Source organism: Triturus cristatus, chromosome 5_2 (assembly GCF_964204655.1).
Source record: "Triturus cristatus chromosome 5_2, aTriCri1.1, whole genome shotgun sequence".
Taxonomy (NCBI): domain Eukaryota; kingdom Metazoa; phylum Chordata; class Amphibia; order Caudata; family Salamandridae; genus Triturus; species Triturus cristatus.
In genome coordinates, this window is record NC_140588.1 from 696299799 (window position 1) to 696443977 (window position 144179).

The 144179-nt window shown below is 45.4% G+C and overlaps 1 long non-coding RNA gene across 1 annotated transcript; it reads left to right on the forward strand.

Annotated features, from left to right (window-relative positions):
• The first annotated feature begins 33993 nt into the window (after positions 1 to 33993).
• LOC146829139 (uncharacterized) lies at positions 33994 to 93045 on the forward strand. Its single transcript, XR_014961916.1, has 3 exons — positions 33994 to 34073; positions 57749 to 57895; positions 91878 to 93045. It is a non-coding gene; the product is annotated as an uncharacterized LOC146829139 (long non-coding RNA).
• The last annotated feature ends 51134 nt before the right edge of the window (positions 93046 to 144179 follow it).

Sequence of the window (144179 nt, forward strand, 5' to 3'; positions counted from 1 at the left end):
TATGTTTTCAGGCCCCTTGCTCCAGCCATGAGATGCTTGACATAATTGCTCCTGAGGAATATTTTTTAAAATTCTGAATAGATACTGTACTTATTATTTTTCATTCTCTTTGCAGTTCAATGTTTGCTCATGGTCTAAGATTTTTGTATTAAGGGCTGCAATGCAGCCTTGAGTGAACACCAGTGGCTGAGACTTTTGCAAATACTCCACCCATCATCAATTTTAGAATTAATATAACTTCCAAAGTGTGACAGCTATGCCTGAATATGTGTACTGTGATTGCTGTGAGATAGGATCCAAGCTGCAACTGATGAGGCCCAGCAAAGCTGAACCTGTGTGAGGTCGCTTGTATTGTTATTCAGAATGGACATGGTCTCTCAGTTCAGTCTGGACTATTCCTAGTGGAGCAGGTCCAAGACTTATGTACATATTCTTGCTCCCTGTCTGAATTGGTGCAATAAATAAAAACAATGGTCTGGAATGTGTCTCAATTGATTAGTGGTGGCTGAGACTTTTGCAAACAATCCGCCCATCACCTTTTGATGATTTAAGCTTTCTAAACCTTGTACCATTATGTGTCTGCACTATCAATGAAATACGGGGCAACCCTTTAGACCCAGTGGCCCCAGGGAGTTTAATAGTGCGGAAGAAAGTGGTATTGAAAGGCATCCTGCATTTTGTTGATTTCAAAGGATATTAACCAACCATTGTATCTTAAACAATAGTGTAGATTCTTTGAAATGTTTAACAAAACAGCATATGTGATTTTCTCAAAGCTTAATATGCTGAAATGATCAAATACACCATGATAGAAAAGTCATTATTTGTTATAGAACAAAGGTATTGACAGTATTTTACAAACATTAGCATACAAAAAGCACACTTGTAAAATAACAGACTACTATGAACTGGGCTTTAGAGATATGTTCTATTTACAGGTATTAGGCCCAGATTACATGTGGGTCACATAGGTGGAACATATTTACTGCGCCTTTTAAATACCATTTCTCCAGGTTATGGTATTATTCAATTGTGATAAAAACCTCCTTTTCTAAATTCATTTGTAAATGAGGTATAACTTGCAGAATGGGTGTTTACACACTATGGGGCATATTAGCAAGGGCTGGCGATATAATTATCGCTGCTTTAGCGTCCGTTTTTGGGCGATAAGCAGTGATAATTATATCGTAATATCATCAAGGACACACTAGCGCGGGTTTCTTTGATGTAGAGCCCGTTTTTAAACAGCCTCGCCTCGCATCGCTAATGAGATACAAAGAGGGCGTGGCTGTAAAAACAACACATGAAAATATCGCAAAGGCAGCTTCGCGATATTAACAAGGAGGTGCAGCGATAAAAAAAAATCGCGCCACCTCGACCTTAACGCTGGAATTTAACGTCTGTTAAATTCCAGACTAAGGCATACTAATAATGGTAGGTGGATTATGCTGATACGACCTCTGGGTCGTATCAGCAATGTTATCGCTGTTTTCCACGGAACATCGCTGGAAAACGATGTTCCATGGTAAACACCGCTATCGCTGAAATATTATCGCCATAGCGCTATGTATTGTTAATACAGCGTTATCGTGGCGATAATTTTCAGCGATAGCCGGCGATAATATTTCTACCGCTATGTGGGGCCAGCGATAATTATCTCTGGCCCTTGTTAATATGCCCCCAAATTCCTTGTCTATTGGCTCTTTTCCAGTGCTTTTTCCCCAATAACAATCACTAACGAGTGGAGAACTGCTAAGGCGTGGCACAGTATTTTGGTTTATTCCGGAAACTCACTGGTAACACTGGGACTGGGGAAAGGGAGTACACCATGTTATAGAGAGAAATGAAAATAAATATGGATGTAAACCTTGTAAACAAAAAGAGTACCATTAAAATGCTCAGGAAAATGATCTTTAAAAGCCGGGCCCTCTACTCTTCCCTAAAAAACAAGAAAAGCAGAATGAGTGCAGATTCTGGTCCAGCACACGTCCTCCCTTGTTGGAATTAGGCCTGGGCGGAATAATTCATTCCGCCGACGGAATTGGAGAAATTTAGTAATTCCGCGTTACTTTTGTAACGCGGAATCGCTTTTAAATTCGGGTGCTCCATCAGCAGAATAAATCTGCAGTAATTATTTGTTTCTAGAAGGGCTGGAAAAGGGAGCAGTCCTTCCTTGTTTAATAATCACTTCAGATTAGAATTTAATCTACGGTGGTTTTTAAAAATTGAGGGAGAGCTCCCTTTTCCCTTTCTGTTTAAAAATCACTGCCAGTGTATACCCCTCAGCAGAGTATGTAAAGTTGCTCAGGGGTACGCACCGCAAATTGATATGCAGTGGTTTCTAAAGTTTTGAAATCACTGCATACCACTGGGCGTTGGCGCCCTTACATACTCTGCAGTAATGACTTCAGAGTATGTACAGGCGCTGAGTGGTGTTTGGCTGCGCTATTTTCTTACTGCAAAATGCTTCCTCACATCCATTTTCAATCCAAGGGCGCATTTTACACTACAAAAATAGCACCAAATGCCCACTATGCCCGCCGCAGAATTCTGCAGAATTTTAATGTAATTCCACAGAATTCTGCCAAATCTAATTCTGCCAATTCCACCCACCCCTAATTTTAATGTCATATGAAAAAAAGTGTGCAGTCCTTTATGAGTAGTGATCCAGGTGAGAAACCTACCAGTTTCTGCAAGTGTGCCATCAAGGTCACAGGGGAGATCGCTATCAGAAAGCACTGATTGTCCTCATCCACTAAAGTAGCATGCTTCTTGTCATTGTAAGGGAAAAAAAAATCACTACTGTGTGATATGTGCGGTGACCACTTAAACACACTGGGCCTGAATCACAAAGGTAACTCACACAAACTGCACCTTTGTAGTAACTTACACTTTGGGGCCGATTCCGATCATGTATTTTTTTTTCCCGTATGACTCGTATCCGTATTTTTTTCCGTACGAATCGTACAAGTCACGTCCGACACGTGAAGTACGATTCGTACGGGAAAAAGTACATACGGATCGGCCCGATCCGTACGAATCGTAGCGGGAAAAGTTTTACGAGACGGACCCGGACACTTTTCCGTACGAATCGTAAAAACACAGTCCGAGCGTACAAGTACAGTAGCAATGTCGGTGTACACACCGTACATAGCAATGTCGGTGTACGCACCGTACATAAGTTATGTCGGTGTACGCACCGTACATAGCAATGTCGGTGTACGCACCGTACATAAGCGATGTCGGTGTACGCACCGTACACAGCGATGGTGGTGTATGCACCATACATAGCAATGGCGCGTACGCCCCGTACATACACAACGCATGGGGCCGTGTGTCTGTACGACTAGTACCCCTGTACCACACTGAACCACAGACACTGGAAAACAGCACAAGGAGGGTGTATTCGACTCGCACAACACCACAAAACACGTCTACACTGCACAAAAAATGGAAAGGACTCACCCGGACACATCCAAACAGGCAAACAGAGGGGCAAACTCACAACCACCTCTTATGACACACCCACCAAAAATTCAAACTGAGCCACACCCACAAATGGACCAATAAAAAGGGCCCACACACACAAACCATGAGCCTTTGCAACAGACTCACTCCAGCTGCAGAGCACACACCAACAACTGCACCCATCCACCTTATCATATATACCTTCACAAAAGCTCCTTCACACAAATCCCCTCTACACATTCACACCCACACCGTCACATTAACACCCACACACCCACAACCATCCACACCCTCACCCCACACCATGCCCACAGACAAGAATCCAAAGTTCACAAGGGAGGAGCTGGAGATCCTTGTCAATGAAGTCATCAGAGTCGAGCCACAGCTGTTTGGAACATTGGTCAGACATACCAGCATAGCTGAAAAATCGCGCCTGTGGCAGAGGATCGTCGATAGGGTGAATGCTGTTGCACCCATCAGAAGGAACAGGAATGAATGCCAAGCCAGGTGGTACGATCTGCGGAGGGCGGTCAAGTGCAAAATGAATGAGGACTACGCCCAGAGCAACATCACTGAAGGTGGTGCGCCCCGCAGACCAGTACATTACCATCCCTGGGAGGAGAAGGTGAGGGCCATGCTTCCACCGGTGGGAGTACATGGACTCCAAGGAGTTTCAGAGCCTGGTGAGTACACAAACAACTTACATAACATGGGGGTAATGCCATCCACACCCCAACTACACCAAATGCACCCAACTACCCCCAAGTCATCACCGGCCAGAACCACACTCAAAAACTATGCTAATGCCAATAACATGTGAATGCCCCATTGAGAAAGCAAGGCCATGCTACGTCCCATGCTACATGAAGCACCAACCCAAGAATGGATGTCTGGTATGCTGGGAGGGTGGGTGTCACAAAACTCATTGTTGAACTCCAAATCAGACACAATTGCCCTCATCCCACATGGCCCAGCTACATACCCATGCACCATGCGCAATGCACAGGCATTGGGAAAGTACTGACAAGATAGCTCACACTCGGCCTGGGTGTAGGCAGCACAAGGCCCTCCTGTGACCAGTGCAAACACAAACACCAAGACAACAAGGTCAGATATCTAGGACAGGAACTCACACTCACTTTCATGGCAGCATGCTCCATGGGGGGACAGCTACATCACCTGGCAGCCCCACTGCCAAATCACACTACACCCACCAGCAGGTCCTGTCACACACACCCCTTACACAAGCAGACACCACCAGGACAGGCAATGGATTTACCCATTGTCACAATGGACATGCAACACAACAAGACCAATACATAGCCGAAGAAGCATCCAAGCCACAAATCGACATGTCAAAGACTCAGGAGAACATATCAATCTGTCCCCCGCAACATACGCATCCACAAGTGAACATTGAGGAGAATGCTAGGCACATACAACTACCTAGAGGAACAGTGCCAACTTGAATGTGTATGAAACATGCATGTTGCATGAAACAGCATTAACATTGTCTGTCTCTCACACACAGGGCAACGTGATGAATATCCCCCAACAATGGGGGGGAAGAATCACAGTCATAGGCTCGGGAGGAACCTGATCCCACCGGCAGCGACGCCTCTCAACACTCCGCGGATGACCCCGACCGACCTGGACCCTCTGGTGTCCAAGCCCCTGCAGAACCTGGTTCAGGACCATCTGTGCCAACCACCACCCCCATTCCTGCCACATCCCAGGAGACACCGAGGAGCCCTGCCCGCAGTGAACAACTGAGCCAGTCTGACCAGGAGGGACAAGGTGCGGCGGGCACCCAGGAGGAGGCAGACAACACCGACACTGCCATCCCTTAGGGGTCCCGTAGACCCGATGTGCCCACAACGGCAGGCCAGGCTCATGTGGGCAGGGGTGGTGGGAGTGGAGGACGGCAGAGGCGAGAACCTGACCAGCCAGCTGAAGGGACCGGTATGTCACACATCCACAACATCATGGATGCATACCGGCGTGACACCAGGGACTTCAGCCAGGTAGTGGTGACCCTCACAGAGATCAAGAACCAGCAGGCCGAGCAACACGCCAGTCAACAAGAACACCAAGGACGGATGGAGGCAAGACTGGCTGAGCTCCTGGCGGTGCAAAGGGACATAAGCCATTCACTCCGTCGGATCGCCGACAACATGGCCAACCCTCCCTGTGCCACCAGGCGAAGACCACCACCAGCCACAGGGAGGGAGGAGGAGGAGGATTTGTCCGACGGAGCGTCCCAAGCATCGTCAAGGCCTGCATCTGAGGGTCCCACGAGGAAGGTGGGTCGTCCACGGAAAAGACCATGTGAGGCAGCGGCCCATCCACATCTCCCAGGTCACCTGGCCTGGCACCTGGCCTTCATGTGCGACAGCATCACCTCATTGACTGACATCATCTGCCACATGGACTTGCTAGTCACAGTCTGACCAATGATGCCAAACACTGTGGTCTGGACTCTGATGACTTCAAATGCAAAGGATCCCATCACCCCCTGTGAACTTTGGATTCTATGGTCCCTGCATAGCACCTTTTTCTGTGCACAAATCACGCCCCAGAGCTATAAATAAGAAATTAAGACATGACATTTTATGTTGCAGTCATTTAGCATGATTACACAACATACGTGTGGGGATATGTCGAAGTGTGCCTGAGTGTGGAACAAACTTTAGCCATCCCTACACTTGGATCTGAGTCCGGTCGAGGACACACATGGGTCACAATGTATCACAAAATACAGACATGGAGCCCAATACTCGCACGTGATGGCCTCAAGATGCTGAGGGGGGCTTGCAATACTGCTGAGACAGACAAATTTGGAAGAGTATCATGAAGGTGTAGAGATCATAGGTCATGTTGATGGGCCCGGGGAGGGAGTCCCAGGTCTGTTTGGCGAGGTGGCAGAACTATCTCCTGCATGCAGTTTTTATGTGGATGTGATGAATGGTGGCCAGGGCAAGGTGGGCTGCATGGAGTTGGGCCAACGGGGTGTTGGATGACAGACATCCAAGGTCGGTGTTGGGTCTGGGGTTGTGGACTGCCTCCTGAGTGTGGTTGAGGAGCCTGAAGGTGATCCTGCAGCACACAGTGAGCCATTGTACCTATCTCAGGTGGACGGTGATGGGACTGGGGTGGGGGATGTTGCAGATGAGGTGTGCGATTGCACCCATGATGTGGACAACTTCTCCTGCAGTTTTGCTGTTGTTCTCCGTAGAGGCCGGTGCTGTAGTTGAACCGGCTGGTGTCGTGGACCAGGGGGACGGTCTGTCTTGCCTTGGAGTGGATCCATCTGTGGGTCATTTGCAGCATGTGGGGGGTGTTGCAGCATGAGGTACAGATGGTGGTAATTGTCAGCGATGGGTCCATGATGAACACCAGCTTGCGTGCATGGCCACTGGGTGCTGGTGCGGTGCACAGACCAGTGGGACACAAGGAGTTGAGCCAGCTGTAAGGGGACAAACCTCAGATGATGACTACTGTCCTGTCCAAGTCCAGCCTCAGGTGGCTGATGTTCAGCCATTCCTCAACGGATCTCATGCCTTCTTGAAGTTTTGATCTGGCAATGGCTGGGTCTTTGGTTAGTTGGAGGAGCATCTGGGTGTCAATGGCATACGAGATGATGATGAGGTCGTGTGCGCATGTGATGGTGGAGCGGGGGGTCATGGAGACATTGAAGATCGTCTCTCTGAGAGAAGAGGACTGTGGCATGAGCCAGATGACCCCAGTGTACTACATGTTGCAGGGTGGACGCAGACTCCCTGGGCCTTGCTGGTGAGCGACTTTCTGATTTAACTCTGGGCCCTCCTCTGGATACCAGTGTTGGAGATGTGTGAGCTGACAGTGTGGTAGCACATGGTGTAGAATGCCATTGAGAGGTCAAGGGGGGTGGCCTCACCATTGTTGAGCATGGCAAAGTTGTCGTTGGTGGTGGCAATGATGACGGTTGCAGTGGTGTGATTACTGTGGAAGATGGTCTGGTGCCGGTTGCCTGCAGAAGGTTGCATGGAGGAAAATTGTCATTTGCTTTTTGAGTGTCTTCCTGATGACATTTCCTGGGTAGGGAAGCAGGGTGATGTACCAGGAGATCCTGTGGTAGTGCCGTCCGTTGTCTAAGAAGGGCCTGGGTCTCTGCATGCCTCCTGCACCCATGGAATGTGGCAAACTCAAAGGAGACATTCAGGACGCGCTGGACGTGGGCTTCAAGGATGTGGAATGATGTGGTTTAGATATTGTGTGGGAAGGGGCCTAATGGAGAGCCAGAGTGTATGTTGCAATGAGCCAGGTTGTGTCATTGCTGCTGATGGGAGTCCATAACCTGATGGGGGTTTGTCCTGCAGATAATAGTGCTGTCTGTGTATGTGTGCCAAGGCTGTTGTGTATGCCCATGAGCTTGCAGTGGTACAAAGTTGCAAGGGATGTGATCTGCCTTGCAAGGCTTGGGTGTCTTGGATGGAGATCTGCTGTCAGTTCACTCACAATGCTGATGAGCTCCTTGATGTCGTGTGTTTGGGTGTCTCGGCACTATCTGAAGGATCTCCACTTGTCCTTGCTGATGATATGGTGATGGCTGTGTGTGGTGTTTACCAGGGCTGTAAGGCTAATGAGGGCTCTTTGTGTTGCAAGGTTTGCACAAGAGTCCGGCTAAGTCTGTAGGAGTCCTGTAGGTCTGCCTTGTCCCAGGTGCCTGAACTGTTGTTGTGCTTCACAGGAAAGTCCGTCAATGTGGCAAGATTGTTGGATCAGTTGCTGATCCAGTGCGTGAGGTTGCAGGGTGTGGTGGGGGTGTTGTTTTGAGTGTCCCACACAGCTTGTCTGTGGTGACTTACATCAAGCATTTTTGGGGGATCGGTAGCGGGGTGTGGGGCAGTGTGTTGCTTGTCAGAGACGTGGAGTCAAATGTTGATGGACCAATGATGGATGGTGGTGTTGTTCCCCTCCAGCACACAGCCACATGTAGCCCGTGGAGGTTAGGGCGTGCGTTCAGATGTACGTGTTGATGGCTTAGCGGAATAGTGGATTTAGTCCTGCAGATCTGTAGAGGAGTGTTACACTGAGGGTTGCCATGGAGTTGCTGCAAACCCGGATTTGTGACTCTGAGGGTGTACTTGTGAATAAATAGCAATTCATCTCCCGGGACTGGTGTTGCCGTCCCTGCGGGTGGTCTTGTACCCGTGTGAGATGGCAATGAAGACGTCATGTGCTGAGGATGCTTTTGTCCAGGTTACTGTCATGAAGGTGATGTGTGGGGAGGTAACAGAGTCCAATGGACGGAGCGAGTGTGGAGTAGGAGGCACATTACCTGGTTGTTCTGACAGGGTCTTGTAGGCTATGCAGCGCTGTGTAGGCATTTGGAGTAGCACACTCAGCCTGCAAAGGTGTCGTGTGTGTACTTATGGGTTGCCTGATAGCAGGAGGATGATTGTCACGATGACATTGCTTGGAGAGTGGCTGCAGCATGAGCCTGTTGTGTGACGTGGGTCATGCAAAGACTAGTGGGTCGTGCACTGTGCATGTTGCAGGCGCATACGTACCTGCCTTTGGCACGGCGCTGAGGCTACAGTGGCACAGAAAAGTTGCTGCCTGCATTTCGAATGGGTGGAGGGGGAAGGGCAGAGCATTTCGGAGGCTTGGGGGTTGCAGAATCAGGGCACTCGGTGGGGCGGTGCCACAGGTGAGGCAGCAGCGGGCGGAAGGGGTTAGAAATTAGGCAAAAAGTGGCACACACAGACAAGGTCTGAAAGGCACAGGGCAATAGGTGTATGTAAAGGAAGGAGTGTCAGGTCACTCATGGGTCAGTACGAGAAAATGTATGAAAAATCACCATAAATTACAGCCACTGGATCAGGCAACAAAATGCGGAGATGCGCAAAGGAGACACAACATCAGCAGGCGTTCACGTCTCGTTGTGCGGAGCAAGCTGCACAAATACATACCCAACAAGGTACTTTATGCACAATAGAGATCATTAGTCATAAAGCACTGCATGCATGTTGCCAAAGTACACATACACACAGATGCTCAATCTTTGACAATTATGCCATAGATGACACATGCAAACTGTCAAGAGAGCTGCAGTGACAGAGATGAGGCACTTTGGATTGTGCTGAACACCTTTATTCCACATACACACACAAAGGGATATGCATCCATATTAACAGACTCACAGGTCAGTTGACAGAACATGTGGGACATACGCTGGACACCCCCTTCACAACACGGATGATGTCAATCCCAATGAACTGGCACACAAGTTAAGGGGATGAGCCAAACACATCCTGCTGCACACAGAGAGGCTGCAATTCCCCATGGAGCCTGTTGTTGTGATGTCCCCCACTATGTCCACCCGTAGCATCTGCAATGTTTCAGAGGCAAGGTTTACACACATTGATGCCTTCATCAGACGCCACACTCCACTACAGATGACTGTCAAGAAGGGTGACTATCATGTCATGGGAGTGATGCTACATGTTATATGATCCATGGTGAGAAGACATGTATGTATGGTACCACAACATGCACAGAAGCAGTCCCCACACATTCCAAACCCGTACCACCACAAAAAATCCTTGCTGCTAACCTTACCAAGACTGACCTTTCCACATGTCCGTGCATGGAACGCTGATTCAGCACACGTTGCAATCCTCTTGAGGAATAGCAGGAGGACAACGATGACAAGAGCAGACAACAGGCGCTAAATACCTGGGAATGACAGACATACAAGAAGTCACCTAAAACAATTCTCACCGCACACATGGACATTTACCAAATATGAACAATGTTTGACACATGCAAATTTCAAAGAATGTCTCTCCGCAAAACTGTGTGGCATGACATCATCACTCTAGTGACACATCAGAACACACATCCAAGTCACTTTGCATTCAGTCAGCTGGACACACACATTGCAACACATGCCACTCAATACTACAAGCTTGCACACTCATACCCAGTGACTCACCATTATGAGAAGAAGTTGTGTATGAGCTGACTCTGGATATCCTCCTCCTCCTCCTCCTCAACACTAGCCTCGTGAGCAAGCCCTTGATCCTCCACGGGTGGATGTTCCTGCTCATCCGGATCCAGGATGAGTGGCACTGCCTTCTCAACTGCCATGTTGTGCAGAATGCAGAACACGAGGAAGATTCAGCAGACCTTCTCCGGGGCATAAGGGAGGGACCCGCCTGTCTTGTCCAGGCACCGGAATCGGCTCTTCAGGAGGCCAAACGTCCTCTCAATCACTCGCCTGGTCTGCCCGTGTGCATCGTTGTACCTGTGATCTGCAGCTGTTCTTGGGTTGCGGAGAGGTGTCATTAGCCATGGCATGTTGGGATATCCAGAGTCCCCTACAGGGAAACATCATGTAAAAAACAGGGTCAGGAGATGCCGTAAGAGCCAAAGATACCGCAACACACAGGACAAACAGAGTATACCCACCAACAAGACATGCTCGTTCGTTGTGCAGCCGCAGCTTCATTTGTGGTACCCTGCTACGCCTCATGATGTAGGCATTGTGTGCTGATCCTGGAAAACGTGCACAGACATGGGAAATCAGCATGTTAGCAAGACACACCACAAGGGCATTTATCGAGTGGTAATGTTTTCTATTGCAATGGGCTTGTTCCTGTGCCTGTGGTGGTACCAAAGCCACATGTGTACCATCAATGGACCCAATGACATGGGGCATCCCTCCCAGGGCATAGAAATCACCCTTGACATCTGTCAACTCCTCAGGAGTAGGAATTCATCAAGGTTCTCCAACATAGCTGCTAAAACATCACGCAGGAAATGGCTGAACATTGTCTGTGACATGCCACCAACATCAGCTATGGTGAATTGAAACATACCTGTGGCAAAAAAATGTAGGGCTGCCATCACCTTCATCTTTGGGGTCAGTGCAGTAGGATACCTTTGTCACGGTTGGAGGTGTGGTGCCAGCCTGTCGGTCAAGTCCTCAATCAACTATTGAGTGAATCTGTAACGTCGGATGCAGGCACGTTTCCTCATGGCACCCAAGTCTGGCATTAGTCTTGGGACAGGTGGTGCCCTGCAAGACATTGTTTGGATGAATGAAGATTGAGAGTCGGTCAACATCAATGTCAATGAACAGAGCACATGCTACACTGCTAATACACATCAGGTAACTATGGAGTCGGGTGTGTGCAATACATCCAGGACACATATGCAAGCTTGCTGGCACTCCTACAAAAAGCCAGATACACCTGTTGATTGTCAAGTCTACATGACATGCCCTGAAATGAGCTGGGGGCCAGTCTGAGTGAACAGCCAGAGATATCACCAGAGTGACACACATCCACATAGCTGCATTGGAAGCATGTCATCTCATCCAGGCAGCTGACTGCAAGGCACACGCACAGGTCACATGGAATGTCAAATGTACATATCAAACACATTGCGATGAAGGGGTACATGTGACAACTAAAAAACACAGCCATTGAGACAACGCACACATGTCTGACTGGGAAAATATGATGCACGATGCACACAGACCCTACAGCCGTGGGAATCCACATGTGGCATGGTGTGCGTAGACGTGTTCCATGCCCATCTCCACACAGACCCCTGTTGGATGCACCAACAGCAGATGCAGTTGACGGGACACTGACATCAAGCTCATGGGAACACATGACACACACCTGACATAGTCCCAAAGGGGCACGGTGCTCGAGACATGTCAGTTGATAGAGTGTCCCTGTCCCTGGCATCAGGAGACGGGTGTGGGTGTTGATTACTGTGCCATCCCCCTGCTGCTGTGCATGACACAGTTGGACTACAGACACACATGTGGCTAGTGGCAAGGTGATGTGTGCCACATAGTGCCCCATCACACATGACATGTGTCCACAGGTCATCACACATCAATTGTGCACCTAGATGAATGACCTGTGCAATATCACTGGCTAACACACCTAGGGCCTGCACATGTAAGTATGCAATGACAAGTACTTGATGAACATCCATGTGCGACTCGTAGCCCTCCATTCCTGTCATGTGTACACCTGTATTTACCATTGTAAGCGTGTGAAATGAGTACACGTACGGGTACGCACTATACTACTAGTGCATGCACCGTACGCGCACTACTAGTGCGTACCCGTACGTGTACTACCTTAGTACACATACGGGTACGCACTAGTAGTACACATACGGTGCATGTACTAGTAGTACACATACTGTACGTGTACTACCTTAGTACACGTACCTGTACGCACTAGTAGTACACGTACGGGTACGTGTACTACTAGTGCGTACACGTACATGTACTAAGGTAGTACACGTACCTGTATGCACTAGTAGTGCATGTACGGGTACGTGTACTACTAGTGCGTACCCGTACGTGTACTACCTTAGTACATGTACGGGTACACACTAGTAGTACACGTACCTGTATGTGTACTAAGGTAGTACACGTACGGGTACGCACTGTACTACTACTGCATGCACCATACATGTACTACTAGTGCGTACCCGTACGTGTACTACCTTAGTACACGTACGTGTATGCACTAGTAGTATATGTACGTACGTGTACTACTAGTGCGTACAGGTACATGTACTAAGGTAGTACACATACGGGTACGTGTACTACTAGTGCATACACGTATGTGTACGCACTAGCAGTACACGTACCTGTCAAGCGCACTGTACAACTGGTGCCGTAGGGGTACGTGTGAAACGCACCGTACACCCACCATCATCGCGTGTGTACGCTTCGTTTCACCATTGTACTTGTGCTGTATGGGTACGTGTGAAACGCACCGTACACCCGCTATCATCGCATGTGTACGCTTCGTTTCACCATTGTACTTGTGCCGTAGGGGTACGTGTGAAACGCACCGTACCTGTGTGTGGATTTAAAAATTACATAGGGGACACATAAGGGACAAGTATTAGGGCCTAAATGCATGCTGGTTGTCATGGAGACAGAGTTTTCAGTTGGAAAGTGTCGATCATGTGTCCCGGAACAGTCAGTTGGCCACAAAATACAATGTTGCAAAGTGGTTGTTGACTTGACATGATGCTCAAAATTTGAACGATGCGAATGCTGTCATTGGTGTATGTTTAAAGTCATTGGTTTATGTTTAAAGGGATTGGAGTAAACGTAGGATGCTAATGAGTCTGACCAATCACTATGTACTCCTCTAAATGAATGCCCCTCAGCAAGACAGATATAAGCCAGCCAGAACCCATTAGAGGGCACTTGCCTGCACAACTTTCCAGTCGAGAACATTGCTGCTGTCTCTGCTTCCTCTGGACCATGTCACGTACTGTGGAGAGGGCCCAGCCATTCACCCAGGAGGAGAATCAGGCCTTGCTGGACGCCCTCCTCCCACAGGTCCTCAAGCTGTATGGGAGACCAGGGGAGCAGGTGAGTGCTGAGTCCACTACCTTTGCCTAGGCACCTGTTGTGTGACTGTCAATATTGTGTCCAGGTGGGACAGACATGCTATGTTGTTTAGAGTGGGTCCCAGGGTGGGGGACATGCTGATGTCTCTCATGCAGAGCTTGATGTAGTTCCTGTGTGCACTCCTCACTTGCATTGTGCTTACTGTGACTTTCACTGCATAGTGCATGACACATTGAGCCAGTGAAATCCTTGGTGTTTTTTTTTCCTATTGTCCTGAGGTGATTCAGTGCTCCCCCCCAGTGTGACAGGTGACTGTACCCACAGATGTGTATGAGTTGAGTGGACCTGTGGTGAGAGTGTCCAAATGATATGTACGACCTCATGGACATTGATGTGTGTGAATCTTCCTTTACATGTGTGTGAGTGTCTATGTGAAGTGTTGCGGCACATCTGCATGGAGGTGGCAACATATCTACCCATCTGATGTGACAAGTAAGCCGTGCTGTGTGTCTGACTTGCATAGCTAGAATGACACCTGTGACACCCCACTGGCAAGTGGCACATGTGCAGAGTGAGGGTTGTATCCGCTGTTGTCAATGACAGGCGAGTGATCTGTGCTTGGGTGTGTCTGTCTAGTATGCTGAGGGTGCGTCAGTGGAGTGGGACATGTGACTGCTTGTCACGTGCTGGCCATCAGCCTGCTGTTGCATGTGCTGATCAGTGTGTGGCATGATCAGTGAGTGTGTCGCAACCCTCATGCCAACCGGTTGTCTTTCAATGCCATGTAGTGCATTGGGGCTTGCACACAGGCCAATTTCTTATTGTGTATGATGTAATTCCTGTCTGCATCCTATGCCCTGTTCAATATTTCTAAGAGGTTCAAATGTGTGTCTCGGGGACATGGAGCAGGTATATTGATGGTGTGTCACTTTGTCATCTTGACTGGTAAACTGCCTACGAGAAGGGGGTGATTTGGAACCACATCGTCAGGGCCGTGAAATCTGAGGGGGAGCGTCGTCGCCAGCTGCCACAAGTGCGCAAGAGGTGGCAGGACATCCGGTGCTGAACCCGGTGGATCGCCCAGGTCCAGCTGGGACTCGACAGTCCTCGCCCCCACGGCGGACGCCGACGGCTGACCCCCCAAATGAGACGTGTCCTGACGGTGGTCTTCCCAGACCTCGATAGGCAGTTACAGGAGAGACTGCAGCAAGGAGGGGGTAGGTACATGGCTGTTTGTCGTGTTATGTGTCGCAAGCTTTTGTAAGTGCTCTGTAGCCTGGATACACTCCCAGAGTTGATATGTGCAGTGCATTTTCTGTTCCCCAATGTCACCTGTTGCTCTTTTTCATCCCTTCCCCTCCTTGACATGTGTCCCCTGGTGTGTGTGTAATCACATTTGCACATGGTCATCTAGGGTGCCAGTAAATCTAAGTGCACATTGCTTTCTGCATCATGTGGGAGGGTGGTCTGTGACTTGTGTTGGTACCTTGCCTGTGCCATGACCTGTTCACTATGTTGGGGGTCCATAGTTGTTGTCACTGATACTGATTCTCCACATAGGAGTGTGAGCTTTCAACTGGACACCCTTGCAGCATGCATGACCAATGTTGTGGCCTCAGACATGATGTGCATGTGTGTCAGATATGCATAGTGCCATGACGGTTGAACATGGTACAGTCAGCTCATTCCAGGACCACGGAGCAGTGTGCCCACTACAGTCCCCTGAGAAACCCTGGCCTCCTAATCATGTGTGTCATCCAACAACGCACTTTCTCTGTGTGTTCTGCATATGTCTGCCTCTGTGGCATTGTTCCCTGGCCTAGTTTGTATTTTGCTAATGTGTGCTACCTGTGTCCACTGGACAGGAATACCCCATTTTGCTTGTGCATACTCACACTGGCCAGTGCCTGTGTGGCTATTCACAACAATCTGTTGATGGTTGTTTGTCACAAATATGTGTTTGCAGCCCCACGAGGTGATGTTATGTAAATGAAGCTATTTTTATAGCACAGTTGTTGTAACCCAGAATAAGAGGTGTCAGTTGCACCTGTGTGTGGTTCTGATGCACCGCATTTTGGACTTTGTGTGCTGACATCTGTGTGTACATTCTGGCTTGTCATGAGGGTGTCCCCACAGTACAGCTGGGCTTTTTTACCAGCCAATTGCAGGCCCATTAGCTTATGCATTGTCCTGGGTGTGGACATGTGTGCCACTCCAGATGACAGGCAGTAGGTCATATGTGTAGCCAACTGTGTAATCAGGTGACGGATGGCCTGGTGACAACTGACATAATTAAAGTTGTTACTCTTACAAAATTGTACCTTGGCACTCACAGCACTTGTCAACAGTTGTTCATGTTTTAAATGTGGAAATTGGATGATTTGTGTCAAGTACACTGATGTGCCTGCATGAAAAAAGTCTACCAAGGAAGCGCACACCAAACGACATTTCAACTTTCATGGAACACACTGGCACCTATTCAAAGAAGCCACTGTTCAAATTAAATGGTGTTGCAGATTCTCCATATACATGTTCCCACAGTGGTCTTGATTTTGTGAGACTCCTTTGATGTTGGTGATACAAACTAACGAGTCTCAAGACATCAAGACCTCCATGGGCCCATGTATATGTACTTTCTGCAACACCATTTATTTCTAACAGTGGCTTCTCAGAAAAGGTGTCAGCTTCTTCAATGACAGTGTACATGTACTTTTGTGTGCACTGCCTTGTGCGACATATTGCATGCAGCCACATGAGTGTTCTTTTCACGAAATGGCCAATTGGCACATTCAAAACATGTAGATTGTGTAAAGTATTGTGAGTCCCAAGGTACCAACATTTGTTCATTTTGTGTTCCAAAGGACTTACAGGTCTCTGAGTGTGGTGACACCTTGAGTATTGAGGTGTGTTAGTTTACCTTGAGTGCATCACTACTGTTTCTTTCAGGCTAAACAAGAGGTGTCATGACTTCATTGTATTGCTGTGCTCACCGATTCACAGACACTAGCTTCTCAGTGTATTTCTCATTCCAGTTGTGGCCTTTTGTGTATGTATTTTCCTGGTGTCAAAGTGGCATGGTGGGTCTAACAACTGGGCAGTACAGGGCCTACATATGTGCGGAGTAAGCTAGCTGTTACTCATGTTGCATTGCCTGATATGCACTGTGACCAATTGTTCTTGTGCTCATGTGTCAGATGTATAGAGGTGACTGATGCATTTTGGTTTCTTCTCCTTGCCCACAGCATCATCATCCGCAAGCGAGGGAGACACTTGCATGGACCTTGAGGAGGGACCCAGCGACAGTGCCGCCAGTGCTGTGGAGTCAGCAGGAGCCAGTCGCACAGAGGGCGAGGGGAGTCAGTCGGAGGACCTGTCTGGAGGCGAGAGCATCTACGACGCCGACGGGTCCGAGGCTGAACTCTCTGAGGAGCGGAGGATGCCCCAACAACTGGCAGCATCCCACCATCTGTACCCGCCTCCTCCATTGACATCTCCGCCCTCCCAGTTGCTCCCGTCCCTTCTGTCCGTGCAGGGTCCCACCGTGTCTCCTTTGGAACAGGCACAGCACCCCCTGCCCCTGTCACCCCTGCTGCCCTCAGTGAAGAGTCTGTGGACACACTGCGCCAGTTGCAGGTTGGTCAGGCATCAGTGCTGCATGTCCTCCATGGACACACTAAACTGCTCACACAGTTGGTGTCGTTCGTGGAGGGCATGTCATCAATGATGTCTGAGCAATGCAGGATTCTGCGGTCCATGGACTCTTCACTGACGGAAGCAGTTTCTCTCCTGCTGCGCTCCGTCCCCCCCTACCCCGGACCCATCCACACTGCCCTCTCCCATGCCTGCCCAACGCACACACAGACAGTCACGGGCACGTACCCCTACAGACACATCCAGCACACCCCCAAGTAAGGCACAGCGCACACCTCCTGGCACGCACACTCAGGGGGATGTAGGCACCATCAGAGTCCGCAGTCCTCACAACCCAGTCCCTTCAAACCCACTCCCCTTAGCTCCCCTGCCAAACTGTCACCTAAAGAGCTCTACATGGGTGAGCTGGCCCTCACCCCCACTGTGACACCACCCCACAAGCGGGTGAGGAAGTCCCCGGGCAGGGGAGTTGAGTCCACCCCCATGTCCACCCCCTCCCCCAAGAGCGCTGCACCCCATCCCTCGGCCACCCCCCCTCCGTTGGCCCTGGGGTCTCTTCAGGTGCAGGGGTTACTCCAGATGCCCTGGCAGCAGTGTGCAGCGCCGAACTCACCTCCACCTTTGGCGCTGCCCCACCCCCTGTGGTGGAGACGTCTAGCCCTGCACCCACCACACCTACCCAACCCCCTCCTGTCCCTGCGGTGCCTGGTCCTGCCACAGATGATGGCCCCCCGTCGACAAACCTTAAGGTTAGTTTGTGCAGGCAAGGTAGGGATGGACACAGTCCCCTACGTCCACCCTTGGACTATAACAAAGGACTGGCCATTAGCCTTTGTAGATAGTGTCTTCTTAATTTATTATTTTTGTGTGCTGAATAAAGCCTTTTCTTTTACTTTCAACACTATTGCATTTCAGGTACTTGATGTTGGTGATGAGGCTCCTGGAGTTGTCGTTCTGATAATGTGTTAGGGTTCTGAGAAATGTTTTTGCATGATGGTCATGAGGTGGACCATGGTATCTGTGTGCCATCAACAATGTCCCTGCAAAGAATCATTGGTAGTGTGTGTTCCTTTTCTTTGGATACATTGTCCCAAGGAGTGTTCCTTCCACTGTGGCACCTGACATCTTCCCTGCAAATAGTTGCACAATTGTTGGGCTGACCTGTGTCAACATTTCCTTTGTTGGTGACGGATCCCTTCAACAATGGTCATGCATGCTCACTGATGTCTCCTGCTGAATCGTCTGTGCCATCCTTGCTAGTCACTGTACTTGTGTTTTGGGTATGTAGGAATGCCTTCAGGGACAAATTGGCCCTTTTCAGCACTTTGCATGTGTGTAATCACGACCTACCGCACAAATGGTACTTGTTATGCAGGTTATTTGGGCACCTGACTCACAATTGTGGGCATTGTATCTGGTGGAATTGAACCCTATTCCTTCCATGAGAGACAACATCTTGGTGGCTGGACCAGCACCTGGACATTCCTATCAGTCCCGGGATGTGCGTGACTGTGTGTGTTCCCTTTGGCTATCTTAGTTTTGTATGCAGTTACATGACTATACAGTCTGTTGGCATGAAATCTGGGTGTGTATTGTGCTGCATCTGCCATGGGTGGGTATGCATGTGTTATATGTCCTCACACCCACATGTGGTGTGTCATGCAGTGTGTGAAAGACATCCATCCTCCTGGGAGTGGGACACTGCTGGGAGTCCTCTGCACACACCCCTCATATGTCTGGACGCTGCTGGCAGTAATATGCACCCACCCCGCATATGTCTGTCCACTGCTGGCAGTCCTCTGCACCCACCCCATATATGTCTGGACGTTGCTGGTAGTGATATGCACCAACCCCGCATATGTCTGTCCACTGCTGGGAGTCCTCTGCACCCACCCCTCATATGTCTGGACGCTGCTGGTAGTGATATGCACCCACCCCGCATATGTCTGTCCACTCTTGGTAGTGATATGCACCCACCCCTCATAGGTCTGGATGCTGCTGGGAGTCCTCTGCACCCACCCCTCATATGTCTGGATGCTGCTGGTTGTGATATGCACCCACCCCTCATAGGTCTGGACGCTGCTCGGAGTCCTCTGCACCCACCCCTCATATGTCTGGACGCTGCTGGTAGTAATATGCACCCATCCCTCATAGGTCTGGACGCAGCTGGGAGTCCTCTGCACCCACCCCTCATATGTCTGGACGCTGCTGGTAGTGATATGCACCCACCCTGCATATGTGTGTCCACTCCTGGGAGTCCTCTGCACCCACCCCTCATATGTCTGGACACTGCTGGTAGTGATATGCACCCACCCCTCATATGTCTGGATGCTTCTGGGAGTCATATGCACCCACCCCTCATATGTCTGGACGCTGCTGGGAGTCCTCTGCACCCACCCCTCATATTTCTGGACGCTGCTGGTAGTGATATGCACCCACCCCTCATAGGTCTGGACGCTGCTGGGAGTCCTCTGCACCCACCCCTCATATGTCTGTCCACTGCTGGTAGTGATATGCACCCACCCCACATAGGTCTGGACGCTGCTGGGAGTCATATGCACCCACCCCTCATATGACTGGATGCTGCTGGGAGTCCTCTGCACCCACCCCTCATATGTCTGGACACTGCTGGTAGTGATATGCACCCACCCCTCATAGGTCTGGACGCTGCTGGGAGTCCTCTGCACCCACCCCTCATATGTCTGGATGCTGCTGGTAGTGATATGCACCCACCCCTCATATGTCTGGACGCTGCTGGTAGTGAAATGCACCCACCCCGCATATGTCTGTCCACTGCTGGGAGTCCTCTGCACCCACCCCTCATATGTCTGGACACTGCTGGTAGTGATATGCACCCACCCCTCATAAGTCTGTCCACTGCTGGGAGTCCTCTGCACCGACCCCTCATATGTCTGGACACTGCTGGAAGTGATATGCACCCACCCCTCATATGTCTGGACGCTGCTGGGAGTCATATGCACCCACCCACGCGCCCCCTTGGGGCTGTAAACTGCTGGCTTGGACCTACATAAACACACCAATATGAAGGTAACATGCTGGGCCAGTCCTCTAGTCCCACATTCCTGGCGTGTGTATGCATCCTATCCCAAATTTACTGCTGCCATAACGGGGTATGTGTGGTGCGCACCGTACCCACGCATTCATGCGTGGGTACGGTCCGTACCTGAGTTGTCATGGTGCCGTAGGGGTACGTGTGGTATGCACCATACCCACGCATTCTTGCATGGGAACGGTCCGTACGTGAGTTGTCATGGTGCCGTAGGGGTATGTGTGGTACGCACCGTACCCAAGCAGTCATGCGTGGGTATGGTCCGTACCTGAGTTGGCATGGTGCCGTTGGGGTACGTGTGGTACGCACTGTACCCACGCATTCATGCGTGGGTACGGTCCTACCTGAGTTGTAATGGTGCCGTAGGGGTACGCGTGGTATGCACCGTACCCACGCATTCATGCGTGGGTACGGTCTGTACCTGAGTTGTAATGGTGCCGTAGGGGTACGTGTGGTACGCACCGTACCCAGGGTACGGTCTGTACCTGAGTTTTCATGGTGCCGTAGGGGTATGTGTGGTACGCACCATACCCACGCATTCATGCGTGGGTACGGTCCGTACCTGAGTTGGCATGCTGCCGTTGGGGTACGTGTGGTACGCACCGTACCCACGCATTCATGCGTGGGTACGGTCCGTACTTGAGTTGGCATGGTGCCGTTGGGGTACGTGTGGTATGCACCGTACCCACGCATTCATGCGTGGGTACGTTCCGTACCTGAGTTGGCATGGTGCCGTTGGGGTACGTGTGGTACGCACCGTACCCACGCATTCATGCGTGGGTACGGTCCGTACCTGAGTTGTCATGGTGCCGTAGGGGTACGTGTGGTACGCACCGTACCCACGCATTCATGCATGGGTACGGTCCGTGCCACTGTTGTAATGGTGCCGTAGGGGTACGTGTGGTACGCACCATACACAACACTTTCGTTGTTGCGGTACGCAGGGGTTGCTGGACACGCCCCCCAAAGTGACCAGACCCTGGTGGTAATGTATGGCCTCCATATTATAGGTTTAGGTTTGGTTATGGGGTATGTTTCGTGCCCCTCACCCCCAACCTGGCCCCTGGGTGTTGTTTTCACCTTCTGCGGCGTGTGCGTCGGGTGCAGTGCACCAGGTCGTAGGCCAAGAGGACCGGGATGACACGTACGATGGGGTTCATGGCGTGTACGTCGTGTACCGGGGCTCCGTTGCGTATCGGTTCGCGTCGAACTCTGCTTTTCCGGCTGTGTTTGACTCCCGTAGAAAAAGAGCCGTACGGAGTGACGTAGGGACGAATCGTACTTGCTGGGCCAGAAACCGCTACCTGAATACGTCCGGACGTCGCCTACAAGCTGTTCCGGATCAGAATCGTAGGCATTTTTTCCACGTACGGTCTTTTGTACGATTCGAACGGAAATAGGCTTTCTGTACAAATCGTACTTCCTAGGTTGTAGGGACAGTTTACCAGGTGTGAGTAGTACGGAGAAAACGCTCCGTACGACGATTCGTAGGGCCTTTTTACAGGATCGGAATCGGCCCCTTTGTAGTTATTCAGCTTTACACATGGCCAACCATTGGTACTGCAACACCATCCCATAGAAAATATTGGAAATAGAGACTTAAAATTAAATCCCATGAGTCTTATGGCACAACATGCCAAGTGCAAGTCTGCTGTATTACAAGTTGGGTAGTTTGGCTTTGAAGCCTCCATTGGCCCATACAGAGGCGCAACACTGCCATCCGTATTACGAGTTGACGAGTGCTAAGGGTCGGCGAAAAGAAGGATTTGGGGTGCATACTCACCCCTTTCCAGTTCTTCCAAGGGAATTTCTATGTGGATTCCTTTGTCCAGGCCCCCCCTACACAGGAGCTTCTTCAGTCCGAAGAATACGACCCTGTTTTTGATGAAAACAGGTAAGTGCTTTGGTTCTAGGTACCCATTACCAGGACTGTCCACATATGGGTCAGACTGCGGCAATGGGGAGGTGTTATTTTTCCACATATATCATGCAAATGTGTGCATTCCACACATATGCAGTCAGAATGTACACACAGCCATCGATATATATGGAAATACATTGAAACTTGTAATACGGGGGTCGAAAGGCCACAGGAGCAGCGGTCTCCTAGCCGCCGTGGACATGGTCCTTCAGCAGTCAGACAGCCAAACTCGTAATACGGCACAAGGGGCCATATGTGGGTAAAACGTGTTTTGCGATTCTCTAATTGCAATTTTTAGGGAATCGCAATTAGAGAATTGCAAAACGGAATGTAGGTAGGATTAGCAAAATATTTTGCGATTCCCACCTATTCCTTATTTGCAAATCCCAAATTGAGATTCGCAAATAAGGAATACCTTGCCATTCATTCCTATGGGCTAGAAGGCCCATAGGAATGAATAGGAAGACATTCTCAATTTGCGATTCTCAATTAGAGAATCGCAAATTGAGAATGCAATTTCAAGGTTGCAAGGGTGTCAATAGGACACCCTTTTGCACCCCTGAAATAAACATGTGTGCACATGTGGCGCACATACATGTGCTAAGGGCATGTATGTGCGCCACATGGCACTTTAAAAAATGCAAAAAAGTGAATTTTTCAAGGAAATCGCAAATTACCACCAACCTCAGGTTATGAGATATGCGATTCCTTAAGCCAAAATTGCACAACTTGGGTGCTTAATTGCATTTAAGGAATCGCAATTTGGGATTCCTTAAATGCATTAGCAAAATAAGGAATCGCAAATTTTGCGATTCCTTATTTTGCGTGTGGGTTTTTGTGTGCTACATAGCACACTGCCCAAATTGCGATCGCAAACGCCAAATTCGGCGAATTTCAGCATTTGCAATCGCAATTTGGCTTCCTACATATGGCCCAAGGTGTTTTGAGAGAAGAGTTTCCCACAGTCATTTTTAACAGATAATGGACCTCAATTTTGTTCTGAAGTGTTTAATGTATTCCTGAAAAGGAATAGCATTGTACACAAGACGACTTCTATTTACCATCCAACTGGTAATGGTGCTGTGGCGCTCTTCAACAGGATGCTCAAAAATACCATTCAACTGACTAAGGAGGCTAATTTATTGAGGTTTAAGGAAGTGTGTGGGCTTACAGGGTTACATTTGAGCTTATGAGGGGCAGATTGCTATATATGAACCACAACGTGGCATGAATGCACTGTTCCAAGAGGAGTGAATTGACCCCTGTTGGGGTTAAATAACGAGTAAGCAAGGCTCAGGATAAGTGTAAGAAGTATCACAGCAAAAAGAATAGCTGCAAATTGGTTGTAGTATTAATCGGTGATTGGGTAAGAGTCAAAAAACCTGCAGCCTATAAAAAAAAATGAAGTCAGATATTTTCAACCTTTGCAAGTTATTAAGGTTCTGTGTAACTCGGACCAGTTGACTGACGGCAGGGTATGGCATTTGATTGCCATTTCCTTATATAAAGGAGAGAAAAGGGTTCCAAATGAAGCTTTTGGGGTGAGCGTTGAAGAGACTAAACAAAATGAATCTGATTGGTTGTTGGGTGAGTATGGTTCTGCCTTGTCTTCACTCACCTGAAATCCAGGATGTTCAACTTGAGAGATGAGACGATTGTTCTCTATGCCCCCAAAAATCTATGCCTGCCCAAACCATATGTAAAACACAGTTTGACAACAGATCTCCGGGGGAAGGGGGAAAATGGGACAAAAAGAAAACACTCTGCGGGATTCAGCTCTGGGTCAGAGACGTTTTAATGCAGGGGCAAAGTGGGCTCTGGCCCAGGGCCCCAGCCTTTCAAGGGGCCCCCTGACAGTCAGCTCCGTTCTCCAGAGTTTTGCCCTAATGACCTTGAATATTTCTTAAACAGATTATTTTAAATACTGTTTTCCTTTAATATATTTTTTATGTACCTGATGTGTGAGTCTAGTGCAGCCATTTTGCAGAGAAATGTTGTGTTTGTTTCATGAAATATACATAAAAAAAGTTTATTTTAGATCAAAACAAGGCCTAACATATAAGAAATGGGAGGGCGTCACAGAGATTATTTGCAGTAATATTGGTGAGCTGCTGCTGTGTTACAATATTGAAAACACACATAACTATCCCTGAATATTAGATGTAAACACATTTAGGGCCTTATTTATGAGAAGTGATGCATCGCTGTGTGAAAACAGGGATGCGTCACTTCTTAGTGCGCCCTCCGTGCGACATGATGGATGCGTCATATTTACTGTATGATGCATCATGTCGCAAGGAGTTACAGATACATCAGTATTTCTGACATATCTCTAGGTGCAAAAGTGATGCATTGCTGGGGTGTGTCTGAAAATAGACGCAAGTCCAGCAATGTGTCCTTTCACATGTGGCAAGCCCCATGTGAAAGGGCCTGCATCAGTCTTACGCCTGCTGTGAGGCAGGTGTAAGATATTGACGCAATGACGTCCTAGAAGTGGTGCACTGAGTTCTCAAAGATTTCAATGTGCCACTTCTATGAGGCTTTTTGCGGGGGAAAATCCACCCTGCATACATTGTACCTGGCGCAGGTATAATGTGGTGCAGGCAGATCTTTTGGCCACCAAGAGCTCCAGTCAGGCGTTTCTGGATTATTTTATGTTATGTTAGTGGGTTTATAATGCGTGATCGCTGCCCCAGCACAGAGTCGTCCCGGCACTGACAGCAATGAGGTGACCAAGATCAGGGAGGGCCCAAGGAGGCCTACGAAGTGGGAAAGAGAGGTTTTGATGGCTTTCCTAAATTCGAGGAAATTATGGAGCCCCCACATGCGGGCCGGCAGCGTGTTCCAAAGGATGGCCGCTCTGTTCCGGAAAAGAACTACCTCCGGCACGAACCCTCCTAACCCGGGGGACCACCACCAGGTGTTGTCCCATGGAGCATAGCTGGCAGGAGGGAACATAAGGTAGAAGCAAGTCGGTCAAAATATTAGAAGAGGCAAATTTCAGAACTTTAAAGGCTATACAGAGAGCCTTGAACTCAATCCGCCTAGCCACAGGCAGCCAGTGGAGACAGTGAATAGCGTTTGTCACTGAGCAGGCTCTGTGCAGACCGAGGAGAGATCTTGCGGCCACATTCTGAACTCTCTGTAGCCTATGTATTTCTGTCTTGTTTGCTCCCAGATACAGTGAGCTAGCGTAATCAAGTCTTGACATAATCAAGGTCTGGATTATAATTTGCCTGGTGGGGAGGGGCAGTGCCTAGGCTCTTTGGCCACCAGAGCTCATTGCATAGACCATGGTCCTTTCCTATCAACAACACCTCCGACTTGTTGGCATTAAGTTGGAGGCAGTTGGCGGTAATCCACTCGGCGACTACCCCAAGATCACCTTGAAATTTAAAAGCATTGCTTGGAGTCGCTCGAGAGAGCCACCACCAACTAAGTGTCGTCGGCATAGGAGACCATGGTCAGCCCTCTGCTCTTGGCTACTGCGGCCAGAGGTTGTACATATAGATTGAAAAGCAGAGGGCTCAGGGAAGAGCCCTGTGGCACCCCTTGCTTGATGGGAAAGATGCCAGAGGTATACGGGGGAGCTATCACCTGAAACATCCTATCAGCAAGGAATGAGGCCAGCCACTTCAGGGCTGAACCAACAATTCCAGCCTTCTCCAGGCATCGCAACAGAATGGCGTGGGACACCGAATCAAACGTGGCACTGAGATCCCGAAGGATCAGTGCCGATGTTTGCCCAGCATCCACAGCTGTCCAAAGATGTTCTGTCACCGCCAAGAGCACCGACTCTGTTCTGTGGCCAGGGCGAAAGCCATTTTGGGAAGGGTCAAGCCTGTTATTGGAATTCAGGTGGTCCGTGAGGAGGGAGTTAATATAATATTACCAAAGAAAACAACTTCAGTTTTGTCAGGATTGCACTTCAGCTGATTGATCTTAAGCCAGTTAAAAAGCTTTGTGAGGCAAGACCTAATCATTGCCCTATCAATGTCAGTTCCTTTTTCACATGTAAAAATCGCCCTCTTCCTCTACCAGAAATGCAAGGGGGATAGATATATATTAAAAAGGGTAGGACTGAGAATGGAGCCCTGAGGGACAACTACATTCATGGCCGGAACCGGGGCTGGGAAAGGGGGAGCCAGATGTCCTGAGATCGGTTTGCCAAAAAGGATGACATCCATGTTAAGGCGGTCCTCCCCAGGCCGATGTTAGCAAGTCTCTCCAGGAGCTTCTCATGTGGGACTGTATCGAAGGCTGGCGACAGATCGAGCAGTATCAGAACAGCCTTGCCCCCCTGGTCCAGCTTACCTTTGACAAATTCAGTCACTTCCATCAGAGCGGACTCCGAACTGTAGTTTGCCCTAAAACCGGATTGGCACTCAGGAAGGAGCTTCCCATCTTCAATGTGTTTTTGGAGGGCCTTGTTTACATGCTTCTCTAATACTTTGGAGAGGGTCGGAAGAAGGGAGATTGGCCTGTAGTTGGCAGGGTCCGTCGGTTAGGTGGTAGCTTTTTTTATCAGTGGGAGAATCTTAGCATTCTTCCATAAATTTGGCATGTTGCCTGAGGAGAGGGAAGCATTAAAGAGCTGGTTTACCATGGGGTTTATGGTGGGAGCTAATAGGTTCAGGATATTCACTGGACATAGGTCGGTAGGAGAGTCAGAGTTAATGCTTTGGAGAAGGGTCAGTGACTCTTCAAGCTGAAACTCAGGGAAAGCTAGTAAGATGGAGGATCCAAGAAGTAGAAGGTCAGTTCTTCCTCTGAGATGTTAGTGAAGGCTTGTTGGATCATGGAGATCTTTTTGTGGAAAAATTGAGCTATTTGCTTAGACCATACTTCCGTGCATGGCCCTTCCTTTGTGTCGGCTTTTGGTGCGGTAAAGGATTTAACTATTCTAAAGATTTCCTTACTCTTATTTTGGGCATTTTCTATCTTGGTTTTAAAGAAGTTTTTCTTGGCTGCCTTCACAAGAATATAATGAGCTTTTAAGGTGTCTTTATACACCTTCCTGGCCTCAGGTAGATAGGATTTACGCCATTTCTGTTCCATTTTTCTACAATTTCTTTTGCTAGATCTGAGGGAATCGTTAAACCATGGAGCTGGTGGACCAACCTCTTTGAGGAGCGGGAAAATACCGGTACCGCTGCACCAATGTTGGTTCGGAGCCATGAATCTACTGAGAGGGCGTCCGAGTCGGGGCAGCTAGACAGCTCTGGTGAGGAACGACCGAGGGAGTCTGCTAACATCGGGATGGATATTTTATGGAACGTCCTGTTATTAGGGACCCTCTGCCCTGCGTTAGCCCGAGGGGCTGTGGCAGAGTTGGAAACAACGAATTTTAATAAGAGGTGGTCAGACCAGGTAATGGTAAGAGGTAGGCTTACTGATATGTCAAAGTTGTGAAAGATTTGGTCTAGGGTATGGCCCTTTCTCATGGGTGGGCGAAGAAATAGATGGAAACATGTTGCAGGCCTGCAGCATCTCCAATAAGGAAATTGTTTGAGGGTCATTTCATTTCATTAAACTTTATTCGGTGTGTAGAAACAACCATAAAGGTATACAGAAAATACAGTACATCGCGAGTAGTTCATAACATAAAAACTCATAAAATGTCATATAAAGATAGTACAATTACATCAAATCATCAAGAATTCAGCGCTCCATGGGAATAATTATGCTTTTACGTATATTAGGTGCATTTATAATAAAAAGCGCCATGTTAAAACAGACCCTAGCATCGCTGAGGTCGGACAAAAATTTTGCCGCAGCAAGATGTGATCCACCACCAAATGCGAGCAAAAGTGGTTTAAGGTAGTACATTCTGAACCCAGTATAAAATTAGCAACACAACATAAAGTGCACTGTGCTCTGTTTACTTTGTCCATCGCCTGGGCATGGAAACGTGTTTGAGGGACAGGATTTCATTATGGGAAAAGCAACCAAATGATGGACAATACCCAATCTTAGTCTAACTAGGACAAAACGATGCATGGGATTGTGTATATAGGTCAGCTAATCCTGACAGCCCTCTACTTGGTTAAGCGTTAGATAAAACATAACTGATGGTTTCTTATTCTCACTAACTAGTCGGGTTTCCCTCCTAATCTTCATATATAAGTTTCTCTGATGGACAATTTACTAAGTGATAAAACTTGAAGGGGGCTATTCTGGATTGACATATTAAACATTTTGCTATACACAGAATTGTTATAGGTTAGCCAAGGGATCATGATTGCGTTGTCCAATTTAAGACTGTCTTGGATAATTGCTTTGGTAAAGCTGGTTTTGTCTTTGGACCATAGAAAATGCCAAAGCAATAGGGGGTGTGATGTGACTACATCTGTGAGGTACTGTAGTCCAACTTATCTGTGAATAATCTCAGATGAAGCCGAGGTAGGCAGACGAAGTAAGAGTTTTAGGAAACCATTTTCCTTAGTCTGCAAAACTTTACTATTAAAATAACCCCATACACCAGCCCCATATGTTGCAATGGATAAAACCCTTGCCTTATAAATTTCAGTCATCTCCTTAACTGGTCTGGAGCCCAGCTTGGCAGAAAATCTAAAAATGCCATGTGTACTTCTGTCCATTTTACTCTTAACATTAATGAGTTCACGAGTCCAGGAGCCATTACCAGAGAAGGTAATGCCCAAGTAACAAAATGAATCAACAGAAGCCACTGGTAATTTATCCAAAATGAATGATCTACATTTTTTAACCTTGGACCGACATGCCATTGTGTAAGTTTTACTTTTGTTAATGACCAGTTTCCGTGCACCAATAAAATCTCCAAAAGCATTCATTAGACGTTGCAACCCCAGAGGGGTCCTGGCCAGCAGGACCGCGTCATCTGCGTACTGTAGTACCAGAATGGGGCGTCCATCCACTTGTGGGACATCAGCATGGACAGTTTGCAAAGTCTGATCCACCCCATTAATAAATAAAGAAAATGAAATAGGGGCTAAAACACAACCTTGTCGAATGCCACGTTTAACTGCAAAATTATTAGTGCATTCTCCCAGAGAACCGTTGCACTATAGGGGACCCCCTCTAAAGGCTAGAGGGGAAAGAACCAAAGACCACTAAATATGCTCCCTCATAGCCTATCTATTCCTTACATCAAGGACTTGCTCTCTCTTGAGCTATCTCATGCATATAATCACAACAGTGTCACTTGACATTTAAATTTTCATTACTTTTATTATTTCATTGCTTTATATATTTTATAACATTTCACTTTTCTTTTTCTTTTTATGTATATCTTTCTTTCATTCAAATAGAAAAAACTGATTATGAAAATTCATACAAAAAACAAAATCATCACAATAATTACATAAAATTTCACATGCACAAATCCATTTAATAGAAAAACAACCCCTGGACTAACTTCAATAAATACATCCATATCACAGCCATTCGAACACATACATACTCCCACAAACTTCCTACAACCAGCATCTGAGCAAGGTAGAGGTTATGTGTGACGCAGAAAACCTCCACAACCAAATAGATTTTTATGTTCAGAGCACAAGGCTCAACATAAGGTCGACGCGTTTCTGCGGTATATGAAGAGTAGTTAGACCACCTTCATCAGGACCTTTCCAGATACCCACATCAATATCACAGCAACCAGGGGACAGGGTCAAAGGATTTATGGATTTATGGAAAATTGACAAATGGCAGCTATTCATATAGTCTCATTATAAGCGAAAGAATCCTCCCTTATTCTCTGCAAGATCTGCCTATATTTCCAAGGCAAGTTCCTTAGCAAATGCGTAGTTTCAATATGTATTAGTCCTGGGGCCCAATGCGCGAGGAAGCCAAGCTTTTTCCAAATGTTGTTGATAGGCAAGACCATAGAAGACCTTCTACGTTTTCTTTCATCAATTTGTATTCCTCAATTGATTTTTTTTCTTCCCCCACTTATATCTGTTAGAGTTTCATAGTTGTTACACGACTCGTGCATTCTGCTTCTCAAAGTACGGATGTCTGCACGCGATGGCCCACAGTTCTCCAATTGAGAACCATAATTGCTTACCAAATTCTCATACAGTCTGGCCAGGAAACTCCCAATTGGTCTAGAGCAGTGGTCTTCAAACTTTTTTGCTCAGAGCCCCCCCAAAGCAAAATGAGTCGGGCCCCCCTGCAAAACTTTATGGCACGGATCGGAAAACAGGAGATGCAGGGCTGAGCGCAGAGGCAGAGCTTTTGAGATCATATCATGGATACTTTTTTTTGTGGCTCATAATCCACAATAAATGTGAAACATATAATAGGGAAAATCATCAAACAATAACAGAAATTGACTAAAAACTGTTCTCTCCATAATTTGGTTATTGTGAGCCCCTCACACTCCTGGGCTCCAATGCTACTGCACTTACTGCACTAATGATAGCTGAGGCCCTAAGTAGAAGTCTACCCTTCTCTGCCTCTTTCACAACTTACCGACCATGGCTATCACTCCAATCTTGAATCAGGTTATCCATCCCTTTTTTGGTTTTTGGAGGGAGGACCTGGCACAAGGGCATTGGAAAACTTTACAAAAGCACCATATACATTACACAAACACTATTTCATATTCATTCATCATATTTTTTTTATTTTAGGCATTGGACGATTAAGTGATTTGAGTTGCGCTGACATGAGGACCTGAACTATGTTCCAAAGTAGGTAGCTCTCACCATTAGGCTACAACTCCTCCCTTTCAGAAAAAAAGAGCTCCAGCGTGTTGCCCCCACCTTTTTGCAGCAAAGGTGGTCTCATCTCTATATGAAAGGTCCTTTTCAAAGCTTGACTAGTATACTTTTTGCTATATTTGGGTATTAAACCGGTATTAATGAGGTGAAACCTATGCCCAGATAGTTTTTACCAAATGTAAAAATGACAAAATAACAAAATAAATGTATGACAAAATGTGCTGTATAACATCACATAATTTTCCTTTTCTTGCCACATAATTTAGTCAACCCTGCCACATAATTTGGTCCTCCCCTGCCGCATAATTCCAGTGAGCCTGGCTGTAATTGGCCTCATGACGCTGGACCCTATGCAACTGGTAAGCAAGACACACAAAAGCTGCTGAGGAGCTAATATATGCTCTAACTGTTGGAGTCAGAGTGCTTTTTACCACAGGCATGGAAGTTGTAGCTCATAAATACACTAGTTACTATTTCCCACTGTAAAAACCAGGATTCAAATCGGCGACTCTCTGGTAAGACAGAAATCTGCAGTTATTGCTTTAGCTAACTGAGGTTTATAACGTAAGACAGTATATTTTCAAAACATTTGTTTCATTTGCTTTGTTTTTTCATTTATTGTGTGTGCGTGTCTGAAGACATGTGGTCTAGGGGCACCCATACCAAGCAAGGTAGTCCAAAGAGTGAGGTGATCTACTAGATCAAAAGCGCTGCTCAAGTCAGCGAAAACAAAGATATAATCTTCCACCTTTGGCACGAGTATACTTGCCTATAAGCAGGTCAAGATTCACGCATTGCTCGATAGACCCTAGGGCTTTCCGGAAACCAAACAGCACAGGTGAGAGAATTGAACAGTCCCAAGCCCATTCTTCGAATCTTTTCAGTAATACCTTGCTCATCACTTTAACAGACGAGTCTAACAATGAAATTGGTCTGTAATTTTTGGGGTCTGATTTATTGCCCTACTTATGAATATGAGCTATGATAGATGCACCCCAAGTAAGAAAACTAGCTATGCTATGAATGGGGGGGATAAGGTACAGCGGAAGCCTAAGGACTCTGCATCCTCGATGTTTTCCATTGGGATGGGAGAGCAGTCTAGTTTTTATTGTAAATTATGGTGACATCGCCCCCCTTCCCACTCAGTCTGTCCCTCCAAAGGATTTTATAACCCGTAGGAATGGCCGAGGTGACAGTAGGGTTGGAGGCTTCAGACAGGCAGGTCTCAGTGGGAAATAAAAGATCAGGCTGTTCGTCTAAAAGTAGGTCATAAATGTGTGGTTCATGCTTTTGCATAGAGCAACCATTTAAAAGGGTGGCCTTTAAGTCCTCTGTTTTCTTACTGTTTTTACACTTATTGTCGCGTGGGAGGATATTGGGTGCGAGTTTCCTGGGCTCGAGGAGAGACCAGTTGCACTTATTGCATCGAAAGTCTACCTCCAAGCTCATATCAGCCGCTGTACACTGACATAATGGTAGCTGCCTAAGGCTAAGCAGTTTTCCCTATTGTAATTTAGTGGAAGAAACTCACCGGAGGGGAACTGGGCAGCATGGCTGGCGCCGGACGCCTCTGCGAAGCTGACGGGCGCAGACGGGCTTGTCTGTTTGCATCGGGAATATATAGGCTAATGCCTGTGATGCAAACTGGATCACTAACGCAGCTGAGGAAGCGGAAACTGCGTGGGCGGAAGTGAGGAGCCCGATAGTAGCCCCAGCCCTCCGCACAATCTGCGTATAATCCGTGGTGGACCAGGACTGGAGGAAAAGCGAGATGCGAATCGGAGCAGCTAAGGAGGTGTAGGCAAGCAGAATCAAGTAAAGTGCAAGTGCGCGTAGGTAAGAGTAATTGTTAAAAGGCACAGAGTAATTCAGCCACACATATAGAATTTAAAAAGTATCAACAACCTAGTAGCAGGGCAGGATACACTAAATCCTACCACTGTCAGCTGTGTGCGTCCGTTTGCAGCGGGACTATATAGGCTAATGCCTATGATGCAAACTGGATGGCTAACGCAGCTGAGCAAGTGAAAACTGCGTGGGAAACAGGGACTCAAATTGGATCATAAATTCAAAGCTGTTCTGAAAAGGGGCCCCCAAAATATGTTTGGCCCAGGGCCCCCAAAATCCTTAAGATGTCCCTGCTCTGGGTTGATGCGGCTGTTTCTCCTCTTGAGCTCTTAAACACGCACTGTATATTGCTGTTCTTCAGCGATCAAACACCTATGTGCAAAACAAATAAATAATATTAAACTGACCAATCTTTAAGGCCTTCCTTTCACTACTGTTTTTCTTACGATACATTCATCAATATACCTTTGATATAATTGCGTTGTTCAAAAACAATATAGACACTTTTCTCTTTATCAGACGATTGATGCCTGCATAATGTTTTCATGTGGTTCTCTGTAGAAATAAAATTATACTGGTCACCTCCAGAAAATATCACCAACAAATACCTATTCACTATAATATGTCTCACACTTATTACTGAATGACACGTATGTCTCCTATGACCATAATCAGGATAATTATAAGTAACAAAAGTCTGCATAAGAAAATGTTGCAATGAGTCTTTGCCTTTCGTCCTTTAAAAGTCTTCCTTTTACGAATGCAGAAACCGAAGATAAGTGAATTAAACACAGAAATGACAAATACCTGTTTTTAGTTGTACGCGCTTCCTCTTCGTGCGCCAAAATCGGAAATGCCTTACTTGCATGTTTGTTCTCTTTTTGTTTCAGGTCGGAATGCTTTTGGAGCCAGAATAAGGAACAAGGAACCGCCGCGTCACCGCGTTGCCCTGGAGACTGAAGACGGGATCGGAAACCGAGGAGAAGGCTGGACCGGCGTGGGAGCTTCAGTGAAGGATGTCAGGTGAGCGGGTCTGTACTAACGAGCGCAACCGCGTTTTGTTTAACATGCGAGTCTTTTATAGTCTCAGGTTGGGTGGGGTTCTAGTTAGGGTGGGGTGGCAAGAACGTGCTGCACATGGCTTAACAGCAAAGGAACCAACGTGCTGCCTATACAAATGAACAACTGGAAGCAGGCACATGTCAACTGCTGTTCATTCTGTTTCTGATTGCATAATGTCTACTCATGCTGCCTATGCAAATGAACAACTGGAAGCTGGCACATGTCAACTGCTGTTCTTTCTGTTTATGCTTTACCCAATGTCAGCTCCTCAGTTGCAGTAAATAACAGAAGTCTTCCAGCATGAATATACAAAGCACATGTACCATTTCAAAGTAATAGAACAGAAAAAAGGAATACACAATAAAAGAAATACACAATACTTAACCTATTCCGCCCAAGATCAATGCACAGTATGAGGATGAGCCATGTTTATGACGCAAACTCTAACAGGTTCGGGGATGATTGGAAATGGAGTGGTTGGTTGTATCAATGAAGTGGTTGCTAATAGACGGGAACAGAGTGGTAATGACCAGGCTCCCTCTACCTCTTCCGAACAAAGAGATGCAAGAATGGGAAGGACAGAACGTATAATCACAAGACCCAAGAAATGTCATGCCTATGTATGCAAAAGAACCTTTATGCTTATAGTAGTTCAGTTGTTTTTTTTTTTTGGGGGGGGGGGGGGAAAGATGTACTGTATTGTTTAATGTAGTTCTTGTTTCTTTGTACTTTAGTTTGTCCCATTATGGATCCCTTAGTTTAGATCAAAAGAATTAGAATAGTATGATGTATTGTTGAATGTAGGGACATGCATCTTTACATAGGTTGGTGACTGTACTGGTTTATGTATGCTGCTACTCCAGCTGTTGGGGTATTTGCTTTACAATAAATCCTATTCAAAATACATTTGGATTCCGGATTTCCCTACAGTCAGCTTTTCCTGCTAGGAATGAGGAGATCACAGAGAGTAACCACAGCCAGTTAATTCTAGCCTATAAACACAAAAATCCCAAGAAAGTTTGGTGAATATTGTACAAGTTAAGAAACAGACACTCTCAAATTTCCAGTATTAGTTTCCATTCATCCATTGAATAGCGGGTCACTCTTTTCACCAGAGCTATTTGTTCTGCTGACCTCTGCCATGTGAAAGGGGATAAAACCAGGAGGTAACAAGTCTATCTTCATGCTTAAAATTGAATTGCACAAAGTCACCTAGGCTCGTTTAGTAGGTTTTAGGTAGGATTGTTGTTCACAGGATCAAGATCTGGACCAAGGAGCATGGAATATTGAGTACTTGCCAACATAGGTTCAGGGAGCGGCTAGGTACAATGGAGTGGTACCTAGATCTGCAATTTAACATCAGCAAATACATTTTTGCCAGGTGCTATACATTGTACTTGGCTTCCATGGACATTTGAGTGTTTTCAGTTGGGTTAATTGGTCGAAGCTATGGAAGATGTTATCTCGTATGGACCCATCTTCAGATAATTTTCTATCTGTGCTACAAAACGATTTTACTGATAGAGTTAGATTGGGGCCATTGGGAGAATGCTCCAACCTTGCCTACATTGAATTATTTTGCTACCCCAGCACTGATGTGCATGATCAAATCTGTGTTATTGGCTCACACCCCTATTAATTGAATTTAATTGTTTTTGGCCTTTGACTCTTTTACAACAGATCCGGACCTGGATATTAACTATTCCATGTCTTAGACAATGGCCTGCAATAAAAGCCTCAACACAAAAGCCTCAATAATTACATTTGTTCCATCTCTGTTGAGGGGAATTAGTTAATAAAGGTTGCTAGTTTCCCCTATTTAGTGGTTCCCTTTGAGAGCACCCAACATTTGCATACTAATATCTCAATGAGGAGACAAAGGTTATCCCAGTTGGTAGGACCATTACTTAATCTTAGCCCGTCTTTGAGAGGGAAACCATTAGTGATCACAGCCAAACTTTGCAACAGCCTTCCACTCTCCCTTCGTACTGCTGAGTCAGAAATCATTTTTCGATGTAGCCTAAAGTCCTGTTTTTTTTCCAGCACCTAGTCCCCCCCCTGGTTCCCACTTCACGTCGGGGGTAGGTGTGCGCTCTATAAACTTCTAAATAAATAAATACATTCTTGAGATTTATGAAACTCGATGTGTCCTGATTGCCACTTATGGAGCTCGACTATGAGGTTACTCTAACACAGCGTCCTTACAAATTCAGGATCACCAGTTTTGCCAACAATTACGTTTAATAACCCCAAGTAGCTCCAATTTTATATGAATAAGGAAATGGGTGTCAAATTTATTGAGGATTCTCTAAAGATAGCCCCTTTGTTGCTTTGGCTATCTGTATGGTGAATAACAGTGTATCTCTTAACTGCAAGGTTAATAATGGCTGCTTACTATGCAATTGATCATCCGACATTCCATGGCTTAATCATGTAAAACAGTTTTGCAATTTGATTGGCAGACTGGAGCATTTTGATAGACCATCTAACATCCAGGGGAGGCTTCTCTGATAAGGCGGTGGAGCTCCTCCCCACTGCTTAGCAGAGGTAAACAGAAAAATAAAAGGCTAATAATGCAAAGTTATTATCATTTTCTTTTTCTGTAGGTTTACGGGGCAGGGTGGGGCTGGGCTGTCATCACAGCCAGCAAGGGTGGAGTGGTTGGGGCACTTAAATGTGCATGCCTGTTTAGCCGGCCGTCTTGGACTGGCCAAACAGTCATGCGCACTGTGCATGTTCTCCATCGGCTGTATTGTACAGCCTGGGTGAAGAACATGCACAGGCTCACAGACCTCGTCTGAGCATTGAACCACGGTGCTCAGACCAATCATGACCATGCTACCATGGTGACAGCAGCATCGTGATTGGCTTAGGGGAGTCTGTGCATGCTTCCGGCAGGGACGGTAGAGGACCAAGGCGAGGGGAGGCGGCAGCCAGGTAAGTAATTGTATTGATTTTTCTAATCCCCCCCCTCCCCTGCCCCACCGGTGCTTCTCGGTGGCAGCTGCTGTTGCTAACATCTGTAAGAACGACATTTTTGGGGCCAAGAACACCTTTTAAACAATGAGACAAGCTACCCGTGATACCACAGAGCTTGGAAATCAGACAGTATTGTGCACTTAAGACCTCTCCAAACACTGAACCTTGTCTTCTGTGCAATACTGACCACTAGGAGCGGGCTTGGCTGTTTACATTCAGATCAGGCACTCGTCGCGTGTTATTATGTTTTTCCTTGGGTCAGCACGCTACTGACAGCATTGCACTTTGTCCATGGAATGAGACTTCCAAACAAACGCTGTTGCAGTTTACATTTTTTGTTGTTGCAAATTTTATGTCTTGTACTCTGAAAGGTTCTCAATCCCGCTTTTAAAGCAACTACATTTTAAAAGTAGTTTATCTGCACTGCCCTTCTTACAATTATTAACCGATGATGAAGTATGTCGGACCGTAGGCTCCCTCCTTTTTAGGTATAGCTTAAAGCGCTTGCGCTGTGGTGATCTGTTGTATGCACTTGAGGGGGCTGACTCCTCCCACGCTTTTGGATTGGCTTTTGTGTGTGTTGCGTAAAAATTGGAGCCTGCAAATGGCTAATGGTGGGTGTATGTCCCACCTTTTTTCATAAGTTCACTCCCATGGAGTATTGCCTTGGGAGCGGGCAGGGTCACGCACGGTGGCAGCTGTGAGGCAGGATGCACGCTTTGGTCTGATAGTGTTTCTTTTAACTTCCCACCCCATTTACTATGTATATTGAGTGAGATCAACGTTATCATAATGTGTTCATCAGGTTCTAATTATGTCACAGTTCAACTGCTCCCTCTGAAATAAGTATTCTATTGTTGTCCATGCTGTATTGTGATGGTTTCTCACGGTCAGCACTAATTATGTAACGTTCCTTTTTAGGTCTCGCCTGGCGTAAGACTGCGCAGACATGCACAGTCTTGCTGGCGAGATTGAATGATTTTAGGAGATTTCTCTAGTGGGCTTTAAGCCCCGCCCCTCTTTTTCAGTGGCTGGCGTCACTGTTTATGCTAAACGGTGGCCAGCCATTAGAAAAGAGCTTCCAGTGACGTACACTTTTCTCTTTTAGAGCCGTCCAAGTTGGACTGGCTGTCCCGACTTACTGCTGGCGTAAACGTTTTTTTTATCTTTATGGGGCCAAACACATGGTCCCATAAAGATAAGAAACCAGTCAGGCGAGCCAGTCCAACTGAGACGGCTCTAAAAGAGAAAAGTGAAAGAGAAAAAAAACGTCATTGCGAGCGCTTGTTGACTAAGCTATCATGGTTATCCCCTCCAAACAGGAAGGTAGGCACAATGTTTTGGATCCCAGATATTAAACAATTAACTCGGAAGGACAAAAGACATGGAGGGGCTTTTAAATTGCGACCGCAGGATCACACAGATGCCAGCAACCTGAACCATTTTGCCAACAATTTAAACAGCTTCGGTACACGTGTTTTATATTATTTCATGTGACATTTCATCAAATTGCTGGTCAAAATCAGGGGTATTGGAAAACAAACTGCGTCGAGTTTATTGAATCCTAGTACTATCTCCAATGCAGAGTGTTCCTTTTACCTTCATAGGACACACTCGTATAAACTCACAGTACACCTATCGCTTTCAATGACCTAACGCGTTTTGACCTTCTGCGAGACCCGTAGCAGCCTTTCAGACGCATGCACGGTGGTGTAGTTTCTCTTTCAGTCATGGCGGCCTGCATAAGGCTGGCCATACTTGGGAGGAACTCAAGTCCCCAGTCTGTACGGATCCAGAGATTAAGCGCAATCGCCGCTCGGGAAGAGCAGGTGGCGAAGCCCGAGGAGACAGGTACGAGCGACTCTTAAAAGGATTACTTTATAGAATTGCCTTGTACTATGCAGGAGATGGCATGTTATGAATTCATGGGTGGCCACCAGTGAGACGCTGATCTAATTAACATTCCTTCCATGAACATGGTGCATAGCTGCGAGGGTTTCAGTTTGCTTATGTGAGATATTTCCAGTTATTGGGTTACTTATTTGTGACATTTTAAAGCCCTACGTGTGACACTTTGAGTGACATTTTGTCATGAATTGAAAAAAGCAGTTATAACCATAAAATAAAATTGACATAACGCTCACTGATAATGCACGTAGGAAATGCCCAGTGTGCCATTTTAGATGACCTCTGACGGGTGTGGGTCTGAGTCTTCCTGTTTCAGTGATGCCTCTGATCCCACCTTTTTGTGACAAACATCACCTGACCTCGAGGCTCCCGCCTCGAGGTCAGGAAATGTTCTCATGCAGACTATAAGTGACTTTGGAGCAGGAAGATCGAGGGTGCTGTAAAGGGAGCTGCTTCCAGGTGATTGCAGATTTTCTATCTCCGAGTACAAGTGCCCACGAGCACTTGCACATAGGGAAACAAGCAGTTTCAGATACCCCCGTCTTGGACATAAGTCATGCCAGAGTCCACCGAGGAACCACGCACCACAAGAGCCCTCCAGTGCTGCGAGTTTTCAGGCTATGCATAGTAGGACTCACGGAGTCAGCTTGTGCATGTCACCTGCAGCACCCCCAAACCACTTTGGCGCCAGGCACTTGGGAAATAGTTTATAGGCTCTTCAGGGTTTCAGGCTTAGTGGGTTCTGAGCACTACAGAATGAAGACCGGAGCTGGATGTGTGTATACAAAACAGACTCCACGGGAGAGAAAGGCATTGCAGTAGCTCTTGTCACTGATCCCCCGACCCTTTTAGTGCTCTTTGTAGGCTGTCTAGCTGCTGTTTGTGAAACTGGTGAAACCTGTCCCTTGTAAGTGTCTGCCTGGTAAAGCCATTATTTAAGTTTCAAAGGTTGTCTAGTTTGGTGGGGGTGCTGCCTACGTGTGCAGTGCTGTTAGCTGAATTCCCAGTTTGGATTACAGCCACTGTTAGAGGTGTGAATGTAGCTTTAACAAATGTATTTTAGGCTGTTACGTAGAGTCTGGCAATGGTTTTGGTTTCCTATTATTATCGCGCAAGAACCACACTCCACGCTGTTACTTGAAGCGTAAAAGGCCATTTTATTAGGACAAGGTTGCAAACATTTAGACTTTATTAAACAGTACATAAATGTAATAAATATACGTTTCGCATCCCATACTGACTCATTCTCCCTTCATCCTTCTCAAAACTATCTCACGTGTTTGACTCTTCTCCATTCACTCGGTGACCTCCTTCCTCTCCCCATTCTCACCTTCACTTGCCCTCCAAGCATCCTCTGTTGAAGTTCCTTCATTGCTCATTGCCTCCCACACCCCGCTATCAGTCACCTGTGTACGGTTCTCTCCCCCCAAGGGGTGGATCCGACTGTATGTGACTCACCACCACTCCAAAGTACCGTAACGTCTCTGCTCTGCACCCTGCCCTAAACTGGCATGCTCAGACCCAACCACCCCAAGCCCTTTGCTTAAGACCTGTAGGGTGGGTGGGTGGACAAACTTTTACTTCCCCCCGGTGGTGCTCAGGTGTCAGGAAGAGGCCGGTTCATCCTCTCCTGGCACCTATATAACCTCCCAACTTACGCCCCTCCCTTCACTCCTCTAAACCCACCCCCACCTTGTCCTTCTGGCCATTGCACGAATACCTCGGGGGAAGACTGGTCTGCGACCTTCACTCCATGCTGTTACTTAAAGCGTAAAAAGGTCATTTTATTAGGACAAGATTGCAAACATTTCACCTGTTTGACTCTTCCCCATTCACTCAGTGACCTCCTTCCTCTCCCCATTCTCACCTTCACTTGCCCTCCAAGCATCCTCTGTTGAATTTCCTTCATTGCTAATTGCCTCCCGCGCCCTGCTTTCAGTCACCTGTGTACCGTTCGCCCTCTCCTGAGGGGTGGATCTGCCCGTATGTGACTCACCACCCCTCCAAAGTACAGCCAACCAGGGAACCCCCGTAGGGCGGTTCGCTGCCCCCCCAGTTCTTGTGCACCTTTCGCCTCCCGTCAGCCGACCCTGCGGCTCCCCGTGGACGACCGTCCACCATCCAACTTGCATCCAGTATTAATTACTATTGCTGGGACAGTCCCTGACCACGAAAGGTGCACCAATTCTAAGCAGGACCACCTGTTCCTCCAGGCCTTGAGCACCTAACACCTCTCCACCCTGCGGCACCTAGTGGATGGCCATCCACCACCTAAACCTGCATCCCGTGCAAACAAGTAACATTTCCGGGCCAATCCTCGTCCATGAAAGGTACCCCCATCTCTAGACAAGCCCACCTGTTTCTCCCAAGACAGTCTCATCACCTGCGGGCCAATTCCCTGTAAGCATGTTCAACAACCCCTCGAGTCCATCCCCTGCAAGGCACAATTCATTCACGTAACTAACTGCCCCAAGTTCCATTTCATTGGACCATAACCCCTTCCATGCACCTCTGGGTAAATCCAGACCTGGTATATCCTAGAAAACTTTCTCTCCCCCATGGATCCTCATATCGGGGCAATTTCTTATTTCCTGTGACACGATGTCCCTCGTACTGGCAGCAAAATCCCCCCCATTTTCATTCCACTGTTTCCCCCCTCATGATATCACACCCCTATGACCGTGTTCCCCGCCCGGTGATGTCTGTACACCTGCTAGTTCACCTCCTTTGCTGGCCAATGCCCGGTAGAATGGCCACCTACCAGGCGACCGCCCTGGATCCCAAACTACTCCCACTTCCTGTAGTAGAAAAAGAATGATTAGTCCTGCAAGAATTACGTCCCCTTTCCTACAGCCCTCTTTCACCATTTGTTCCAAACCCATCCTAGAAGCCCCTTTTCCAGTACCCATATCATCACAGAACACCTTCCTGTACTCACCATCTCCCTCATCTTTCAACCTCCACCCCCCCAAAGGGCCCTCCTGACGCCACCTCTGTTACAGCCCCAATACGTAGGAATCGTACGTCTCCTTAAGGTAGCCCCCTCCCCTTCTACCCAACCCTCGTATGAGACCGTTAATGGCCTGCAGAACTGTCATGATACCTTCCACATTTGGAAAAACAAATTCCCCCAGTCATAGGCCTTCCCTCTCTTGCTACCAATCACCACTGCCTCATGCCCTCTCCTTGCTTTCCCCTGCTCCGTTGACACACGCTCTACTTTCCCCGAACACTGCAACCAACCTAAACAACTCGACCCATCCAAATCGCCTTTGCCTGAGCACACCTCCCCATCCTCAACTACGCCTCAAAGCGTCGACGTCGCTCCGCTCGAAAACTTTGTGCCTCGGTTTTCCAGTCCAAACACGCCAAGCACTAAACAGCCTGTAACCACAGCCAATGCCCCCTTGTCTGCTGCCCACATGGACCATATCATCCCGTCTCCAGGTTTTGCACTACCATACCCCCAGTTCCACTAAACCTGTGAAAAATACCATATTGTCAGTGTCTTTACGACACGACCACGGTGTGCCGACTCCCTGTTCCGTACATTCTCAACCCTCCCCCAACCTACCCTACCTCACACGTTCCTGTTGCCACACCATTTGCACCTGTCAAACATTGTCCCCCACTGAACCTCCTCAGGCACCCTTGCACTTTGCCTCATGTTTTCCACACCCCAACTGTTCACCCGCCTAAACCTCCCTCTACAGTACAGCAAACCTGCCCCGGCCATGCCTGAGCGTCTGCACTCTGTTTCCTTGGTACCTCCTCCCCCTGCACCCTTTGTGTAGCTCTCCCCAACCCTTTATTCATTGCCGTACACCTCCCCTTCCATCCTGCCCTTGGCTCGAGTGTCCTCCGGCCCCTTTAGAGAAACTACGGCACACGACCACCATCCCCCTTTAAAATATCACCTTCTACGACCCATGAGACCACCTTGGACCCAACCGTATCTTGCAGTGCCAAGCGCCCTCCACCTGTTTAGTTCCCCAAAGCAGTGACCCGTCCTTTCCCCTGACCGTAAGCTCCCTGTCTGTTGCGCCCTCTTGCCCTCAGTTACTGCGATGCCCCCCTAGGCCCCTACTGCTCTTTCTGACCGAAACCCCCACTGAGTATCCTACTCATTTTCCACCAAAATACCCGCAGCTGCCCAGCCCCCAGGCAAATCCTCGCCTGTATCACTGTCCCATCACGCTGCACAAGTGCTTGTGCCCAGGTACCCCCCGGAGCCCCACAGCTCTTTGGGACCCCAGCTCCCACCAAGTGTGCAAAGCTTATCAGTCAAGCCCGCCTCGTGCAATTGTTAAGCCTTGATGCAAAGCCCTCTTGCCGTACAACCATTTTCCCTTCATCTGCACATTTGCCACTTCTGACAGCTGTCCTCGTCCCCCGAGACACGCCCCCCCAGGGGGGCCTCCACTACTCCCAATTCAGAACTGCCCCTTTTGCAGATGACGTGACCAAGTTCTCCCTTAAAGGGGGCTGCCCATACAGGACAGCAATATCTCTCTCAGTGGCCCCTTTCCCCATACTTTGCCAGCCCTTGCTGTAGTTAACCTATTTCAGATAGCCTGCCTCTCTAGGCCCTCTTCGACTAGATTGTCCATACCTGACCCCCTGCAGCTAACCTCCTACATCTGCGCCGTAGTCCCGGCTTCCTCTTGTGAGAAATCGAGCTCCATGGACCCATGGCGTCCAGCTAACTGGGAAGGACCTCTTGGCCCTGACTACCACCCCCATGGCCTCCCCGGTTCTGCCATGGTGGCCCAGTTTGACCTCCACGAATGTATGACTCCCCTTCCCATGTACCCTCCTTCGTAACGTCGATGGTTATCTGGCACCGGAACCTTCCGGTTTCCCCTGTCCCCAAAATGACCTGTCTGTTAGATAACATCCCAAGTAAAACCCGCATCCCCCCTTGGGTCAGTCTTCTCTACTTCTGGTTTAAGTGAACCCTTTGTAAGGGGCCGCTAAAATCGCTAGATCGGCCCAGCTGCGGGTAGAGTCAGCATATTGCTTTGACGCCCCCCCCAGCTTAGCCAAGTTTGAACTGACCGTAACCTGTCTCCCACATTTCGTAGCCCAACAAAAAAAAAACTATTCTTTGTAGCGTTCTGCTGTTGTCCATAGCTGCTACAGGGCAACCGCCCGGCCCCCGGGCCCCACACCATCATATGCTGACCAATGTTGTGATACCGATGACCGCCTGTGTGCCAACTGGCACCCCCAGCCCCATTTGGCGCTCTTCTCCCACATGGCAAATAGTGATCAGTGACCCACTGCTTCTCTCTTCTTTCACTGGTTAACACATTGTCCGTCTGGACCCATTCCTACCCATCGCTGGGCCCCGACCAGTTTTCCTGAAGCCTGCCGCAGCAGCACCTGTATGTGCGCCACATCCCTCACAGCCCCCTACATACCCCAGCCGACCAGCTGAAGTTCTTGCGTTCGCCCAGCGTTCCCCCATCCCACGGCCTCAGCTTTAGTCCTGTACCTGAGTGTCCATCCGGGACCTCCTCCTCCTGACCAGGAGCTGCTGTTCCCCTTTTTCCTCCGTGCCCTCAGCTCCATCTGTGGCCGCACTTGCCTCCTGCAACAAACAACAAAACAGCCTGGTTACCTGAACTTCCCCCCACCCTCTCTGGCCACCCCACTCAGCATCATCTCCTTTCGCACTTAATCTTCCATTCCACACTCTCATCCCTGTCGTACACCTTCACATTCCCCCGACTTTGTCCCTCAACATCCCTGCCAACAGTCCCCTTACTTTGTCCCTCCACATCAAGGCCATCTTTCACAAACTGTATTAATTACTTTGTAGGATTCATAACATTGTATTGTTCGCTACGCGATCTCTCGTCGGAGGGCAGGCCGCTGCGGACCCCCCTACTGCTTTCGGCCAGCGTCCTGAGGACGTCGTGCGCCCTGCCGGCATTACCCCTTTCTGTTAACCTCAATCACCGGTCCTGGTTCCCCCAACCCGGTCGCTCCAACCAGGTGGGTACCAAGCACCACCGGGCCTCGTCCGGTGCTGGCAGTCCTTCACCCTAACTCTGAGTCCCGGGCAAATGCCTCCTGCAGCTCCTTGACTGCCCCCTAGGCCCACCCCCTCCTCTTCCTTCCTGAGCAGCAGCTCTTGTTCATAGCCCTGCCTCGCCCTCCCCTGAAGAGGCTCCACACTTGCTGAGGGTACGCAGTAGCCGTCTACTGATGCCGTCCCCCCAAAACCCCGCCTCAGTAAACTTCCGGGGCAGTCCGCTGATCCTGGATTTTCTAGATCTGAAAACAGTCCCCTGGGGAGCAGAAGAGGAGAGGTCTCGCCTCTGTCCCCTTGACCCCGGAGCTCACCCTGAGCTGAGAAAACCCTCCCCCAACACCCCCCCCGGGCCATCCCCCCCTTTGGGAGCGTAACCACAAGCAAGGAGGCCCCCCTCCCCGCAAGATCTGGGTAGGCCCCATCCCAAGGCTCCATGCTGGAACCAATGGAGGATCTGCTGCAATACGCCAGTACCAGAAACCTCCCCCTGTCCCCACGCGGCTTACCCGCTCCCCCCCAATACCAGACATGTGCAAACACCCCCCTCCCCAGGCCCACTCCATGTTCTGCCGGTACCAGCGCCCGGTCGGGCCAGCATATGTTCGGCCAGCCCTCCCCACCGCCGTATACCAACTCAGGGTCTCCCTCAGTGAAGGCGGGCTGCCGTGTGTGCAGTACCCCCGCCCACCCCCTCTCCCTCGCGAACGATTGCGGCATGCTTGCTTCAGCAGGCAGACGTGCTAGCTGGCTCTGCTGCCTGCCCCCGCACCTCCCAGACACCAATTTCAGCTGCCCCCTGCCCCCTACCTGAAACGGCCTTTGATTCCCAGTGGTGGCTCTTCCTGCCAAGCCACCACTGCAGCCGCAATTCCCACATTCATCATCCTGGGCCAGCGGGCTATCCCGGCCCACTCAGCTGCCACACGCCCTGCCGTGGGAGGTCCCCTGACGTGTCTAGCCCAGACCTCAGTGCAGTACGGACGGCCTCCACTTCAGATGTCGCCTTCGAGTACCGCAAACGTTGAGGAAATCTCCCTACACTGCCCTGCCCTAACTGCCAATTACACACCCCCACCGATCGACCAATCGGCTAATTACCTAACGTCACGCAAACTCTCGCCACAAACTTTTACTTTCCCCCCGGTGGTGCTCAGGTGTCTTCCTCTCCTGACACCTATATACCCTCCCAACTACCGCTCCTTCCTTCACTCCTCTATACCCACCCCCACCTTGTCCTTCCGGCCATTGCGCGAATACCCCGGGGGAAGACTTGTCTGCGACCTTCACTTCCCCTGGGGGCCGTCATGTTCATAATCTGCTCCTTTTATGCATTTTACTTACAGATCCCATGATTAAATTAACATGTGTGTGTACATTTGAGTGTTTGACATCCTAAAAACCTAGTACTGAAAATGTGGGCTGCTGAACACCAAAGCCTCTACATTTCAGAAGTCAATCAATCAATCAATTAATCAATCAATCATGTTATTTGTAAAGCGCACTACATACCCGTAAGGGTTTCAAGGCGCTGGGGGGGGGGAGGGGTGCTGTAGCTACCGGTCGAAGAGCCAGGTCTTGAGTTGTCTCCTGAAAGTCAGCAGGTCTTCGGTTTGCCGTAGGTAGAGGGGGAGGGTGTTCCAGGTCCTGGTGGCGCGGTGGGAGAAGGACCTGCCTCCGGAAGTTGTTCTACGGATGCGCAGTACCGTGGCCAGGGCGTGGTCAGCAGAGAGGAGTTTCCTGTTGGGTACGTAGAAGGAAAGTCGACTGTTACGATAGGCTGGTCCGGTCTTGTGGAGTGCCTTGTGTGCGTGGATCAGGAGCTTGAAGGAGATTCTCCTGTCGACGGGGAGCCAGTGCAGGTTCCTCAGATGTGGTCGCGGCGCGGGATGTCGAGGATCAGGCGTGCAGATGCGTTCTGGATTCTCTGCAGTCTGTTGATGAGCTTGGACGAGGCTCCGGCGTAGAGGGCGTTTCCGTAGTCGAGTCTGCTGCTGACTAGGGCCTGGGTGACTGTTTTCCTCGTGTTTGTCAGGATCCATCTGTAGATCTTGCGGAGCATGCGGAGGGTGTTGAAGCAGGTGGAGAAGACTGCATTGACTTGTTTGGTCATGGTGAGTTTTGAATGATCGGTGGGGGCCAGGGGGGTCCCCAGTGATGCGGGCCACCATGAGTCGTCCCATGCTGAGGGGTTGGACACAAGGATGAGGATCTCCGTCTTGTCTGAGTTCAGCTTAAGTCGGCTTTCCTTCATCCAGTCTGCGATTGCCTTCATTCCCTGGTGGAGGTTGGATTTGGCGGTGTGAGGGTCCTTGGTGAGGGAGAGGATCAACTGCGTGTCGTCGACATAGGAGATTATGTTGAGTTCGTTGTCGGGCGATGCGTACTAGTGGTGCCATGTAGACGTTGAACAGCGTCGGGCTGAGGGAATATCCTTGAGGGACGCCGCAGATGATCTCGGAGGCCTCGGACCGGAACGGGGGGAGGCGGACTCTTTGAGTTCTGCCGGAGAGGAAGGAGGTGGTCCAGTCCAAGGCCTTCTCCCGGATCCTGCGTCTTGGAGTCGCATGCGTAGTGTGCGGTGGCAGACGGTGTTGAACGCGGCGGAGAGATCCAGGAGGATGAGGGCCGCCGTCTTCCCGTTGTCTAGATCCTGATGTCGTCTATGGCGGTGATGAGGGCGGTCTCGGTGCTGAGGTTGCTGTGGAATCCTGATTGGAAGGGGTCCAGGATGTTGTTGTCTACGAGGTGATGGGTGAGCTGGGTGTTAACTATCTTCTCGATGACCTTTGCTGGGAACGGAAGCAGGGAGATGGGTCGGAAGTTCTTGAGGTCGCTCGGATCCTCCTTGGGTTTCTTCAGTAGGGTGTTGATCTCTGCATGCTTCCAGTTCTCAGGGAAGGTGGCAGTCTCGAAGGAGAGGTTGATGATTTTGTGCAGGTGGGGTGCGATGGAATTGCTGGCTTTGTTGATGATGTGGTGTGGGAGAGGGTCGGACGGGGATCCGGAGTGGATTGTGCCCATGGTCTTGATTGTGTCCTCGATGCTCACGTTGGCCCAGGTTGTCAGGGTTTTGTGGGAGGTGGGGTGCGGTGAGTCCGGTGTGGCGAGGTCTGCAGGGGTCGTCCGGGATTTGAAACTGTCATGGATGTTGATGATTTTCCGGTGAAAGAAGGTGGCGAGGGAGTCGCACAGGGCGTGCGATGTTGGCATGTCGTTGGTGCTGGAGCTGGGGTTGGGGTTGGAGAGTTCCTTCACGATGGTGAAGAGCTCCTTGCTGTTGTGTGCATTGTTGTCAAGGCAGTGTGTGAAGGAGGTCCTTTTGGCGGTCCTGATGAGGTGGTGGTGGTTGCGGATGGCGTCTTTGTGGGCAGTCTTGTCGCTGTGCCATTTGTTCTCCAATTTCCAGCAGGTGCGCTTTGAGTCGAGGAGTTCCGGGGTGAACCAGCTGACTCTTTTGCTGGTGTCTCTGTTGGTGGGTTTTTTCAGCGGGGCTACTGTGTTGGCGCAGTCGCTCATCCAGTGTTCGAGCTTGAGTGCACTCTCATCGGGGTTGGTGGGGTTAGTCGGAGGGTTGGGTGCAAGGCTTGTCTGTACTTTGACCCTGTCACCAGGCAGGTCGCTGCCCCATCCGCCACGCAGCCCCCTGTGGGTTGAACCTCCGTTGCCGCTTTTGCCGCCTGACTGCTCGCTCCCTTTTTTATTCTGTACCCCTGCGCTTGGCTTTCTGTGCCACTTTGTTTTTTCATTCTGTGCCCCTGTGTTTTGCTTTCTGTACCCCTGTGCTCTGTAATCCCTCTTCCGCCGTCTTTTCCCGCCGTTTTTTCCCTGGGTTTTCCCCCGCCGCTGAGCCCCTGCAGCCACGCCCCCTTCACTCCCATTGGCCGCCCCGCTCCCTCCTCCCAGCTGCTCCTCCCTCCCTCTGCCCTCATATGGAGGCCGCGAAGCAGCCGTGCAGCGGCTGCGCGCAGCGGACTCGCCGAAGGCGCGCATAAGGCAAGCCCGTCTGCGCCCGTCCGCGCCTGGACCGCACCCAGCACCAGAACCCCTGGACCCCGCACCCCTCGCAATGCCAGACTGCACTACGACGCAAGCACCCTCCACGCACTCAACACCAGACGAGACCACCCCTGCTACCGGGCCACCCCGAAACGCACCCAGGGGCCTTTCACCTGCCGGAACTGCAGATTCACCAGCATTCAACCCTCCACACCACCAGCCAGAGAACCCAACCACCTCCGCTGCATCCTCCTCAACACCCGCTCCGCTCGCAAGCACGCCATCGAACTCTGGGACCTCCTAGACTCCACCGCTCCCGAAGTCGCCTTCCTGACGGAGACCTGGCTGAACGCCACCTCAGCACCAGACATCGCCATAGCCATCCCACAGGGCTACAAGATCTCCCGCAGAGACCGCACCAATAGAGTCGGAGGAGGAATCGCCATCATCCACAAAGACTCCATCAAAATCTCAACGAACACCGATGTCACCCTCACCACCGCCGAGCACATGCACTTCCAGATCCACACCGACCCCAACACCACCCTCAGAGGAACTCTCATCTACAGACCTCCTGGACCCCGCCCACAGTTCAGTGACACCATCGCCGACCTCATCAGCACCCACGCCCTCGCTTCCACGGACTACATCCTCCTCGGGGACCTGAACTTCCACCTCGAGAACAACAACGACGCCAACTCCACTGCCCTGATCGACAACCTCGCCAACCTCGGACTCAAACAGCTCGTAACGACACCTACTCAAGCCGCTGGACACACGCTCGACCGCATCCTCTCCGCAAGCCCCCACGTCTCCTTCAACCACACCACCGAACCACACTGGACCGGCCACAGATACGTCCACTTCACCTTCAGAAAACCCACCACACACCACCGCACCCAACAGCTACCACGCCGCTGCTGAGGCAAGGTCACCGAGGACCAACTGACTACCGCCCTCGCCCTGAGACCACCCACCGACCCCACCGACCCAGACACCGCCGCGACCAACCTCACACAGTGGATCAACGACTGCGCTAACACCCTCGCCCCTCTCAAGACCTCTACAACCAACCACACCAACAAGAAAGCCGCCTGGTTCACCGAGGACCTCCGGATCTCCAAGCACACCTGTCGGAAGCTGGAGAAGAAATGGCTCCACGAGCGAACACCAGACAACCACACAGCCCTCAAGAGCGCCACCCGCAGACACCACCAACTCATCAGGACCGCCAAGAAGACCGCCTTCAAGGACCGCCTAGACAACAACGCACACAACACCAGAGAGCTCTTCAGCATCGTGAAAGAACTCTCCAACCCCAGCTCCAACACCAACGACATCCCGCCATCTCAAGACCTGTGCGACTCTCTGGCCACCTTCTTCCACCACAAGAATACCGACATCCACGACAGCTTCAACTCCGACCCCCCGCACCCACCACCGAATCCACCACCCCTGCGACTACCACTCGCACCAGTCGCCTGACCGTCTGGTCCAGCGTCAGTGACGAAGACACCATCAAAACCATGAACTCCATTCACTCTGGATCCCCATCGGACCCCTGCCCTCACCACGTCTTCAACAAAGCCAGCGCAACCATCGCGCCCCACCTCCGGAAAAAAATCAACTGTTCCTTCGAGACAGCAACCTTCCCAGAAAGCTGGAAGCACGCCGAGATCAACGCCCTTTTGAAGAAGCCCAAGGCGGACCCCAAGGACCTCAAGAACTTCCGGACCATCTCCCTGCTCCCTTTCCTGGCAAAAGTGACCGAGAAGATTGTCAACAAACAGCTGACCCGCTACCTCGAAGTTAACAACATCCTGGACCCTTCCCAATCCGGTTTTCGTAGCAACCACAGCACTGAGACCGCCCTCATCGCCGCCACTGACGACATCCGGACCCTGATGGACAAAGGAGAAACAGCCGCCCTCAACCTCCTGGACCTATCAGCAGCCTTTGACACGGTCTGCCACCGCACCCTATCAGCACGCCTCAATGACGCCGGTATCCAAGAGAAGGCCCTGGCCTGGACCACATCCTTCCTCTCCGGCAGAACCCAGAGCGTCCGCCTCCCACCCTTCCGCTCCAAAACCACCGAGATCATCTGCGGCGTCCCACAGGGATCCTCCCTCAGCCCAACGCTGTTCAATATCTACATGGCCCCCCTCGCCCACATCGCACGACAACACAACCTCAACATCATCTCCTATGCCGACGACACCCAGCTGATCATATCCCTCACCGAAGATCCCCACACCGCCAAAGCTAACCTCCACAGAGGAATGAAGGCCGTAGCCGACTGGATGAAGGACAGCAGACTGAAGCTGAACTCAGACAAGACAGAGGTCCTCATTCTCGGACCCACCCCATCAGCCTGGGACGACTCTTGGTGGCCCACGTCACTAGGCACAGCCCCGGAACCCACGGACCACGCACACATCCTGGGGGTCATCCTCGACTCCACTCTCTCCATGACCAGGCAAGTCAACTCCGTCTCCGCGTCCTGCTTCAACACCCTCCGTATGCTCCGCAGGATCTTCAAATTAATCTCCCTCGACACGAGAAAAACCGTTACCCAGGCCCTCATCACCAACAGACTCGACTACAGGAATGCCCTCTACTCAGGAACTACAAACAAGCTCCTGAGACGACTCCAACGCATCCAGAACGCGTTGGCCCGACTCATCCTCGACGTCCCCCGCCGCAGCCACATCACACTCCACCTGAGAGGCCTGCACTGGCTCCCCGCCAACAAAAGGATCATCTTCAAGCTCCTGATCCACACACACAAAGCACTGCACAACACCGGACCCACCTACCTCAACAACCGACTCAGCTTCCACACCCCCACCCAAAGCCTCCGCTCAGCCAACCTCGCCCTCGCCACAGTCCCTCGCATCCGAAAAACCACAGCCGGTGGCAGATCCTTCTCCTACCTCGCCACCAAGACCTGGAACACTCTCCCCACCATCCTACGACAGACCCAGGACCTGCTGGCCTTCAGAAGACTCCTCAAGACCTGGCTCTTCGACCAGTAGCACCCCCCTCCCCAGCGCCTTGAGACCCTCTCGGGTATGTAGTGCGCTTTACAAATACAGTGATTGATTAATTGATAGTTGTTCTTCAGTGACTTTGCCCCAGCAGTGGCGGGGGTCTGTAGGGTGCGGTGGTGTGTGAGGGGTTTTCAGAAGGAGAAGTGGATGCAGTGGTGGTCTGTCCAGGTGAGTTCGGAGGCGTGGCTGAAGGTGACGTGGGGGCTTGAGGAGAAGATGGCATCTAGCATGTGGCCGGCGATGTGGGTCGGCGTTGTGACAAAGCTGTTTCAGTCCGAGGTTGGTGAGGTTGTCGATCAGGGTGGAGGAGTTGTTGTCGTTGTTGTTCTCCAGATGATAGTTCAGGTCTACGAGGAGGATGTAGTCGGTGGAGGTCAGCGCATGCGTGCTGTTGAGGTCGGCGATGGAGTCGCAGAATTGAGGCCGGGGTCCTGGCGGTCTGTAGAAGAGGGTGCCTCTTAGGGTGGTCTTGGGGTCCGTGTGGATCTGGAAGTGCATGTGTTCGGCGGTGCTGAGGGTGTCGTTGGTGTTTGTTGAGACCCTGATGGTATTTTTGTGAACGATGGCGATTCCTCCTCAGGCCCTGTTGGTGCGGTCTCTGCGGGTGATCTTGTACCCGTCTGGGATGGCTATGGCGAGGTCTGGTGAGGAGGCTTCATTCATCCAGGTCTCGGTCAGGAAGGCGACGTCCGGTGATGCGGTGTTGAGTAGGTCCCAGAGTTCGACAGCGTGTTTGTGTGTGGAGCGGGTGTTGATCAGGATGCATCTAAGCTGATTGGGTTCTGTCGTGGCAGGCATCTCAGCGCTTTCAAGGCAGGAGAAGCTGCAGTTCAGGCAGGTGAAGGGACCATCATTTTTGTGTATGCCCATTTGAGACTGCGATGCACTCTGAAAAACCGGGCTTTTTGTTCCGTAAGAGTTGGTACTGAACACCCTATGGCCTACTTACTTTTTGACGGAGTAACACTTGGCTATCAGCCTCGGATTACTAGGGAGAAAAGATGGTTTTCATAGTGAGTGTTGAGAAAAAAATTAAAGCCTATCTAGGGAGGTTAAATAAAGTCTTTCACCTACAGTCCTAATTTAGGGGCCTAGTTGTAAGCGTAGCAAGGCACAAGTTCAAACAGAAAATTATTTCCAGGGGCTTGCTCTAGTGAACGCTATTTGCCTGAAGGTCACAGTGCTGGTATATTCTAGAGGTTTTATCACAAGACCAGAGGCTTATATCATGCTGTCTTTTCTTGCTTTTTATTAACAGCAGCTAAGCAAGGAAAAAACCAAATTATTCAGAAAAGACTGGTAAAAGAACTACAAACAGTGACATCATAACAGCTCAACCTGTTCGGTATGTACAGCATGTTGAGTAACTCAATAATTATCTTGACTAAGAACAACAATTCCTCTTTTCTTGCTGCTTGCACTCAAGATGAGAACTTTGTTATTTCCTTTACTGGTGTATAGTTTACAATAATGTATGTCTCATTTACCATGTTCTTCAATGCTATTGCATTGTTTCTACTGCCCCTGCACATGCATTTGCAGCAATGTTCTGCTCTGCCTCGGTCGCTCTGCCGTTAGAGGCATTTCAGCCTAGCCCACTCCACATCAGGTTTTCCTCCTCAGTGTTGTGGCTTGCATAATTTTTCAGGACGAGCCTGGGCATCGCATGTGCTGCTGTGAGGCATGCTGTATTGGAGTATGGGCTTGAAGCCCCACCCACTCTCCACCCATATTTTTATTTGGCTTGTGTCATTGTCCTTCCTAAACGCTAGTTTCCGATTCGTTATCAGGCTTGTTAGTCCCTCCTTGGTACCGCCTTGTCTGCATTTGTCACTTCCCATAATAACTGGACCTTTTACTTGTCTTGTTACATTGTCTGCTTTATCTTGGCTGTGAGCACTATTTTGTTTAATATTTTGCCCCTATTCCACTCACTACCTCACAACACGCCGCCCGCTTTAATTTTATTTACTAATAGCGGTCCGCTTTAGCTATAGCGGCCGCATTTTGTTATTTATTTATTATAGCAGCGCGGTCTTCTTTAAGTATAGCAGCCGGGGTACAAATGTTTTTGTTTTTGTTTACTAGCACCCATAAGGCGCTTCCACATTCATGGAGGCCACGCCCCTTTCTTTAAACAAGCTGCGTCTAAAGAAAGATGTGCAGCCGCTATTAAAGTGAAAGCACGGCATAGGCGCTATTACAAAAAATAAATATGTTTGTCAACTTGACATACAGATGCTTTTTTTGTCAAAGCGGCCCATGCCGTTGTTTCACTTTAATGTCAGCCACGCCCCTTTCTTTAGACGCGGTTAGTTTAAAGAAAGGGGGCGGTCTCCAGGAAGGTGAAAGCTCCTCATGGGCGCTCTTAAACAAATATTAGCAATGCAATCGGTCTCGCATTTGCGAGAGTTTAAGCTATTGCATTGCCAATAGCTCAAACTCTCGTAAATGCGAGACCTATCGCATTGCAAATGCTTGTTAAAAAAGTATTTTTGTTGTTGGAACTCCATCTGCGATTAATTGCCTCACATGCTTGATGTATTTTAGGTAATTGTAAGTGATTATATAGTTGCTGTATGTACTTTTATGATTATCCGAATTATAACTTAGTAACCTAGAAATGTTTTTACGATGATGATGATTTCCTATAAAACGTTAAAAAAAATAACTGAAATGCCTTCAATTTCAGCACCACTTCCAACTACAAACTGATTTTGTGCTCTTTGCTGTTGTTTTTATATAACTATTTGACCTCACACTATACAGCTCACTCTTCAGTTTCGATTTACCTTCTGAAACTTTTTTATTATATTTTGTTATATTGTTTACTATATTGTATTATCATGTACTATATGATATGATATTTCAGAATTTGCTGTTTTTCTTTAAAAAAAATGTTCATGGGGAAAGGGTTCTGCCATCAACTTAGTCTTGTCTATTCTGTGAAAAATGCAACCAAATATTATAACAAGACTGCAGCTTTTGTCACATTGATACTATGTAAAATGAAAACTGCGCTATGTAGACTTTACCTATACTGCAGAAGCATCCACTGCAGCACAGTCATGCCTCTTCGGTGGGTATCAATTAGCTCACAACAACAGTGCCCCCAAGACAGACCTACCACCAGCCTAGACAAGAACACATTAAGAAACATCTCTACACACCACAGTGTGCCCAAATATGTAATTGTCATGTTTTTAAGGCATCCAATAGCATTTGCACCCGTCTGTTACTTACAGTACAGGTAAATGTTACTGGCAGTGAGTACCTCTATCACCCGAGAAAAGACATAAGCAATTTTGTACAGACCCCCCACCTCTGCCCCAACCCCATCTTACCCTCCAAAGACTCACAACTCATTAAAACTGGCTTTCTCATTCTACTGACTGCACACCTTCACAAGAGCGAAACATGCTCTCTGATGAGAAAATGTGGGTGCCATACCCCAGTTTACTGAAAGGTTCTGCAATGCCAAACTAATACCAATGATGCACTATAAAGTCATAACTAACAACATGGAGAACAAGTCAGGGCCAATGCTATTAGGTTTCTCATTCTCTCAGAACACTCAGTGTGACTTCATTGATTTCATTTTAAGCCCATTTTTGTATTGATCCCTAAATGCAAAAACAATCAAGGATGTGCTTAAATCATGTGGCTGTTCTTCGGATAGGACCAACTGGATGACATGATTTTAACATGCAACTTTACATCTGTTGCTGTGTTTTGCGGCTTATTTTCTGGGCTGCAAATTCATAATATTGTGAATGAGGCACTTCATCTGCTACCTTCACAATTACACTTTGGGTGGGTCCGGCTTTACCTCTGCTCACTCCCCGTTTATGACCTTCTTCAGCTCTCTGGAGGGAGGCCATGCCCTGCCACTGTGTTCGTGAGTCTGTCTGCTGGGTTTTCCGGCTCTGAGGCTGGTCTCCACTACGTTCCAGGACATTCTGGGATGTCACATCAGGAGAGAAACGGTGGCATGCACACCATGTGCAGAGTGCAACACTACTGTGGTGTCTGGACCTCGGGCAGAAGGCAAGGACCCTGGGGCGTGGCTAAGGAGCCGGAGGAAATGGCCACCGCTCTGGGGAGCTCCGTGGGAACGTAGTGTAACAGGAGCTCTCCAGGTATTATTTACGGTCACCCGGTCTTCGAAACCACAGCAGTCACGAGCGGAACACCTGCTGCATGGAATGAGACCTCTGCAGAGATACGGGGTGAGAAGAAACATGACCTTTTTTGGCATTCTGCCGATCGCAGTTCGACGGCTGAGGCGCGACCGCCATTTTGTTTAATTACCGATCCCCGTGCCTCCTGCTTGTCTCCTGCCTCACGCTTCAGTTTGAAAAAGCTCATTTTACTGGGACTGCTCAAACTTTTTCCTCATTTTCTTCCACAGCTGGGTTCCTCTTAACAGCATGCTGATTTTTGGTGGTCATTTATAGGCACCTTCAACTTAACAGTTTTTATAATATTTCTGGCCGCCGTTTTATGTTCTGTAGCTGTTTTTTTCATTCCTTCTCTTTTCTCACTCCTTAAATGGCAATGCCACGCTCCAACCATAGTAGTACTCAACAAAATACTACGAACAAAGTGACATTGGAAGATATCAATCCATTCAGTGTATTGCAGGATAATATGGAAGATGTACTTACTGATGCTTCTGCAACAAAGGGCTCCTCTCCTCATACCTCACGCCCAAGCTCTAAAATCTCTTCTAAAATACACTCCACTTCTTCTTTTACGTCAGGCAAACCAGTGAAAACAAATCCTCCTTCCCCTAACAATCCTTCCTCTTCTATTTCTATGGAGCTGTTACTTGAGGAAATTCGCTCACTCAAGCCCTACATGGCAGAAACAAATTATTGTCTTCAAAACCTTGAGGATAACTGGTCACAAACTGAACAAAAAGTTGACGATCTTGAGAGAAGAGTTGCTTCAGTCCAAGTTGTCACTGACCAAGTTCCATGCCTACACAGAGAAATTCAAAATCTTAAACAACAAGTTGAAAATTTGGAAAACTGCAATAAGTGTAACAACCTACGCATTTACGGGCTTGCGGAAGGTCTTGAAGGATCTAATCCCATATCCTTTTTCCAATCATTTCTACCTACGCTTCTTGGACTTCCAACTTCTCCAACTCTGAATATTCAACGAGCTCATCGCTTGGGTACAATTTCTCGTTCGTCTATTTCCTCTTCAACAAAGCCTAAAGGTGTTATCTTGTACTTTTTAGAGTACACAGATCTACTTAAAGTCATTCAAGCTGCCAAACAGAAGGGTAAGATTACTTGGAATGGTTCAAATCTTTTCTTTGCGCAAGACTACGCCAAAGTTACTGCAGATCGTCGAAAGAGGTTTCTGGAGATGAGGCCTGCCCTTCGCGCTCTGAATGCTTGTTATGGCCTGTTCCACTCTTGCCTCTTCAAAGTGACTTATAACAACAGAACGACAAATTATGAAGATCCGGAGCTACTTCAACAATTCCTGAATTCCTGCAGAGATGAATCTATGGATATCCCTCGACCATAATTGTTTTGAATATCCCAGCAACTTTATGCCATTGTTTGTGTTTATCCTCCTCCCTGCTGTATTTTGTTACGTTGTAAAGATCCTCTGTTAATATCTCCTCTTTTTGGGTTTTTTAGGTGCGGTTTTGTGGCCCTTTGATTTATGGTATCTTTGTGTATGCCTGGAGGCTGTTTTCCCTTTGCCGCGTCCTCATGGAGTCTTCAGTCCAGTGTGCTCCCTTTCTCATATGGTTGCAACATCCCCATTCTTATTGTGCTTTTGTGGTATGTCTTTTTGACATTTTTCTCTATTATCAATTGTTGGATTTGTATTGTATTTTTGTTCAGTGTTGTGCTCTCTCCTATTTCTTTCCTTTCCTGTCCCTCTCTTCCTTCCTTTTGTCTTCTCTCTTTTATACACCTTACAGCAACTTTCTTGTGCTTCTCTCCTCTCTTTCTTCAATCGTGAGTTTCTTTCTCAATCTTTTCTTATCTAATTCTTTTTCCTCTTTCAGCAAAAATTCAGCTTCTTACATTGTTTACACAACAATTGTTCATGTTCAATTTGATTAGTTATTTTTAGAGTTGTAACATGGAATGTTAAAGGAGTAAATAACCCTATAAAAAGACAATGGGTAATAACCCATCTAGCTAGATTAAATGCTGATATTGCATTAATCAAAGAGACACATTTATCAGTCAGCGAAGCGTCTAAATTGAAACGAAATTGGGTAGGCAATGTTTTTTCTTCCCCTGCTCTAGGTAAGAAAAATGGAGTGTCTATCTTGTATCATAAGAAATATCAGATCTCAGTTGTTCACCAAGAATTTGATTTAGAAGGTCGCTGGGTAATTGTCAAAACACTTATAAATCAAATACCTCTAGTTCTTTTTAATGTGTATGCACCAGTCAATGTCGATAATGCTTTTTGGATTCATATATCTGATAAACTTCTTTTGTTTGATGATGAATATATTATTTTTGGTGGTGATTGCAATCAAGTTTTTGATCCCATCTTAGACAGAAGTTCTTCTGTTAAATTCCCTAACACAAAGATGCATTCACAATTTACTTCCTCCATACGCCGAAAATCCTTAGTTGATATATGGAGGCTTTGCAACCCAGACATTTGAGAATATAGCTTTTATTCCCCTCCTCACCACTCACAATCCCGTATAGATTATCTCTTTTTTAGTAAATCTTTATCTCAAAAAGTTTCCCATTCTGAAATTGGCTCTATTTTAATATCAGATCACGCTCCAGTTTTTGTTGACTTTGAATTGATACCTTTTTCTCCCCATGCAGGTAGATGGCGTTTTAACAATGTATAATTATCTGATCCGAATTTAACAAGCCAATTCACCTCCTTTGCTTCTGAATTCTTTTCCTTCAACTCTACCCCGAATTCTTCTCCTGTAATGATTTGGGACTTTTTCAAAGCTGTTGTCAGAGGCTTAATTATAAATTTTGTCTCACAAAAGAAAAAAGGTTTTGAGGCTAAAAATTCCCAGTTGCTTGCCAACAACTTGAGTACTCTTACTACCACTCGAACTCTTAATCTGCGTTAAAGAACCTCATTGAAGCAAAATTCACTTTTAATCAAATATCTACTGAAGCCATATCATCTTAACATTTAAAAAGCAGTGCTCGTTAATATGGAGGTCAAAATAAGACGGGTAAATTGTTAGCGTTTTACTTGAAAATAAGACGTGAACGGACTAAAATAGAATCTTTAAGGAATAAAGTAGGTATATCTTTATTTAAAGATAATGATATTCTGAATGAATTTGTTTCTTTTTTCAAAAATGTAAAATTATCTGATCCGAATTTAACAAGCCAACTTGTTAAATTCTTGTTACCCCTGAACAACAACCAAATTCAACTGATCTGTCTACTTATTTTCAATCCATCGAACCCCCTTCACCTTATGATACTGACTTCTCTTCTTTAGAAACTGATATCACTCTGTCCGAAATCACACATGCAGTCTTGGTACTGAAAAGTGGGAAAGCTCCATGTTCGGATGGATTTACCATTGAATTTTACGCTCATTTTGTGAATCTCCTACTCCCTCAACTTTTATCACTTTATAATGCCTTTATCACGACAGGCTCTTCGTCTGGAACCTATCAAGAGGCCATGATCTGTTTAATACCTAAAGAGAATAAAGACCCATCTCTCTGCAAAAACTATCAGCCAATTTCCTTAATTAATCTGGACTATAAGATCTTTGCAAAAATTCTGGCACTCCACATTGATCCTATCTTACCTAACCTCATTGGCCCGGAACAATCCGGATTTGTAAAAGGTCGTCTTTCATCTGAAAAATCCAGAGTCTTTTTTAATATTCTTGATAAAGCTTCCTCTCTTGATTACCCGATTGCTGCTACAGCACTAGACGCAGAAAAGGCATTTGATAGGATTGGTTGGGATTTCATGTTTCAGGCACTAAAATGGATAGGATTTCCACCTAAACTAATATTTCTTATTTCTCTACTATATTCAGGTCCCAGAGCTTCTATTTTTGTTAATGGCAAAACTTCAGAATATTTTCCACTCTTTAGAGGAGTGCGTCAAGAATGCCCCCTCTCTCCTCTTTTATTTATAATAACATTAGAACCCTTTTTAACTAAAATTAGGTTAGATGCTAAGATTACTGGTTTCCAGCTTGACACCTCTCATGTCAAATTGTCTGTATACGCGTACAATATTCTTTTATATTGTTCTAATCCGTCTACATCCATCCCCTCTTTTTTATCTCAAGTTGACATTTTCTATCAATTAGCCGGTTATCGTCTCAGTTCAGACAAATGTGAGGTTCTTCCCCTAAATATACTCTGTTTTAAGCAAGACTTCATACATACGGGCTTTTCCTGGCAAACCTCTAAGATAAAATAACTAGGCTTGTGGTTCTCTTCAAACATTTTGGAAATATTACAGATAAATTTTGATCATATTACTAAGACTCTATCTGACTCTATTGATCGCTGGCACCCTCTTTTTCTCTCTTGGTGGGGACGATTAGATTCCATCAAGATGATGCTTTCTCCTTTGATTCTTTATCTCCTTTCTAGATTCCGTTACATATTCCTGAGGTCTACTTTAAGAAAATTGACTCTCTTTTAACTAAATTCCTTTGGAAAAACAAATCTCCTCGATTAGCCCTATCGGCTCTAAAGGCTGACAAGACATCTGGAGGCCCTAAATTTCCTGACTTTAAATCATATCATCATGCCTTTTCTTTAAAACAATCTTCCCGTTGGCTCTCTCCTGATCAATGTATTCATCCTCCTGTCTGGTTGAATATAGAAAAATATTTTTTATCCCCTTTTGATTTTAAAGAATCTCTTGCCTTTACTAAAATCTTTCTCTTTTTCGTCAACCTGTCATTTCTCATACACATAAAATTCTTGTCCCTCTTCTTCCTTCCTCCTATCCTTCATCTTCCTCGTTAGATCAATAGCCCATTTAGCATAATAATTTATTACGCAATAAAAATCGTATGATTTATTGGAAAACTTGGAGACTCAAAAGGATTGCTCTGGATCTCTCAGCTAGTACTCAATAATATTCCTATATCATTGTTGGATCTTCAATCAAAATTTTCTCTACCATCCTCTTGTAAGGCTCAATATGATTTACTTTGTTCCTCTCTTTCCCAGTATCTTCTTTCCATACCGTCTACCTCCATTCCCTCCTCCAGATGCTCAACTCTTTTTCCATTACTTTCGGCCCCCTCATCAGCTTCTTCTTTATATAAATGCTTATTTCTTTCCTCTAATAGGAACAAAAGGAAGGCTGAATTGGCTTGGGAAAAAGACTTAGCTGAATGTTGGCCTACCCCTTTTTGGGATAAGCTGTGGCTCAAGATTCATAATACTTCCAGAGCTGCCAACACTTCTATAACCCTTTATTTCATTTACCAACGCATTTTTTTCACTCCCGAAAAACTAGCTTCTTTTTCTCCAAACTCTTCTTCTGCATGCTGGTCCTGTCCTTGTGCGCTTGCTGATTTAAAACACATGCTTTTTGAATGTCCTCCCATTTCTCGCTTTTGGCAATTAGTTTGGTCCGAAATTAACAACATCTTTAAAACCCAAATCTCATTTTCACCCACTAACATTTTCTTAGCTTCTCTATCATTCTCCTGGCACCACACACCTTCCAACCCCAAACTAGTTGATTTATTATTAGCAATAGCCCTTCCCTTAATACCTTCCAATTAGAAGCAGGCAGACAAAGTCACCTTCAGAGCATGGTGGAATGCTGTTTGTTTTCATCACAGACTGGACACTAGCTATTTTACTTCCTTATCTCTATCCATTAAAAGAGATCTTTTATGGCTCCCTCTATCCACTTATTTAACATGCTTTGCCTCAGCCAACGCTATATCGGTTAACTCTTCTGATGAAGTCCGGAAACCTCCTTGACGCTCTTGTTGTCTTTATATTTCATTTGCATATGCTCTTATGGTTACTCCTTTCGTTGTATTGCTTATTACAGCTACTCTGTATACTTTAAATGCCTTGCTTATGCTTATAGAGATTGAGTTCAGGTGTTATTTCAACTTTTAATCTCATAATATCATATTGTATACTCCTTCCCTTGTTCTCCCGTCCTTCCTGACTCCCTCCCCCGCATTTCCTTTCCTTTTCCCACTTTTATAAATTGTTATTTGCTGAAGATCATAATCCTATTATGTCGTACGCATTATATATGAAGTTTTCTTGTGTTTATTCAATTTTTCTTAATAAACTTAAACTTAAAAAAAAAACAGAAGGCAAGGACCCTGCACTAGACCCGTTTCTGCACTGGTTTCACTGCCAAGTCATGCCATACTTTTCACTTGTTTCCCTGGATCTCCACTTTGGGCACTCTGCTGGGCCTCGGGTCTCTCCACCATTTCTAATGGCAGTTGTATGTATCCTCCTGTGATCTCAGATTACTCTGAAAATAATCATTCGGGTAAGCTCATCCCTACTCGAGACAATCATATTTTACCCCCTCTGCTAAAATTCAAATTACTAAATTCCACTTACCCTTATTCCACTTACACTTGTATTTGCAAAATTAAGAAATAAGTGCTGCTGCTCTGCAGATTCTGTCCCACCTCTTCCCCTTGCCATTACCATACAAATCCTTGGCATGCCTGATGATAACCTATTTGCTGCCCTACATGCTTTTTTTGCAAATGTTGATCTTTAAAATTGTTGGTGACATTGTTCAGTGTGATTATTTAAGCGTGCTGTGCGTGGCAACCCTCCGTGTTCAGCTGGGAGGGGCACTCTTTCTGCACTCTTTGCTTCATAGCCAGTTGATTGAGTTGTTCACATTGAAACTGCTGGTAATAGTGCTGTGCCACAGGAGGGCTCTCCTAATAGAAGTGTAATTGGCAATCTTATTTTACTAATGACATTAATGGCAGAATTAGCCGTCAGTGGAGACCAGTATCTGAATTTGTGGTATTGAAAGAAGAACCAAAACCAAAACCATCAAACTAAGTAAGAGAGATGTTAGTTTGAGTTAAATGAAGAGTGTCAACAGAGCAATCATGGATCTCACTGGGAGATTCCATAAGTGACTCCAAAATAACCATGGGCCAAAATGACTGGGATGCCGTCAACACTGGCTGTAGTAAATGCATTGGTCTGCAAGCTTACTACTCCCGTTAGATAGCTGTGATTCATCAATGGCATAACTTTAAGTATTTGCTCCTGTTTTACCCCTAATAGTTTGGACACTACATTGAATAGTGTGGCTGTATTGGACCTTCCACAAAGGATCCCTAAATAGTGGTTTATTACAACTTCTCACATTATCCATGTGTTATTTTTTTTAAATCTTAAGCTTTCACATTTCTATCAAGCTCAAGTTGTTTGTAGATAATGTTTTATCTAAATGTGAGCTATTGTTCGTAGATAACATTCGAGCAAATTGTCACTGCTTTGCATTTTCTTCACGTGTAGGCACCCTGTCACATTGAGGTCTGTAGTGAGGTTACTAACGTGAAATATCGCTGGCTTGGTGAAACACGAATTAAGCAAATGTCTATTGACTTCATTTAAGCTTCATCCATTCTGATATTCACACTTACGGGACCCTGTTGTGGTTCCTGGCTGTTCGAAATGGGGGACTATAGTCGGCAGAGCTAAGAGCCCTGTCCAAGTATGGACCCTTATTCTAGTCTGGTAAGGGAGTCACACAGCTAAGACAATCCCTGCTCACCCCCTTGGTAGCTTGGCAATGCCCTGAAGCTGAATGGCACTAAAACTGAGTTGCTCGTTCTGGTTAATAACTCCGAACTTTGGGGAACTAACCACTGGCCTGACACTCTGGGTCCTTTGCCTGCCTCGGTCCCTAAAGTTAAAAACCTGGGTTTTATTACTGATAATTATCTTTCTCTCAAACTTCAGGTGTCCAGGGTCAATGCGACCTGCTTTGCTGTTCTCAAATGGCTTAAAAGAATCATTCGGCTAATTCCACCGGCAGCCCAGGGAACGGTTATGCAGGCTCTGGTATCATCCAGACTGGACTACGGCAATGTTTGATATCTGGGCGCAGATAAAGCCTCAGTCCATCGTCTGCAGATCATACAGAATGCGGCTGCGTGCCTTCTTTTTCGACTGCCTAGATATGCTTCTGCCTCACTTCTGCTTCACAAATTACATTTGCTCAAGGTGAACATGCGTATAGAATTCAAAGCTTTATGTTACATGTTTCGAGCCAAACTCGGCTTGGCTTCCTCTTACATCCAAATTCTGGTAACACCTTATGTGCCCGTTCGACAGTTGAGATAATCCAGCCTCTTTCTGTTCTCAGCACCCAGGTTCCGTCTTGCCTGCATGAGAGACCGCTCGTTTTCTTACCTGGCCCCAAACTCTGCAACTCTCTCCCAATTAAGCTTAGGAGCTGCCACTCTCTGCTAGCATTCCATAAGAACCTAAAGACTTTTCTCTTTAGCCACCAAGCTTGAATCTCTTTCTTGTCTCTGCTGCCTAGCATCTGTGTGGCTCTGCCTCTGCTTTGTCCAGCACCGGGAGACCCTGTTGGGTAGCTGTGCACTCTATAAATCAATTAATATTAATAATAAATCAATTAATAATAACCATGCTTATCTCAGAGGCAATGTGTAAAGCATTTGTACATACACCCACAGTAACACTGTGAAAACACTACAAAATGGACCAGTTTGGAAAATAACCAATATTTATCTGAATAAAACAAGACCAAAACAACAAAAATCCAACATACACAAGTAACGTTATAAAACAGTTCATTCCCTGGGAAACTATGGATGTGTAACTTTTATTGCAAGGTACCTGGGTTGCGCTGATTCCTTACTCCCAGGGGATGTGATGCGTTGGTTCCTTACTGCCCAGAGAGGTGATGTGTCGATTCCTTACTGCAGCGCAGAGAAGGAGATGCTTCAATTCCTTACTCTCAGGCGAGGGGATGGGTCAATTCCTTACTGTGACCGGAGGTGATGCGTTGATCTCTGGACATGCAACCTCGGTTCCTTACTCCTGGGCCACATCAATGGAGAACTAGGTGCACATGGATAATGCGTTGAAAATCCAGATTGCTGTGTCTCAGCCAAGAAGAAGGTGATGCGTCAATTTCTTCAGTAGCACCGCGGGGTCTGCGCTGGAGTTGGAGTGTGAGCCACAGACATTGGTGACACAGTGCCCGGGTCTCAGGGTGCAGCGATCATTCAGCCGCGTGGCAGGCGCTGCATTGAATCTTTAGCCACACTGAGGCGATGCATTGCTTTCTCTACTGCACGGGGTGCTGCATCTGAAAAACAGGCGCTGAGAGTCGATGGCTGGATGTTCTTGGTTTCTTAGCAGCAAAACCACCTCCAAGGGCCCAGAAATGGAATTGGCACCACTTGGCAGGTTGGAACTCAAAGAAGATGAAGTATTTTATGGCCCTGAGACTTCTTAACAGGAGGCCTTGGAGAACCTTGGAAGTAGGATGTAGAAAGCAAAGTACAATCCTTTGACGACCAGGACAGATGCAGCAAGCAGCAGGCCAGCTCAACAAAGCAGCAAGCAGAGTGGCAGTTCCCCTCCTATAGCATTGAGCTCTTCCTCCTGTCAGAATGTCCTCTTAGTTTAGAAGTGTTCTGAAGTTACGGTGTCACAGCTCCAGTACTTATACCAGTTTCTGCGTTTGAAATAAGCAAACCCTGCCTTTCCCTGACCTGGCTCCAGACACACTACAGGGGGGTGGAAACAGCTTTGTGTGAGGGCAGGCACAGCCCTATTCAGGTGTCAGTGACAACTCCTCCGACCACTCTAACTCAGAAAGACCCACAAGCCTGGTGATGGGCCATCAGGATATGCAAGGCACACCTCTGCTCCCTTTGTGTGACGGTCTAGAGGGAATGAACAAGAGACCAAGGGGCCCGGCATTAAAATTATCGCCGTTTTTGCGCCCGTTTTCAGGCGAAAAGCGGCGATAATTTTAACGCCCTATCAGCTATTATCCCGACTTAGCTATATGTTGCATGGGAGGTGGATCATAATGCTAAGTCCACTTCTCTCTATTTACAATGTTTTCCCTAACGCTTTGTTATATCGCTGGTAATCCAGCGATAATTCCTGCTTATCGCCGGGATTTCTATCGCCTCCGCGATGCACGTTGTAAATATTGCGCTGACCGGGCGATAGAATCCGGCGATAGGCGGCTTTAGGATTATGCACGCTAAACGCGGCCAGCGATAATTATCGCTACCGCTTGCTGATATGCTCCCAAATGTCAACCAATCCATATGTGGATTCCACAGGCAGGCAGAGGTACAGACTGGCAAAGAAAGAATTTGCCCACTTTCTAAAAGTGGTATTTTCAAACACGCAATTTAAAAGCCAACTTCACTAAAAGATGTATTTTAAATTCTCTATATGTTCCCAATTGGAAGTTACACTTGTAGGATGTTACAAGGCAGCTCCAATGTTAATCTATGAGAGAGCTAGTCCTTGCAATAGTGAAAAACAGAATTAGCAGTATTTCACTATCAGGACATGTAAAACACATCAGTACATGTCCTACCTTTCAAATACACTGCACCTTTCCCATGGGGCTGTTGGGCCTAACTTAGGGGTAACTTATATCTAGTAAAAGTGAAAGTTTGGGCGTGGCAAGTGGGTGCACTTGCCAGGTGGACATGGCAGTTCAAAACTGCACACACAGACACTGCAGTGGCAGGGCTGAGACATGGTTGCAAGGCTAGTAATGTGGATGGCACAATCAGTGCTGCAAGCCCACTAGTAGCATTTTATTTACAGGCCCTGGGCACCCCTGGTGCACTTTGCTAGGGACTTACTAGTAAACCAAATATGCCAATCATGGATAAACCAATTATAGATATATTTTACACAGAGAGCACTCACTTGAAACTTAACACTGATCAGCAGTGGTAAAGTGCTCATAGTTCAAAAACCAGCAAAAAGGAAATGCAGCACACAGTCAAAAACAGGCGGTCAGAAGCAAAAAGACAGGGGAAAACACCAATATGCCAGGTCTAACATTGACTACTACATTTTCAATAGTTGTGCCTCTGTTCAGTTAAGTGGTCTCCTCAGTGGAGAACACATTACAGCTATTTGTAAGCCTTTATCTTCATTACATCTAGTGTAATTGATGCCTGGTCACACACGATGCAAGTTAAATCACTACTGACCTATCCAGAATCTTCCAAAAGTGTCAAGTTAATTCTAATTAATACATTTACCACCTTTAAAAGAATAGCATAAAATCCACTAAAGAAATTCAAGCACTTGATTCTACTTGATTCAGAACTGTTCTCTCATCATCTTGGCTCTTCAATTGCTTGGTCAGGTGAATTAAATGCCAAAATACATAGATGTATCAGTATGCAAACCTTATGCAATCAATTACAACTCTAGAAGGTCGATTCCAGAGGTGGTCCTTCCCACTGGTCCCCTTGATTGTTTTAGGTTTGTTGCTAAAGAAGTAAATATCTTTATGTCGTCTTATTTTCTGGTCACTTACAATCAATGTCTATGGTTAACCTATCTCTTCAGCAAGATCCTCTCCGCTTGGTATATATAATTCAATATATTTGACTAATTTGACATCAGTTATTTGTCCCAGAAGCTTATCATGTTACTGGATTTTTTGTTGAATTCTCACCTTTCCCAGCATCTGAGTTTTAATAGGGCCCACAAGTCTGATGAAACCTTACGTAAATCCTTACAAGTTGGAGTCTATGATTGGCTCTTATAGTCTTCAAGTTAAATGGTGGGAAAGTATTTGTGGCTCTGATCATACTGCTTTTACAGCCATTGCTAAGGAGGTTCTACTCCACCTACTGACCACTTTCAGCTCATTTGTAGCTGTTAGCAAAGATTATTTCCTTCCAAACTTATCTAGCAAACAAGGGTGTTTATCTGTTTCCACACTATGGGTGAAAGACTTCACTCTGAACAGTCAATATGATTAGAGCAGCTGAGCAGTCCCTAAAAACTGTATTATGGATAAAAAGAGAATAACTGCACAAGAACTGGCCTAAGAAAAGGCGTATGATGCCTTTTGACCTTTCTGGTAAATTGTTTATCTTCATACATTTGGTGACGCTAATGTGAATTCCTCAGCTAAAATTGCACTTTCTGTTTTGCCTGAATATGTAGCACACCTCCAGCGACTTCGAAGGACTCTGTTTCTGTCAATTTAAGTTATGCATGTGATAGTTCAGTTGTTGCCATTATTAACAAGTTGGCTAACCTTATCAAACAAGGTTAATGTTTGGCTGATTTCATACCTCATGATTAAACCTGTAATTTAGTAAAACCATATTCAGATTGTTGGACCCCACTTCTAGCTACATTGTTCAATACTGCCTGATTGCCTGACAAAATTGAATTAAAATTGGATGGGAGCTGTAATAATCCCAGGGCTTAAATAAGGCCCGCCCATTGATTTATGTAACTACAGGCTTTTATTCAGCCTCCAAAACTGTTATTCTCCTTTGATTTTAATGCAATTACCTTTCCAACCCACTCGGTCTCCTCATCGCTGGAAACGCAAAAGAATGAGAGGTAGGGTTACATTTCAGCCTTCAGCTGAAGGCAATAGTACTAACATACAAGTATAAACTGCATTCGTACATTTACTAAAAAGCAGGATGCCTCCTTTCCTGCTCTCTCTTTAGTGGAATTCTACTCTTTCTTCCAATTACAAAACTTCTGCTCTTTTTGTTTTTCAATAAGGCACTTGAGAGGTACTCAGTGATAGCACCCCACAGAATGAATGTTTCCCAATTCACCCTGCCTCACTTTAGATCCCTAGTTTCCTAGTGTTAGACCTGGCATCTTTTGGCGTGATTTCCACTGACTTTTTGATTTGGAAGCTTCTATTTTGACTGTGTAATGAACTTTGCTTTTTGCTGGCTTTTGGGCACTGTGCGCTTTTTCAGTGCTGATCAGTGCTAAAATGCATGTGGTCTGTGTCTGAAATGTTGGCTTCATCATGACTTGCATATTTGATTTACTGATAAGTTCCTAACACAGTGCACTACATGTGCCCAGGGCCTGGAAATCAAATGCTACTAGTGGATCTGCAATAGAACAAAAAATTGCCGATGCTGCACTGACTTTAAAGAGAAGTTTTTTGTCAAATGAATAGATCAAATCAAATCCATTTAAACCATTTAATGGCTGTTTTTAATCAAAAAATATATTTAAGCAAATTTTTTTAATTTTTGCACGGTAGGATTTTAGAACATTTGAACAATATAAGTGAAAATTAAGACAATACATCAAAAGACATTTCGAATATTTACATGACAATACATAAACACATCCATATTATCACACCACTGGCATACCTCAAACATTCAGACAGAAGACAACATAGATTTAATATTTCTATATACACAATAAGTCCATAAGTGAGAGTCAATTGCAATCTTTCTAAAACATATATTTTAGATCTGTTTTGGCAGTTTTTTAGAATCTGAAGGCGAAGACAAGTCAACGTGGGCCAACGCGTTTCGAATCCCTTCACCGGGGATTCTCATCAGGACCAAAATTATCTAAGAGAAAGAAGAAGAACACTAAGTTGGACCAACAACCCTTTAGTTATAACCAATTCAGAGCCGCTATCTTTCAATGATAAACCTTACCAAAAAAATGACGAAGGAAAAACTCTAAATGGATGGTAGAAGGACTTTACAACCAGGATCTGAAAACCATTAGAGTGAAAAAATAGTTTTAGACAGAGATTTTAGAAGCAGAGTGAAAAACAGAGTGAAACATAAGCAATGTTGTCTCTTTGTATGGTCACTAAACACTGTAATTGTACTTACAGTCGAAATGTGCGTGTAGTCTTCTACACACGTCTTGGGCCCCTTAAAAATCATCAGGGTAATCTCATGCTGCTTGAGAGCGAGGTTGCAGGTCAAGGAACAGATCGGCGACCGCAATCTGAATTTAAACGAAGAGTCGGTGTAAAAACACTTGAAGTGTCTTGCTCTAAGCGGTGTGCAACACTCACGATCGAGATGTCTGAAATATATCTAAATAACAGAATACCTGGTAATTCGTGCTCCTCCCGCGTCCTTGGGGCCGACGTGAACCGTGCTCCTAGATCGGTGATTGTAGCCTGGGCTTACGGCCATTTTAAATACATCGCGAGATTGGCTTCCCTAGGGCGATACTAGAAGGAATTCTGGGACGTGTAGTCTATTGGCAACAGTGTCCCTTCAAAGTCCACGGACCCGAATATGTCGTTTTTCAAAAAATCGTATTTCTGAAGAACGGGACCAGTTAAGGAAACGGTTCTCCAAATTACCAGCGGCGCCGAATTACGTTATGTTCCTGGTTGGTTTTTTTCTGTCAATAAAACTTTATTGCACGGGAGTACAATAAACTTCAAGAACTTGCCAACTCCCGTAGGTGTTTCTTTTTGGATAATTTGTCCGCATGTTTACGATCTGTACATAGCAACTAACAGAGAGAAAATTAGATTCATATTCCGAAGGGGCCCGTATTATTAAAGTGAAACATGCATTTTAGTGACAGTCCAGATTCGAATGAGCATAACTCTTAGGGTGAACTGCTCAAATACTCCCAGTGGGCAGCGATGAGTCGTGTTCGTTGCCATATTTCATAGGCAAGTTAGAACGTCAACACATATCTTCATATGTAAAATGGAGCATTATAAACACAATCAGAGTGTACACAGGAATAATTACAAATTGAAAATCTCGGACAGCTCATTCAATCCTACAACTGATGTATTAAACTTAATGATGAGCATCGCCTCTCTTTTCACAAGTTTTGCATCAAGGTCGCCTCCTCGGTCATCCTGTGTAACTTTTGAAATCACAGTCCATTTCACATCTCTTTCTGTGTGGTTATTGAGATGCCAATGATTCACCAATGGAGCGTTAATCACCTTCTTGCGTATCCTCGATTTATGTTGCTGAATTCTTGTCCGTACTTCCTGATTTGTTTTCCCGATGTAAAGTTTGTCGCAAGGACAGAGTATCCCGTATACAACAAATTTTGTTTTACAATTTGAAAAACAATCATGTTTCCAATGTACATCCCTATGGGTGAAGTGATTCCCTTCGATCGTGGAGTCACAGCAGACGCAAGTACCACATTTGTGATGTCCCAGTATCGGGGGTAAGTTCAAAAGGCTTCTTATGTCCGGGCTCTTTGTTTTGGGTAATGCAGCTCGGACTAGCTGATTGGCAATACTTTTGTCCTTTTTGAACGCAAATAACGGAACTTCTTTCAGTGAGCGGCTCTGAATTGGTTATAACTAAAGGGTTGTTGGTCCAACTTAGTGTTCTTCTTCTTTCTCTTAGATAATTTTGGTCCTGATGAGAATCCCCGGTGAAGGGATTCGAAACGCGTTGACCCACGTTGACTTGTCTTCGCCTTCAGATTCTAAAAAACTGCCAAAACAGATCTAAAATATATGTTTTAGAAAGATTGCAATTGACTCTCACTTATGGACTTATTGTGTATATAGAAATATTAAATCTATGTTGTCTTCTGTCTGAATGTTTGAGGTATGCCAGTGGTGTGATAATATGGATGTGTTTATGTATTGTCATGTAAATATTCGAAATGTCTTTTGATGTATTGTCTTAATTTTCACTTATATTGTTCAAATGTTCTAAAATCCTACCGTGCAAAAATTTAAAAAATTTGCTTAAATATATTTTTTGATTAAAAACAGCCATTAAATGGTTTAAATGGATTTGATTTGATCTATTCATTTGACAAAAAACTTCTCTTTAAAGTCAGTGCAGCATCGGCAATTTTTTGTTCTATTGAATATTTTTGACTTGGCCCTGCTGCCTTTGAGTCAAAACCCAAGCTTGTCTTGCTACTAGTGGATCTGCAGCATTGATTATGTCGCCCACATGAGTAGCCCTTCAAACATGTCTAAGGCCTGCCACTGTGGGGCCTGTGCATGCAGTTTAAACTGCCATTTCGACCTGACAAGTTCACCTACTTGTCAGGCCTAAATCTTATTTTTTATGACACATAGGTCACCCCTAGAGTAGACCTCTGGACAACCCATTGGGCAGGGAGCAGTGTACTTTAAAGATAGGACATGTACCTTTCAGTTTTACATGTTGAGCAGTGAAATACTCTTAAATTCGTATTTCACTACGACAAGGTCTATCTCTCCTTGATGTTAACACTGGAGCTGCCTTGTAACATTTTTCAAGTGTAACTTCCAATTGGGAAAAGATAGGAAGAGTATGTTTGGTGTCTCTGGACTCACAATTTAAAAACAGATTTTTTTTTTAAGTTGATTTTTAACTTCCAGGCCTGAAAATGCCACTTTGGCATTTTCTTATGTCAACCATTTTGTGCCTTCTGCCTGTCTCTGGAATACACTTCTCGGTTGAGTGACAGCTGGGCTTTGTGCATTCCCTCTAGACAGTCACACACAAAGGGAGCTGAGATGTCCCACTTACATAATCCACCAAAAAGAGTAGGGAATATAACAATGGTTATCTGTGATGGCACCTGCTGTGTATGCTAATACTGCCCTCACTCACACAGATGTGTGACATGCTTCATCATGGGGCTGCTTACAATACACCCCGGCGGAGGCACGCACGGGGTGGAGCAATAGGGTGGGGGAAGACAATACAACACAAAAAGAGATACAATTTATGTCACAGTAACTGGGAACAATGGTAGTGAAAGAGCAGTGATAAGTGAGTTAAAACTAGCTCGGAAGTGTCGCCGTGACTAAGGCTGTTTATTCCTGCACCCTCCGGCCAGAGTTAAAAACGTGAAGAATGGTGCTGCGTGGGAGATGCTATGTGCTCCTAACACCCCTCCTTTACTGCCAGGTGGTCAACATGTTTCGGCCATGTGTGTGTGCCCCACGTGTAGGGTCAGGCCGGCCTTCCTCAGGACTCTACCTGTCCCTGTGTATCGATACTCACACCTCCTGTTGAGATACGAGAGTATCATAAAAGCCAGATCATCCGTGTAGAGATATTTGCTCTAGTAAGTAGTAGGATTACTAAAAACAGGGAATACAAATGGACATCAATGTGAAAGACCAAACAGAGGGGATAACAAGCTGCTAGAAGTAATTATTCTCTTCCATTAATAATGTGCTGTGTGTGTCATGGTCAGTCTCTTCAAAAGGTGTACAGGGGTGTATCATACATTCCCCACAGGACAATACTAATATACCACCCCCTGGTAACCAATGTGTGTAAAGGGTAGTGATACAATCCACTATATAAATGTATAGTCATAACTGTGATTAAATGATCAGCATCAGCCTACATCCTGCTGAAGTCCAACCAGTCATATCCACTGCACCACACGGATATGGTGCGTATGTACTCACCAAGTTCACCCCTATGTCCCACTTACAGAAGAACGGTCACCCAGGCCCTCGTCAGCAGAAGGCTGGACTACGGAAACACTCTCTAGGCGAAAGCACCAACCAAACTGCTGAAACGGATGCGACGCATACAGAACACCTCTGCACGCCTGATCCTCACCACAGCCACATCACACCCCACCTGAGAGACCTCCACTGACTTCCCATCAACAAGAGTATCTCCTTCAAGCTCCTCACCCACGCACACAAGGCACTCCACAACACCGGACCAGAATACCTCAACAGACGACTCTCCTTCTACACCCCGAACCGCCAGCTCCGCTCCGCCGACCTCGCCCTCACCACCGTCCCCCGCATCCGTAGAGCGACCACCGGCGGCAGATCTTTTTCCTACCTCGCCACCAAGTCCTGGAGCACCCTCCCCATCCTACTACAGCAGACCGAAGACCTCCTAACCTTCAGGAGGTTACTCAAGACCTGGCTTTTCGAGCAGTAGCAGCACCCCCAGTGCCTTGAGACCCTCACGCTCTACAAATGTACTGATTGATTGATTGATTACATCCTGATTGCCCATCACAAATCTGATGGCTCTTCCTGAGCTGGAGTGAGAGGGAGGAGCTGACACTTGCACCTAAATATGCTTGTGCCTGTCCCCACACAAAGGGTTGCCTACTCCCCCTGTAGTGAGTCTGGAACCAGGGAAAGGTAGGGACTTGTGCATTACAAAGAACTTTCTTGAAGTCTTCCTACTCCAAAGGTGAAAATGGGTATAAGTAAGGGACCTCTGACACCGTATGCTCAGAACACTTCTGGAACTGAGGACATTCTACCAGGAAGAAGAGCTGTTGTGCTGCCAGGAGGGACTGCTACTTTGCTACTTGCTTTGCTGTGTTGGCCTGCTGCTTCCTGCCTGGGATTGAGAGTACTGGACTTGACTTGCTACATCCTGCATCTCTAAAGGTTCTCCAGGGGCTTGTTGGGCTTGCCTCCTGCTTCTTAAGTCTCAGGGATATCAAATACTTCACCTGCATCTTGCTTCCAGCACCTGGGCTCCTCTGCTGTGAGTTCTGCTCTGCCAAGTGGTGCCACATCCAGCCCTGGGCCCTTGGATGTGAGGATTTGGTGCTGCAACCCAATAAACTGTTCGGAACTTGCGCATTTCCCTGCGATCTTGACGAATCGCCACAGCCTCCACCGCTCACCGACTGTGATGCAATGACTGCGACTTACAACACAGCCCGAATTTGCCGAAGCAGTGCCTCCGCATCACCGCTCCTTCCCCAGACGCTGATGCAACCCAGCAGTTCAACATTGATGCATCGGCCAGATGCACATCACTTCTTGACATTGACGCATCGATGACGTTGCCCGACTTAGGAAACTATACATCACCTTCGACAGCAATGCCTCCCCTTTGTGGCTCAATGCACAATCCTAGAGCTTCAACGCATCCAGCGTGCTGTACGCGGGTCTGCATGACTCCTGTATCTGGCCCGTGCTCCATCGCAGTTGGAAAGAACTTTTGGATTTGCCCGGGTCAAACGTCCAGATAGCCCCAGTTGGAGCTATTGATTTCTAAGCACTGCATTATGATTTACTTGTGCAAAATGTGGATCATGACTTGTGTAGGTTGGATTTTTATCATTTTGGTCTTCTGCCACTCAGCTAAATATTTGTTATTTTTGTAAACTGGTGTGGAATACTTTTGTGGCGTTTTCAATAATTTACTGTGTGTGCGTGTGTGTGCACACATACTTTCCATATTGCCTCCTTAGTTTAGCCTGACTGCTCTCTGCCAAGCTACCAGATGATGAGCACAGGTAAACTTTTGGGGCCTTATTTACAACAACATGACGCAGCGCTGCAAGCCATTTTGCTGTGTCTTTTAAAAAGCACAGGGATGCGTCATATTTACAGCAATATGATGCATCCCTATACTTTCCCCTGTGCTGGTGCACAATTGGCTGACATGTGCCAACACAGGCACCCGTGTACCATGGTGCAAGGGTGCCTGCGTTGTGGGGACGATTGGTTTTGTACAGGAAAGAACAACTTCCTGCATAAAAACAATCAACATTGGCTTTTGCCTCTTTCTATGTGTGCTGCAGAATGCAGCACACATAGAAAGAGGAAAAAACAAGGAGAAATAAAAGTATTTCTCCTCGTTGTGCGCCCTTACTCCTCCTCTGGGTCAGCATAGGATTCTGATGCATTCCCAGGTTTACGAAAAGTTGTAAATTTGAGAATGCATCAGAATCCATGGGTGTTGCATGGGAACACCCACAGCACCACCCATGGAATACCCCTTTCACTCAAAGTGATGCGTGAAAAGGGGCCCTATTTACAAGGCCATAAAAAAAGCCACACAGGGTGGCTTTGCGTGGCCTTGTAAATATGTGGCAGTACACTGCACCTCCAGTGCATCAAAAAAAGTGACACACCGGCAGCTCAAGGGACTAGTAAATAAGCCCCTTAGTGTGTACTACACTTACCTTGACTGGAATTCTGGCTGCTGCTTGGACACCTTGTATACCTCTGCCAACCAGAAACCCAATTTCTAACCGACCTGACCCCACTCTGTGACCCCTGTAAAACAACTGAATGATAGGCACAAGGCAATTGGGGCCCACCGAGAGGAGTAGGAAGGAGGTCAAAAGCAGAGGACAGCGTAGGTGCTCTGAAACAGCCCAAGATTAAAGCATAAAACTGCACCCAGCAGCTCTGGTGTCAGAGGCCATGTAGAAAGATTGCAGGTCTATATACCCTCAGGCATACCTTTCAACCTTTGCAATAATTTCACTGGGGACATTTTAGGATGTTATCTCATCCTTGCCAATGCTCATTTCTTGGTGGGAGATTCCCAATTTTAATAACCACAAAATTATATTATTTTACCTTTGAAGGTAAAGCCCTGTGTTGAACACTTTCCGAGCTTTACTAAAGATATTTTTACAGGCCTTGCCTGGCCTGGTTTGCTCACCTTTGCAAGGTCTCGCTTTTCTAAGAAAGACTGGGGTATATTCACAAGAACGTGTGATAACTACCGCAAGAGTAGCTTAACACAACTCTCAACATCGCAGCCTAACACGGGAAAATTACGCCATGCGAACCAAATATTCACAACGCGGTGGTAGCATGCGACAGTCACCAGATAACGTGTCAAATGTCAGAGTGAAAATGAACACCACGCTGCAAAAATGCGAAACACGAACGCAAAAAATCATGCGATTAGGCCAATCGCAGTACAAAAATCAGCGAAAAGCAGCCACAGGCCTGCAAATCCCACGCGTCTGGCGGGAAAATGCACTATAAAAGAAAGAAAGAAAAAAAAACGAATTCAAACTGCGTAGCACCATGGATGCACCCGGACCGAGTGCAGAGGACAAGCCGAACCCCACAAGCTCCACGGAGAGCCAGCCAGGAACCCCGTGTTCGGGGAAGGGCAAGGAGAAGAGGAAGACGGGGTTCAGTCCGCAGGAAGACCGGATCATCGTCACGGAGGTGACAGAACACCATCAATAACTGTTCGGCACCTCCACTGCGGCACTGGCAACCCAAATGGAAATATGGCAGGCCATCGTCACCAATGTCAATGTAGTCGGAGTGTCAAGGAGGTCAATGGAGGAGGTCAAGAGGCGCTGGCATGGAGTGCACAGCCAAACCAAACAGGAACTCGCCGGCAACAGGAAGACAGCAACGGTGACAGGAGTTGGGAGTCCTGCGACACAGGAGGAGCTGGATGAGCTGGAGGAAATGGTGGCCACAGTCAGCAGTGTGGAGACGGTGGCAGAATTTGGGGCCCTGGACACAGCTTGATACCACCTGACCCAACAGCAACAGGGTGAGTAACGACCAGAGACGGGGGGTTTTGTGTGCAGATTTAGATTCTGTTTATAGGTATCCCAATTTATGCCCTTATATAGGTACAATTCACATTGCCCTTATTTGGACATAGAAATCCAGCCCTTATTTAGATATTGTCCGTACAAACCAAATACAGGCATGGCCACCTACATCCGTCCATCCATGTCACAATGATTTCTTGGAAAACCAGACCCTTAAGCCTTAAGGAATTTCTCCCAGCTTAAATATTGATTTTTCCAAGAACACATTAAGTATGTATGAACATCTATTCCTTAGGGGTTCATTAATGAAATTCCTCTGCCCAACTTTTACGTCAATTCTGGCATTCCTAGACACCTTCAAGGGATAAATATACCAGCACTTGCCTTGGCAAATTGCGGTTCCCGGAGGATTCGATCCAACCCAGACTACACGGTTCGCCACGGCAAGTTCAGAAGGAGATCGAGTTCCAGCCTATGCACTGACCTGACGCTGTCATCCTCCTCACAGAGAATCCAGCTCCAGTGCTCTCTGACTTCCCGTTCGGGGGGTTAGACTATCGAGTCCAGCAAAGAGATTCCAACCTCTCTCATTCTCAGGTATGGAGCTGACTAGAACTTAGAGAAACTTTTGGAAACTTTTGGCTAAACTAAAGTATAGCTAGCTATACTTTAGAAATAGCACCTACTTCAAACCTCGTACTGCACCAAGGTTAGGTACACTGGGGTAGAACAATTTAGAAGCATCAGATGAGTATCACATTTTAGCATATGTTATTTATGTATGTATTTTGATTAATATATGTCATAGCTACAAACCATGCTATTGCAGCATTATTTTATCTTACTGCTAACCTCGTACATATTGTACTTCGCTGTCTGTCTTATGATTGTAGCAATTCTTATCTCTTGCACAAGAAATAAGACTGTTCAATAAACCCTTTTATTGAAAATGCCCGTCTCTCTATTTCGGTGCAACTCTGTAGAAACGAAGCATGCACGATTGACTGAGTGAAACTGTTATCTATTGTTTCCACGATTCTGAGACTGTTCTGATTCTAAAGGGAAACAAAGTTGTCATATTTATGCGGTTGTCAGAGACTAATCCCTTCTTGTAATTTCGAGAAGTTTCTAGTGACCTCTAGTTAGCTGGCACACACAAGTAATTAAGTTTAATATACGCAATAGAGACATACTGACCTTAGTCCTATGTCAAATCTGTAGTGTATGTTATTCCAATTTGCAGAGCCAATCAGGGTTTTAGGAACTACACTACATGGTGTCCCACGGATTGGTAAGGCACTCATTTAACGCTAGATACTGAAGTAACTCAGTCGTGCTTTTCCCAGAGACAGCTGAGTAGGATGAAAGTCTTATGTATTAGCTGTTTGGTTTTGTTCAGCGTTGAAGGATACAGTGTTCCAAAATATTGTGCACCTTATCTTTGTTTCCTTGAAACTTGCTCTGCAATTTTTCATTAAACAATGTCCGACACCAAAGATGCTGTCGTCGACAACGGTCCAGCTACGGCTGACCTTACAGGTCTTAATGAAAACGAGTTGGGTGTTATACACATCCCACCAAATTTAAGGAGAGCCATCACTCTAAAACTTATAAAACATGGCCTGACACCGAGAGGTGGAAGAGCAGTTTTTGTGATAGAGGCACATGAATCTCACCAGACAGAGGTACTCTATTCATGGATAGTATTCCCAGAATCAAATCCAGTAACACATATGTTTCACTCCTACAAAGAAGATGAACCACCTGAGGAATATATTCCTTTCAAGGATATTGAAATTCCACTCACATACCAGGAGCATGAGCTCTGGTTTAAAGGCGCCCTAAATCATCAAAAACAAATCACCATACTTGATCCACTAAGTAGACAAATATGGATTTGGCCAATACTGTCCGGTTATAATCCCGATACTGACATTGAAGCAATGTCAGTCGAGGGATTATTAAATCAAATACAAAAATGAATTGAATTACACAGTTGAAATCAGTAAAACCACAACTGTCTGAAAGTCTTGATAAGGTCTTTCCTAAAAACACTCCTACCACTTCTAAAAAGAAGTGGGCAAATAGTACACAGCATTCCAAACAGAAGCGTTCTCATTCCTGAGGCAGGTCTCCACCACAGATGGAGCCCTCTGAAAGGAGGTACAACCTCAGGAATAGGGATAATTTGAGAAAACCTGACAGATATCAAGATAATGATACACGTTCCTCTCGTACCTTTCAGATATCATCACAGACATCCGAAAGAAGAGGACGGTCAGAAAACAAGGAAGAACGCGTGAAGTCCAAAGGCGATCAACACGTTCAGAAAAAATAAAGCAAAACCTCAATTCACCAAGAAAAAGGTAGCAGGTCTGAAGATCAGACATGCCGAGAATACTGAGAACTCAACTACGGAACGGAGAATGGGCCCAGACCATGCTGGACAGTGCAGCAGAAGTTACAATAGCTCGCCAGAACCTGAAGGGACTTCTGGAGACAGTGGACTTGAATGAAGACATACAAGTTGAGACAGTAGACCCCAGGGTTAGTTCTCCACATAGGTTATATGAAATAACACTCCGGATGGAGGGAGACATACCAAGAAAAGTGAAAGCACTTTTTTGGGAGCATCTTTCAAGGGGTTATGATATACTTCTAGCAGAAAAGGACTGGCCACCAGAATTTGTCAGGGAGTGCCCACATGGCGAGGCCATCATAATGCCTGCCTTCTCCAACCACGTTCCAGTTCATTTAAAATATACATTAGCCAGGAAATGGGCAGTAGCCCAACCCCCAGCACTGTATAAAAATCATGTAGAATGGGATGAGGACTTACCTCACCATAAAATCCAATTAAAAAGTCAACCAACTGCACAAAGGCAGTACCCACTTAAGCAAAAAGCTAAAAAACAGGTCAGGGAGATCTTAGATCAACTTGAATATCAGGGAGTGATTGAAACATGCACCTCATCAATGAACAATCCTTTGTTTCCTGTCTCCAAACCAGACAATACATATCGTCTAGTTTTGGATTACAGACACTTAAATTCTTGTTGCAAAACATTTGCAGTGCAAAATGCACACAGTACAGCATTAATGAATAACATTGTGGGTAAAAAATATAAAACCACATTAGACATTTCAAATGGTTTCTTTTGTCAAAATATTGCACCTGAAAGCAGATATTTGACCGCTTTCTCAATAATGGGGACCCAGCGTCAATTTTGTCGACTGCCCCAGGAATTCAAAAACAGCCCGGGGTTATTCTCAGCAAGGGTAACAGATTTACTACAAACTTATGATGACGAGGCATTGTCATATGTCGATGATATATATCTGACAGACAATGACCTGGCTAGGCACTTGAACAGGGTGAACACCATTATATTGGGCTTCGCCTCTGAGTGTTACAAATACAACTTTAAAAAGTCAAGAATTGCCCACCTCAAATTCCTTTTCCTAGGATATGAACTATCAAGTGAAGGCAAAAGCCTGGCAGCCAACTTTTTAGAAAAGCGTGCGCTGCTCCAACCTCCAAAAACAATGGAGAATTTACAGTCGATTCTAGGTTTCCTGAATTTTGGAAGAAGTTACATTTTAAATTACACAGAAAGGGTTAAACCTCTCTATGAATTAATCAAACCTGATTTTAAAATCACACAATGGACACAAAAACACACAGAAATTTTGCATTCACTCCAAACAGACATGTTAGCAACTTAGTGATCTAAATAATTTCGGGTCAGTGCGGATTCACCTACTTAACTTTTAACGAAGGTGAAAAAAGTACTAATTGCATACAAATCCCACTTGTATACACAAGCAGAAATGAAATTCACTTCTACAGAAAAAATTCTGACAGCAGTTCAAACCGCTGTAGCAAAAGAAAGAGCCCTAGCACAGGGGAAACGCATTATGATTGTGACTCCTGTACCAGCCCTAGAGGCAGTTGCAAAGGCTAGCATTCCAAATGCAAAAGCTTTACATCCGAGATGGATACAATGGGTTAATTCTCTTACTGTAACTGATGTTGAATACATTTTTGATCCATATTTAAAAGCACAAGCATTCCTGCAATATGAACATGAATGTCCTCTGCCTACTGAAATTCTCCCTCTAGACCAATATAATTTTTACTGACGGATCTGCACAGCCCACTATGGGGAGTAAATAAGCTTACAGTGCAGCGTGTGCTATCGTTTAATGTCACATGCGAGATGGCAAATTCAGACCAATGGTCACAAAAACCCAATCTCTAGGAGATTGTACAGCTCAGCGAGCTGAACTACAAGCATTTAAGATGGCACTTGAAAATACAGATCGCAAATTCCCCACACTAATAGTGTCCAATTCTTTTTACTGTGTTCAATCTTACAATGAATATTTACAGAATAGGATTCAAAATGGTTTCAAAGATGCAAAAGGTGTCACAATTAGGCACAAATTGCTTTGGGAACAAGTAGTTCAGTTGCGAAACAGACTACAGAACACTCATGTGATACACACACTGAGTCACCAACGTGATGCGTTCACGTTGAAGGGAATTCATTGGCTGATGAAGCCGCGAAAGGGGCTGTGCAAACGGCTTCCGTAGCTGCAATCACTCGTTCAAATACGAAAATAGACAGCAAAATAATGCTGGCTGTCAATGCATCAAGTAAAGGCAGTGGTGCGGCAATACCTAAAAGGTTTCAACTCAAATACTCATATATAATTGATGCAAACAATGTTCCGTTTGTTCGAATCCCTGGAGTGGGGGATAGGGTAATACCAAACATGGAACATAGACTAGGGCTAACCCCAGCAGCACATGAAGGGCTTGCCTCTGCTCATGCAGGTGTTTCCGCCACAGTGTTTTTATTAAAACAGAGATACTGGTGGCCAGGCATTAGGAAACAGACCAGGAATTATGTCTTGGACTGCGAAATATGCCAAAAGATGAACGTCTCTACTGTGAACCATCCTGCGCAGACGCCCCTGTTAATTTTAGATAAACCATTAGCATGTGTTTACCTGGACCACCGCGGTCCCTTACAAAGGGATGGTAACTATAAATATATCATGGTCGCTCGCAATGGATTTGTGTTCTAGGTTCCTATGGATGTGGCCTCAGCGCTCGGCTGACGCTCGAACTGTTATAAAAGATTTGCGAGTCTTTATTGGCACATACACAATAGGCACACTGCATTCTGACCAGGGTCTTGCGTTTAGCTCTAGGGCTTACAAAGAAGCCATTGCCAGTCTAGGCGTAGCATTCCTCGAATAAAAAAGGCACGGCTGGGAGGTAGAACTTTCTCGGCCAATGTAGCGATGTTATGGAACTCACTCCCCCCTGAGCTTCAGCAGGCCCCTTCTGAACCCTGCTTTAAACAAATGTTGAAGACTTGGCTCTTCACCCAACCATGCTAACGACCTGAATTCGGTATATGTATCTCTGCCTGTGTTTAGCGCCGGGACACCTCCGTGCGAGGTAGCTGTTCACGCTCTACAAAATTCTGTATTATTATTATTATTGCGGTATTCTTCTCCATTCCATCCTGAGGGAAATTCTGTTGTGGAAAGAAAAAACCGGGACATAAAGCAGTCTATAACAGCGCACTAAACAACTTGCCAAGAAGTTCTCTAGGGGGTGTCACTCCATATTAGGTCCTGTTTGGGACTAGAATGTTTCGTTCCGGACTTAGATATGAAAGGCACAGTGCTGGAAGACAAACAATTTGATATCAAAGATCGTTAGGCTGTTTTACAGGACTTAAATGACCTAAGACAACAACAAAGCAATGGTCCTGAAGCCAACCACCACTGAGAAAAATACGGCCATCCCAGCAAGGCCTGTCTGGATCACGAAGCTTGGGGATCTAGTCAGAGAAAAGATCGCGGATAAGAAGGAATTTGGGCCTTCGTACAGACAACCAGTACCTGTCCTAGCAATCCACGGATCAAGAACAGTACTTTTGCCGCCCCTTGCTGGTAAAAAGGAGAAAAGATTTGTGTCCATCGACCTGATCAAACCACACTATGTGGCCGATACTGAATAGTAGGCCAAGTGGACTTCGCCAATGTAGCAGATGTACTCCTCTAGCTACAATCCAAGAGGTTTAAACTGAGAGACTCATCACCTTTGAAGATTCGACAGTAAGAAATAGAGGACTAAGCAACAATACTATGAACCTTTTACCTCTTGAGACACAAATAACAGTTCGTCCTGACACACCTGTCTACAACGAAGTAACAAGTGATCAACTTTTTCCAGCAATTCCATCAACTACGGATGCAATTCCAACCATTGACAGAACTTCTTCTGGCTATTTCATAAACTTTGATATGTTTTCTGAGGATTCAAGTGAGCCTGAAACGACGCCAGTACAAAGAACTTTCGAAGAACAAGCAACAGACTTTTTTCATCTACTGGAAAAAACATATCTGGTTTCACCATGGATTGAACTATGGATTGTTTTGAAAATAATCTTCTTTCTGCTTTGGTTAGCTCTGGTAATAACTCTGGGTATGCTGTTTAATGGAAGATATATTCAAATGAACACAGCAAGTACAAGAGTGAACTTACTTCTCCAGCCACACAAATCATCCCATCGTGAAGCAAGAGACTTGTCAGCAGTGAACATCACAGCGATTCCTATACCTGATGGTATAGTTTGGGACAAAACTGAATATGACATTTTTGGTCCGTCGGAGCTTTTGAAGATTCCACATTTATTTAAAATTTCATTAAGTGACTTTATTACCTCCATTACCTTTTCTGATGATTGGGACTTCGAGACTGTTAATAATATGATGTCTGATCTAGAGATGTCAACTGCATTCACTAATAATGAATATTTACAAGGTTCATCAGACTATGAACAAATGTATTGTTATAACCGCTATGGTCATCATTTCCTGCATAAATCTGCAATGCTCAGAAATGTATTTATGTATACCAATGGGAACATTGTCCGACGCCACCAAAAGGTAGATCGAAAACATTTGCAATAAAATTTCCATATTTTTCAGGGTTCAATGTATCAAATGCAGAAACATTTTACTTTAAAAATGTCAACAAGACAGGAATGAAAAATATGTTGATGAATACCAAACAGATTTATTCTGCAGCCTTTATTGCCCAACTGTCTAGACTGGGTTACGACTTTTGGAAAGACAATATTGAGACAAAAACTGTCTGGGGTACTAAAGATTGGCAAGTACAGGGAATAGAAGCTTTGTTTAGAGCCTGTATCATCCCTGAACAGATCATGTTTTTGAACGACACTTTCCAACAAACATCATGCCTTGGATTAGCCAAGATAAAAGACATGAACACACCGTCTATACCTGCACCTAAAAGTGAAAGCACTACAAAGGGGGAGGTCGACGTACATACTATTTTGCATCACAACAGATCAGATCCTGAATGGGAAAAATGGTTGCTCTGGCCCGTAGACACAAACAACTGTCAAGATAAATTCCAGAACAAAACACAAGGTTTTACCTTTCATAGGCCAGACCCACATTATGTCCAAAGACAGCATTTGGGTGTAGTAACAACTTACGGTGTAGGGAAACTTTGTCTTGATTGGCTACAGAAAGCTACAGCAGAGGATGTAAAACAACACTTAACTTTACTTCAAGAAGACGCAGACCTTAAGGAATTCTTGTTATGAGCAAGAAGACTGTGTCAAAAACGTTTCATATATGCCGGTATCTACGCTGCTTATAATGAAGCATGGAAGGTCACCCAAGCAGAGACTGCAGAACGAATACGAGGAATTGATCGTATTAATTTAGAGAAATCTCTCTCTGTAGTAGACAATGGGTTAACGACTCTGTCATCCAGGATATATTCTTTGGACAGCATTGTATCCTCTGTCATAGACATCATGGAACAAGACTTGGTCATGTTGCAACATGGTCAGTCACAACTACGTTCTATCATGCTATTAGGCTGGTCGCTTTAAAACCTGCGTTCTGGCTATGTGCCTTGGCGTTTAATCAATACTACGTCGCTGTTTGCAGAATTCAATCTCACTGACAGACAGATCAAACTGGCACAAAGGGGAGCAAACTATACGGTGCTGAGCATTGAAAAACTGGAGAAATTACCATTCACGGTGGCAGAAAAACCAGCTACTGAGTGGATCATACATGGTAAGATTACTCTGCCTGCTACGACTTTCCATTTTCAGTATTGCCTAAAAAATATACCGGCAGGCAAATATCAAAGGTTGGGTAAAGAATACATCAAGACATCCTGGGATTTACCTTACACACACAGATGTTGGAGTGGGGGACGTGAAGTGTTTCTTAGCGGTGAAAACTGTGAACACGCACTAAGCGGTTCTCTCCTGTGTCAGGGTATTTACTTACACGGGACCTGTGATGGTTCCACTACAAACTTATCCTGCCACCTGCACGGTTCATCGGCAGCAGTGATTAATCCAATCTTTGATCAGCTTTCAAATGGGAGTTACATTATGTTGAATGATCACTGCTGCTGTGGCATGCTGCCAGGTATCCCATATCTAGTAACGGTTACATCCAGGGTCACTTGCTATATGCAAGTCTTGTTTCCACAAATAGACCTAGTCAGGGAGTTGCCTTTATGGCCTTCACTGAATATCTCTTCTATACGAGTTGATACTCTAAGCAGAATGAAAGCCATTCTTTTGCAAAAAACGGTGCCTTTGACCTCTGCCAAGGAAACCTATGCTCTCCAAGTTGCAAGGACTTCTGCGGAGATATATACCCTTTTATATACAAACTGCCCTATGCATTTCTCAGAAATGTTAGGTCATATCTTAAACATGTCTGATACGAGTGGTATTGTACATGTATTTAAGAACGTATGTGCAGGACTGTTAGCACCTTTTCAAGCAGTCCTCGGAATTTTGTGCACTCTGTATTTGGCAGACTGCCACTCCTTTTAGCACTCGTTGCAGGGATACTATTTTTTCTCCTACTGCTGCGATATGGCAAGCCAAATCACCAGCGATACCCAGTTCACCATGGAAAGAACTCTATTGGAGATGAGGTGTTGTGAGCGCATCGTACAAATTCTGGGTTTACCTCGTCTGCGAGAATTAAACACCACTTGGTTTCTGTCATTCAGACCAATTTGGCAAGATCGCATCTTACCTGTTCTACGCTGGCTGCTATGCAATGAAGAATGCGTGCTGGACGTTTGTCTGACACTCCCATCAGTCATGCCTACAGATATCGATAATTTGCTGGACCCGATAACAGCCCATGCTATGTGTTTTCCCCAGCGGCTACCAATCCTGATGGCGGCATTCATTGAGATCTCACAGACGCAACATGCTACTGCTGAGGTACGAGAGGAAACACCAGGCGCGCAGGTAACATCCAATCCGGACATTGCTGATGCTACCCATGCTGAAGGCGATAGTTCGCATCTCTGTGCTGTTGATCTTCTACACGTGGTATTCCAACTCTCACCCACAACGGTAGATGACTTGTTGTCTATTGGATTAGAAAATGTTATGTTTTCTCCATCCTCAAACACTTATTTTTTAATCAAGCACACGGTGTTCCGGAGAGACTCTGAATTTGGCCTTCATTCCTTTTTTTCAAACGTAAATACTAACTTTGGAACATTTTCTATGCTTATATATTTTTTTCCCCGTCCTGAAAATAGTTTTTGATTTTTTGGTACAGTAATCTGCTTATAGTAAAACTATTCATAGAGAACAGAATTCTTTGATAACACTTCCAGGGACAGTATGCCACCTTGTCATGAAAAACAATTTGACTTGTGTAACCTGATATGAAATGGTTTCGGCCCCTTTTTAGGTCTTGCCTAGTTATTGCGTAGCACTCGCTATGCGAGACTCTAGTAAGGGGCTCCCAAAAGTGCTCCCAAAAGTGGATTGCATGGCGAGCACGCACACAATCACGTGCATCGTGCCGCCATGCAATCCACTTTTGGGAAAGCGCTTCAGCCCACTGGCGCGTGCACTGGCGACGGGCGTGCGGTTACGCGCACAATGACGAGCAGAGGCGCCGTATGGCTTTTCTCTCTTGTCATGGTGCGCGCACATCGCACACCACTCGCCAGCCAGCCTGCTTTCACTTTTGCGCCTCAGTCTTGTATTTTTTGTGAGCGGGTGTTTCCCTTCCTCGCTGAGGCATCTGACCCCCTTTGAGGCTGGGAGCTGTTTAGTAAGAAGGCTTGCAATTGCTGCTTTCTGGCGCCTCCCTTTCCCGTGCAAAATGTTCACTTCCCACTTGAAGCAAGGTGATAAATCAATCCAGAGCCGCTGGTGGCTGCAGGCGAGCAGATGTACTGCACGTGTGGAGCTGCTTCTATTTTATTTTTGTCAAAGATTGCTAACATCTACCGGGTTTGCACAGGTTTAGGGGGCTGAGATGACGTAGAAGAGATTTCTCAGGAAAACCATGATCAGCAGAGCTTGGGTGGTGCTGCGATCCAGTGTGGCATGCCCACTCAGCCTTCACCCCCACACACACAGACAAAATGTCATTATGTCAGCCTCCCACCTAGAAATCTATTCCATAGTCACAACATCACTGCCACAGTATTCTGCATGCTTTCCACCACCTCTCTCTTTATGTTGGAGTCTCCCCAGAAGGTTACCGCCATCCCTACAGACTGGTAACGCTTATTTACAGTTTTACCCAAATTATATGACATTTTTTGAATACCTCGGCAAAGAGAGATTAAAATATCCCTCATGTTGCCCCATTTCATGCTGTCACCTTCAGGAAGACCTGGCTTCGGCTATTTCCCAAAAGCAATAAGAGAATTATACATTTTCAGATCAAATCTACAAAAGTACAGAGACTGGATTAAATAGACTGCTAGAGTAGTGGAATACTGTGCTGAATGTTCATTTGCACCAGATCACACCTTGCAATACTGGAATAGTGCGCTGTGTTCCTCCTTTTCATTTTCCGACAAGGACAGCTGCTTTCTGGCAGCAAAGATGAATGTTCGTGTTTAGTTACGGACACAAAAAAAAACCTCCGCGGGGAGCCAAGGTTGCCAGAGTGAGGGCTGACTCCGAAATGAATCAACGCTACATTCTTGGTGGCATTCTGCTTGATGCTTATATTGTGAGTTGTTGTCGTTGTTCTTTTGGCTTTATTTGTTCTGTGCGTTGAAGCTAGATTCTCCTGGTGCTTATGTCTGCATTATAAATTAATAAATTAAGCTAAAAACAATCATCCGACCTAATCCATCCAGCCACCCGTCAGTCCCTCCGTTCATCCATCCATCCATCAAGCCCCCCACGTCCATCCACCCATCTATCAATCCACCATTCAATTATCCATCCATCCGTCCACCCACATATCCGTCAGTATATCCATCCACCTGTCAGTCCTACCATCCATCCATAAACCCACCCACGTCTATCCATCCATCCACCTATCTACCCATCGACTTATCCATCCATCCACCCATCCAGTCATTCATTCATTCATCGATCTATCCATCCACCCATTCACCCGTCAGTCCATCCATCCACTCATCCATTTGTCAGTCCATCCACCTGTTACTCCATCCATATATCCACCTGTCAATCCATCTATCCATCCACCCGTCCATCTATCCATCTATCCATCCATCCATCCATCCATCCATCCATCCACCCACCCACCCATCCATTTTCATTGCCACATGTATTTCGTAAGGTCTAGATAAGGGAAACATTCCCCTCTACTGGAGTATGTGGCCATACACCGTAGCTATCTTCTCGCCTGGAGCTCTTGAGCCTTTCCGAGTGACAGAACCACGGCCCAAGCATTGAAGAGGGCAGCGCTCAGGATCCGCGCCCAGCTGCCTATAAAAAGCTCTAGGAGCAGCCCTGACTCGCAGTTGCGTTGCATTATCCTACATAGCAAGGATTCTGTGTCCTACGTCCAGCGCTGATACAGCGATAACATACATGCGATGAACACACAACCTTTTGTTCCATAGAGTAGCACAATTATCTCCCAGAGGAGGCACCCGTTGCCCAATGGTTCCCCCCTCGGTCGCTGCATATACCATAAACAAGCTATGAAAATGCAATAGGTCTCGCCTTTGATTAAGTTAAAGCCATTTGCTTGGCTAATGGTATTACAAAGCAAAGCAAATGGCTTTAACTTAATGAAAGGCGAGACCTATTGCATTTTTAATGCTTGTTTCTTCTGTATTTACAAGCCATTTCATCACATGTATATATTTTGGTTCATTTGTTTAGCATTCCAATGTGATCCTATGCTTAGAATGAAACATTGCCTTTATTATGTACAAACACTTTATGCATAGCAATGGTTTTGTAATGTATTTTTAGACGATATGTTTTGGATATGTTTTTAGCTTATTTTAGCAAACCAACGCGATACTCTGTTTTAAGATATGTTTAGAACGTTTAGGATCTAGTAACGTCGTTCATACGAAACTGGAGTGGGTGTTGTGTGCAGATTTAGATTCTGTTTATAGGTATCCCGATTTATGCCCTTATATAGGTACAATTCACTTTGCCCTTATTTGGACATAGAAATCCAGCCCTTATTTAGACATTGTCCATACAAACCAAATACAGGCATGGCCACCTACATCCGTCCATCCATGTCACAACGATTTCTTGGAAAACCAGATCCTTAAGCCTTAAGGAATTACCCCTAGCTTGAATATTGATTTCTCCAATAACTCATTAAGTATGCTTAGGGGTTCATTCATGACGTTCCTCTGCCCGACTTTTACGTCAATACTGGCATTCCTAGACATCTTCAAGGTATAAATATACCAGCACTTGCCTTGGCAAATTATGGTTCGCGGAGGATTCAATCCAACCCAGACTACGCGGTTCGCCACAGCAAGTTCGGAAGGAGATCGAGTTCCAGCCTGATGCACTGACCTGACGCTGTCATCCTCCTCGCAGAGAATCCAGCTCCAGTGCTCTCTGACTTCCCTTGCGGGGGGGTTAGACCTTCGAGTCCAGAAAAGAGATTCCAACCTCTCTCATTCTCAGGTATGGAGCTGACTAGAACTTAGAGAAACTTTTGGCAACTCTTGGCTAAACTAAAATATAGCTAGCTATACTTTAGAAATAGCACCTACTTCAAACCTCGTACTGCACTTAGGTTAGGTACACTGGGGTAGAACAATTTAGAAGTATCAGATGAGTATCACATTTTAGCATATGTTCTTTATGTATGTATTTTGATTATTATATGTCATAGCTACAAACCATGCTATTGCAGTATTATTTTATCTCACTGCTAACCTCGACCATATTGTACTTCGCAGTCTGTCTTACAATTGTAGCAATTCATATCCCTTGCACAAGAAATAAGACTGTTAAATAAACCCTTTTATTGAAAACGCCCGTCTCTCTATTTCTGTGCAACTCTGTAGAAACGAAACATGCACGATTGACTGAGTGAAACTGTTATCTATTGTTTTCACGATTCTGAGACTGTTCCGATTCTAAAGGTAAACAAAGTTGTCATGTTTATGCGGTTGTCAGAGACTAATCTCTTCTTGTAATTTCGAGAAGTTTCTAGTGACCTCTGAGTTAGCTGGCACACACAAGTAATTAAGTTCAATATACTCGATAGAGACATACTGACTTTAGTCTTATGTCAAATCTATAGTGTATGTTATTCCAATGCACAGAGCCTATCAGGGATATAGGAACTACACTACAGGGGGATAGGGAGAGATGGGCACAATGGCACACATGCACAATTATGTGTAGCACACTGCACACCGACAATGATCGTGGACCATGTCCCTGATAGCCTTGGCACACTGCTGCACACATAGAAACACCAAGTAGGCCTCCGTCCACAATCTGCACAAAGGGGCCCCCCCACCCTATCACCAATATCACAACCGACCCATGCACATGTGCTGAATCCAGCAAAGCAGCAGCTATGTGACCCACACTGTGGCAAGTGACACTGCATGCCCGATAGCATAGCAGCAGCCAAAAAACATGACATGGCCCACGAATTGACATGGAGGTGGCCCAGTGCGGATCACAACTGTACAGGAGCAGGTCACACTCCGACATATCCACGTTCACCCACAACACATGCTGTACAATACATGCACCATGCCACAAAATCCTGTCCGAGAGCACATATGACCCAAGTCAAAAACAAATCAGCCCCCGAAAAGCACACAATTCAAAGGCACCCCGCCTCAAAGGGAGAAGGCTACACGAAATCAGAGCTGCAGGGGCAACTCCCCCACAATGCAGCACACACACATAGCAAGCACAGAACATTAGCAATGACGGCAATGTGGCACAAAGTGCAACACTAACACCACAGGACAGGGCTCACAACAGGTTCCGCACGTGCGTAGTAACCGTCCACTCACATCTGGCATTGCCTGACACTGTGTGATGACAATGTACGGGTACTACCACACATCCATCATGTAGTCGAAAAACACACTGACTGCCATCAAATAGCCAGCTCCACCAACACAGTCACAATGTACATTGGCATGCAGTCTAAATGTAAACATCTGCAAATCTTCAACATATAAGTGTAACTCTGTTAACCTGCATCTCCCCTTTACATTGCAGAGGAACAAACACCTCCTGCAGAGCACACCACACTTCCCATCATTGATGATGAAGAGGACAACCTGCACGTATGTCAAGACACCCTCCAACGGATAATGGACAGCCTATGCACCCCATCCCCCGGAGCAGGGCAGGCCAGCTGCCCGAGGTGACCACACCACCTGCACAGACCACACAGCAGGCAACACACACCACCACGGCTGTCTCCCAGGACCCCCCGACCAATACATGGAGTTCCAACAGCGTGTGTGGTCTTGCCAGGTGGAGTTGGCTGAACAGCTCCGGATGGGTTTCGAGCTTGTGGCAGTCAAACTCGATGCCATAGGTGGGTGTCTGAGTCCCATCAGGGACCACGTACAGTCCATATCGGACAGCCCCTGTACGCACCATGCTCCACTACAGACCTTGGCTGACCTCGCTGGGGCCCTTAATCGAATATAAGTACTGTCTGGTCAGACAGGCACCAGCAATGGCAGCACAGAGTTGTCACAGATGCGGAGGTCAATGGATACCATGGAGCAGATGCTGGCTGAAAGCATGGCTGCCACGGCTGGACACCAGCGAGTAGTAGCAGGGAACTTCACTGCCCTGTGGTTCATCATCTTGCCATTGCTGCCACTGAGCCTGTCCCAGATGACTGAAGCGGGAACATCGACACACACAGCTCCACCCCCTGATGTGTCAGTGGCACATAGTGATGCTGCCCCATCACCTTTACAGTCTGATGTGTCAGTGGCACACAGTGATGCAGCCATCACCCCACCACACACACTGGACACACTGGACACAGAACCCGTATCAGGGGAGTAAGATGGGGTTGGTAATTACTGTGTGAGGAAGGAGGCAGCAGCATCCATCACTGCCAAAATGGCCTGCCACTTCCTGGTTGTGCCTATGCATCATGCCCTGGGACAGTACTTCCCACTGACCCCCGGAACACTCTGCGACATTCACCCGGACCCCGACACGGACTGCCATATCTTCACTGCTGGACAATTACACAGCAATCCTGCTGCGGACTGCACTCCCCCTCTTCCTAATCACTTTTCAATCCCCAAAGGACTCTGGTTGGCCCACCACTGGGCTTCCATGTAATGTGGGCTTGGATGGCCCTGTACAGCTTCAGCTCCCTCAATCACCTGAATGTGAATAAAACATTCTAAATCACACAGATGTGTCATGACTATGTTCACTCACATATGGAAGTATGGCTGGAAGTAGGGACAATGGTTTCACATGAAGGTACACCCTGGTAACTGACATCTATGCGCATGTGTATCCCTGAGACACATGGCCAATTGGATGACTGTGAAGGTGAGTACTAGCTGTGTCCCCATTGCACATCAACAACAATATCACAACCCCCCAACGTAGGCACATGTCCATGTTTTGAATAGGGCTGTGTGTAGGAATGACCAAATCGGTAGCAGGCCAGGAGTGGGGTCCTACATCATGTGACAACAGAAATTCACGTCGCATCCCTACTCACACACATCTGTGTGGACACATTTTGTTATGATATATGACATTGCTCCACATGGTCAGAGGTTGGACACCATACTCACATTGCTGAAGTCACGCAAGTGCACAGGTCGGCCAGCAACTATCCCAAAACAATGTCTGGCTCACAGAGGTGGAGCTTGCAAAAGTGAGCCACCCCATTGCACATGCGTCAGTAAGTTCCTCCCTGTGTAGGGATGATGCTCATTGTGGCACACGAGTGGACAATCTAATCAACACACATCACAGTTAGACACCAGTAGAGTGGCATAGACTTTATTGGCAGTACGGACGAGGCTACGGCCACAACAGGCAGGGACATGCTTAAGACACTTACACACAGCATGGGAACATGTCGAGGTTTAGAAAATGGTGAGTCAAAAATGGACGACAATCATCACTGATGACAATGGTCTCAGCCCACCTTGCCTTGCTGGACGAGTCATGTGTTGTTTGGCGTCTGCCCATTGCCCCATGTGAGGGGGCACGACTCACTGCCCATGGGATCTGCATAGTGCTCTGCCACCGGAATGCGCCGATTGTCTGCTCTGCTGACAGCGATCAGGTGAAAGGGTCCAACAGGTTCACATGTCGTGCTACAGTGCCATGTGTGTACTCTCCCCCCAGCAGTGTGTCCGAATTGGTAACATTGCCAAACGATGCTGTTTTGCTTCGACCATGGACCTGCATCACCTTGCACAGGTGTGTGTACGCACGCATAATTCCACGCACATGCATCCAGAGTCCTGACCAAGGCAGACATGTCCTCTGTTGTGGTGGGATATGTGAACATTCCCCACGATGCAACAAGTTGTTGGGACCTGTGCAGTGGGGGACACTCCGATGTGGCTGCAGGAACGTAGTTACTCATTCATGAATGCCCGTGCAACTTCATATGCAATGTGTTCCAATAGTACGTTGTTGTCCTGTTCGAGGAACACCAGGGTGAGACAATCCATTAACTGGTCCGGGCAGGTGTGCTCAGCCCACGCCGTTTCACCAATCCACAACACAGCCCAATAAGGGAGCGCCTCCATGTGGTCACTGCACATGAGGAATTGTGCAATCTCCCATGCGCAACTGCCAATACATACGCAGTATGTCAAGGCATCCCATGCACGGCTGTCTCGGTTACACTCCTGTTCGTGATCCAACAGGGGGTGCAGACACAAGTCATAATCCAATTCATCTACGGTTGTGTTGGATAGGCAGACATGCATGGGACACTCGAAAGTGCATGTTCGGCATTGGAACCAGGGCTGGACGCAGGTGACGTAGGTAAGGCAGAAGCTCAGCCGGTAACCGATCCGCAGCACTGCCAGTGGCAGTGCACCCAGTACATGCAGCATGTGCACGGTATGTGCACGGTACTGTTCCACGTGACAGGGTTGTGCATGTGCCCGGGATGGCCTCCCATTGCATTGGTACGTCTCGTGGAATCGGCACTCTTCTGAACTGCCACAGTTGTGTGGAGGATATGCCACAGCTCTGAGCAATGATTCAAATGTGTGTGCAATGTTGGGGAGAATGAGTTGCTGTTTCCTTGAGTGTTAAGGGCATCCCATGCGGGGGTACCTCAGGCAGGGGCTTCTGTGTGTGGGGTGTGTATAAGTCAGATAGTTCATTGACGCAATGTGTGGTGTGGGAGTCATCCCCATCTGCCATAGAATCTCACTCAGGGTGTTCCATCCGTGTTCTGGACCACGGTCAGAGGTGCAGGTGTCCTCCCGCCTTCTGCATTGGAACAATGGAGCTTTCATCCCTTTTTTAATTTTATTTTTATATGATGTTCCACATGTACATATATACAAAAACAAAAAGAACATAGAATACAGTTGACTTTTCCAACAACAACTAAAGGAGAAAGAAGGGAAAAAAACTAATCAGAAAGATAATCAATTAATGGTTGCCAAATAGCCATACCAAATTTCTTTTTACGCGTTTTTTTCAGCAAGTACATACTGATTTCTAGATTATAAAGATTAAATAATTTGGCCCGCCATAGATCAAAACTCGGGGCCTCGGGTTGTAACCAGGCAGTAGCAATAGAAAGTCGCGTTACAGCCGCAATAATGAACAAAAAATATCGAAATGTCCCACAGATAAAACCCCATCGATCCCTAATAAGATCATACTTGAGGAAACAGAGATAGGTTTGCCTAAAATGTAAAACAAAAAACTTTCAATTTGGTTAAAAAGAGGACGTAAAGAGGGGCAGGAAAAGAAAATGTGTACTATATCGGCAGATTTTGAAGCTTGTAGGGCATTGCCCCATTTCATGATAACCGCAGGAGTGTGATATAAATTAAATACAGTTTTAAAGTGCTGGGCTTTTAACGAAGCAGAATAAAAAATCTTATGAGCAATACTGATAGAATCTTCGATATAGATAGAGGGTGATGAAAGCCAAGTCCTCCATTTCGCATTTGTTTTATCGAGGTCATCTAATCTAGAATCCAACAATTTCTGGTAGATTGAACCTATTCGTAATTGAGATCTTACAGCATCTATAATACGAATGGAAACAAGGTGAGAAGTGTGTTTCTGAAAGAAATCCCGAATCTGAAGGAATTTAAAAAATTGGATGTTGACTAAATCAAATGTCTTTTTAAGTTCATCAAAAGAAAGACAAACACCCTCTGTAGAAACGAAAGCCCCTAGCCGTGTAATCCCTTTGGTGCGCCATTGGCGCACTATTGAGTCACAAAAAATTGGGGGTAACAAATGAGGTGCAGCAAGAGGAGTATAAACTGTGTATTTGGAAATATGAAACATCTTTTTAAGGCTTTTCCAAACAGAAAAAGCTGAGGCAATAATTTTATAACGTGTGCGTTTGTAATAACTGCCATCAACTTCAATTTGCAAACAATTCTTAGCAAAACAACCAAGAGCCATCTGGTAGATAGTAGGGGCTTCTGCAGGATTGCCAGCTTCTTCCCCTGTAAGAAGGATGCGCATCTTCAAGAGTAAACATGACATTTGATATAACGCAAAATCAGGGACAGCCCATCCACCACGAGCAAATGGTAGTGTCATCAAACGGGAGGCTCTTCGAATCTTTCCAGGAGCCCACAGGTATTTTTCACATACTGACTGAAGCTGCCGAATCTGAGGCTTTTTGACTAGTAAGGGGACAGCACGAAAGAAATAAAGTACTCTTGGTAAAATAACAATTTTTAGCAGGTTGGATCTGCCCACATGAGTAAGATGGAGACTCTGCCAAGAATCCAAGGTAGACTTAGTTTTATCCAAGATATCATTCCAGTTAACTGAAATCATGTCGTTCAAATTAGATCTAATCTTGATGCCAAGGTACACCACTTCCTCCACTACCCTGGGATCGGATGCTATGGCTGGATTCGTACAGAGGCATTGCGTCTTGGCAGTGTTTAACTTATAACCAGAATATATACCAAAGGAGTCGTCAAGCTGTTCGATAACCGGCAAGGCAGTATCAAGGTTGGAGGTAACCACAGTGATATCGTCCGCATAAGCAAAAACAATATAGGGCAAATTCTGAACAACAAAAGGGGGGATCTGGGTGTTTAGTTCCAGCATTTTCCCAAGGGGATTAATATAAAACGCAAAAAGAAGAGGAGAGCAGGGACAACCCTGACGAGTCACCCTACAGATCTGAACCACCTCCGATTTAATTCCCATTGCACATATCTTCGCAGTAGGAGCCTGATAGAAGACCTGAAGAGCACGGATAAAACCACCCCCAAACCCCATACGCACCATTATCTCCCAGAGAAAACTCCATGCAACCCGGTCAAAAGCCTTCTCGGCGTCGAGCAGGACGAGACCCAAAGACCTGGACTCGACCTGCGCGACGTCAAGAAGAGCAACAACCCGGCCAACATGGTCAACTGTACCCCGACCAGGAACAAACCCATGCTGCTGCGATGAAACCAATCCAGCGACGAGTGGGGCCATTCGATTGGCAAGGAGTTTGGCATACAATTTACCGTCGCAATTAACCAGAGAGATGGGACGATAGGATCCCGGCTGGTCAGGAGGCTTCCCCTTTTTAGGAAATATAACGATATGCGCTTCGACCCAAGATTGAGGTGGGGATCCCTGTCTAGCCGCCTCAAAAGTATTCAACACATCCTCTCGCAGTTCATGGAAAAATACCCTATAAACCTCCATAGGGAGGGTATCTGGCCCAGCAGCCTTGCCCGAAGGCATTTTAAGTAATGCCTGATCAATTTCCTCAGAAGTGAACGGCATATCCATTTTCTCTACATCTACATGATCCAGCTGTTCCCAAGTCAATACAGGTAGCCCCAGATCCAGAGGAAGGTCACCGATATTCGGTTGGCTATATAACTCAGAATAAAAGTGGTGAAACACCTTCATAATAGTCTGGGGATCGTAAACTAATGTGCCTTGAGCATCATAGATAGCATTAATCTTTGAAGCCTGACTTTTGGCACGTATTCTTTGGGCTAAGAATCTCCCCGAGGATTCACCGAATTCATAGAGCCATCTCCGGTAAAGATGATGTTTAAGTGCGATTTCCTGGGCCCATACAAGGTTAATATTAGCCTTGCACTGGGCAAGCTTTGCTAGGCTTTCCTTAGGATCCACTGCTGCCCGTAGCTGGGTAGCGAGGTCCAATTCAGCGTTCCGTAGATGAGAAAAAAGCTCTAGCATTTTTTGTTTAAGTGACTTTTGAACAAATATTGCATAACTAAGAACCTCACCCCAAAAACAGGCCTTAAAAGCATCCCATACACCCGCGGGGGAGGCAGAGCCACGATTGCACAGAAAAAAGTTCTGAATCCATTTTTTCATATGACCCAAGAAAAGAGGATCATATAGCAGTTTCCTATCGAAGGAGAAGGCCTTAACACCTCTAGAGATAGCAACATTATGAAGGGAAATGACTAAGGGGGCATGGTCAGACAATAATCTCGAGAAGATTTGAATTTGAGTGCTAGGAGCCCAAGCAACAGGTACAAAAAAATAGTCTAAGCGAAATAGTTTACTATGAGGTGGAGAAAAAAAAAAGTATACCCAGGATCTTGCGGATGAATCATGTTCCAGACATCCGCCAACCCATGATCGTCCATTAAGATGTGAAGAGCTTGAAAAACTTTGGGTTTACGACCCTTATAGACATACGAGGAAGAGCAAGCCCAATCACCAGATAAATGAATATTCAGATCTCCACAGAGTATTAGTGGAGTGGGCCAAAGAGCAAGTCCCCATTTAGATAATTAAAAATATCCGGTTCGTCTGAATTGGAGCCGTATATAGTACATAGGGTAAATCTTGTCTCCCCCACTAAACATTCAAGAATTGCCCACCGGCCATTGATATCTACCAAAGAACGCCCTAAGAGGACTAGAGAGGGTCGTGCTAAAATAGCCACCCCTCGCGTCGTATCAGATTGTTTAGAGGTAGCCAGTGTGGTATATCCCAGATCAGCTAATTTCTGCCTGTAAAACCAAGAAATATGCGTCTCCTGCACACAGATAATATCAGGATTAATAATTTTTAATTCAGCCTGAATCTTCTTGCGCTTATCATAGTTATTGAGGCCACAGACATTATATGTACCTATTCTTATCCTCATATCAGCCATAATCCAGCATGTAATAAGTTACCAATAAATTTAAGCCTTTTCATAAAAAAAACTGATAAACAAAGACAGAAAGAAAATAAAAATCTGAAAGTGTACTGTGGAACACATTTTTTGTTTATATACCCCACTGGTATATAAAGATACAGATGGGGGAACCTATGTATGCCTTTTGGGCATAGAGATGGACCTTACACAGTTTCTTTTTGTTGCTGTTTTTTCACAGAGAACTCTTTAGCAGAGGGCGAGAACTCCTATAGAGTTACATACATCTTTCTCTAAACCGCATGGGATCGTGGACTATGCCTGTTTGATATCTTGGATCACGGGGAATAAACAATTTAAAGTTATACTACTCCGTAACACAGCTCTCTTCTGGTAAGAACAATTATGAACCCCAGATTTAAATGTAATGTAAGTGCCTCTCAGGAGAATATGCCATTCCCTAAATTGCATATTTCATTACCTATGCAGATAGAGCCTTTTGTGTACCACTACAGCGACATTTACCACCACCTTATCTATATCATATCCAAAAGGAAAAAATAGACGGATTAGCTTTGGATACCCTACACAATCAATGACTGAGTGAGTAATATAATAAGATCCTTAATTAAAAAAAAGTAGGGTGAGATAACTGATCGTTATTTGTGTGGTCTGTTTGCTCTTCTGAAACTTTTTTTCTCTTCTAATCTTATCAGTTCCCTTGTAACATCTTACACATCAGGAGTCCTTTTCTGATTCTCCTTCTTTTTCTGACCCATTCGCTAACTTGGCAACAATGAAGGGTAGAGGCACATCATCTCCTAGTATGAGGGTTGGACTCCATATATTAGCGCGTATATTATGTAATTTACTGTAAAGGATGTATGTACTAAAGTATCGCTTCCTAAACTTGTAGTAGTGGTGTGAACTGTAACATTCATTCAGATATTGGGTGGGAGTCGGTTTGACGCCATCAGTTGTATACTCATGTTTGGCCCTTTTAAGTATTGGATTATGTGTTGATATTATCGTTATCTCACAATGTTGATTATGTTTTGTATGCACTTTTTTAGGTCCCTTATTTTTCATTGTACAGAAGAAAATGGCTACTGTTTAGGTCCTGATGAAGGTGGTTTAATTTGAACCTTGACACCACCGAAACGCGCGTCGACCTCATACCTTCTGTATACGAATTTTCATCCTCTGTATACTGGGTTGTTTGCTCTCTTCATAGCAAACCTGTTTTGGTCGAAGAAGTGGCACCAATCAGAATACAATCTAAACCTATTTTCAGTTGTCCTTTGTGTGGCTTGGTGAATGAGTTTGCATGCGTGGGAATAAATGGAGGATGTTTGCTTGAAAAAGATTTTTTTTTTTTTTTTTTTTATAATATGAATTTGTAATTATTTGTACTCAATGTCTTTATATGAATTGTTATTGTTGGCTTGATTCGTTCACTTTAAAAAAAAAATTAAAAAAAGGGAAAAAAAGGAAAAAATATGATAAATACACAAAGGAAAATGAAATGAAATTTATTTTGAAGAAATTGAAAAAATAAAAGTATATTTATGATAATCTGTTGTCACCATTGCGAGTAAATTGAGACTCCAGAGTGTTAAGAACAATGTCATTTTGGGAGGTATAAATAGGCTACGAGGGAAAATCATTTTTCTTTTTGCCAGATCTTTTCCCCTTTCTTTCCCTAGCCTGAAAATTAGTATATAGAGGGGGTCCCCTAAATTTTGTTATATATACCCCACTGGACCCTCCCCCTTCGACCACCCCCATCCCACGCGGCCTCCCTTCGGGCCCCCACACCCTCCCTTTTCTAAGGCAATGGGACCTAGGTCCCTGTGATGGGAAACTGCTGACGCTCCCTGCGGTGCCTCCCCAGAAAAAATCAGCATAACATACAAAAAAAAAGAAGACAACCTACGGAGAGAACCTATTTGTATGCCCAGCTTGTGCCATTCCTACTTCAAGAGCCAGCCTTAAGTGAATGTAAGTATTCCTTGGCCTGAACTTCAGAAAACAAAAACGTATTCTGGCCCTGATACACAATTTTTAACTTAGCGGGATTAAGAAGAAATGCTTGACCCCCCTTAGCTTGAAAGAGAGGTATTAGTTGGCGGAGCTGCCACCTCCGGACAACTGTCTCATGGCAAAAGTCAGGCCTAACAAAAAAATTAACCCCTTTGGTAGATCTCTTCTGGTTAGGTCTAGCTAGATCATAGACGGCTTCTCGTGCAAGAAAATTATTTATGGAAATCAAAATGGCACGGGAGTAGGGAGTCTCTAGTCCAGGAGGAGCAGCTTGCGGTTTGCTATGGAAGGGAAAACGGTGGTCTCTCTGGATCTCAACCTCCCAGTCCCAGTGGGAGAGTTCGGGGAAAGCCTCTACAAACAACTGGATGACAAATTGTCTCGTATCACCCCCTTCCACCCCCTCTGGAATACCCAAAACCTGTAGATTATTGCGTCTCATCCGGTTTTCCAATTCGGATAGTTTCCGGGAGACATCTTCTTTTTGGGTCCTTAACTCGTTGACTACTCCTCTCTGTATTGCTACTTCATCCTCCAGGATAGATATGCGAGATTCTGTCCCCCCTACTCTGGTGCCGATTTCAGAGCATGTCTTGCTTATGCGTCTAATTGCGTTTTGCAACTTGCGGCAAGCCCCCTGGATTCTGGCATTCTCAAGTCTAGACTCAGCCCTGTGTGAAAGCATTGTTTCATAAATCATTTCCAAGGTGATCGGTTTTATAGGATCTGAAGAGTTGGCGGTGGCTGAGATCCCCTCCATCCCGTCCTTGCCGATTGCCAGTGGGTGTGTGGTTGAGAACGAATAGTCCCAGGCCAGATTCTCCACCAGAGAGTCAGGGGTGTTGGTGACTGGTGCGGAGCTTACAGGCAATTCCTGTCTGCTTGAAGACTTGATTTTCCAGACTGTACCATCAAGTGGAACCGAGTTCATATAACCACCCATCAAGCAATCATCGATGTCGCCCTGACTAGCAGATCCAGCCTCATACTCAGCCCAGTCTCTGCTAGTAGCGTCATCGTCATCAGTGGTCGATGATGCATCTGAGAGGGAAACAAAGTTATCCAGCGCGTCGTTATTGTGATTGGGCTCAGTTCTTCCAGTGTCATTAACCACTGGACCTCCCCCACTAGCCCCCATTAGAAGCTCGACCTCAAGGATAACCTCTGGCACCTCTATAGCCCCACCAGCAAGGGAAGAAGGAATAATAGGGATAGTGGGGACTACGAATCCCATAATGCATCCTGCAGATTGACAATCCGCCGTTAGCTCAGAAGCTGCGATGTCCTTGGGGATTTGTACCCCCCCACACTCTTGGCCAAGAGAGTGATTCAGTTGATTGCCAATCAGGGGAGGGTTTGAGGACACCTCCAGAGGAAGCCCAGTACTGGTAATTTTAGATACACTTTGCGTCGAGCTCTTCAGAGAGCGTTTTGCAAACAGGGAGGCAGTATTCTTAACTAAGTTTGCAGAAGCAACGGGGGACTTACCAGCCGATGTCTTCGTAAAGTCTGTTTGGCCGTTTTCAGAGGGAGATTTCTGCGTCTTCGGGAGCCCCCCGGGATTTCCAAAAATGTCAATACCAGTTGTAGGCTGAGCATTACGGAGCTTATTACTCCTGGCAGAAGCCTTGACGATCGGTTTAGGCGGCATCTTTCCATAGGTCTCCTGAAGATTGCCGAAAGCCACAGAGACAGAAGCGACAAAAAAACGTTGAGCGGAGAGGCGAAGAACACCGACAACTCCGAGACGCCAGTTGCTTCTGTGCGTCGGAATCAACAGGGATGCAGCTGCGAGCCAGATCATCACCAAGGAGCTACGAGCTACGAACATTATCACCTCCTAAACACAGGTAATCGATAAAATCTGCATCTTGCTGCCAAAAAGTCAGTCCTCTCTATAGCAATATCAGTGGGAGAACACCAACAGCAGGGAGAGTTCAACCCAGCTCACTCGACCGAAGCATCGGCCGCCATCTTGCCTCCCCTCCCACTCTCTCTCCGGAGCTTTCATCCCTGATGTTTGTCTGACTGCTACTTGCGTTTTCGGAATGGAATGTGGCTTTGGCGCTGGGATTGGGACAAGGTCTTGGGCTCATGGTGTACGGATGGCGATACACACACATATGTTGGCATGTGGAGCCAGGTGCCCAAGAGGCCTTGCGCAGCTTGTGCAATCTCACTCCGTCTCTCTTCCTCGCTCTCTCCATCTCTTTCCTTTGTTGGGCGCATGGCACACCTTCTTCTCTTGAATTTTGTCTTCCAGGCTGTGTCCTACAGATTGTCCAGTGAGGACCCGCTAGGACTCATCCAAATGGTTGTTTTGGCTTTTGTTTGAATGGTGTTTTGTGTTGGTGATGGCATTGCTGTAGGACTGATTCTCCATTTTCTGGCCACGCATGTATGTTGATTTTCCTGCTTGTGCGACATCAGGCAAAATATTTGTTTGGGAGTCGTGGTGTTGGTATGCAGTTTCTTTGTCCGGGGTTGGGGAAGCCCAGGAGGGGTGTTGCGGGCCTGGGGGTGGTGTCGGTGGGTGTTGTGGCCCTCTTGGGTGTCCGTGCTGCATGTTCAGTTGCTCGGGGGCATCTGTTGTTCTTCATGTGTGTCTATGGGCTGTGCTCCCTTGTCTGGTGCAGGTTGTGGTCCAACTTTGCACCAGGTCTGAGCAGGTGTTAATTTCCTGCTGCTAACGCGCCTTATCGCCTGTTTTGTGTTCCTATCGCAGATCTGTCTGGTCGTTGAGAATGTTACGGAGTGATGTTGTCGCTGCTTTTTGCCCGGGAACCCCTACTCTGCATCTCATTAGCGATAGTTGCCGGGGTCATCCTGGCGATGTTTTTTGCGGATGCTAAAGCCGGAAAGGTGGGGCTGTGAGCTGTTTGCACCGGCTTGTGAATGGGGCGGTAAATTTATCATGACTGTGGCTGCGCTAAAGTGCCGTTAAATCGGAGATGGCCCCTTGTGAATATGGCCCACTGTTTTCATCCAAGATATATGACTGCTTTCCTTACCTCTGGGCGGTAAAACTGTTGCCCAGGAGGCAGTCTACGCAGAGTGATGTCAGAGCCTCACAACTGAAGCAAGAGTCTATAGCACACAGAATCAAGACGGCACAGGCAGGTGAAGATGGGAGGCTGGCAGGAGGGCACTTTTGAGACCCTACGGGACATGTATCACCACTAATGACTGGGTGAGTTGGGAGGTATGCCTCATGCAGTGTGCACTTACATCTTGCCACGCAGTGCCACTATCACAGCAGGACTTGTGTGTGTTGCCTAATGTGCTTAGGCGCGTTCCAGCAGCATCCTTATCCATGAAGCTTCAGTGGATATAGGGGTTTTATAAGAGCCACTGGAATTATGCATTTGTGCGGCTGCTGCGTTTTTCGCATGGTCGTGGATTTCCCGCATTTAGCACATAACCCATAATCTGCTGCATAACTAAAACAGATCAGAAATTACTAAACATGCAGCTACACGTGTACCGGAGCAGTGGAAGGCCGTTTGCAAAGGTTGACTGGTCACCTTTCTGTTACCTATTGCTAAATGTTGGTGTTACTAATGAGAGGCAACCGATGGCCAGACAGCGTTAACAAGTGTAACAAAATGAGATCATAATTGCGCTACACTATCACAGAATGTGCCGCATTACGTCGCTTAATCAAAGCTAAAACCTTGTCAGCAATGATAAGAGGTGAAAGGTTAAGTGTGCATTTAGTTTAGGTGCAGCCATCATATTTTACTTTTAAATTCCGGTTATATACTTTAAATAAGAAACATATGACGTCATAATTGGCAGAGACCTCGGGGCAGATTTACAAGCCCCTTGCGCCACTTTTGCGTATTTTTCCCATGTTAAAAGTGACGCAAAAGTGGCGCAAGGGGCTTGTAATTCTGCCCCATAGTATTTTACGCGGATCGATGTTTTAATCAGCTATTGCTATATAGCTAAAACCATTCTGACAAGATCATGCATTCCAGGGTTGAGGGATGCTATTGGTCCATGCCACAGGCACATCAGGCGAGTGTGAAATCTTGGATAACCACGGACCTGTTAAGCTGACACTGCAGGTGCACGGTAAAACGAGGGTAGAATTTGAAGGTCTTCCACTGAGCCCGCGTGCCACAGGGCAGAACACCGCTACGGGTGCGTCATGAAGAGACTGCAGCGGATTCACCTGACATGCCTACCGCTGGCACGGAAACCTTCAAAAATGTTTTTAGTCTCTGTGTAAATACCTCGACCAGCTGCGAATTGTTTTCCCCGAGGACATGACTGATTACATCCGCATTCCAAGGGCCGTTTCTTGAGGAATTTACGGAAGATGAAACGAGCGATGGCCGCAGCCATGACGTGTCTCTTGCCTTCCTCTACCGTTTCCTCACTGGAAGTCTCCTAGATACCGAGAGGAAAGTGCGTGTTACCGCGGAAACGTGACACCTGCTAGGGCGCTGTGCATTCCTCAGTTTGCCCGACTATTTTCTGTAATTCCCACAGGACACGAGTTTGAAGCCAGCCCTGAGCTCGGCGTGTCTGACTAGGACAGTCCACACCAGAATCTAACTATGGCCTGACACATTTCATCTTTTTGGAATTTGAGGTTATACACAGCAACCTGTACGTGTGCATGCATAAAATGTGTTCAGGTTAAGTTACAACCCTGCATTCTTTCTAAACCAAGTACCCATTTCCATTTCTTTTTGTATTTAAGATGCTTTATTGGAGTTACATGGAGAAACAAATATAAGGTTACACCAACATTTAAACATGGTGAATAAAAGAAGAGATATGCAAGCTTAACAATTCAACAGATCAGAACTCAAATTGAAAAATATAAACTATTTACAAAACAATATGCATTTTTCAAACCCATTTCCATTTCAATGCAGCAGCTTTCCTTGCCGGAATTTGGTATAGGCTCGACCAGGGGTTCCAGTCAAATGGCGTTTCAAATTTAACACTGCCCTTTACACTAGAGGTTGCCATTCATTCCAGATGGCTATTCCCACTGGATACACGGAGGGCTATGTATCCTATTTAAAGGAGGTGCAGAGGCCATACAGGTTAAACTCACAGGTGTGCTCCTCAATCACTCCCAGACGTGCTGACAGCCGAGAGTTCTTCTCCAGGGTGGAACATGACTTGCCCTCCTTGAGCTCACTGGAACGATTATCCACAGGCGTCAAGAGCAGCGTCGTTTTGTTCCAGTATTCGGGATTCATGCATGTGTTACTCGGCAGAATTTCGAAGGGAATACAACAACCGCGCAGGTTTCCTCATCAGAGTGAGCGTGGATCCACGTCATGTCCTGTTGGATTATGTGTGTAGTATTCACTATTAGTAAGGTCTTCCAAGAAAGTCAATCTGCTCTTGTCAGGACTCCGAAAGAGAAGAGAGTTTTCCCCTATCTATATGAGTTTATGTCTTTTAATGGCAAAATCTCTACATTAAGCACAAGGAGCAATATATCCCAGTATGGGTAAATCTACACAGGTGTTGAAATTGCCGATACCTGAGGATTAATAATAAAAATAACAACATTACAATAAAGTCTCCCACTGTCTAGACATGCTCTTTATAATTCACTTTCCAACACAGTTAACAACCCCCTTCTTATATGAAATCCTAATAGGGTCACTGCTAAACCAGGGATGTCATTTGCATGACTAGACCTGTGGAAGAGGAAAAACAACAGACACTTCCCTTGGCTGTATTCTCCAATGGGTTCCCTGTCGGGGTACTCAATTCCAACGCTGGGGGAAGGGCATGGAGGTGGAGGCTATCCGGGAACTCAATTGTGATTGCCGTCAGGATACTGTAGACATCTCCTGTCAGGTTCTACCCATAAAATGAGGGGAACATGTCCGGCAAATATCTTCGAACGCTTGCTGTTCATTTGAGACAGACCAATATTTCTCTAGTCCATACCACGTGCTAGCATGCCCCTCCAACAGCTGTCAGTCACACCTTTCTTCATATAATCTTGGCTTCAGCAGCCCCACGTGTCTGATTCGAGCTCCAATGGGTTCAGTCAGTTAAATTAATGATCACAGACTGGTGGCTAGGGCATCCTGCTACATGCTAGAGTCAAGTGCTCCATCTCTTCTCAGTGGATCAGGCTTGCAACATGAACTTTACAGAGTGTTTGAAATCAGGCTTAGATTTACTGCAGACCCAAGACTAAAATTTGTCCTGATCAAGAGGAGTAAGCGTTATTGACCCGAGCCGGCAACAATGCTATCACAGTCGAGTCATTCCTACTCCATCATGGATTTCTTTAACTCAGGGTTCATCTTGTTCTCAGAAGGAATGCTGACTGATTCCTCTGGCGGGTGTCCTTTTCCAAGGGAAGACAATTGGTATCCTGACTTATTTTTTGACCATGGTATCATGCTAATCTAGCGTGAGTCCATAGGACTAGGCCTGCCCTTGACTATGTGTGGTACAGGACCTGTTATGACCTGTAGCGAGGGGCACACCAAGCATGCCCTCTTAGTAGACAGTGGAGTAGAATTCCTGTCCTTAGTGTGTAATATAAAGCAGTGGTGTCAGTGTACTGTGTTTTGTAATTTGTTGTGTGACCAGACCTTTTTTCTCTGTGTCAGAGAGAGCATGGTATGCTGCCCCTCCTCTGTAAATGTTCACAATTTTGTGAAACCCAGAAACCATCTCTGACATCCTGTGTGTACGTGGAGTGTGTTTGCATATAGAGTGAGCATGTAACACACATATGGTAGTGGGACAGTGTTTGTGTATGTATGTATGTGTGTTGTGTGCATGCACATGTGTTTGTGTGAGTACTGAGGCCAGCAGGATTCATTTGGGATGCCTCTGTTACAACACGGCCCAAAATAGAGGGTGAATTTAAGTTCCTCATATAGTGGAAGTGTATGGTGTGTATTCCTGTAGCTGGTAGTGAGAAGGATGTAGGCAGGGTTGACTTTAGAAATTTCATGAGTAATTTTTTGGCAAAGGGCTGCTGATTAGTTCTTTCCAACTACTGCCATTTGGTAGATGGCAGAGGTGAATAGTATGCCTGCAGTATCTGTTGTTCAAAGAGAAGTTTCTAGGCAGAACCTGTCTGTCTCTGGTCACAATTTTGAAGGATGATGACAGCCAGGTGCAGAGATATCATACTTCATTGTGCCCATGATGTGGGTACTCCTGATAAGAACCAGTCCTATTGCAACCTGCTGTGATGGATATCACTTTGCACAAAGGCTGTGTCTTGAGAGCAGCCTGGCTATGGCATTTGAAAGGGAATTACACCAAACCGGTTCTGAAGCATATGACAATGGATCCACACCCCTCTCTTGAAAAATATGTATACAAATTGGGATCCAAATCATCCCACTTTGTTCCAGTCCCAAGTTCCTCTCGATTAAGCAAGGGAGTGTTCTGTAGAGTACTCAAAAAGCTGCCCTGTAAACAGGGCTGGTGTCTTTCCAATGACCAGTCTTCAAAAGGTGAGGTGACATCACCTGAAGTCAGCACTTTCTGCTGGAAGAGATGAAGGTCTGTCTGAAGAGTCTAATAGTCTGCGTGTCTGCTGAGAAAGGTAAGTAGTGTTTCTTCCCATGAGAAAGTAAAGACTTTCCAAGAGGAGAGGCCCAGCATGTTTGTTCCTGGCACGAAAAGTATGGAGTGGTAGCTAAAAATCGACAGCAACTGATCTATGAGTGACCCATGCTGTGAAGCGGTGGCCTGTCTGTTTGCGCTGTACTTCAGGGTCTTTCAAAACAACCATACCAGAGTATGTCATTTTGTCACCCAGCAGCCTGCTGCGGGTCGAGTGACTGGTGCTAGCAGACGAGTAGAAGAATAAATCACCCCTGAAGGCGGAAGCTCAGATTGGCCAGGACGTGGCAGCTCCCCTCTAACACCACAAAGAAGACTCAGCCTGGAGGCTGCAACTTTCATAAGCTGAGGTGCCAGTCTGCAGTCGGTCCCACAGTACCCTTACTTTTATAAGACAGGTGCCACCGGTTAAGCCTGTCCTCATATCCAAACTTGTGAAGAGCTTCCTGCCTTTGACAGTTGCTTTTGTGATCTGCAAAGCAGTGCTCACCTTCTTGAGGGTGGGAACCCCTCCCACACAATTTGCACAACTCAGGCGGCTACTGCTCACAAGCACGCAACTGCAGGGCTTAGGTGCACCTGGAGATGAGAGAGTGACTGAGACACCGGGGGTCAGATCTGCTGCACACACTTGAGTAATTTTGGTGCAAAAGCTTGTAAAGGCATTGAACTGAGTTGTACATTTGACTCCTGAGATTTTTGAGTGATCTGCTCCGGAGCCCAAGCCTTACCTAATCCTGAGTATAATGTGGACTATCATAGCAGGATCTTGATAATTGTGTGGGGAGACGGTTCTCAGGAAAGGACGAGGAAGTGTAGTGGCTCCTGACAAGCTTGTATGTCGTATTAATTAGGATACGCAATGTGGAGCCTATGTAGTTAATTGGTTCCTAACTCTATTTGTGAGATCAGCCAAATACCCTGTATTTGGAGCCTAGAGGGTTATTTGATTGCAAATAGTGTTGTGAAGTCACATAACCGGGACGAGAGACTGAGGGGCAATTCAATGAATTTACATCACATGGCTGCCTGTACATCGCTTATGTGGGTCTTAGTATTTTTTAGAATAAGTACTAAGGGGGTGATTATGATGACGGGCGGATCGCCACCGCCCGGCCGGTGGTGGCGATCCGCCTGCCATCACAACAACATTTAACCCCCGCCATATTACCATGGTGGGGGTACCATGCGGACGGAAAGTCCATTTGACGCTTTTCCGCCAGTCGGCAATCGTCACGATTGCCGGCCGGGCGAAACTCGGGCATAATATAGTGGCGGTGCCTGGAAGGTACCGCCAGCAATATTATGATGCCTGGCGGTTCAGGCCTTTCCATGGCGGCGATGCTACCATGGAAGGGCCGGCAGGAATTGCTTTGGGGGCCCGTTGCGGGCCCAGGGGGGGGAGGGGGCTGCACTTGGGGGGTACCTACATTGCGATGCTCAAGGTGGCAGGCATCGCGCGGTCCTGTCACGTTGTGCATGGTAATGCACAACATGCCTAGCAGCACCCGCCGCAATGTTAAAGATGCGGGATGCGACCGCCACCCCTACTTGGCGGTGCGGGATTGCCGCATCCCTGGCGGCTGGTCCCAGCAGCACTAGGGTGGCGGGCGGACTGAAGTCTGCCCGCCATCCTAATGGGGCCCTAAGTGTCATTTTTGCATCCAAGAAGTTCTTATCAAACAACTACTTAAGGTGACTCTACCTTCATCTTTCAAGGTCACAGAAACGAAAACCAAGGTGGGATTAGCGCTGTTGAATCTTGATAATAAGCTTGATGCATGCTCGTTAACTTGTTCAAGTGCCCTGTGCACTCTCTAGGTGCAGCTCTTCACAATACCTGCTTTATAAAGGCGCGGCCATGTCCTGGAAACAAACAACCGTAATAGCACTTCAATTTATCCATTTTTTTCAGCGCCTCTCCCTTCCTGGAATATTTCTACCTAGCCTCTCCCTTAGAAATCGCTGTTTACAATACTCAGGCAGTATAAGCTTGGTGAAAAACACAGCCGCCACACAAGAGCGACTTGCAAGGCAGAAATGACTGCACAGAGAGGGATCTAATCTGCTATACGCTGTGCTGGTTTTATTTTTTTAGGAGCCTCATACAATCCACTCTCACCTCATAAAATGGTGCCTAAGAACCGGAAATGAGTGTAAGCATAACTTTCTTTTAAAATAGTCTTTCACATATCTGACCAAAGGGTGTGACAAGAAGTAATTACTGACATATGTCCATAGGTTGCAACCACTGTGGTGTCTTAGGAGCAGAGCTGGGTCGGCCATTCTGTCGCGAAGGCATTTTTTCGGTAGGTTGCAGGTCAAGGGTCTGCTTTATGTGCAGGATGGGCTGGCAGGACCCACCCATTTCCTCGTGGCAGCATTGTACTCCCAGCCTCCTGCAGTGTGGGCTAGATCTCATTTTTGCCACAACTCGTTTCGGTGCAGCCCAGCCTAGCTAATAAGGGCTGCTCAGGAGATAATCCATCTTTTTGGCTTCTGTGAACACTATATACATAGTGCATTGAAAGAAACTTTACATCATTGGTATCTAAATGATAAATATCTTTCTTCATCGTATATTTCATAGGTATGTTTTAAAAGTAATTTATTAGTGAAAAATAGAAAAATAATCATCAATAAAAAAAAGTACGGATAAGAAAACTGTAAATGTAACATTTTAACATATGGTACCAATAAGATAGCACAATATTTTTAGCAATGGTTTTAGTTGTATCACCTAGTGTTAGATCTTCCTCGTTGTTTATTATAAGAAATGATATATGGATGTAAAATATTATATTAATGATACGATGGAGTGAAAGTGGTCTGCAACTGTATAAGATGGAATTGTCTATGTTCCTTTTTCCCATAAAGCATTTTGTTTTCAAACAGGAACTGTTCAAAAATCAATAACATAATATTGTATATCAATACATTTTAACATTTCTGTTGATTACACGCTCTGTTGGGATATGTTTGGCCGTACACAAAAGCAAATAGTTGCAACTATTAACCAATTGCCATGACAGAACAAAACATCTGTAATTGCAAAGCGCACGCTCACCCACGTCTTGGGTATCTTTGTTTTGTTACTCACGGGAGCTACCTCGAAATATTAATTACATTATTTGTTTTCATGTAGCCTTGTACATAATAGATGGTACGTTAAGGTTTCTATCAGGAGAGCTCCCTGAGTTGTATCCCTGGGAGGTGCTAGGGGCTGATCTGGTTGCTGTCTTGTTCCCCTTATTCTTCTAGACATCTTTTCTGATAGAGATGGGATGAAGAGAACCAATGATGAGCCAGGGAAGAAGGTGAAGGACTCCTCAGCAACATTGTGAAGCCCGAGGCTCCTTTGATGGTAGCATAAGAGGTACCTTGACATCAGTTTTTGTCAGACTTAAGATGCACTCAATTATCTCAGGTGCTTCAGAGATGTACTATGAAGGGCAAGATGGGAGGCTATCTGGTTTACCATGGCTTGGAGGTGCGTCACCCAAACAGCAGGACACCCATTATGCCTTATGTGCAAAACGTCCAAGGCAATTTCAGGAACTTCATGAACCCCCTTCAACAAATGCCTGGCTACAGTTAGAGATGAACACAAGAGGTGGTACGACCAACACGTATGAGACAATACCTACTCCCCCCCCCCCTCCCCCGAGCAGATCCGCATCCAATTATACCAAGTCTGGTGTTACCAAACCCAAACATTTTGAATCTGGAAAAATCAGACAACTTGTAGCTCCCCGGAGTGGTAGTTCTCCAGGAATCAAGGCAAACTGTAATGAGAGCAATAGAGAGATGAGGCCACAGCACGACTATTACTATAATGTCACAAAACTTACAGTCTCCTGTTTTTACTTACAAAGGATTAATATTTTCTGTACGATTTATGCTCCATTGATACATTCTCCCCGTGCACCCCTCTCTAATTCACAGCTGCGGCCTGCCGGGTGAGGGGGGATTTCGATGGACAATGACAAGGGAAAATGAATCATTCATGTAATTTTCCCTTGTCATCGTCCGTCAAAATCCCCCCCATCCGGCCTCACCGCTCTTACCTGCAAGGGCCCCGGCTGAATTCCACTTCAACCTCCTGTATTTTTTTTGTTCTCTTCTTCCCACTCCCTTTTTCAGTGGCTTGATGTCATAGGTTTCCAAGTAGAATCATAACCTGTGTAACATCTTAAGCCAGCGTTGAAATGTTCATCTAACCAACATTTGCTTTCTGGACCTTTCAAGCTTGTATTTATCACTGGATTTAGAAAACCCTACATGGAAAGTGCTGATGGATTAAAAACCCAATCTGGATGAAGGAGTAACATATGACATAGTAGGAACTTGACAGCTACGTTTTGTGCAATTCTTAACTGTAAAAGAATAATCACCAGTGCCCAAAGACTTTTTAAGAGGTCGCGATGTCATCGCTCACTGTTGGAACTGCCCACTGCAACCGCTGTGCCACACTGATCTGTACCTTTCTCTGTCAAAGTTACTATATCAGCCCAATTGCTAACTACAGTGATTCACTGATCCCAAACCAGGTTTGTATTGTTCTATAAACATAACAATTCATAATTGCATGGTAATAGGTCTTTCAAATAAGCAATCACGGTTATGCAGCTATAGACTCTTCCTGAGTTCAATGTCAAATATCTGCTACGAGTAGTTTACAGAGTTCTGCTTTCCCTTTGCATTATAGTTTAATTAGTGCAGCATTTATTAGGGAAACAAACTGCAAGCTCCAGAATTCAATGGAAGCAAGCAGCGGCAAAGCCATTAGTCCTGACTTTAATGTTCAAATGCATGCAAACACAGGCGTGCATAAATCTACACAGACTATTTGTGCAATGTCACTGTTTATCCTGCTGATTGGCACCGCAGGCTTGTAGAATAAAAAACAGGACAAGGTGATAGGGGGCTCAGAAGGAGAGAGGCTGCACATGGATACACAAATAGTCTGTGTGTTGGCTTGAGGTTTTGTATGGTGGCACACTAACGCTAGGCATATTTCCTTTGTCAAAAAAATAAAAATGGCATAGATCCTGGGCTGATTGTGCCATCAGAGGGACGCTGTGCTTTGGTGATGAGTCCCAACAATCTGACACTGGTTTGGTATTGCTTGTGATCCTATTCAGAAGAGACATGGCTTGCACTTTGGTTCGGATTGTTTCTATTGGCGCATGACCAGGACTTATTGGCATATGGTTTGGTGCTTGCTGTAATGGCACAGTGAACAAAAACAATGGGATGGAATCCAATCATGAATAATTATCAGTGATTGGGATTGTTCAAGTATTTCAGTTATCGCATTTGTGTTTTTCCCAGTTATTACCACTGAGGACCCTGCCTTTGTCTCTACAGCACTGGAAGCTTGTGTTGCTAATGTTGTCTCTGCCATGTTGGTGGCTGTGGACTCTGTTGGGTCTCTTCTATCTTCATGTTATTTGTGGCAGCTCTGGTCACTTCTCTAGTGACAGCTGCTGTTGTTGTCCCTGCTACAGTATCAGATGTGGTTGCTGTTGTGATTCATGTGGTAAGAGCGGTGGTTTGATGACATTGTACATGTTGTTGTACCAGCTGTTTTCACTGCTGTGGTGCTGGCAGATTTTGTTGTTGCTGCATTTGCTGCATAGTTAAAAGCTGTTGTTGCTGTTCTGTATGTTGTGGTTGGAGCTTCTTTATTTGCTTTGGTGACAGCTGTGGACACTTCTGTTGTCTCTGTCATAATGGCCTTTATTGGCATAACTATGAACCCTTCTAAAGTTATTGCTGTTGTAAAAGCTGTTGTGGTTTCTGCTGGGCTTCCAACTATTGTTGCAGCTGGTGTTGCTACTTTTGTGGTGGATGTGTTCATAGCTTTTGTTGCTGCTGTGGCATAAGCTCCTTCCTATTGTGGTTGCTGTTGTGTCAGCTGTGGTTGATGCTGTGGTCCTTCCTGTAGTTTCACTGTGGTCACTCCTCTGGTCCCTACTGTGGTAGCAGTAGGAGTTCCTGCTGTGGCCCCCATGGTCATTAAAGTGTTGGTTACTGCTGTGGTATCTGCTGTGGTTGGCTGGTATTGCTGGTGTGATGGTGACAGTTGTGGTGTCTGCTGGCGTTGCTGATGTGGTCCTTGCAGTAGGTTCTGCTGTTGTCACAGCTGGTATTGTTCTGTAATTACAACTGTGATCACTTGTGTGCTCCCTGCCATGCTAGCTGCTATCGTTGTTGCTGTTGTGCTTTCCATGGTGGTAGCTGTGGAAAATGATGTTGTCTATGTTCTGAGTAAAAAAGTGGTTGCTGCGGTCGTCCATGCCGTATTGGAGGCTGTAGTGGCTGCGGCCTTGGCAGCTGTAATTGTACCAGTGTTGGATGTTGTTGCGGCAGCTGAAGACACTGCTGCCATTACAGCTGTTGTTGCTGATGTGGTCCTTGTTTTGATTGTAATTGTGCTTTTTACAGAAGACCTGGTGTTGTTACATTTTTGGTTTCATCTGTAGCCTCTGCTGCTGTGACTGATGCTGCCCCTTCTATGGTGACAGAGGTGAAGGTTCTCATTGTTACAGCTGTGTTGCTAGTGTTGTCCCTGATGTGGTGGCAGCTATGGTTACTGTTGTGGCCCTCCTTTGGTTACACCTGAAGTGGAATCTGACATGACTGCTATGGTGCATGCTGTGGTTGCACCCAGCCGCGGTCCATGCAGGTAACACTGGTGGGGCAGTGGGGCTGTGTGGGGGGGATTTCGAGGGACAATGCAGAGGGAAAATTAAATAAATAATCCAATTTCCCTCTGCATTGTCCCTCGAAATTCCCCCCAACGCGGCCCCACCACTGTTATCTGCACAGACCGCGTCTGGTTGCACCTATTGTTTCAGGTATTGTTTCTGCTGAAGTAGAGGCTTTTTGTTGCAGCTATTGTAACTCATCTTGTTGCTGCTTTTGTTGCCTTTTTGGTAGCTATGGTTGATGTTATAGTCACGTCTGTGGCTACAGCTGTTTTCACAGCCGAGCTCCCTGCCATGACAGCTTTGGTCATTCTTATTTTCCCTGCTCTTGTAACAGCTGTCGTCACTATTGTGCTTACAGCTGCTCAGACTTCTCTAGCAGCTGTTCATGCTAGTTCTGTTGTCTGCTGGGGAAGCTGTTGTGGCTGCTGCTCTTGCTGCTTTGGTCCCTGCTGTGGTGGCAGCTGTTGTCATTGCTTTGGCAAGGGGGTTATCATTCAATAACGCTACAGATGCAGTGGCACATGAGCCCAAGGGTGTAAGAGACCCTTCACCAAAATTAATGACTGTTTAATGATCAAACCAAGAGATTGGGGATTCCAATTTCCTTATTTCAATTAGAGAACATGATGCCATTGCTCCACCACTGTGCTTTGGATCCTCCTGTACAACGAATGGTGTTACTATTGACTGCTGTAGTTACAGCTGAGTTTACTTCTGTTGTATCTACCATACTAGCAGCTGTATCGCTGTTGTTGTGTATTCCATGGTAATAGCAGTTATTTCTGCTATTGTCCCTGCTTCACTGAAAGCTGTTGTTGCCGTTGTTATCCCCACCATAGCTGTAGTCATTGATGTTTTAGCCACTTTGGCTACTGCAATCGTGACAGCTCCTGTTGTTGCTCTGTTACCTGCTTTGATAGATTTGGTTGCAGCTGTAGTCCATGGTGTGAACTTCTGCCAACAGTAGCAAAATCAGTGAATGGATAACAATTCACCTGTTAACCCACTGAATATGGGTTGTCGGATTTATATGTTTCTACGACCATGCTCGTTCCAATTATTTATTTTTGGAAGTAGGGACAGGTTTCAGTGCTGTTTAACAAAATGTCATTTAACTAATTGAAGATAGGGTGTTGCAGCAACTTTGTAATGGGACTGCAGGAGAGACTCACTTTAGCCCTTTCATCAATGCATAATCACAGTGCAAAACATACAACTGCTCAAACAAACACGGAAAACTCTTTTCTGTGTTGTCTTTTTTATTATCATGATTTCTGGAAGACAATTAAAGCTATCTCTAGCCAGATCTAAATATTAACAGATAGACTCTTTGCCTATTGGGAGCCAACGTGAGGTCTCCTATTTGTTTTGGAAGGAGTTCTAAATAAAACTCCAAACCTGGGAATGCCAGTGATTGACCAGCTAGGGAGTCCCACATTTCAGAATGGGTTAGCTGGAGGCTAGTTGGAAGTGTAATTCTGGTTCACCATGGCTTAGATCAGTCAATGGTATGTGAGATATTGGCTCTCTCTGGGGGCTGGGAGTAGAGGCCTTATATGCCAGTGTTGCTTTGCCAAGGGAAGTGTTTCTTGCAGATAAGAAAATCCAGAAAAGGGAGATATGGGGAGCTTTGGGTCACAAGTCGTTTTTGGGTTGCGACCAGAAATCAGCATGCACAGGCAGCAGAATGTGGTTTGTTTGCAGACAATACGTTTAGATGAGCTCTTAAGGTATGCAAAAACTGTAGTGATGAACAAGAAATGAAGCAGAAAAAATTTAAGGATAAATTCATGTTAGCACAGACTAAGCTGGATCAGAAGGGGTTTCAAAATCAGTCATATGTAGGGAATGTTGCCAGACTGCAAAGTGTTAATTTTTCAAAATGGAGGACAGATAGCCCAAGGTGGAGTGGGTACCTCACAGAGTAGAGATTGAGGTGTTCTGAGTGATCCAAAATCAGGAGTAGACATTGCAATGTTGAAGAAATTGACTCCTTGTCACTATTGTAAGAGACTCCAGCATCGGAAGAGGGAGTGTAGGCAGAATCTTAATCAAGTGAGTGGTAATGGCCAAATACAAGGTGTTAATCAAGCACGAATGCAAAGTGTTACAGTTCAAGTTTCAGTCCAGTGAATCCAGATGTCAACACATCATAGCAACTATGCTGAGGGTCCCACAAGCTCCAATAGACCCACAAAATGTGGGTAATCCCATATTCAATATGAATCAAGTACCAAGAGCAAATTCAAATCCTTTTAAAAATCTAAATAAATTTCAACAGTTCCCCATGTTGGAGAATGAGAACTTTGATTCTGACAATTCCCAATGTCGGTGCCTGAGGGGGAGGAAGATTGCATACTTGGTGCGGTCTTGAAGGTAGACCAACATGAACCATTTGTAGAAGAATAGGAACTTGGCTATTAAGTCTACTTTCTCAGTGACACGGGTGCTACCTATTCCACTATTGGAACCGCAGAAGTCACAAATAAGCAAATAACTAACCCTGTTTCAAAGAAGGTACGTATAAAAAAGGCTAATTTGAGGAAGATTATCAATTTGTTGTGTGTGATTCGCGCCCTTTAAATCTGTTAGGAAGGGATCTTTTGTGGACGTTAAATTGCACAATTTATTGCACACCATGTGGTATTGAATTTCAAACACATGATGAATATGTTGAATTTTGAATGACCAAAAAAAAAAAGTTGTAGGATTGTATCCTGTAATAACGGTAGAGGATTAACCTCCCGATAGGTGAGATACTGCAAAATCAGAAATATGGGATTTTTTAGGCAAAGACATCTGCCTAATAAAAAGGCACAGAACCGATCCAAATCACAATAAGGCAAACCACAGTATTTCCTAGAACACCAACATATAATTTTACACCTGAAACTGAAGCTAGAATTACTCCAGTGACTGAAAACATGCTAAAACAAGAGATTTTAAGAGAAGTTGTTGAAAGTCTTTGCAATTCGCCGATTATGAATTTACAGAAGCCGAACAGCAAGCATCGAATTATCAAGCATCTTTGGAAAATTAACAATATGGTAGTTCCGTTTTATCCCATAGTACCGTATCAGGCTACAATATTATTTCAGATTCCCTATAATGCGGAGTGGTTTACTGTTGTGGAACTGTGCCAGGCCTTTTTCTCTATCCTGTTGCACTCGCTGATCACCAATGTTAGAAATGTTTCTGTTTCTGGTTGGCTAGGGTATGAACGTAAGCCAGGTAGAACCCACCACTCTAGTCAGGATAAGGAAGATACACACCCAAGATAACCCCTGCTCACCCCTTGGTACCTTGGCAGAGCATTCAGGTTTATCCCAGAGGCAATGTGTAAAGCATTGCGCAACACACACCAGTGACACACTAGGCACACCACAAAAAGAGACTCCACGCAAGGTTATATAAAAATATTCTTTGTTTTATACATAGAACACATTAGACCACAACCACATAAATCACTTTGCCAACCAGGCAATTGTCATAACATCACAGTTAGTGCATAAAGTAAATACTTATCGGTTACACACGTCATAAAAATATGATGAAAACATCACTTTACACCATCACTGTAGTTATCCTGTGCTTTCTTGAATGACACTCTTTATTCGGGCCAGTAGAAGGCATCAAAACATCACACATCCATATTAAAACACATAGATGCAACATTTAAGGTAGAAACACATGTAACGTCAGCAGATCACCATATGCCACCATAAACAAATCAGCAGCAATCACCTCACACAGTCCAGAACCCTGGTGCTCCTCTTAGCGGGGTTACGGTAATCCTAGTGGGCCTTGTCTGTAAAAGAACAGATAACTAGCTTGCTGATGTACCACTTAGGCCACAGGAGCAACTGAATGCCTACCAGTAGGATACAGTAATTTTCAGGCAGTCTTCCCTACAGATGTCCAGTTTCCATAACCACACACTGGCGCCTCCAACCTCTACCTGATTCAGCCCTGAGGCAGGGCTGGAAGCAAGCCTGATTCCTCTGATGCAGCTCCGTGAGCAGAGAAGTGGACACAGCCACTGCGTTAGGAGCCCTCCTTGGGTCTCCGCTGATGAGGGCGCGAGGCTGGGTGCATCCTGCTGCTGTTGGCTGGATGGAGCGGTACACAATCCCTGTGTTGGGGGCCCTCCCCAGGCCTCCAAATGAGAAGGGGGGCAAGGCTAGTGGCGTTATGCTGCCCGTCAGCCTGGTGCGGTTGGGAGGTTCCTGCTTCACCTTGGCCACCCCCGCTCCGAAGGCGGCTCCTGCCTTGCAGGTTCCTTGCGGTTGGTCAAGGCCTTGGCTAGGTCTCTGCCCTCACGAGGCATTTTTAGCAGCAGAGAGATCATTAAGAGCTTTTGTGAACAGATAGAGCGCTAAGGAGCTTCCAAATGAGGCAAGGTCCGGAAAGCTTTTGCAAAGCAGGTGAAGTGCTCCAAACAGTTCCCGTACTTCAGCTTGGCCCAAACTAAGGGCTCACCATGAGCTGGGGGAAAAGAGAACCGCTGTGCCTGCATTAGAATGTGAAGCAGGGCTCCTACATATACTCTCTCATCAGAAGCGCTCTCCACGTGCTGTATGCAGAAAGAGCATAAAGCAAAACAGAAAAGTGGTGACATGCCACTCAGTTCCTGGGAAACACGGGGGGCACCAAGGCAAGAATGTAGGCAGCATGCCAGCCTGCAGGGTAATTCAGGGCAAAGAGGCAATTCTTCTTGCAGCCCAGCAGGCCAGGGGTCATCAGCACAACAAGCAAGGGAGTCCTATGTCGGTTCCTCCTGACAGCATGACAATTCCTTCTGGCAAAGTGCAGCCTGTAAAGCCAGCAGCATCTGGTTACAAGTCCCAAGCAGTGTCTAGATTCATGGGGTAACAGACCCTGTACTTATACCCACAAAGTCTTTGTTCTGGGGGTACTTCAAACAAACTTCAGAAGTGCACAACACCCCCATTTAATCCACAGAGCTGGATCCAGACACACTACAGGGGGGCGGAGACACCTCAACCCCCTTTGTGACTGTCTAGAGTGAATGCACATCCCCAGCTCCTGTCAGGCTAAACCAAACAGGGAAAATACAACCATAGAGGGCACAAAGAGTCATAAGCACACAGAAAAGCCCACTTCTAAACGTGGCATTGCTAAAATAGTAATAATAAATCCACTTTCACCAATAAGTGGGATTTATTACCACTATTCTAAACATACCAAACATAGCCACACTACTCCTAGCATATCAGAAATTACCACTAAGACACATATCAGGGAATTCCCAATGCAAACCTATGAGAGGTCAGCCTCACAGCAGGGAGAAACCAAATAGGTTTATCACTACCAGGACATGCCACACAACCAAGGCACATGTCCTGCCTTTTATTTATAAAACACCCTGCCCATAGGTCTACCTAGGGCCTATCTTAGGGGTGAGCTATATGTAGTGAAAAGGGAGTTTCGGACTTGGCAAACACTTTAAATGCCATGTCACTGTGGCAGTAAACTGCACAAACAGGCCATGCAGCGGCAGAGACCTGAGACAGGTTTGAACTACTACTTCTATGGGTGCTGCAAGCAGTGCTGCAGGCCCACTAGTAGCATTTAATTTAGAGACCTTGGGTATATAGGATACCATTGTACAAGGGACTTACAGATAAATTAAATATGCCAAACAGGTGTAGACCAATCTTACCAAGTTTACAAGAGAGAGCACATTCACTTTAGCACTGAAAAGCATTGGTAAACTGTCCAGAGTCATAAAACCAACAAAAACAGGTCAGACAAAACACAGGAGGAAGGCAAAAAGTTCTGGGATAACCCTGTAAAAAGGGCCAGGTCCAACACCAAGGTGTCGAGTTCCACAAGGATATAGAGAGCCCCTCAATCTTATTCAGATATAGAAAAAGAATCTTGAGACTTTGCAAATGGCTTGTAATTCAGTCCTTGCACAGTACACTGATAGCTTACCTGTGGCATCAAGTACACAGGAAGTGTATAGACATGACACAATCCTCTTTTGAATCATCTGGCTGAGAACGGAAACAAAATGTCCCAGAAGCAAATTGCAATACTGTCAGAAATATATTTGAAACATCTCATTAAAAAAAGGAATTAGAAAGGTGTCACAAGAGAGAATCATGACCATACTAACAAGCATTTGACAATGCAATAGGTCTCGCATTTACTAGAGTTTGAGCAATTGGCATTGTAAATGGCAATGCGTTTTAATATATCTATGTATGTAATCACTATGGCTACAGAAATAAACATAGACATTGTTTTAGGAAATAACGGACTAAGGTTTAAACGTGTCAGGCATACGCAATTAATAAGCGTCATACATTAAAGCGCTTAAGCTAAAAATTAATGCTCAGCATAGTATAACGCCTAAGTGGCATTTTATGAATCCTGCTACAGATATATATTTTACATTAAAACTGTGTTCTATAAGTGCATTCTTTCCCAAATACTGGTTGTACTACTAAACATCATTTTGGTAGGCACGGGGAGATTAAGTGATTTGCCCAGAATCAAAGGATGCTGAGCCAACACCGAGGCTCGAACCCGGTCCCCCAGCTCCAAAGTCGGCAGCTCTGGCCGTAAGACTACACACTCTCCCGAGATGGGTACACAATGCCCCGCACACCTTAACAGAGCCCAAAAGGAGGGTCAACCCGCGAAGCAGAAGATGGAAAGGCGAACGCGAAACAGCATGAGTCAACCTGGCAGTGCCAGCGAGGCTGAGGCTTCGGCCGCTGGAGCAGCCACAAAGTCGGGGCGCCTCGGCTCACTCAGACGCCACCACCCCCAACTTCAAAGTGCGAGCTCAGACCGAATAACACACGGGCGTAGGTGCTTCATTTTAAACATTAGTGGTTTTTTTTTGTTTTTTTTAATCAAAGATTGAACACCGGAGAGCTCGAGAGTCACAGGACGGGCAGCGCGAGGCGAATGCCTCGTTCGATAATAATCAGTGCTGAAATTAACAGGATGCAACGAGGAGCAGGCACCCTGAGCCGGAACAAAGGCTGCACCGTTACAGGAGGCAGCCTGGCTCGCCATCGCGGGGCGCCGTGAGGGTGGGCATGCGAAGCACTAGGGTGGGCATGTGAGGAGCTAGGGTGGGCAGCGAGCGGCGCCACTGATTCAAGCAGTACGGCGAGGGGGGAACGCAATGCCAGTTAGACAGGAGGGAGTGCAGTGTGTGAAGGTGAGGTCGTGTATAGGTGAGAAAGGAGACGTCTGAGCTAGGAGGAAGGTGGGGGGCCAGACGGGAGTGAGGGGGTGTCTGCGATAGATGGGGAGGAGGGATGGCAAGTACCAGAGATTGCGAGATAGTGTGAACTGATAACTGTGAACTGAAGTCTGGGAGGGAGATGGCCCGAGAAGGGGCTGCGAGGTGGTGTGGCGAGACATGAGATGGAGGGGGTTGCCTGAACTGAGGGGCATCACAAAGAGGGCACTGTGACGTAATGTGGCCAGATGAGAGTGAATGAGTGTCTGAACTGCGAGGTGGGAGGGCTTCGCATGTATAAGTACGGGCGAGGTGGTGTGGAATGAAGTGAGGGTAAGTCTGACCTAGTCACGTAGATGCGGTACAGACATCAGGAGGAGAGGGATGCCTGAGCTGAGGGACAGAGAAAACAAGCATTGGCCGCACGCGCACCTCGCGCTTAAAGTTTTAAAAAAAACTGAAAAAAAAGACAAGCCCGGCGGAGCGTGGCGCACGCGCGCTTGGGGGAGGGGGAGCGCATTCCAGGCGGGGGAGCGGACCCTTTGAAGTGCTCCCAAAAGGCGGATTGTGCGCGTGCTAGCCATGCAATCCGCTTTTTGGGAGCACTTTTCAAACCCGCTTTCTATAGTCTCGCTTTGCGATCGCTTACGCGATAGCGAGGTCGAGACCTGAAAATGAATCCACCCAGAAGGCAGAGAGAAGTCAATGTTGGGCTAATGTACACCCAGATTTGTCCTAGTGGCCAGCCTTTACTGAGTCTGACACACAAGGATGTGCCCGATTTGCTTCCGTGGGACAATAATGTCTTGAAAGTGTTCTTAGAGCTGAGAGAATGTCTCTGTCATGTCCCGGCACTGAAAATGCCTGTGATTACAGTAAAATTCTCACATTGTTTTGCAGTGAGAGGGAAGGCTGAGATCTCTCAGTGCTTACTCAATTACATGGAGACTCTTGAAGGCCTGTGGCATATTTTTTCGACTACTTTTGACCCTGTTGCCACAGGATTACCCGACTTCCTCAAAGAAGTTGCAGCAGTTGGTGTCAGTATTGAGAGAAGCTAAAGCATAGTGATGGAACATCCTCTTACATGATGGACCCACATTCTGTGGAGATTTTGCTCACTCGTACTAAAACCCAATATTTGACTAACAGCATACTTACAAAATATGAACAACAAATTCTTGCTGCAGACAATATGATTTTAAAAAGATATCTTAGTCCAGTTACATTGTTATCATTGCCTGAAAATTAAATTGATGGAGATGAGGTTGAACATGACTGCCTTGAGGACACGTATTTATCAACCAAGCCAAGAAAAACATTAAATATGAACTTCTTGAAGCTCAACAATGTCATTTTTGTGGATGGCTCATGCTTGAGAGATAATGCATGGACTTTGAGAGCAGCTTATGCTGTCTGCACAATTCAGGAAGTAGCGGTAGCCTCCTGGAAAGAGTGAGGAGCTTGTTAATGTGTCACTTTTCTCTTGTAATCATAAAAGATGCACTAACTCGCCTTCTAATAAGTATAAATACATACTAGCGTGGTGTCTGATTTATTAGTTCTAAACCTCCATAGTAATGGACAAATCCTCTTGGATCATGAGGGCGTTGCACGAGGAATACACACAAATTTGGCATCTGTGGCAAAACAGGTGCATTGACCTAACCCCATCCTCGCTGCCATAGACTTTACAATTACCACAAGAAATTGCTGTAGTTAAATGTGAGGTCCCCAGAAGTGGATATGACTTTGTCACAGTTGGAAACAGATATGCTGATGAAGTTGCTCAGTATTATGAGATTGTGGCATGCACATTTAACGGAGAATATTCAAATAAATATAATCAGGACACGATCTTTTCAATGCTATTGTCAGAAGCTGATACATCGGAAGAAATACAAAGATTACAGGAGGAAGTTTCAGAGCAGCAAGGATGTATCATGGTAAGGTGTGTTAAAAATTATATTTGGTTTTCAGAAGATTGGAGACCAGTGATGCCAGACAGTTTGTTATTTCCCATGACACAACATTTCCATCACCCTGCACACATTGGGAGGGATGCACTGGTTAGATTATTTGTCTATAATGGGTTTAATCCCCCATTCAGAGTTCATCAACTTAATTGAAATGTTCAGAAGCTTTACCATTAGTGTTGCCGAGTATCCAAAGCACTCCTGACAGGGGGACTGGATTATCGCCCCATGAGATACTCATGGGACATGCTATTCGATTGCCTGCTGTACCTGCAAATGCACTTGCGAACTTCACAGATGGCATGATACTCGACTAATGCAAAGGGTTAGCTGATGTAGTGCATTCTGTTTCTCACCCGGCTGGAGTTGCCAAAGTCACTCCGAATCAGGAGTGCCACAGTCTTAACTCTGTAGATTGGGTTTTGATCAAAAGCACCTTTAAAAATCCTGCCTGGAGGAAGGGTCCTACCAGGTGATCCTGAACACCAACATGGATCACGCACCCAGAGAGTAAGGTGTCCGCTTGTGGAAGTGGTGATCTTTGAGCAAAGTCCGAGATCTCTTGAATCCATATGACCTGAAGAAACAGAGGGTGTAAATTGTAGCAGAATTCCTCACCTGTACAAGTTCCTGAAGTCGCTCAAAGTGGGGTGGAAATATCCTCTGAGGCCAGAGAATTGAGAGCTAAAAGTAGAGAAGCTGTTTAATTGCCACCAGAACAAATGGATGTTCCTGGTGAAGGAACTAGTGTGAGGAGAGAAATACACCTAAGGAGATCGAAATGACCCAGTAGTGAGAGACAATTGAGATCTAGTGTGTCAGTCGAATGCATACCACAAACCATCATCAAAGAAACAGAATCCAGTGGTATAAGCAAGCCAAAAAGGTCAATAGACACCAAGGAGATCCATGAGAGCAAGAGTCTTCACCTAGGCATTCTGCACATGAGTGGACGTACTACACAGCAAAGGTGCTCAATGCAACAGATAAAGATTCTAATGACCTGAGATCAAAATCATTTGAACATTCGTGATATGCAACACTAAAACAGCAGTTAAAATTATTTCTTGAAACAGTGCTACAAAATGATAGTTGAATTAAAGCTGAGAGATCTGAATCTCCAAAAAAGAACCAAACCACACTAAATTATAAGGACTGATGATAAATGTACATAATATTTATTTGTTAAGAAATATAAGTAAGAAAAATTAAGAAGAATTTCCTAGGGCTAAGGTTGCAGAAGAAGAGTATGGATAACATTACAGTAATTACAGACCAATATCGCTCCTTCCTTATCCGGCAAAGATACTGGAGGCACATATTGCTAAACTCCTCTGTGCCTTCATTGAAGGCACTAATTTCCTGGACTCAGGCAGGCTTCAGACCATCACACTCCACCGAAGCAGTCATTGTAAGCATAGTGGATGATCTGAAAGGGGGTGCAGATAAGGGGTGCACACAAGCCTTGGTCTTATTAGACCTATCCGCTGCATTCGATACCATGGATCACACCATATTAGCGGATAGAATGGAAGCGGCAGGCTTGATGGATAAAGCACTGGAATGGATGCTCTCATTTTTAGGGGAACGTACCCAATCTGTTAGGCTGGCTCCTTTCGCCTCGGCTTGGGTCAATACCACATGTGGTGTCCCACAAGGCTCATCTCTTTCCCCACACCTGTTTAACATCTATATCAGCCCCCTGATTCATGCTCTGCTATCCAGGGGAGTGAAGGTATACAATTACCCTGACGACATGCAGCTGATCTTCCCAATTGACGAGACAAAGGCATCTAAGGAATTCTTCCAATGTACTATGCTCTTCATCAAAGACTGGATGAGTCATAACTATCTCAAATTAAACTCGGATAAAACTGAGATAGTTATTTCTAATAATAGACTCGATCATTGGACGCCAGCACATTGGGCTCTCCACTTACCCCTAAAAATGTGGTTAAAGGTTTAGGGATAAAAATCGATGCCAAGCTATCCATGCATGAACCAATCAACTTTGTGGCCTCCTCTTGCATGTATTATTTGAGGACTTTAAAAAAAAATAGGAAATTCTTTACCAGGGAAGCAAGCACGGTGGTCATGCTAGCCTTGATCATGTCCAGGCTGGATTACGCTAACACCATCTACTTAGGGCTCCCTGCAAATCAGACCCATAGGCTGCAGCTAATACAAAATCAAGCGGCCAGGCTGGTCCTTCAGCAACCACTTCTGAAGCAATTAAATTGGCTTCCAGTGACTCAGCGTTCCAAGTTTAAGATAGGTTGTATGGCCTTTAATGCCCTCTGTGAGAAGGGCCCTAAATTCATCTCTGCTAAGATCTCAAAGTATGTACCCAAATGGAATCTCAGATCGGCCACGATGTTTATGCTGACGATTCCAACATTCAGGCGCAAGAGAACGGGTGGTTCCCGTTTCTCCGTCCTTGGCCCCACTCTCTGGAAATCCCTGCCAATAGACATTAGACTTACACCTGAGTACACCAATTTCAGAAAAAAACTGAAAACTTGGTTGTTCACTCTGGCTTATTGCTAGCAGCCCTCAGGAAATTTCTCCCTACCCCCTCAGCGCCAAGAGACCGTTCGGTATACGTGCGCTTAACAAGTTCCCCAAACATAAACATAAATATTTTAGAAGAAGATAAATTAGGGTTAGGGATGTCTCATGAAGACTAGTGTATATAAACTGAATGAAAAAACTGCAAGTTATTCATCAAACGTTTTGCTAGTTTTGCAAAAGTAGAAGTCAATGAAGAGTATTGAAACTGCCTGTTGGTATATTTTACTAAAGGTCGGAATATAGACAAATGTGTTTCTTCACCAAGACTAAGTGTAGAATAGTGAATGCTGTCACATTAATAGTTGTTGTGCAACATTTATAATTCTTTTACTTGGAATGAGACTTACCCCAGAGGCAGAAACATTTAGATCTACACCTGCACCAACATCACCTGCACACACAATAGATGAGAAGAAACTAAAAGCTTCATTTATAGATGTCTCAAGAGATGATTTCACAAGGAATGTTTATTCAAGACTAGTTCGGGAATACACCAAAGCTTTAGGCACTAAAGACTATCATATTTGTGAACACTTGCCTTCTTCAGCTGCTGAAGATGTGGCCTCTTACCACATACCACTTTTACATGCAGTTACGTGTAGTTTATTACTTAGTTCGTTTTATAGACAAGAGAGTTTTCCATATTATTTTTCTAACTATGTCATGATTCTTTCTGAAGCGCCCCTTCAGAAAAGAATGAAGCCTCACCCACCAGTTAAGGATACGGAGGTTGCATGATATTTCTCAAGATCTCCTACAAAGATAGACTCTATTATGGCATGCAAACAAAATCTGACATGTCTAATGCGACCATTAGAAAAACAAATCCTAGCATTAGAGGAATGGAGAGCTCATGTGTTTAACAAAGCAAATAAAGGGGAATGTATTTTAAAGATTGTTTGGAAGAAGGAGGAAAATGAATACAAAAAGAAAATTATACATCCTAAACTGAAATTAGAGTGATAACAAAAACGGAAAATTATGTGTTTACAAAAGGAGAAATCAATTTAGAAAAAGACATATTGAGATAAGTAGATGTGAGCACACAATTGAAGTTTTTGGCAGGCCTGCTCAAATAATAACAGGGTAAGCGGTAGTGATTCCAGTAGTCTATTTTGTTTGTGGACAGAATGCATATTTCCAGTTGCCTGAAGACTGGTAAGGGGTGTGCTGTTTAGCTTTATTGTTTCCCAAGATGTATCATGTAAATAGCTCAGATGCTTCAACAATAGCTCAATCTCACAGACACTCAGGTAGTACTATTGATGGGTGACAAGTAGTGGGAGACAATTTTGGGGCAATCATTCCTCCGGTGGGTTTAGTCTTGAATGAGGAGACAATCAGAAAGCTTTGTACCGCAGTAGATAACCTGGCTACTACTACATCTGATGCTTTGTTAGCAATTAACACAGAATTAGTAGCTGTTAGATCAATGGTTTTACACGATTAATTAGATTTAGATATATTGTTGGCAAAAAAAGGTGGAGTCTGAATTAGATACTTTGGAAACAACTTGCGTGTTAGGAACTTTAGGCAAAGGAGCAATTGGTTTGCAACTGTAGGGGAAAACTATTTAAGACTATATTAAATCATATATTGATTGATGTAATTTGTTTAATATGCTTTTATATTTTGTCTAAAAGTTTTTGCTATTATCTAACAAGAACGAAAAGGAAAGAAAGAGAAAGGAAAAGAGAGAAGACATAGAAATGGAAGATAAAAGTATAGGGCATACAGAAGCTGAAGGAATTTGAAACTCTGAAAAATAAAATTGATAACACAGCAGAGAAGGAGCTGCACTCTAGACATTAATTTGTAGGAAATTGTGATGATTATTTAACCATCACAGTAGGGAACTGATGCAGTGATTCTTTTCATATTACAAATGAAATCGCATTTAACTGAAGAGCACAAGAGTCTATATTAAATAATACACGCATTATGTTTTTCATACTTAGGAATTACCAATATGCACAAGACTAAATAATATTGTACAGACTTAAGTTAGCCTGACCGCTTGCACTATGTTAACAAGGATTTATATATTAACATTGAAAGGCCTATTTTTCAAATTGATCTTTTGTTTTGCACAAGATGTGTTTCTCTTCACTGCAGATGCTGTAACTTTCCAGAAGTCATCCGTTAGTTAATGAATTGACATTTGTTATGTATTAGACAACTGATAGTGAGGTTCTCACCAGGAGGATAGGAAACAAGAAGAAGGATGATTCATGGGAAGAGCTGTCTGAACTACAGACTGTGCACCAAGTATCTTTTCAAGGACTTGGGACTGCAGCTCATTGAGAAGCCGTAAGAAACGGAGGAGTTTACCAACTCCCAGGAGCTTTCTAAAATCTTGTTTAATGCTATGAATGGAGAATGTAAAACTTGTTTGATTTTGCAATTTATTCTAATTATATTAGCTTGTGTTCATAAAGTAGGAGAGACTTCACTCGCTTGCATTTCTGGAGATCTATCCCTGGGTTTCTTGAGACCATATCTCTCTTCATGACAGATTTCTCTTGGACTTATTCTCTACTTTATTAGATGTCTGCTGATTTGTAGATTATAATAATTTCTAGCTTGACATTTTCTTTACTTGATGTGCATTGCCTTTATATTTATGCATTTATTCTCTCATCAGAACTTTTTGTGGGGTTTTTGAACTGACACCTAATTCTATTCTATGCTAAAACTCATATTAAGGAATTTCCCTTATGGAACACAAACACTTGCTGTACTGTTTCAATTTTAACTATCGTACTAACAAATTTTTTATTTTTACGGAAGTATAGGTTATTAGATTATATTAATTTCTAATGATGATGCTTAAAAGACTAAAGCTTATTGAATAAATAATGAAACTAAAGAATGTATTGACAAAAACCTTTAACTCACTCAAATTCTCTTAATTGACTGCAGTAAAGACTTTAAAAATGTTTTTATTTATATGGTTTTCGATGTAGATGTTTACTCCTTTTACCTTCTCCTTAGACCAATGTCAGGGCTTACTTAATGATCACATCCTAAGATTAAGGAATAGAAAACCCCGCTCTGTCACCTGTTTTAATCAATCGCACATTCGGTCTAGAGTAGACGGGTTTCACTGAGCAACCATCAAGGCAAATTAGGATGACTTCTTGAACCTTGATAGCCTAGTCCATATCCCCTATGCCAGATTAGTGCCAGACAGTGTATTTTGGGTGCAGCCTCAGACGCCCTGCTCCTCGAAACCTGACATTGCTCCTCTTCCCAAAGTCACATAATCCAGGAAATGAAAGGAAGTGTACCTATTAACTTTGATCTCTAACTACTGACAATGTATTTTCTGCTAATGGACCCAAGGTAAACGTGCCAATTAAAGAGGAATATCTAAGTGAGGTCTGAGTGCGGACAAGGTCAGAGGAAGTGGAGGTGATCCTAAGAACCTCTCCCGGGCCTTGTGTCCTTGCAACAGACTACCTTGATTTTTAATCCCCGACAGGTCCAAATTCTATTACAAACCAACACATACACATGCATGAACATAATGCCAGCCCTCACACCCTTCTTATTCAATCAGGGTTAGGCTGGTCTGTAGGGTAATCAGATAGTGCCTGATGGGTTAGTCTGACAGATCAGTGCGTGGGCCAGTTTTCTTTAGCAGTTATAGGTCGGTTTTATGGCCAGGTGGGCCAGTTTTTACTGATGATTTCTCTGATATTACCACTGTCTTAGCTATCTCCTTTGCTAATGGGGGCCACTTTTATTTTGGTGCCTGATCCTAGTTTTTGTACCAGTCCAACCCTGCACCCAATAGCTCTTTCATTCTAACCACCAGGCCACTGCAACTTCCTATTCTTTGCAAAGCTCTGATTCTACTCACAGGTACTATCCCTATCTACTACACATCCCCACACCTGATTTCTGAATTTCCTCCTTGCCTATCCTTCGCCTGTTTTGCCGCTTCTGTTCACATCGTCCCGTGCATCTCAGGTCTACAGCCCTACCAGCCAATGTGGTAAGAGCATTTTGAAAAAAAGATTTGACTGCTTATGCTCTTCCCTCATTGCCTCTCCTCTGATTTATCCTTCCCAATCCACCTCCCAGCATTAGGAGTCAGTCTTTAGGCTGCATTAATCAATGTATAATCCATTACTATAGCATAGCATAACATAATAAAACATGACATATCATAATATGACGTAACATAACATAAACATGTTTGAGTCTCAGATCAGTTCATTTTGCCTGCATCCCTTGCATTACATTCCTGTATTTACAGGATGCCCTGTCTTCTACATCACACAGTGCAGCACTTTATGTGGCGACATCTATTCTACATCCTAGATTGTGCAGCACGTAAGCCTTCAAATGTTTCAAAGGGTCCATCTTCTGTACAGAAAAATACTGTTTTCTTTGGTCTGCTCTGTATCTCTACCAGAGGCGTCTTTGATTGTGATTTTAAGTTATATTGTGACATCATTCACTGGATGGCCCCTTTACGACTACCACCTGCAGCCGTGGGGTTAGATGCATGTTTTCCTTACAGGTGCATCATAAATATTTTTATGCAAAGTAGATGAATAGAACTTTGCAATGCAAGTGTTGATATTGAATAACGTGTGTTGCAAGACATATGATCTCATATCGCCTCTAATGATGGAACGCAGACTCTTCCGTACACAAGAAAACCGAGCTGATATCTATCTATATTATCACACCTACCCTTCGTTAACGTACAGTGAAGAGGTCGTGATTTCTTTATTCATTCAAAACAGTTCCAAAATACACAACAATCCCGTTGTCTCCATTCATCTATTCACATCTCCTTTATGTTTTCCTCAAACACAATAACCACCTAAAACGAACCAGTAAACAACTCGGCGCTGTAAACAGGAGATCGTGAAAGGATAGCCTCTGTCCAGGATAGACGCACTTTCAAAGCTGTTTTCAGACGTCACTTACTTCCTCATTCTCAGTTTAGTTTCCTCGAGGTCTCGTCACAGAATTCTTTCCACATTAGGCCCGCACCGCATCCTCCTTTTGTTTGTTACTGGTAGACTTCCGTCAGCTGCGGAGGCTCGCGCGCCAAGCCGGGACATTCTTGCTTTATTGTGACGGGCTTCACCATCGGGCAACAACTTGATGAAATGGTGCTCTTGTCAGGGCCTTCTGCAGAAGCCTTCTGAGCGCGTGCCTCGGTGGCGGCCATTTCTGGCTCAGATAAAAAGGCCACCAGAATGGAGATGGGAGCCCACCAGAGGCCTGCTCTCTGACCAAGAAGATAAAGTAGGAGTACATTGCTTTGGCCACATATGTTGGATTATTATCTGTACGAACAGGTTTTGACAAAGTCAATCGGTTTTTGTTTTGTATAGTGAACAACGTACATCAATCACTACACAGAGAAACGTAAGTTTGCTTGGGTGGTGGTAATAGACAAAAGGACAGAGTGAAGGAGAAGATAGCATTTCTAAAAGCCTCTTGTGATTTTTGGGGGTAATTGTGGCTGACTGGGCATTTACCAGTGTGCTGCAGGCAGAGCTCGCTGTTGTTCTTGGTCTGCTGCACCGAGCACAGTTAGTGTGAGTGTGCACCATTGAAAACCTTGGACACGCCCCCTTGATAATCAAGGTCCATAACTTTGCAACAAATCTGCCTCTTAAAATCATGATGTGTTTTCTTGCCTCTTCCTATGACTGTGGACGTAATTTTTTAATTGCATAATTATTCAAGAAGCCTATATCTATATGGTCACTACTAGCCCATTCATGGTTTATTTTATTGATATGCCTTTTTATAAAGCACACTCAACAAGATGCTGTCAGTGCTCTGGACATTAAACAATGATGAATGAGTGCTACACCAAATTACATCTAACCAAACAACTTTTCAAACAAACAAGCACTTCTACAACTAACAATAAATTAGAAAGTAAATCCATAAGGACAGGAAGGCAAGCCAGTCAACACTGGGGAAAGACAAGGGAATAGGAAGAATAGATAGTCATTACATAGGATATCACCCACATTGCACATAATTTGTTAATTAGTAAGAAGCTAGAAGCTGAAAAAAAAAACAGAGACAAATATAGTTAAGCATTGTGTACACTTGAGAGGTAAGAAAACACAAAGGAAAGGAGGATGGAGCAGGCAGAAAGGGGCAAGAATATTTAGAGTATTATGATGTATGAGTGTCAAGTGAGGTAGGAGAAAACAGGGATAAAGCATGATAGGTGTGAAGATGCAGCTACACAGGGGATTAGTTATTTGATAAAAGTAAGGTGTTTTACTGAAGAGGTAATCACAAATCGGGAAATGCCTCTACTCACTGTCATTGGGGTTGCCGAGTGTATCATCATCCTGGAACTTCAAGGCCTCTATAGCAGCTTGGAAGGGAGTCAAAGCTCTCCACCTTAATAATGACTTTTTAAGGGATAAGACAACTGAATGGGATGATCCTGTTTGATCGTTCTGTATCTAGAGGACAAGGGAGAAGAATATATTGATCACTTTCTACTAATGAATGTGATATTTAAAAGAGTACAAAACACATAAGTGCTTGTATTATGTCTCTGTCTCAGTCACTCTCAAAGAATCTATGTGTTACGGATGGAAACCCTCACCCACCCTTGGGTGGCATGCTGCATTATTGGGTTCCACTTCACACCATTTGCAGAAGCTGGTGGTGTGGACTACAACTTCCCTATTCAGGAAAGGAGCACTTCAAAGAGTGTTACCTATGTGAGATAAACGTGTGGGTGTGTGGAGCGGAATGAGAAATAGTGAGTAAAACTACCTTTTGGTGGATCTAAATATGATTTTATTATGTGTCCCCAAGGGATAGGATTAAAACTGAAAGAAGATAGACCTTCAACCCAGTGGTTGGTTAGGGGTCAGCATGCTCCTGATTTCTTGTTACCCTTTAATATGGCATGGAGGCATTTTTCGGGACCACTCTGCTAAATAATTGAGATGAAATGTTAAAAAACAATAAGTGAAAAAGAGTACAACCAGTGTTCCAGGAGCTTGAAAAATACAGGTATCTTAACCCCTTGATGGTTGGGTGTAGATCTCAAATTGAGGCTACAGAACATGGGAAAGAAGGGCTGCGAGTTCACGGTTAGCTGCTCAATGTGAGAGGCGAATTTGTGGGTCTCAAAATTCTTCTTTTGATTGGTTTCCAAGAGGAGAATATGAATTATGGGATTGTAATAAGGAACATTATGCTAACTGGTGAATAGAGTTGTTTCTAGAGCTTTTAAAGGCAATTAAATAATGTTTTATAAATGTTGAAATCAGAACACAAGATTAAACTACAAGGTGACATCATTAGTAACTACAAGGAAGATTGATTTCTTTTCACTGTTCCAGCTCCCAAAGTTTCAAAAATATTTGAAAACATCCAAATCAATTGATGAGAGATATGTCTTTTGTGCGGCTGAGTGCTATCAATGAGGAAGTATGGTACTGATGTATTTTAAACAGTTCTTTTCTGTTCTCTATATATAATCTCATGTCCTAGATATAACAAGTTAAGACGAGACTCTTCTAGCAAACTTCAGTGATTTCTTCACTTAAATTCTTCTAGTTTCCCTTTCTCTATACTCACTGGCTAAATAGGATGAAACCGGCCTGGCAGTTTGTTGCTGAACTGTTACAAGAGGAGCAGGGCCAAGTGCAATTTGTAAGATAATGGTTCTTGTCTGAAGTGTTGCAGTGGGCCAATGAATGATGTACCGTAATGCAGCAGACAGTTATTGCAAATGGCTGAAACCAGTTCATGCATTCCACCCATCATCTTTTTGGTTTAATCATTATGACACCCTGAGGGGAATAGGTTTGCCCAAACATGGGTCAAGTGCTCACTGTGCCAAAGGAATAAGACTTCAACTCACATTAAAGGCCCAACTAGTCAGAATTCAGTCTTGGGTTTCTTGTTCAGAAACGACCTGGCCTGGAAGGAGGCACTAGATTATTTCTTTTGTTCGACAACCAATCTTGATTTGCATAGGAGTGGTTCTTGTATAGAGTGGTGCAGTGGGCAAAAAGGATGGACTGGAATGTGGGCCAGAGAAATTACCATTGGCTGAGATTCATTAAAGCAGTCCACTCATCACCATTTTCGTTTCCTCAGTGTGACGATATAGGTGCGATGTATATGCTCAGATGTGGATCCCTTGTTCACTGAACAAATAGGACAAAATTGGTCTTAAGTTCAGAGGGAACCTAGACTGGACTTTTGGACTTGACTTTTGGTAATGGAATAGAACCAACACAGATTTTCTTGAGCATGGTACTTGTTTGGAAAGGCTCTATGGGCGAACCAAAAGTTTGGAGGTACGTCTGTGGTGGAGTACCCTGTCCGCAAACTCTAAATTATAAATACACTATATGGTTCACCTTGATTAAGATTACTTGATATTCATATGATGCTCTAGATGATTGAACATTAAGGAAAAATGCAATGTTCTAGTCAAAATTAAAGGTGTTCAGTTGTAACTATTTTCTACATAGAATTATGACCTAATAGGGGGACCAACCATTAAGCAGCAGATCCCCACTTCCTGCTTGGACAGACCGCATGGTTCTAGTGAGCTAGGTGGCTCAGGCAGCCATATATGGAGCCCCAGGACTCACACAACTTTAGCCAGAGCACCATGTCTCAAATAAATTTAGTCTTAGCGAGAGTGGTGTTTGTGATTGCCTAACATGTTCTCTAGCTAATCATGACAGATGTCTGGTGACTAACATTAAATATCGCTGTGTGAAGGAGACAAACAGACCCCTCTCAGAATATTTTTCCTAAGTGGTAATTGTTTGACCTGGCACTACTGGCGTGGGTCTCCCCTCCATTTGTTGCTGTTGCCTCCTGTATTTTTGATATGTTTTGCTGGTCTAGATGCTTTGGGCACTTTGCCACTGCGAACCAGTGCCAAAGTGCAAGTGCTCCCTATTGTAAAGGGATGTAATAGATTAGTGACTCCATGAATGGCTTATTTGGTTTACTTGTCAGACCCTAGTACAGTGCACCGTGTGTGCCCAGGGCCTGTAAATCAAATGCTGCTGGTGGGCTTGCAGCACTGATTGTGCCTCCCACCAGAGCAGCTTGTAAACTATGGCTCAGGTCTGCCATTGCAGAGCCTGTGTGCAGCCTGGGGCTGCCATGTCGACTTGGCCAGTGCACACACTTTCCAGTCCCCAAACCTTCCCTTTTCTACATGTTAGCCACTCCTAAGGTAGGCCCAAGGGCAGGGTGCATTGTATGTGAAAGGTAGGACATACCCAGAGGTGTGTGGCATGTCCTGATAGTGAAATACAGCCATATTCGTTTTTCACTATTGCAAAGCTACCTGCTCCCGTAGGCCAGAATGGGCAGTTTGATTATAACAGCTTATAATCCGAACTGACCCAGGGAACAAGGTTGCAATTCAAGTTTAGTATGCTTGAACTCAGAATGATAAAATACATCTTGTAGTGAAGTTGGTTTTAACATTCTGCGTTTGGAAATACCACTTTTAGAAAGTGGGTACTTTCTTGCCTAACCATCCAACCTGCCTCTGCTAGGTTGTGTATTGCATGTCTGGTTTGTGAGTGACAGGGGCTGGGTGGCTCCAGGAGACAGGATGAGTCAGCACTAGGCTAAATAGACCTATCTGCATTGGGAGTGGTGGGAGGAGTAGCATCTGGGCCTGAATAGGGCTGTGCCTGCCTTCCACAATGCTGGCTCCACCTCCTGTGATGCGTCTGATGACCCTGGTTTACACTGACAAAGGAAGAATTTGTGCACTGGCAGAATGCACCCAGAACTGGTTTGGACTAGGTACAGGACCCTCTGCCTTCAGAGGACAAAGGATTTGTATGTATAAAAAGGGGAACCCAGTCCCCAGAACTTTAGATCACTTCTGGGAATCAAGACAAACCTTTGCTGAGGAGAGGAACCAGGAAACTGAAGGAGGAGACTACCCCTTTGCTGCGTGTTGTTGGAGTTGGCCTGCAGTGGTTACTTTATTGCCATGGAAAGGAGAAAAGGACTGAGTGTGCGTTCATCATCTTGAGGAAGATCTCCAAGGGCTTGAAATTGAGCTTGCCTCCTGCCTGAAGTCTCAGGGATACAAGACTTCATCCCTTCTGTTTGCCTGCATCTAGAACAGCAGTTGTAGCTGCTACAGAAGGAAATTGCAACACCGACGCAAGTGAGCGACGCCGTAATCTGCACGAAGCCGTGAGCTCTGCTCCGACTTGCAAAGTAGACCCCACGCCGGCCGCCGTGCCACATCGATGCCAGCGAGCGACACCGCAACCTGCCCGAAACCATGAGCGCTGCTCCGACTTGTGCAGTGGGCCCGATGCCTACTGCTGTGCCGCATCAACTTCCAAGCCAACATCGTCATTGAGGAGCTGATCCTCGACGTGGGTGACCAAGAATCCCTCGACAACACGTCATCGTAAGGAACCGCTGTCTCAGCACCATCGTGACGTCACCTCCCCGATGCAGTAAGGAACCATCGTCTCACCTCCCCTGAGCTGCAGTAAGGAACCAAGTCTACACCTCCCCTGGGGTCATAAGGAACCGACACAGCGCAGCGCCAATTAAGCCACACTTCCCCGACGCCGAGAGCTGTCTGTTTTTCATCGCTTTTAAAAGGTACTGTTCTTTGGGGGTCTGTTTGACTCCGGGCCCAACGCTGCGCACCTCCCGGTCGGCGACGTACTTTGGGATTTTAAAATGCTGTCACTGGGGTTTTGGGTTTAGGTAACGGCGCCACAGGGAAACTTCACATACGTTATCTGTTTTACTTGCTAAGTAGTATGACGGTGCTATAAGGTGGGAAGTACCGCCTGACTTCCCAGAAATAAGAGCCTTAGCTCTAAACAGTTGTGCAATCAGTCCTTAGCACACGCCCTCTTGTCAAAAATAAAATTATTTCGTGTTTTCACATTTACAGTACATATCAGTTGGCAGAAGAAATAAGTTAGTCTCCTCTTATGGGTGGTTCTTTATTCATTAGGTGTCTTCAGTACGGTACACAACAGCCAGCCAACACGTGTTTCGTCGCAACAAGGGAATGTAGTCCCGCGACTTTTTCAAGGCTGTATTACAAAAGAAATTGAAAACCTATATAGTACATAACTTGAAAACATGTACTCAATGGTAATGTCAAAGCAACACGGTGGTGAAACTCAAGAACCGACTAAAAGCGGGTGAGCTATGTAGTCCATTGCAATAACAATAAGTGTGAGTAAGCACAAACCATCATGATTCAAGAAATCATAATATAACCATAAAGTTTCTATGATTCTAATAATAAAGGAGAGAGCTGGAAAGTCGTGCTAAAGTGGGGAAATACGCCGAAAAACAAAGCTAATCCTAATTGTGAATGGCAAACCCACGTGAGCATAGTCGTGTTGTGACGTGGCGGGTTCGATTCACTATATTTAAGACTATACGGTGTGCATCTCCATCTGTGCTCATGTGAAGAACGTTTTTGTGCCATATATCGGTGAAGAAAAACGTGAACGTAAGACTGAAAGTACTCCGGTCATAGCTACCTATTCTTGGCTTGGTAAAGTTATTCTGGAAAGAATGAACATATCTATATTTAGTTCTCGTGAAAAAGACTCTGAGAAACCAAAACCGATTATACACATGGGCAGTATTTGTTAAAGTAAAAAACACCTACTTATTAGGTGGTGATAATTCCAAACCACCTATGGTTTCTGCAGTAATGGCATCACTTTCCTCATGAGTTAGTGTTCTTTGATCAGGTTCAATGATTTTTCAGTATTGTGAAAAATAAGTTAAACGAGTTAATTTACCTACATTTCAGACTATAAACTATTTATGCTGATTGTGGTACGGGGTAATGTGCTAATGGGGCAAGATGCTGAGCGTGGTTTAAAAACTCTGTATTTTACTATGAGCAGGAATAGTCAGATGTTGTTGAAATCCGACGTGCAGCTATGATGAAATTTAACATCTGTCATGTTTCGAGTAAATATAACTATAACATAATGACGCGTGTTTATAAGTGCAGGCTCGTATTAAAACTTCCCTGGCTTTAGGTCTGTTATCAATATACACCATTGTATGCTCATCATCCTATTGCAATAACGGTGTGAATTATAAAAAATAGTCGAGTGTAACCACATGTAAAAAATGTAAATGCGGAATACAACCATGACGAAATCTCTATCTGTCACCAATCTGAACTGATCCTGTGTATATGCCTAAACAGCGTAAACCACCAGTTTGTGCTAAACAGCCCTGTTATTTCAGCGTGACACGACTCATAAAAATAATCAGAAATGAAAACCTAAATCCAAAAAAATGGAAAAAGTTTCTCAACTATCCTCTCTGTTATCCGGGTAAACAGTCCTAATATACTACGACTCGTAACGTGCTCGAGCAGCGCTTACCTTATATAACTGAAAGTGGAGCCGAAGTGATGCCCGTCTCTGGTTTCCCGGTTTGGAGTGTTTGCATGCGAGTGGCTTTCCTTGTGATTATATTTCCGGTTTGGAGACGTGAAGCGTAATCACGTGACTAGTTCTATCACGTGCCTCTTCCCATGCCGTGAATAGAAAAAGGACTAGGGCGAATTTGCAAATACGGCGGCCATTTTAAAGCTAATTCATTGTATCATAGTGTTAGTGGTACTACCTAATATATAGGTCTCTCCAACTATTAGAAACAGTACAAGGAATTTAAAGTGATATCGTGAAACGAAAATTAAACAGTGTGAACTAAAGACATATTGTAAAACATCAGTACCATAAGTGTCCATACAGTTATTAGACATGATGTGTTAAACAACTGTGAATTACCAGAAAAGTTGCAAATTGGAAAAACATTCTTTTCTCCTGTAGTATTAACATAAGAATATAAATAGATCTGTCCTCTGTATCACATTAGCATTAGAATTTCTTATTGAGCAAACACATGTGTAGTAGTATTGTGGGAGAGTAATCCCATAGCCCATTGAGTGTTAGATCTTGGCAATACGGAACTCTTGAATAAGTCTGTGGTTGCGGTAACTTGAATTCAGATACTAGGGGTCTCACCTTCCTAGAAAGTAGTGTAATTCATGGTCGATGTTAAGACCATGTTCCACACTACGCATTTTTAAAATCCATTGTGCCTCTCTTTGTCTCAGTGTAAGTTCTCTGTTCCCTCCTCTAGGACTACTTGGGACATGTTCTATTCCATAGAATTTAAATGTGCGGTTAACTGTTTGAGCAGGGCAAATAGACATGTGCGCCGCTAATGGGTATCTCATGTCTCCCTGTTTAATTGCCCTGGTGTGTTCCCCTATGCGGTCCCTCAAGGGTCTGATTGTGCTACCAATGTAGTATTTTTCACATTTGCATTGTATTATATATACTACGAATTTAGTTAGGCAATTGATGTTCGAGTTTATTTTGTATTTCCTTTCTCCTGGTCCCAAGAATTCAGTCTTACGATCATCCGCCCATTTGCACGAGCTACAATGACCGCATGTGTAGAAGCCACATGAATATTGGCTAAACCAATTGGTTGTGGTGATTGTTTTAGGGTAGCTTGGACTCAGTAGGTTCCTCAATGAGACCCCCCTCCTGTACGTTATGTTGGGTTTGTCTGTAATGAACTCCCTGAGAGTATTGTCTGCCTTTAGTAAGTGCCAATGTCTATTAAGGCTCCTTTTTAAAACTACCGACCAATTATTGTAACCGGTAATCAGTCTGATTTTTTGATCGTTATCTTTCTGTTTGGGTTTGTCCCTCAGTGTTTCAAGTTGGGTTATTTTTTCTATTCTTTCTTCTGCTTTCTTCAGTAAAGATTTACTGTAACCCCTCCTTTTGAATCTGGTTAGTATTCCTTTTTTCTGAGTCTGAAATTCATCATCCCTACTGCAATTACGTCTGGTTCTAGTCAGTTCTCCAAATGGGATAGAGCGTATTTGGTGAAAGGGATGTGCACTACTTGCATGTAAAAGGGAATTGCAAGCTGTTGCCTTACGGTACAGTCTACTTTCAATTTTACTGTTGTGTATATACAGTTCCACATCTAGAAATGATATGTGCGTTTTGCTGTGTTCCATGGTGAATTTTATGTTGCATTCATTGTTGTTAAGAAATTCAAAAAAAACTTAAGAGTTTAGAATTCGTTCCTGTCCAGATCATAATACAGTCGTCTATGTAACGACCCCAAAATAGAATAGAGTCGTTATATTTGGCACCCAATGAGCCCCAGATTCTCGTCTCCTCGAACCAACCCATAAACAGGTTGGCATACGAGGGAGGAAATCTGGAGCCCATTGCTACTCCCTGTGTTTGTCTAAACCATTGTTGTTTGAAAAGAAACACATTGTTGTCCAATATTAGTTCTATCATTTCAATTAGCATTTCTGTATGGTTCCAAGAGCTGGCAGCCCTTCTATTCAACATCCACTTGACTGCCCTTATGCCAATGTCTCTTTTTATACTGGTGTACAGAGCGGTTACATCCAGTGTGACCATAGTCATGTTTTCTTCCCAGTTTAAATCAGCTAAGGTGCTCAAGATATGTTTTGTGTCCCTTATATATGAAGCTAAGTTGTTTACTAAAGGCTTCAGAAAAATGTCTACGTATTCAGATATCCTTTCTGTCGGACCGGTTTTGGTTTCTCAGAGTCTTTTTCACGAGAACTAAATATAGATATGTTCATTCTTTCCAGAATAACTTTACCAAGCCAAGAATAGGTAGCTATGACCGGAGTACTTTCAGTCTTACGTTCACGTTTTTCTTCACCGATATATGGCACAAAAACGTTCTTCACATGAGCACAGATGGAGACGCACACCGTATAGTCTTAAATATAGTGAATCGAACCCGCCACGTCACAACACGACTATGCTCACGTGGGTTTGCCATTCACAATTAGGATTAGCTTTGTTTTTCGGCGTATTTCCCCACTTTAGCACGACTTTCCAGCTCTCTCCTTTATTATTAGAATCATAGAAACTTTATGGTTATATTATGATTTCTTGAATCATGATGGTTTGTGCTTACTCACACTTATTGTTATTGCAATGGACTACATAGCTCACCCGCTTTTAGTCGGTTCTTGAGTTTCACCACCGTGTTGCTTTGACATTACCATTGAGTACATGTTTTCAAGTTATGTACTATATAGGTTTTCAATTTCTTTTGTAATACAGCCTTGAAAAAGTCGCGGGACTACATTCCCTTGTTGCGACGAAACACGTGTTGGCTGGCTGTTGTGTACCGTACTGAAGACACCTAATGAATAGAGAACCACCCATAAGAGGAGACTAACTTATTTCTTCTGCCAACTGATATGTACTGTAAATGTGAAAACACGAAATAATTTTATTTTTGACAAGAGGGCGTGTGCTAAGGACTGATTGCACAACTGTTTAGAGCTAAGGCTCTTATTTCTGGGAAGTCAGGCGGTACTTCCCACCTTATAGCACCGTCATACTACTTAGCAAGTAAAACAGATAACGTATGTGAAGTTTCCCTGTGGCGCCGTTACCTAAACCCAAAACCCCAGTGACAGCATTTTAGCTTATACATCTAGGTGGCAGCCGGGAAAGCATCATGACTACTTTTGCGAGTGATAAGGGGAAGAGAGACAAAGAGGCAGATGATCTGTTCAACAACCTAACTAATCAGGGGTCAAATACCACACCACAATCAAGTGGCCAATCCTCCAAAAAAGAGGGTATGAAAGAAAAATTCTTGAAACTTGAAAAAATGAGACTCAATGAAATGTCCAGGTGGTGAGACGCAGCGACCCTGAGACAATATATAAAAGTAAAAAGGGTACCTAGGGGACTAAGATCCCAAATAATACCTACCTACGAAGATTTGGAAGCAGATTTATTGGCAGATTGGGAGAAGGAACTCAATAATAATTCAAACAGACTGATGGAGATCCTAATAGAAAACTGTGATAGGAAGGTTGCTAAATTACAGAAAGACATTGAAGCGTTAGAAACGGAAATAAAAGACCTCAATCTACCAGAGGTAATGACCAAAAACTACGTGATTCTAAATGAGATCATAGAACGACATGTCGCAGATATCAAACAGCGGAAAATGAGAAAAATTAAAAGAGATGAACGGGACTACGCTAGCGGTAGAATCTTTACTTTTGCTAAAAAGTATGATCACCTGATTCCCAAAACAATACCCACCAAAACGGGGGAGGGCAAATCAGTTCATTCTAGCACCACCTCATTAGATACAGATCTGACTAGTGATAGTGATCCGGAAAGAGCAGAAGCTACGGGTAATGCCTCCAACTAAACTAGTTTTTTATTAGAGGTCAGACGTATAAAAAAAGGCAACAGAGAGAATCGCAGACCAACTCAGGGAGAAAAACAAGGAGGGGAAAACGAGGGGGCAAAAGAAACGGAACGTCCCGGGGTGAGGACCAGATCATGGAATGTGAGAAAATGAATGATTTATCTGTTATGAATTTGTCTAATATAGAGCTTACTAATGATATGTTGTCCGTATTATCCAAAGGGATGAGCTTTTGCCCTAGCAGCATTGGTGACATATGTGCAACCAAAATTGATTTGTTTAAGTTCATGAGACGTATCAAATTGAAGAAGCATTTCGAATTGAACAAAGTGGCAAATAAAGACATGCAGCAAAATCTTGGTCTATTATTACCTAATGAACAAACAATACAGGATCTATTAGATACCAGACTGTTATTATCTCTAACTGATTGTGAAGATGAAGTGGTTTCAACTGACATGATAATGAGAGACTTAAACATCGATCCGGATTACAGTATCACTAGCAAGTTAAAAGAAAAATCAAAATGGACACCTACACTCACAGCAGGCAACAACATAGACCTTTTTTATAAATTGGTCACGGCTGAATTGGACAAACACGACATTAAAAACACAGCTTCCCGTATGAAGAAAGATAATCTTACACAAAAAGAAAGACTAGCACTCACAACACTTAGTAACAACAAAGATTTAACAATCAGGGAGGCTGACAAAGGAGGTAATATGGTGGTCATGCGTAGCACAGACTATGAACAAGAAATACTGACCCAACTGAGTGACCCTGAATGCTATGAGATCTTAACAGGCAATCCTATTTGGACGCTAACCAAATACATAAACA